A 144,179-nucleotide genomic window follows, 5' to 3' on the forward strand; every position below is an offset into this window, starting at 1 on the left:
ATACGGTTGAGTTTATCTCACAAAACATAAAATCTGGAACTAGGTAGTTCTGGGATGTAGAGACCTTATTCTATGGTGTTATCAATTTGTTATCAGGAAGTATGTCTTTCTGAAATGGATTTATCCCCATGGCTGCAAAGGTCGTTGCTCCATCTTCAGCCTTATGTCTGCATTCCAGGCAGAAAGAGGAAAGTGACCTGGGGAAGGAATATAGATTCATTTACTTTTGCTGGATAACTAACAAAGCCCAAAATCTAGTAGCTTAAAACAACCATTCTGTCAGTCAGCTGCGTGGTTCTTCAGGTCTGGGCTAGCTTAGCTGATCTCTGTTGGGCTCACCCGTGCATCTGCATTCACCCAGCGAGTTGGCTGGAGGTTGGATGATCTAGTATGGTTAATTCACATATCTAGTTGTTGGCATGTTGCTGGCAAGAGCAGTGGGAGTACCCAGACTACATGTTTCTCATCATTCAGCAGGCTAGCCCTGGTGTCTTTCTGTGGCCATCTCAGGTTTCCAAGAGCAGCAAGAAAGGGCAAGTTCCATCGTGCAATAACATTTCTGTTTTCATTTGCATCTTATTTGTTATTGTACACTGGCCAAAGCAAGTCACAAACCAAGCCCAGAGTCCAGAGGTGGAGAAATAGTCTCTGCTTCTTGATGGGAGGAGTTGCAAAGTCAATTCCAAAGGTATAGCAATGAGAAGAATCGTGGCCATTCTTGCAAACTACCACGGAAAGGCACCAAATCAGGAGACCAGAACTTTTCCCAAATCCCCAGTAGACTTCTAACTGCTTCTCATTAGCCACAACTATGATTTGTCATATGATCATCCCTAACAGCAAGGAGGGCTGTGAATGTTGTTTATCTGGGCTGTTCCTCCTCCTGGGACAAAACTGTAATTCTCTGAGTAATAAAAGGTAAGAGAATGGGAATTGGGTTGGTGTGAAATAGTAAGAAATGTGTGTGTATATATATATTTGTCTCTGTCCTTGGTCCCTGCTAATTTTTGGTCTTTGACCCTGGTTCCTGACACAGTTCCAAAAACCTTGTAATTTACTGAGTGATAGAAGTGTCTGACTCAAGACTCCTAAATCCCATGGATTTCCTGGGTGATAGGAGTGTCTTTTGTCCTGATGATGTGCCTCTTGGTGGGCTCCTAGATGAACGTGGTCACTAGAAAGACCAAGGCACAACTGGAAGCTTGGAACTTTCAGCCCCATCCCTTATCCTGGGAGAGGAGAGACAGGCTAGAAAATGACTTAACAATCAATCATGCTTACGTGATGAAGCCTCCATAATAACCCCCAAAGTACGGGCATCAGAGAGCTTCCAGGTTGGAGAACACATCTACTTGTTGGGAGGATGGAGCACTCTAACTCCATGAGGACAGAAGATCCTACACTTGGGGCCCCCGTGACCTCGCCCTAGGTATCCCTTCATCTGGAAGTTCATCTGTATCCTTCGTCATGTCCTTTATTACGTAATAAACGAGTAAACATAAGTAAGAGTTTCCCTGAGTTCTGTGGGCTGTTCTAGCAAGTGATCAAACCCAGAAGGGGGTCATGGGAACTTCCCATTTGTAGCCAGGTTGGGCAGAAGTTGTGGGTAACTTGGGGACCCATGACTTGCAATTGGTGTCTGAATTGGGGGGCAGTCTAGTGGAACTGAGACCTTAACCTAAGGATTCTGCCCCAACTCCAGGCAGTTAGTGTCAGAACTGCTTAGTGTGGAAAACCCACACATCTGGTCGCAGAAGTGTTCTTCTGTGCGAGTGAGTAAAGGAGCACCGTGTGTTTCTTATAGACAGTTGGATATTGGCAGTATCTGCCATACACAACCTGAGGCACTACAATGGAACACTTCTATGAAACTGAATTTTCATTCTCTTGTCCATGGAAGACTGAGTGGTGGACAGACACCACAGTCTCCTCCTACCACTCAATGACAAAGGCTTTGTGAGTGTTCAACTCTCTTTGGGCCCCCTAGTATTTAGATCACCAGATAGGCTCAGGCATCACTGTTGATTGACCTTGGTCTGTCTGTCCCTCAAACACACACAACACGTATTCACTCCCAATTCCCCCTGCCCCAGCTATCACCCACCAAGCACACAGCACATGCGTTAGACCTTGGTGGAAGAGTAAGTCTGCCATTGAAGTGCAACCCCATTCATGGCCCAGGCCCTGAGGCTGCTTACAATGAGTCCAGCATGTTACTATTAATTCTGCTGTTTCATAGTCATGAGATGCAAAGCACAGGCGACTAGCAACACACTGTCTCGTACAGCCCTTATGATCTAGAGAATCTGTGTTGTTTTGTGCAAGAATCCAGTATCCTTCTTTGTGTGCCTTTTGAAAAATTGAAACGTTCCCAAAGTCTGGAGACAAACTTCCGAGTGAACTGCATCTGAACTTTTTAAATTCTTTTTTTTTTTCCCCCTTGGTTAAATCTCAGTGGAGCCGGAGATGATCATAATTTTCATGAACACAAACTAAAGGTTTTGTTGCCTGTTGAGCAAAGTAGCTGCTTCCTATTGCAAAAGAACTGATTCCTATTCTCATTGCGTTGGCGTTTTCATTAAAATTTCCATTATCCTCTTCCTTCCAATGCAGTTATAGATGAAATTGTCCTGACAATGTTTCTCAAGCAAAATCACTCCTGACGCAAAATATACGAAAGGGATATAGGAGGAAAAGAGCCATGCTGCCCGAAATATAGATCATCTTGATAAGGAAGAAAAATTTTTTTGTCTCAGGCTTCATAATCATTTTAGGAGTCTGTTATTAGCTTCATCAACCATACCAGGCCCAGAAAAACAAATCTGGATTGAGATACAGTCATGGTGGAAGAAGTAGAATGGTGGGACATAAAGATGCTCTGATGACAATGGCGACCTATTTGTTGAGGGCCTACTCTGAGCCAGACCCTGGCCCCAGAATCCTTATCTTACCTGTGCAGTCCACCGCACTTCATGTGCTACAAGCTGGCCTCTGATTGGCCTTCTCCGGGAACTAGAGGGCTAAGCCTGTTACAGCACAGACTTCCAGTTCTGGCTCTGCTTGTGCTAGGTGACCTTGGCCAGGTACTTTATGCTCTCTGTGCCTCAGTTTTGTTATCTAGAAACCTATGCTAATGACACTTTCCCTATCATCCTACTTTGCAGGGTTCTGGTCAAGTTGAACGCGTTCAAAAGTGATTTGTCAACTAGAAAACTCTATTCCAACATAAAGATGGATTGCCAAAAGTCATAAACAAAACTTGGTGTGTTAGTCAGCCATCCCCAGCATGATCAAAGTCAAGTCTTCATCTCTCTCCTCTCCTCGGAGAATGGTAGCAGCCCTGTACTTCCATATGTCTACTGGGGAAATCAGAAAAAGGAAGCATTAAGCCCTTGGCTTCATGATACCAAAGCCGTCACTTCTGAGTGCATACTCTGAGCCAAGGAAAATCTTTCACATGCATTATCTCATATAATCCTGGAAACAGAACTATAGTTCCTATTATATAGGCAAAGACACTGAGGCTCAGAGAAGTTAGGTAACCTGCCATTATCATAACACTAGTAAGTAGAGGGGCTGGGTTTCCAGTCCTTGTGTGTTTGATCTCAGAGCCTGGTCTTAATTGCCGTGAGGTGCTTATTTTTACTGAGGAAGAATAAGAAATTACTGCTCTTGGAAAAAGAAACTCCGAAGAGCTAAGTCCAATTCATCTTGTCCCAACAAACTAACTTACATTTCTACTTTATTGCCCTTTGTTTCCAAATTTCCTGAGGAATTTTTTCTTTCAAAATCACCTTCGATATAGTCCCATTTTTGCAAACACATATTGAGTGCTTATTAAGTATCAAGTGTAAATTCTGCTTAATCCTCATGCCAATCTATAAGGTGGATATTATTATTATCCCCACTTTAAGGATGACAAAACTGAGGCACAGAAAAGTTACGGAACTTATCTAAGGCAACATGGCTACCGAGACACAGAAACACGTTCAAACTGGGGCAGTCTGATCTCAGAGCCTATGCCACTACATTCTATGCAGTTAAACGTTTGAAAGAATACACACCAAATTACCAGCAGTTATCACTGGGGAATTGGATTTAGATGGGAAATAGGAAGAGAAAGATTTTCGCTTTCTTTTGTCTTCACTTAGTACTCTTGAAAATTTTAGCAATGTACATATGTATGTATAATTTTTATAATTAAATGTATATCTTTGTAGGTTGAATTATTTTTGCCCTCAATAAAGTTTGGACATTAAGCACAAATTAATTATTTCTGGTCAAGGGACTGACCATTTTCCAGAGGATTCCAGATATTTGGAAAAGATGAAGCAGAGCCTGCATCTGTCAAGTAGGTCTAGCAGTTGGGGTCCTCTGTTCTCTTTCCCCAACCTTTATCCCAGTGCGTGGCCAGCAGACAGGGGGCTCTGTGGCTGCATTATGTGGATTTATATCCACTCCGAACCAGAGGGCAAATGGAAAAATGTAAATTTGGCAGCTGCTTTTGTGGGCACTGACCTGGCAGGACTCATTCAGTCCCAGACCTCACCCTGGGAGCGATCTCCCACATCCGCTATAATTTATTGACAAGAGTTGTTTCTCTTCCTGAGGCTGAAGGAATTGCCTAGCACAATTTTAAACAAAGCACCGCACGGGTCAAAGAGATGAACTGAATCATCATTTCCTCACACCACCAGCCCTGCCCAGGGTAATATTTTTCCCTCCATCGTCTCTCATTTTTGAAGATGCCGGCAGCACAAATCATCTCCAGACATTTCCCATTGTCCCCTTGTCAGCCTGAAACAAAGGCAAGTCACCCCTCTCCCCAGCCTTGACCCAGCTAGGCAGCTGAGACCTTTCAGCACCTCGTGGCGAGCAGTCTTTTCAAGATAAGCATTTCCAATAATACACGATGTTAACTTAGAAATACATAGGTTTCAAATTTTCCTACTGTCCCAAATGTCATCAATTAAACAGACTGTGGCTTTCTACATTTTGGACGGACTGATGAAATCACAGGACATTATCATCGTTATTTCCAGAGACCTGATGGAAGTTTGCCATCACACAATGAAGAATTTGGGGTCAAGCATTTAAAAGACTATTCTCATGTTCTCTTAGAATTCAAGGTATCCCACCATCTGGCCTCCTGCCTCTGCCCCTTCCTGATATGGGACACTCCAATATGTCCTCGATATAGTTAGTAAATCATGTATTGCTGATCATAGACAGAAAAGCTGGAATCACCAAAAGACAACAAATATTCATGAATCTCTAAATATACATGAGGAACAGGAGACACTCAGTATTCATGTGGCCTCAAATTGACTACCCCTTAGTGATACCCCCTCTGGCATCATGTAACTGTAGATAAAATCCATGCTTATCAGGCTGATTAGCAAACTTCAGTTACAGGTCAGGGACTTGCCCTGTGTCTCTGTGATAGAACAAACTCGTGCTGGCTTTGGGCACCTTCAGGCTGAACTCTTTTGCTTAAACCTCATCTCTCATCTGCATCACTCATCATCAGTGGGGAAGGCCGGTGAGGCAGAGAGAGAGACAGGATGTATGAACATTGTGTAACTAAGGACCAGGTAGTGTGTTCCCTCCACCCCACATGCACCCAAAGCCTTTTTCCCTACCTCACCTGTGCCCCTTGCTTCTAGCTATGTATTTACAATAATTCAAAAGACTATATGTCTCAAGCATATTAGTTTGGTACGGGCCCCTCTGTTCCATGATCTCTGAGCTAGCTTGCCTGGTAGTATATTTGTAGGTTACCATTGCATCAAGGAAATTTCCCGTGATAAGTATATTTCCTATAAACATCACTAGAGCTTCCCTCTTTAGGAGGCCAAACATGGCTAGTCCCCACCAGACTGATGAATCTTTCCTCCAATTATAATAAGAAAAGAGAAAAATCAAGCTACTAGAGACCTCTGTATCCAGAGTGCACAGCAGAAATACTGAGATTATAGACACACTAAACATTCTTTAGAACTCAGGCTGGAGTTGTGGTCCTATTTTTTACGCAAAACATTTATGACAAATCTTAAAGGAAAATTGCCTAAGACTCTTTATGATTAACTGATGCAAATGTGAGAGTCCCTGAGTCTTCTCTCCAAGAATGAGTACATAATTCTATTTTTTCTCGATGTCAGGGCAATACAAGCCCCTACGAATATTCAGAACTTGCAGAATTCTGCAATTGCATCCTACATAGCCAGTTTGAATTCCCATGCGTGTGGGCCAACAGAGTTATTATCTGACTGAGTGGGATATTGGCTGTCTGAGTTGGTTCCTAGTGTTTAATATTATTTCAGACTTTCATTCTTGTTTATTGGCCATCCATAGTATTATACGTCCTGTTTATTGCTGCTGGTTTCACATAGTTCAAATTCATGTATAAAAATTGCTCTCTCTTCTGAGTCACATATAAATTTATTCATATTGAGTTCCAAGACTTTTCCTTTCTTTGAACAAAATCTATGCTAAATGAATCTTTAGCGCCATTAATTCTTTTCCTCTAATCCTATCAAATGGTCCCTTTAAAATGAATTTGTTGAGCGTGATGTTGTAACTGTGCTTGTGAAGGTTGAAAAGCTCCTCACAACCAAGATCTGCTGGTGCAGCAACTGGAGAAAAAAGAAAAAACAAGACAAGAAAAGAAAAAGAAACATCTGCATTTGATCTTGTATATTGAATTTACTTTCCATCTTCTAATAATGGGATGATATTCAATCTCCTCCAGAACGGCGTTATGACATCTATGACTTGGAGGATGTGTAACGTTAGGAAAACAGCCTTATGGGGCCTTAGGGACTGTTGATGTGTCTGTGATCCTGTCAAGCTGCTTACTGGCAATGCCTAACACAGTCAGAGCTTGGTTGATATGTACTGGTAAAAATAAATAGCACTTCATGTTACTTTGGACATTTCATCCCCAGATCTCCATGGTCTGGAATATTGTGACCATGCGAAGTCTCCATTTGGAAGATTTCTCCCTTGGCCTCATGGTTGTCTATTTACAGCTCAATTAAAATTTCTGTAGCTGAGAGGAAGAGCTGTGTTCTTACCTCCCTCAGGATGGCTACTGATATAATATGGAGCCCCACTGAGCTGGCTCCTCCACAGACCACAGGAAGAAAGATGGAGACTCACGCTGGACCAGAGCCTGAACTCCCACTCACTAGGTGCTTGCCAGGAGTACAGCATCCAGACCAAAGCCCAAGCCTGCTGTCCTCCCTCGACTGAACCAGCAGCTGACCCCCAAGCTCCCTCCTACCTGGAAATGGAAGTGATGGCTGCCTGCTGAACTCCCTGAGGCCACCTCTCCTTCCTTAGTATCTGCCCAATCGCTCCTCCCCAGGCTGAATTCCCATGGGGACAGTCCTTCACTGTGCTCTTGGAAATATAAGCCTTAAAACTAAAATATGCGGAGGGAGCCAGCCCACTGTCTTTATATCACATGAAGATGCAAATAGTTGACATCAAATGTTTTCTCGACTGCTGGTTTTGCAGGGGCACAGTCTGGGCTGTGTGAGGGAAGGAAAATGCAGAATGGCAGTTGGGGTCCTCAACACAGGTTGAAACATTGACTGTTTCCCTCCTTCTTTAGAAATTCTCTGGGATGTGTGGGCAGTGCGGGTGCAGGAGTGTCCTGGTTGCTTATTTTTCCCTGTATCGAATGCTCTGTTTATGCCATGAATCTTATAGCCTCAGTTTGAGTCTCTGCTATCCCCTGCCCTTCTCAAGAGGTCATTTTTAAATGACCAGATCTAACGTGCACAACCTGAAACATTTTCCCCTTGGATTGTGTCTGCCTCCCACACCATTTCTGTCTTCCTCTGGGATTTCTCTTGCTTTGGAGATTTATGGTTGAGATTTTTACTTTGTTTATACAGAGGCTGATGTGACTTCTCAGGAAGTGGGCTAGGCCTCAGATCATCCCGGTTCTAGCAGAGTATGGGGACAGGAATACATGAGGCGGGGCGGGCGGGGGCGGGGGCTCACTTCTCCAGCAGGAAAGAGGGGTCTGTGGTCTCTGTGCTGAACTCATCGCTGCATTTCTCAAGTGCAGGAATGGTAGTGCACAGGGCACCCACTTTCTACTGGTTTGCTTGGAAAACTGTGGTTTCTTATCTGTTTAATTTACTCTGAAGAAATCAGCTCTCAACCAGGTCTGCCCCCGAAGCCTCAGCTCTCCCACGTCTTTTTGTGCATCTTCCCCACGCTTGAGGACTCCTTTCGTCTCCTCCTTTGCTGTGTTTCCCCTTCATCCTTCTCGGATACTCATTGCCTTGTCTTTTCTTGTCAAGTTATGCTCACAGAATAGGACTTGAGGCACATTCGTGTTAAATTATAAATTACCCCAAAGAACTTTGGCTCTCATCTCTCCCAGAGTATCTCATGTTAACAAGGATCAAAGGCTTAAATTAAAAGAATTAATCTCTTGTTGGGAGATTTCAGCCACTGATATAGGAGAGGAGTATAAAGGGGGGTACCATCAGGCCTTCCCATATTCCTGAAATCATGGACTCAGGAGGTGATTTGGAAAACAAAATTGAAGTCTTGCACTATTATGCATCATTCTCTGTATCTGTGGTGATGTTTCTGACCTATAGTCACTGATAGCCCTGCTTCCCAAATAAATCATCTAATCCAACCTCCCAGACAATGCCTGAAGCTCTTCTAGAACATTCCTGATTTGTGCTTAATCAATAGCTCAAAAATCAGAGAACTCACTGTCTTACTAGCCAGGCCAGCCATTGACAGACATCTCTAAATATCAGTAAGTTCTCCTCTGACATTTACTCTCTGGTCCTTAGTTGTGTGCTTGAAGCCTTGTGGGTTCTCTCTAGCAAGTGACAGTCTTTCAAGGAGTTGACGACAGCAGCCACATCCTCCATCCAGTTTTTTCTTCTCCAAATTGGGAGTCACTCTGGCAGAGCAAATTGAGCTAAAACCCACAGGGAAGATAGGTTTCTTGGGGATACAATGGTTTTTAAATATGGCCACAAATTCATTGACATCTCTCTTATAAGATAGGATCTATGTTTTCTCCCCTTGAATCTGGACAAACTTGTGACTGCTTTGACCAATAAAATATGGTGAAATTATGCCATGTACCTTTCACCTAGTTTGCTAGAACACTTGCTCTTGAAGCTTCAGGATGCCCTTTACGAGATCCAACTATCCTGAGCTGCCATTCTGTGAGGAAGCCCAAGCCACATAGAAAAGCTCCGGCAGAGGGTCCCAGCTGAGTCCAGTCTTCAGATCATCCCAACCCAAACACTAGACATGTGAGTGAAGAAGCCTCTAGATGATTCCAGCCCCCAGACATCTGAGTCACCCCAGCCACTGCAGTCCCACCAGATGAGGCCCTATATGTTGTGAAGCAGAGAAAAGTTTTTCCTGAAATGCCTTATCCAAATTCCTTACTCCGAATCTATGTGTGTAATAGAATGATTGTATTTTACTTCACTAGGTTTTGGGTTGGTTTATCACACAGCAAGGGATAGCTGGGACAGAGATCAACCCCTAAATCACCTTGGCCATGGCTGCTGCAGCCTTTGAGTAACATTAACACTAAATTCTCTTACCCCTTAAACTTGGCTATCAAATTTATTAATCTTGCATTTAAATGACAACTTCCTCCAGAGTGCCAGGGAAAAGGAGAAATCTCATAAACAGCAGGAAGTAATCACAGAAATAGATAATGCATCAAAAACAGTGCCAAGAGAAATCGAGTTTCTAAATGTTCTATCTTAGACGTTACTGCTTTATCTTATACCCCCAACGCAAACTGTTAGTTTGAGCTTGTTTATTCAGAGAATAAAGACTTTTGGAATCTTCCTTCCATCATCCAATATTAATTATGCCATCTTCAGCCTTGCATCTTCAGAGGGAGGGAAGCCAACATGGATGTGAGATCCAGGTAAGTCCTACAGTCCTCTGTGCTCTAAAATGAAAATGATGATGATAGGGGCCTTGTAAGATCATGGTGAGGATAAGAAATCAAGTAAGGAAATTCCTGGGCACCCAGTATGTGCTCACTGTTGCTCTCTGCAGAATTGGTCATATGCCTTTTATATCTTCATTCAAGTTGTTGAAAGAGGCACTGGACAGGACAGAGTGGAGGGCAGGTGACCCTCACTGAGCCAGTTATCAGCTCTTTGGATTCTGTGACTGAACCAGCTTCAAACATAAGGTCCACAGAAGCAGGAATCTGAGTCTGCCTTGCTTACTGACCCGCCACGTGATTAGAACAGTGCTTAGCACATAGTAGGTACTCAGCAAAGGTTTGTTAAATAAATGGAGGTAACCCTCCTTAGCCTCCTCATATTCCCAGAAAGTCCACACTATGCATTTCTCCTGGTCCTGCCTCCCTCAGCCAGGAGTTTCAGCCCAGAGAGGTACAGAGCACAAAAGGTCACAGGAATACAGAGCTCAGGAAACTGACAGCCCCCTCTGCTACGCCTATTTTCCACTTCCTAATTACCCAGATGTTTAAACCATAACATGAATAGCCACATTAAAGCCATTTGTTATATGTAAAGCAAGGGCATAACACATTGATAATTAAGGCCTCCCTCTGTGCCAACCTACACGCAGAGGTATAATTAAGTGTAAGTACCTCTTGCTTTGCTAGCCATTATTACTGGGCTTAAACATATATTCAGCCAGTTATTAGCGAAATTCTATAGTGTCCTGAGGAATGATTGTTTAAATAAATGGAGTAGGAGTTCTCCAGCCAGTACCATGCTTGCTTAGCTGATCTTGGACAGTGAATTGGTGATATAATTTTCTGGTGTCTCCACATTCTCCATTTTCAATATGGAAAACTCAGATCTTGGACACTATAAGGACTCCAAGAACAAGCTCCTGATGCTGTTTTCTGGTTCACATTGGCCACAAAAGAGATTGTTCCTTCTAAGATTTGCTGCTCAGAGGCTCTTTGTTCCAAGCAAAACAAGAAATACCCGAGAATCCCTGTTCTATTCACGTTTAGTTCCAGGGATCAAGGACCTACAGCCAAGTGAACAACATGTATTTATTAAGGCCTTGCTACGTCCATAGGCCTGAGCTAGGGCTATATTGAAATAGTATGTTTTCGACTTGAACTAGCATTACAAATAGCCATATTTAAATATTTAGATCTCCATCTTATTAAAAGGAGGCATGAAAGCAAAGATGGTGAAAGAGATGGGGTGGCTAATCTCCTCATATCTTGTTCTGGCTTCTATTGGCCTATGGGGAGAGTGAGTCTTTGCAGTAGAAGAAGCCTTCAGAAAGGAATGGAGACCTCTCCATCCTCTCCTGAGACTGACATTGCAGGCTTTCTCTTCCCAGATACTCTCTTCCCAGATCCTCAGGCTGCAGCTCTGGAATTTTCCTCTAGGAGGGGCTCTACAGCAGTTATCAGGAGACAGATGTGTTTTGAAGCTGCAGTGGCATAGTGAACACAATGACGTGTGCTTAAATCAATTGTTTCGGGTGACTTGTTGGGACAGGGGACAAGTAACGGACTATGGAGACATTAAAGAGGCTGAGGCCACCTCTTAGAACAGATCCTGTGATGTCTGGGAGATAAGGGACCAAGCTATCCATCCTTGGGTACCTCTGTTCCCAGTGCCTGGCTTTCAGTAGGGGCTCAACCCACATTTGTGGAAGAAACCATGCCTCCCGTGAGTAAAGAGGCAGCATTTCTCCCATCCACCATGCAGCAATTTCAGACACATATGTGATGGTCTTCGAGCTCCCTGGAAGCTCTACTGCTTTTTGAGAACCAAAGGGGGAAAAGGTATTTGGAGACAGAATAGATACCTTATACTGTGTTATTGGCTGAAAGGAAGGCCAAGGGACAAATGGCTTAGAGAATTGAGTTTAACAGGTGTTGGAGCAGAGAAATATGTTAGATTCTGGAAACACACAGAAAGATGAAAAATATGCACAGAGGAGCTCACACCCCCCAGGAAATGCTCACCACAGGTTCCTGATGCTGAGCCCCAAGTCTGTTGCATTTATCAAAGCTGCCTTATGAAAATCAGAGTAGTGACCTGGAAGGATGGAGTCAGGGGCTGCTCGCTGGCCCCATATTGGTCCTGCCTCCCCAGCGCACCTTCCACCACCTCTCTCTGAGCCTGGCTATTGTCTGAAGTCTTAGCTCCTTAAAATGCTCCCATAATGCTCCACCTCTACAGGAAGCCCTCCCTAATCGCTTTCTCTGTATCTGTAGCTTTTCTTCCTGGAGACAAACTGTGCATTGCTTCCAAGAAGGATTTGGTTCATAGTTAATTATGTGCTAAGAAATTAATCACTTACAAGGAGTGGGGTTGAAGGTGAGAAGTCATCTTAATATACGGCAGGCCCTACCCTAGGACTTTTATATGAATCACTCTCTTTAATCCTCACAACAATCCTACATGATAACCAGCATCTTCTTGACATGTCAGGAAACTGGAGGTCATAAAAAGAACTTCTCTCATCTGTATAACCATTGTTTGCTGTGTATCTGATATGTGCCAGGCAAAATACTAGGTTCTGGAAAGGCAACTTGAAGAAGACAGATACAGACCGGACACTCACAAAGTGAATGGTCTAGTAGAGGATACAGACAAGGAAGGGGTCCATTCCACAGAGAGAAAAGAGTGCTGTGGAGCAGAGAGAGCTGCATGCTAAGAGAACACACGGAGGAGCCTCTAACCCATGGAAGACGTCATGTCAAAACAGACCTAAAAGAAGGCAGAGTTCCAGGGTCGTCAGGGGACAGAGTGGAAAGGGGAAAAGAGGAAAGGGGAAGGGAAAGTTTCTAGGCAAAGAGAACCTCATGTGCAAAGATCACAGGCTTGAAGGAAATGAAAAGATAGTGTGGCTCTACCATACCTCCTTCTAGAAAACACTGAAAGGAGTTAACAAGGATATAAAAGCTGGAAAAAGAAGATATAAATCAAAGAAAGGAACTTAAGAAGAAATAAAAACAAGGATGGGGATTTCAAATGGAGCCAAGAATAAGACTTTAAAGACTGCATACCATAATGATACGTATGCTTGTTACAAGGGAGCCACTAATTTGACTCTAAGCTTTCTAGGAAATAAGGCTGAAAGGCAAAGCTGGTTACCTCTCCAGACAAGACTTCCTCAGGGACAGAGCAGCCATTGGACCACAGAGGCCTACAGGACCGAACTAAGCAGGTCAGGATTCCCTCCACTGATCGGCAGCCTTGAAGCATCCCCATGATGGGATGTCCTGCCCATCACCCCAAGGCACCATCCGTGAAAACAATTCAGCCGGTGGCCATGTGACATCATCCAGGAACCCTGTTTTTGGTTCATGTGACTTAATCCCAGGGAAGACCTTAAAATAGCCAAAACAACTGAAGAGCTGCTTATCCTTTGAACAATTGTCCCTACAACAGCCTCTTTCTGCCAAGTTCTTGGAGTATATTAGTTAATAATGTTACAAACTGCACTTCCTTACAAATAGTTGAAATTGCGCTCATCTCTGCTGTCAATTAAATACAGACCCACATGCCTTAACAAGTAACCAAGCTGAGAGTAAAGTGCGCCTGGATTAAAAAGCCATCTCTCTCCTCTCTTCCTTCCAGGCCTACCTAAATGTCGACCTCTCCATGAAAGCTCTGTATGTTTCCAAACCAAAAATAACTTCTCCATCCTCTAACCTCTCAGCACATTTCACCCTTTTAAAGGCACTGATCCCATTCGATCTGGTGCTGTACATCTTCAGAGTTTACTGCCCTGATGGACCCAGCACGATGCCATCCTCCTACTCATGATCAATAAAATCTCACCTCATGAAAACAACACCCTCCAAATCACAGCTTTGAAAATTACATGTGCTCACATCACTACCCTTTTATTGAGCATGTGGATTCAGCCATTTATTCAGAAGATGTACATGGTGGCCTTTAATTTCTTTGTGCAACAGTTTGTGTTGAACCTTGAGCTTCTTCAGTCTGCGTGAGACCTTTTGTGACCTCCCCATCTACAATGTGAGGTCATGGGTAAAGGTCATATCCTTTGAGGAAACGTAAGAGCAGATGGGACAAGGAACTGGAAAAAATGTAATGCAGGAAACAGCCTTGACCTCTGGCCCTGACACACAGACTGACTGGATTAGAGATGGTTATAAGGCAACTGGACTTAATGTTGTCTTAAAATACAAAGGCTGACATTCATTGAACCCTTGATATGCAACAGGAATTGTGCCTGGCTTCTTCAAACATTTTAGTAGGCGTGTGTTATATCATTCAACCATCACAATAACCCGTGGTTTATGACCATTTTTAGATGTGGATGCTAAGGCTTAGAACAGTTGAGTAAACTACTCAAGGTATCATCGTCAGTAATTTGCAGAATAAAAATTTAACCTCAAATCCATCTGATTTCAAAGCCAAGGCCTTTTCCAGCTGAGAGGGATGAAATCCCAGTTCTGCCAGTCGGAAGACTCAGGACATGTCACTTAAGCCTCAGTTTTGTCATCTAAAAAGACAGGCTTAATACAGTGCTTGTCTTACAGAATTGTTCTGAGGACAAAATGAGAAAATACATGGAAAGTTTTTAGCACAGTACTTGGCAAATAGTAAGTGCTCAATAAAATTTTCTTATTGACATTAGTGAGCTCTGCTGTTTACTTCAACAAGGAAATATGTGTAAAGTGAGCCGTTCTAGCCAAAAAAGTACTCCAATTCATCAACATCTTAGATAGTGTATTGGTTTGCTAGGACTGCCATAACAAAGTATCATGGACTAAGTGGCTTAAACAAAAGAAACTTATTCATTCACAGCTCTGGAGGCTAGAAGTCCAAGATTAAGGCGTCAATAGGGTTGGTTTCTTCTGAGGTCTGTCTCATGGGCTCATAGATGGTCCCTGTCTCCCTGTGTCCTCATGTGGTCTTCCTTCATGTGTGTCTGTGTCCTAATCGCCTCTTCTTCTGAGGACAACAGTCATATTGTATAGGGCCCACTCTAATGACCTCATTTTAACTTAATCACCTCTTTAAATATCTTCTCTCCTAATACAGTCATATTCTGAGGGACAGGGGCTTAGCACTTCAGGATATGAATTTTGGGGGGTACTCAGAGGGCCTCAGTGAGATTTTTCTAAAACTACTTAGTGCTTTGAATTTTCTCAGTTGAAGACATGTTAGAACACCCTCAGTTGACTTTGAGTGGAAACCACATTTGAGCGTCTTCTGAGGACAAATCATTGCTTTTAAAAAAAAATGGCATTGTCAACAGCAACTACAATGGCTTATGTTTATTTATTTTTCTTTTGGAATCTCTGTAGCGCACACTTCCCTAGGCTGTTCACTTTCTGCACATTACAACAAGAATCATGTTTGTCGGGGTCTTTTTCTCCACCAAAAGCCAGGTCCAGGAGGGAGGAAAGCTCAAGCAGCAGAGAGTGGCTTGACAGACGTGGGTATATATTTGCCTGGGGACAATGCTTCCTCCTTTTAATTTTGGAAATAGGAGGAAGGTGACAGGTACATTGCTGGGCACACAGTAGGTGTATTAGATTACAACCTATGGTGCTGTAACCAAGCACAGTGACTTTAGTAAGATAGATTCTTTCTCTTTCTGGGGTTGATTGACTGCATTGATGGCCCCAACTAACGTTTCCTTGTATCTGTGCCCTTTGCTTTGTAACTTCAGAGTTTCATTCTAAACAGGTCAGCCTTGGGACCTGCCCTGTCCAATAGAAGTGGCAGAATGCCTGTTTCCAGCTTAGGCCTTAAGAGACCTTGTGCACTTCTGTTGGCTCTCTTGAACAATTGGCCTGGTTGGTACTTGAGCTTTGGCCTTACCAAAAAAATAAGCCCAGCCAGCATGCTAGAGAGATGTGAAAGAGACCTAGAGAATGAGACATGTGAAGAAGAGTCAAGGGACCCAGCCAACAGTCAGATGATCTGCAGAAGGAGAGCCTGCCAGCCAAGCCGCAACCGACCACAGACACAGGAGACCAGCGAAGACCAGAAGAGCCCCTTAGCTGAGCCCAGCTCAAATGGCTGATCTGAAGAATCATGACCTTAAAAATGGTCGTTGTTTTAAGCAGCTAATTTTGGGAAGGTTTGTCACATAGCAATAGCTCCCTGAAACAAAAGTCAGTATGCGTAAGTGAGGTGCTGCAGTAACAAAATCCTAAAACATGTCACGTTGGCTTAGAGACCAGACAATATACAGAGGCCTGAAAGCTATAGAAATCTGGAAAAATGGTGACCCATATTAAATAGTGCAAAATAATTAGTAAAACCATTGTCTACGGTAAGTGGGATGACAGAAAATGTACCTTGTGAAATTTTAGATTTGAGCAATGAGATTTGCAGGCAGAACTTGAAAGTATCTCCTGCTAAAGAAAGAAGTGGTTCATTTGCAAACTGAATGTAGAGGGAATACAGAGGGTACAGAACAGGGTAGGATGGAAAATAAAACTTTCTCATTTCTAGTGACCCAAACCACTAAAAGATCAAACCCAAGGCACTGCCAGAGACATATAGACCTAGAGTAAAACATAAATCAAGATGGTAGTTATAAGACCCTTTGTTAAGATCTTGGAAAGAGGGGCCAGCCCGGTGGTACAGCCGTTAAGTGCACACATCCCACTTCAGCAGCCCGGGGTTCGCCGGTTCAGATCCGGGGTGTGGACATGGCAGCGCCTGGCATGCCATGCTGTGGTTGGCGTCCCACGTATGAAGTGGAGGAAGATGGGCATGGATGTTAGCTCAGGGCCAGTCTTCCTCAGTGTAAAGAGGAGGATTGGCAGCAGTTAGCTCAGGGCTAATCTTCCTCAAAAAAAAAAAAAAAGATCTTGGAAAGAATTAAGGCGGTACCCAGGATACTCTCTCAGCTGGACAAAAGTGCTTGTAGAAACTTTAAGGATGCCATCCCATAGCAGCCTGAATGCCAAAGCTGAGAATAAGTCTAGAGAATCAGGCCTGTCTCAAAAAGAATTTGTCAAACAGAGTGGATTCAGATCAGATCCAAAGTAATGCCATGAAGTTTTTAAAGGGATTGTAAAGGCAACAGTGCCACCAGCTTGGACTAAAAGATTCTGAATTAAAGTTGTTCAAAACCGTAAAAGGCTCCTGGGTCCCCAATGCTTTACAGGCAGGAAGAAGGCTGAGCTTGCTGTGCATTTTCTCACGCCCTTTTCAGAAGTGGCAAAAGGAGAGTGATGGAAAAGGAAGGATGTCCCAGACGGCAGAGCCAAAAGCCATGCAGAGCAATGGACTGGAGAGCCACTGCCATGATGGTGCCCAACCCCAGAGTGTGGGAAACGGGCAGTATGTGCGCCAGGGGATTTCAGAATCGTCAGAGACCAGTGTCTACCAATCTTCCCCTCTTCAGATGCCAGAGTTTATTTATTTATTTTAAATTTATTATTTAAATTATTTTAATTCTTTATTATTTTAAAAAGTTATTTTTATATTATATTTATCATTATTATTATTATTTTAATTTATTATTAGTGTTTGCCCGTTTCATCATTGTATGTTAGGTATGTTAAATAACTTATGTTTTTAGTTCATAGGTCTTTGGATCAAGAGAAACCACATGTGGACCTGATGTCAGTCACGAGATCCTAGACTTGGAGCAACATCCAATGCCATAATTACACACAACTTTCGGAGGTCTTTGGTATATATATTATGTGAACATTTGTGGCCAGAGGGTGGACCGTGGTACACTGAGAGCAAAACTGGTTCCAATTCCCTACCCATCCCTGTGTCCAGTGTGGACTTTGCAGCTCCTTCCATCAAGAGGTGGAGTCTATTTCCCCAACCTCTGAGTAGCTTGGCTTTGTGACTTGTTTTAGCCAAGAGATTATGGTGGAAGCAATGGTTCACTATGTCCAACTCTAGGCCCCCAGAGAGGCCTTGCATGCTTCTACTCTTATTCTTGCTGCTCTGCCTTAGCTATGAAGACAAGCCTAGGCTAGCTTGTTGGAAGATAAGAGACCATTTGGAGCAGAGCCGTGTCATCCCAGCCAAGATCATCTTAGGTGAACCCACTTGGTCTGCTAGCTGGCCACAGACATGTCAACATGCCTAGCCAAGATCACTGAAACCTCTTGGCATTAGCAGACCTCCCTATAAGAAATAAAAAATGGTTATTATTTTAAAGCACTAGATTTTGGGATGGTTTGTTATGTAGCGATAACTGGCTATTACACTCTCACATAGCAGTCCAGAGGTTGGTGGTCCATGGATGGCAGCATGGCTCTGCTATCATCAACATGTGGTTTTCATCACCGGGTTCAAGAAATTCCTCCACTTGTCGATATTTTCCAGCCAGAGGGAAGGAGGAAACACCAAGGGGAGTGCATGTGTAATAAGTTTTTTAAAGGGCAAGATCCAAAAGTTGTCTAGATCACTTCCACTCACAACTCATTGGTAACAAGCTAGTTACATCACCACATCTTATCGTAAGAGAGAGTAGGAAAAGCAGCCTTTAGCCAGGCAGCAATGTGCCCTGAAATAATTAGTGATAGTAGGTAAGAGTGGTATTCCATGACCCAAAGGAGGATAAAAGAGAATGGGATCTTCTGTAAGAATTCAAATACGAATCAAGAGCTTGTGGCATCTTGATGAATGAAACAACTTTCCTGGAGGCTATGAATGACATGATCACTCAAGTGACTTCATTTCATGAAATAAATGCATGTTAGACTCCAAATCTGGAAACGTGAGTTCAAATCCTGCCTCTGCTATTTGCTCTCTGTGTAACTTTGATGAATTATTTAATTTTCCTTAGTCTCCTTTCCCTTACTTATTAAAAGGAAAGAGCTTTTCCTGGGTCCCAGATATAGTAACTGGATCCGAGTGGGAGCTTGATGGACGTTAGTTGAAAGTGAACAGCAATGAGGAATCTTATTGTACCTTACAAAAAGTAGGCTATATGCTCCCCAAAAGATGGTTTTTAGGGCCTACAGATCTTGGCTGGGATGGTAATTGTACATTTTTGGGCACAGGTTTTAAATTTCACTTGGTAAGGAATCAAGTTTGGTGTTAGCGTGGGTATATCCATCCTAAAGGCTTCTACTCAAAGACCCCTCAAGAAATATTCAAAGTTCCCTTCCACATAAAGTCAGGCGCCCCAGGGGAGTTGTGATGTCTCCCACCACCGACAGCTGTGAGCCGGAACAAGTCTTCAGGAGGTGTGACCCCACTCTCTGACCTCTTTGTGGGGAATCTGAAGCCGGGCTTTTACAAAAGTTGCTGCCACTGAAACCAACTTACCCATTCCCACCAAGGGGTTGTCACAATGCCACGACTTCTAGTCCCTGCGCCTCTCTCCTCTGTGTGGAGGTCCTGGGACCAGTCAGTCCCACAGACATTTTCTAAGCCCCGAAAGCCACCCACAAAGGTTGCTGTTGTTCCCCATGCCACCTTGCTGGCTTGAGCCCAGGGCCTTGCACTCTACCCAGCTGAGCTGGAGGTGAGTTGCCCCAACAAGGACAGAGCATGCTAAGGAAACTGAGGCTGTGAGGAAGTAACTAAGGCTGGGACTCTCTCGTGCTGCTCCCACAGCCATTCTCATCGTGTTCCTAGACCAGTTGTTTCTCTTCCCCACCTGCATTTTGCTAAGCAGGTAGAACCTTCCTTCCACGGCTCCATTTCCCTCCCGCTCTTCTCTCTTCACTGGCTCCCTGAGCAACAGCCATGTCCTGCAAAGCCTTTGGCTGTCAGAGCTCACCAGCGTCCCTCCCTCCCCACTTCCCTCGCCTCTCTGCACCTCCTGTGCCTTTGCTCACAGCTGCTCCCCCTGCCTGCACTCCCTTCCTCCTACTCCTGCTGGCGAACTCCTACTCAGACTTCAGATGAGAGTCAACTGTCACCAGCGGCTCCTTGCTCTGTACTCTGTCACCCTGTTCAAACATATACCGAGATATATGTCATTTTTCTGCTTCCATTTCTATCTCTACCCCTAGACCGGCAGCTCCACAAAGGTAGGAATTATTTCTTCATTTTCTATTCCCAGAGCCTAGTGGAGTGGCTAAGATTGAGAATGAACTTGTCCAAGTTCACAGAACAACTGAAACAGAATCCCCTTCAGGATTGCCTGCTAATCTCATCTTACCGCCCTGGCTCTCAACACTAATAGCATATTGTTTCCCCATAGTATATTATTCTGTGAAATGGAAATGGACTTTTAAACAGAAAGAAAAAAATCACAAGAAGCACACTTTTCTTCATTACCACCCCAGCACTGCCTGTGCTGCAGCGGAAATTGCAGGTGATACGTAAAGGGGAAGGTGGACATTCAGTTAGTACATTCACAACGTGGTTGAAGAGCCAGAAGCACTTGCCACGCCATCGCCTCGTATCAGACACTGGGATGGCATCCTGCATCTATCAGTTCACCGTGGCATTTTGGAGTTTGCTATGGCATTTTGGAGTTTACTATGCTTTAACCTAAGCTCTTCTCACTTGATGCAGAATTCTGAAGCCAAATGGGGTCTAAAGTTAAGTCACTGGCGTAGAGTTAAGGGACTCTAGGCTGAGGGGTGCGGTTGGTGTTAGAAAGTCTGAGTCTTTGGAAAAATATGTGTCAGAATTCATGGTTGGTCACCCTGCAAATCAGTGTGCATATACGGGTTCCTGCATTCCCTGCTCTCAGTCTTGAGTGGGGACTAACACATTATCTTATAATAAATGCTATGATAAGGGTACTTGTGGGAGCTTTTAGCACAGGTTACCTGACCCAGGCTTGGAAGATCAAAGAGGTCAGGGCAGCTGAGTCTGAAGGCCTAGCAGCATTGGCCTAGGAGTGTGGACAGTGTGTGTTTGTGTGTGTGTGTGTGTGCGTGTGTGTGCGCGCGCGAATTGAGAGTCAGCTGGCAGGAGGTAAGAATGAATCAGATCCTGAAGGGCCTTGGGAACCGTGTTGATTCATTCACTCAACAAATATTTACTGTGCTCCTATGATGCCTTGCACTGTGACCAAAACAGGTTACAATAAGCGAGGCTTAGATATTCTGAGAGCATGTGGCAGTCAGAATTCTAAGACGGCCCCCAAGATCTTCACCCCTGGGCACCTTCTGTGTGGGCAGAACCTGGGAATATGAGGGATAACACGCCCATGTGATTGATTATATTATGTTACCTGGCAAAAGAGACTTTCTGGACGTAATTAAGGCTACTAATCATTTGAATTCATCAAAAGGGAAATTGTCTGGGTGGGCCTAACGTAGTCACATGATCCCATTAAATCCGGGTGTAGAGACCCAGAGATTCAGTACACGAAAAGGATCAGTTCAAGAGAGCTTTTCTATTTATGGCTTTGAAGATGGAGGGGAACTGAAACAGCCTGTAGGAGCTAACAGTGGCTCCCTGTTGACAGCCAACAAGGAAACAGAGACCTCAGTCCTGTGACCACAAGGAACTGAATTCTGTGAACAAGCTGCATGAGCTTAGAATAGGACCTCAAGCTCCAGGTGAGAATGCAGCCTGGCCTACACCTTGCTTTTGGTCTTGTGATACCCTGAGCAGGGAACCCAGGCACACCATACCCAGACTTCTGATCTACAGAACTGTGAGCTAAGAAATGGGTGTTGAATTTTAGCTGCTGGCTGTATGATAAATTGTTTTACAGCAATAGAAAACTGAGAGAGGACATCTCACCGCAAATTCAGATCTGACTAATGTTTGAGCATCTCCTATGTGCTAGGAGTAGTGCTGGGAAGGTCCATATATGCTAAATTATGTAAGTCTCCCTTTCATCCTTAATGAATGATATTACTTTTAGTTGACATCATTAGTATGCCCCTTCTCTACCATGGAGCAATTGTGCTGTTTGGATGGTATTCTCAAAACTCCCAGCCTAAAGCAAACAGCCACTCCATCCCTCTTGTTACGGCGGTTGGTGTAAACAAGAATATATGACCAGGCCTATGACAAGTAGTGCATGGCATTCACTAGGCCAAATGATTGGTTCAGGAGTGAGCATGTGATGTAAGTCAGTCTAGTCAGAGGGAGTTCCAATAATTTTGTTCAGCGATTGGGGAAGAGAAGTTCTCTACCTTATTCTGGGCAATGTGATGTGCAAGCTGGGAGGCCTGGAACTGCCACCACCATTTTTCTCCCAAGAGGAAAGCATTTGAAGGAGGACAGAAACAAGAGACTCAAAGAGAGATGCATCTGGAACCCTGATCAAACCATGCCTGAAGCTTTTACCATTTATGGACTCTTTAGAGGCCATGAACTAAATCATTTCTCTGGTATTTAAGCCATTTTGAATTCAGTTTTCAGTTATTTGCAAGTTAAACCATCCTGATACATTACTATTCCTAATGGGGACATGACAAACTGGAACTCAAGGAAATTATTTCCAAGGTCATAAAGCTTATAAGTGGCAGAGTTGGGATTTAAAACCCAATCCTTAGCTCCCAATTCAGTGCTTATTCCATTACACAAATGGCCTCGCCCAATTTATCTTTGTTCCATCCTAACTGATAGAATATCTTTACTTCCCTAGGAAGAAATCACTCTCATCTTAGCCATTACCCCCTTCTCCTTATTGCTAGAAAGGGACCCCCCAGCTTTGCGATCTAAATGTTTCCCTATCTCAATTTTCAGCACCATCCCATGTCTCAGTCTTCCCAACCACAATTTAGATCCCATCAAGCCAGCCTATATCTGAAGAGAACTCTTTTTTTAACTCGCTGCTTTTTCCTTCAACGGGTCACAGCACTGAGTCATATGTAAATAGCACAGACCTTTCCGGTAAGGTGGAGGATGGTGGCTTCGGCCAGTCAGCAGGTGAGGAAAGCGCCTTACTCCACTGTCCCCAAATCCCCAGGGAGCCGGCCTCCTCCATCTCTGAGGAAAGTCTCAGGAGGTGGGCAGTGAGTCAACAAAAGAGAAAGCCCAGAGATAAATGAGAAGGAGCCCCACTCCATAGCAAGAAAATGTCCCATTAATCAACGTCAAGACACTCCCACCTCCCACAGGACTGGCCTCTGAAACAAAGTCAAGGAACCAAACACAAGTTCCTTCCTGTCGCTTGAAAGCAATATTACTAGCAAATTAGCAAACATATCCATCAGTGGTAAATGAAAATCAGTGGGTTATGGAGTTTTACAAAGAAAGAAAAAGGAGAGAACTAGCAGCAAAAAGGCAACACATCTTATAGAGTTTGATATTTCCTCCATGGAGATTATGGCCCCGCCAGCTTCACAGCCCCCACCCCCACTTCCTTACCCCGGGGAGGGGCCTCACCCTGTTTCCAGACACTGCAGTGGCTTCCTTCTACTCTCTGCCCTCAGGAACTGAGCTGTGAGTTTTTCCAGCGCCAGAATAATGGCTGGCCAAAGTGCATGAGCCCTCTCACCCTGGGTAGGGGTGCGGTGTGTTTGTTGGGACATCTCTTTGAAGTCATTCTGTGACTTGTGCATGGTGCAAAGAGGGCAAGTGTTGATCTTAAGGCGCCTGGTCATTGCTTCTTCCAGGATTCCCTCTGCCTAGCAATGATTGGCTGTGCAGCCAGCAAGGAGCCTTCAAACGACTAAGGGGGCAGGATGGGGTGATACAGTTTCCTGCTTTGGTAAAAGTAGGGGGACATTTGGGCTGTATAGAGAACAAAGACAGAAAGGATGGTCCCACCCAGCCCCTGAGCTGTGAGTCAGTCGGGGGACGTGGCTGAGGGGACTTTTCTTTGTCTGTCTTTCTTTTTAAGAATCTGGTAAAAGTCACAGGCCCTGTTGTAAAAAACTCAAATAAACAACAACAAAAACACATTTTCTGGGGATTCACACACACTTTGGGGGCCCAATTATTCCTAAGAACCCCTTGTCTTAAGAAAAACCACTATGCTCTAGAGACAGGCCCACCTGGCATCCTTCTCAACGAAATGTAGCTAAGGGCATGAACCTGGCACTCTGCATCAGGGGCAGCTGAGGCTGCTTTGAACTAACAAAGGGGGCCTTAAATCACGGAATGGAGCGTAGCCTTCTTCCGACATCTGGAATTTTAATGAGGTAGGGTCAGGCAGGCAGAGCCAGCAAATGTACTTTAGGATTCATAGAAAAGCTCTTTTATAAGCATCTTGCTTGATTTTCCAAGCATACAGAAGGCACTCGATAAAGGCATTTTGCTTGTTTTCTGTGTTTGTGAGGAAGATTGGCCCTGTGCTAACATCTGTTGCAAATCTTCCTCCTTTTGCTTGAGCAAAATTGTCCCTGAGCTAACATCTGTGCCAATCTTCCTCTATTTTATATGCAAGATGCTGCCACAGCATGGCTTGATGAGCAGTGTGTGGGTCCACACCCAGGATCCAAACTTGCGAACCCTGGGCCACTGAACCGGAGTGCACAAACTTAACCACTATGTCACCAGGCTGGCCCCTCAATAAAGATTTTTGAGAATTAATCTGTTCTGTTGAATAACAGAGATCTTTAGCAACAACCACTGCTAAACTGCCTCCTCTTCTGGGGAGTTGGGAAATGCATTAAAATTCACCCCACTCATTCAGCTTAATCATCTCGTTTTGGCGTCTTTTAAAGCCTGGCTTAAGTTTCAGGTGAGTGCATAATTCTCAGAGGCTGACTGGCCTCCTCTGCTTCCTGGATTGGGTGACACAGCTAAAGGGGCAGGCAGAGCCGAGAACTGCCGGCCACTCACACACCTCCCCTCCAAGACCACTTGCCTTTCTGGAATCTTGTTCTGTCACGGGTGACAAGTCAGGAGCAGGCTGCTTGTCCTGATCCAGCCCTGATCCACCATTACAGAAGGGGAGAAGGCAAAGGCTCACAAAAACCCATCTTTTTCCCTCTTCAGTTCAAGCTCTCACTGAGAATGCCCCCATACCCCTAGAGTCAGCCCTCTTTTTCAGCTCTGTGTCCCAGACAATGAATGCCACGAACTGCTTTGCAACAGAAGTACCCAGAAGGGGGCTCTGCTAGGTTCCAGGAACCTCCTCTCTGCTCAGAACAGGCTCTTCTCTGCCTTACAGCCCAACTGGCTCAGTCCCCACTCCAGGATCACTCATCCTTAAGGGGATCGAAGGAGGGTGAGGGGAGCTAGAAGGGAGTGGGCAGCCCACTTGCTAATGGTGGTCCCTCAGGCATCCAGGAGTCAGGAGAATTTCTGAGGGGCAGGTGCTGGAAGAGATCGAGCACCTTCCCCACTTCCCTCCCAGCTGGCCCCCATCCATGGTTCAACAGGATGCGTCTTCTGGGCTGCAGTGTGCATGGCCTCATTTCCGGGGTCTGAGTCAGGAGAGCTCACTTTCCCACTTCCTGAATGGGTTGGATGCTCTGGGGACCTTTCAGTCCCTTCCCCGGTCTGGGGTTCCCCACAGAAAGAATGGCCCCCATTCCATCAGTGATGATACAAAGCTTAGATAGACTCAAGACCATAAGAGCCTGCAAACAACTCTGGAAATTGCTTCCTTCAAGGTGAAGACATTTGAAAGATAAGGAAACTGAGGCCCAGAGTAATTAGGAAAGAAAATGTATTTGCAACATTTGACATAACCACTCACCTGACATTCACATGCTTTCCAACTCCAGGTTCAGTTGCTTCATCTAGGTCTTTCCATTTAAAAAATGTTCATAATGAGCAGATTTGCTGAGATGACTCAAGGTCTAGATGGAGCAGTATAAAAAATCCTCTAGCACAGATAGGAGACTGGCCCAAAAGGAGGGGAGACTCCTGTCTCTCCACTGCAGATAAAATGTGGTGGACAAAAGCAGATTATAATTGGGAGCATGTTAACAAGGACAGCCGATTAAGCTAATTCTCGCTTCAGACACTGTCCGACTGCCAGTGGAGGTTATCATATCTTTTGTGTGATTAAACCAAAACCAATGTCCTGGGCAGTCACTGTGAATGTAGATATTTTTCAAACGGAAATGATAGCTCTTTACATGTAAGTAGAAAATGAATGAGCAGGAAAACTCGCCCATTCCAACAAAGACAATGCAAGTGACTGACCCTTTGGGAGCTGGTAAAATCTCTAGATGAATAAAACTAGTTGTAATGTGCCAGTTAAATGTTAAAAACAAGCCATTTAAACCAACCAACCAACAAACAAGCAACTTGTGAGTTAGCTAACAGAATAGTCTAATAAAGAACACTGAAGGCTCCCAAATGCATCGTTTCAAAGATGGCCGCCATTACCACAACCACCCAGCCAACGGCAGGCGCAGTGCATTCTCGTTGCTCTCACATGGACAGTTCGTCTTCTTCTTCTCACTCTGCCCACAAATGTTTGTCTGGCTCCAGACTTTTCAAATAGCTTCTCATTTTGTTCTGCAGCTTTCCTGGCAAGTCTTTAGCCCAAGATAAATCACCAGGGAGGACTCCGGACTTTGGGACATGCTGGGGGAGCCTGCAGTTTCCATCCCTCACCAGCTGGAGAATGAAGAGAAGCACAGCCCGAGCACAAGCCTGGGCCTCCAAGTGCGGCGACTCTCAGTACTCCTGACTGGGTTTGTGTTCTCATTCTCCTGAAAGGCAACCCTAAGGTCTTCCCTAATAAGGACTTTCAGACATGAGAGCTTTCAAACGTAATCTGAAGACCAAAATGTAGTTTGGAAGCTTTTGAGGCAGCATTCGGAGAGCTGTAGGCTAAGCCTGATGCCAGTCACTTATTTTATCAAGTATCAACACTTATTTAACACCTGCCCTGTACCAGACACTGTAGACATGAGAACGTGAGTAGAAGAAAATCTGTTTTCTAAGAGTTTGAAATCTAGTGGAGAAGACAGATAGAAAGCATCTCTTTGCAGCATATGATAATCGCTATAATAAAAGGTAAAACATGATAGGGAACGGAGTAAAGACCTTTTGCCTGTTCTGAGTGAGGGAGAGCTTCTGAAGGGGGTGACACTTGCCCCCAGAAGGAAAGGATGACTAAGAGCTCAGCAGGCAGAGGGGATGAGGGTGTGAGTAGAGCAGGGTGTGGAGGGCATTCCAAGCCAAGGACCCAGCACATGCTAATCCACAGAAGCAGGACGCAGCGTGAAAGCAAGTGTGAGCTGAGTCCTCTTCCTCCCCATCTAGCTTCTTCCTACTCATCTGCAGGTTTTGGTTTAGAAAACACTTCCTCCAAGATGCCTTCTCTGACCATCCCCACCCCACCTCTTGGGACTCTCTTCTTCCTTTTTGGAGAGGTTTTTTAAATTGACAAAATATTGGCTTAGTTTTAGGCATACAACATAACGACTTGATATACATATATTGTGAAATGGTCACCACAAATTTAGTTAACATCCGTCATCACATATAGTTGCAATTTTTTTTTCTTGTGATGAGATCTACTCTCTTAGCAACTTTCAGATATACAATACAGTGTTGTTAACTACAGCCGCCATGCTATACGTTACATCCCCAGGGCTTATTTGTCTTATACCTGGAAGTTTGTACCTGTTGACCATGTTCACCCATTTCCCTCACCCTCTACTTGCTGCTTCTGGCAACCACCAATCTGATTTCTGTTTCTATGGGTTTTGTTTTTTTAAATTTCACATGTAAGTGTGATCACATAATATTTATCTTTCTCTGCTGACTGATTTCCCTTAGCATAACACCCTCAAGGTCCCTCTATGTTGTCACAAATGGCAGAATTTCCTTCTTTTTTAATGGATGAATAATATTCCTTTGTATATATATATATATATCACATCTTCTTTATCCATTCATCTGTTGATGACACTTAGGTTATTTCCATATCTTGGCTATTGTGAATAATGCTGCAATGAACAGGGAGGTGCAGCTATCTTTTCAAGATGGAGATTTCATTTCCTTTGGATAAATAGGAACTTCCCTCCTAATCACAGTCCTTAGCCTCCCTCTCCTTCCTGGTCTGTTCACAGGTCTGTGTTCTCTGTTGTTGTAAGCTCCACGAAGACAGATCATTTTTGTCTTGCTCACAGTTTTAGCCCCAGTGCCGAGCAAACAGGCATATGGAACATGGCCTGCAGTAATCTCTCAAGAAGTATCTTTTATATAGTTAAACTAAAATTTCTACAAAAATTGCATCATATATGTTTTCTAATAGAAGTGGAAAAAAATTCCACAATGTGCTCAAGAAGTTAGTGGTTAAATGCTAATTAAATTATCAAGCACTTGCAGTATCCATTATGTGAGATCTAGTTGAAAAAACAGGGGGTCTCAAGACACAAGTCCCGTCTCTGTTACTAAGGAGTTTTGTAACCTTGAAGGCACCTCCCTTCTCTGGGACTCATTTTCCTCCTCCGCAAAATGAAAGGATTTCAAAATTGTGTTCAATGCTCGTTCCCATCCTCACCCACGACTCTTCACTTGTTTACTGAAGCCCAAGGCAAAGCCTGCATCCAGAATTTTTAATGCAACTCAAATTATGGTCAACCATGAATACTTTTGGAATTTTCTCTTTGAATGTTTCAACACCTTTCTCTTTGCCTTTCAAGTAAAAACTTGATATTGGGCCCAATTCTCTAGGGGAAGCTAAGACACGTGCCCAGGGAATGACATGGCACTGGTGAGGATCTGGAGAGAAGACACTGGCAGAGCTTAATTAGCTGAGAACAGAGAGACATTTATGATGGTGCTGTTCTGTTCCCTGGGACCTTTGGGAGTCACAAGAGTGCAGCTCTGAGAGTGGAACGAAAGGTACGGCCTACTGGCAAACTTCAGACTCAAGGCACATCTCCCAGTTCCACTATCATCCAAGGAGTTCAGCTACATCTGAACCAAAACAAACAAACAAAACCAAACACTACCACGTAACTGCACAGTGTATTCTCCTTCCTGGGGGAATTGCAATGGCGCACAACAAAACGACAGAAATGACCTCTTTAGCTACAGAGCCTACTGATGTTTTCAATTAGAACCAGATTCAATAGATGAAAATTGCTAGCTGAATGGGCGGCATTTGCCTCCCAGCGAAATTAAGATGCCAACAATATTCAGGATTTTTGAAGCTGTGAAATCCAAACAGGGTGCCTCTGGAATGTAGGATGCAGGTTAGACTATGTCAACATCAGGACTTGAGACTAACAAGAATCCATGTAAAATTGAATGATATTTGCCATCTTCCCTCCAAAAAATTACACACCAAAGACTGCTATAAATGTGTTGCTGATGAAGCTAGAGCATTCTCTGAATATTAGCCAAGGACTTAGAGTACTTCCCAAAAGGAAAGCCTTCATTTAGAATGCAGAATGAAAGATAAGTTGTAATCTTGGACACTGAAACATATCCATTATGAGGAAGTAATGTCATAACGGAAGTTTTAATGACTGGCCAGGAATATTGGAAAGAGATAAGTAAATTGTCAGAATTTGTTAGTGTGTGTCTGGTGTGGTTGTGTGCAGAGCACCCTGCCCCTTCTGGTCTGCATTTGCTTTAGTGAAAATGGGTATATTAAGCAATCAGAACTTGAACATCTAACTTCTTTATTCAATTCTACACCCACTGGGTAGCATTCTGATATTAATTTGACTTTTCAAGTAAATTTCCATATTGGAAAGAGAATGTGCTAACCTGCCAACAAGAGTTTTGAAGGACCTCCTTAGGAGATCTATTTCACAATAAAATTGATGACTTGCCTTTTTGGTCTGTTAGGCAACATCTTAGAAGTTGAGCATAAATGAACCAGGTTCCCATGAGCAAATAGGTTCTCCGAGTGAGCTGACAAAAGTTTCTGTTGTAGTGATGCCACCAGGAAGCAGCCATCCTGGGGAGCCGACTTTAACACACTTGTTCACTGCCACACCAAGCTTCCAGTGGCCAGGAGCATGAACGGACCCTTGACAGGATGTACATTCCAGAGTGTTTTTTTTGAGAGGAAGTACATTTTTTAGAACACTTTCCAAGAGAATTGAGAAAGAATCAAACTCTTTATGGATAGGAAAGACAATACCCATGATGCTCTTTGTGAGTTATAGGTGCTGCCATTTGCAATGAGAGGATCAAGCCACAGCAGTTACTGTGGAAATCATTCACCAGATATTTATGCAGTGTCTATCATATGCAAGATAGTGTGAGAGATATAGAACAGAAACAGGCATGGGTTTACTTCTAGGAACTTTCAGTCTAGGAAAGGAGAGAAGATAATTTGTATAATAGAAAATAGAAACTGGTATGCACCTAGAAGATATATTGAAATGTTATTAATAGTTCAGAGGAGGAAATCTATTTTATTTAACAAACACTTCTGTAGTACTTAGTGTGTGCCTGGCACTGTTTTAAGCCCTTAATATGTAATAACTCATTTAATGCTCCTAATGACTTTTGAGGTACATACATTTTTATCCCCATTTTACAGATGGGGAAACTAAGGCAAAGATACAGTGAGAAACTTTACCAAAGTCCTGTGGCTAGGAAATGGCAGAGCTGGGATGTGAATTGTGGTGGTCTGATCCTGTAATCCTTGCTCTGCCCCGACCCTGCCATCTTACGATGGGCTGTTGGAGAATCCAAGGACTCTTTCACGAAGGCGGAGGTATTTACACAGAGCCTTGCAGAGGGTGGGCAGCTTAAGGATGTGCAGACATGGAAGGAAACACATTCCTGGCAAAATAAACAGTGTGAGGGAAGGTGGGAGTCTAGCATGCTTGGAACTATTGTTTCCTAGTAAACCAACAATAGTCTTTCAGCCTTAGCACAAATTCAGGTTCAGAAAGAATAACTTGTCAGAATAAAGGGCCTGAATAAAGGGTCAATTATGAGGAACAAACAATGGTTGAGAATCTACTTTTGAACTTCAGTTTCCACGATTTCCATTAATTCTCTCTACCCCAGTCTTCAGGTTAGTAATTGACTTGACAAGAAGGCGTGGGTTTGATAGGAGCAAAGCTACATTAGGGCGCTGTGACCAGAACAGTTCAATCATATCCTGACATGGCATGGACCCAAAGGCAGGGTTAACCACTGCCCTGGAACCTCAGGGTTTGGTATTTCCTGATCTATAGGGAGAGGTAAACAGACTACATTTATTTTTGTATATCCTAGAGCAAAGGAGAAGGCCATGCTGGAAGACCAAGGGTAATCCTCTCTTTCTTGAGAAAAAATCCACCCTATTTAAAAAACAAGATCTCTTCTACTGCTGCAAGGATGTCTCATGAGGCTTTAAAAGCAACCAAATCATGATGGTAGCACTCTTCATGAGCAACGAGATTACTCACTGAGTCATGGCGCTGAGTACACAGCTTGAAGAAACTGTGATGGGCAAATGTATGATATTTCCTTTAACCACTTCCTGATTTGCTTCATATCCATCTCCTGAATTAGGACCATGATTAATAACCAGGAAGACTGAAGAACAGGTATGTGATCCTACAAAAGCTGAGTCAAGACAAGTAAATAAGGATGCCAGGGTTCTGGACCGTTCCCTTCCACGGTGATGTGGCTAGGGGCTGTACTTCTTTTGACCTGAACACCAGCCTCTGGCTCATGTCCACGGACTCTGGTGGAAGGCAGGGAAGGCGATGCGGTGGTGGTGCAAGTAGTTCACATTTGAATAAAACCTGGTCCAGATGTTGGATCCCCAAGCTTGCCATCACCATCCCAGGGTCCTGCCTGGTAAAGAGGAGGAAGTTGTGAGCTTTGGCTCCAGACGGAGCTGGGTGCATGTTCTCACTAGCTGTGCAACTTAAAGGAAGCTACAGTGAATCTCAAATGGAAAGTGGAGATTATAACATTTTATTTAAGAGGCCATTTGGGAGAATCAAATGCAGTGATAGAAAGCACTTAGCACAATAATAGATGCTCAGAAAGAGGTCCCTTGTCCGTCTTCTCTTCTCTTCCTTGATAGATTCATCCACATCCTTGTAACACCAGACATCCTGAGTACATATATCATATCCACTCCTCACATGATTCAACAAGAAGGCAATGCTGAAAATCAGAGACTCAAGCCTTGTAAAGGAGAAAAGAACTGGAACTAAGTGCTAAAAGTGGTATTACAATTGGAGCCTGTTGGAGCCTGTGACAGGAAACACGGGCAAGAGAGAGGCATTCAGCTTAAAGGACATTATGAAATCAAAAGAGAAAAGTGTCCACACTTCCTGAACTAAGATTTCGAGCATTGCTTGTCTGCTGAAGTCATGCCTCTGGCTAACATAGTCCCTAACAGGATCTTCACACGAGGACCCTGAACCCTTTACCTCCTTCATCAAGCACCAACGGACTAGGATGGCTTGCCTGAACCAGCAGGAGAGGGGCTGGTTATTGACGACACACCTCCTAAAAAAATATATGAGGTTCGGGGTTGGTTGCAAGCGGGAAAAAGGCAGTCCTAAGCAGCCAGCACCTGCTATCAATTTCTCGACAGATATTTTTGTCCCATCCCAAACAGAATCGCTGTGGCCTAGGTCTCAGGCGCGCCCTAGGAGAAAAGCATGAGTGTGGAGGCTGGTATGTGGCAGAAACTCCCTAACAATCACCCTGCCCCTCCCTCCCACCCTTCTTCCTCCAACCTCCGGGCCCTCCCCAGCGTGAGAAAGCGCTGAAGCTGGAGCAACCACTGGAGGCCATCATTCCTTGCAACCTGAGCCTCCATTTCAAAAGGAGCAGAAACTCACAGGAGCCTCGGCTCTGCCTTTGCAGTGCTGTCCAGCTCTCTAAGGGCCAGGTCTTCTCCCAGTTGGTTGATTACAAATTTGCAGAAGGTGAAAGTGCCGTTTTCCCATGAACTGCAGGACGAGGAAGGTTCTGATCAGTCACTGGGATGTTGATCTGTAACCCGAGGTTGGGACTCCCTGGCTATAACTCTTTGGGGATTTCTTACCCTCCCTTCTCCTCCCTAACTAGCAATACCGGGAAGGCAGCCTGGTGTGGGGAAAAGCGTGGTTCATTGCACAGCCGGCTTAGGAAAGAAAACACTGTATGTGAAAGTAAAGAAACCCCACTCTAGGTCCACTTGGGCGACAAACACATTTGAAGGGTGTAAGGAATAAAGTATAATTAAGGATAAAGCGTACTTAAAGTTAGCATAAGTACATAAGCCTAAAAACAGCAAGTTTGAGGCCTAAAAGAAAACAAAATATTAGCATAAGAAAAATGACAACTATAAAATCAAAATTTTGATTTTCTACTAGCTGTTTATCAACTGCTGTCAGAGAAAAAGTTTCTATATTCCTGATTTTGAGGCCCAAGAAAATCTTAATGTGCATTGCTAAATGTTTCTAAAATAACTTAGCTTTTCTCTTATAATAAAGATAATACGTTTACTGTTTAAAATTTGGAAAACACACAAAAAAATCACCATGAAGAGAATAAAAATTATCCTGAATTCTAGAGCACCAAGGTATAGTTGTTAGCATTTTACTTTTCTTCTGCTGCTTTTATGTATTCATAGATATATTTACATAACTGAGATTAAATTATACATAAAATGCTATCACCTGAATTTTTAAATTAGTATATCATTAATAACTTTGTGTATTATCTTATAATATGTATTCATATAGAAAATAACTGCCTTTTCAGATTTTAAAAATAATGCATGCTTTTTGTAAATAATTCAAAAATAAAAGCATATATAATAAATTCAAATAAAAATCATGCCATTAATTGGTACTTAACAAAGACGGTTTTCCAAACGGGGAAAGGAAAATGTATTTGACTAATGCTGTTAGAGCAACTGGCTATTCATTTGGAAGTTTTTTAAATTAAATCTTTATCTCACACCATACACACAGAGAAATGCCAAATGTGTTACAGTGCTAAATATAAAAAGCAAAACTACAAAAACCATTAAAGGACCATATAGGGACCTATTTTTCTGATCTTAAGGAGAGAAGTTCTCAAATATGTAACAAAAAATCAATAATCAGAATATATGTTGTTAAAAATCTTACCAATTATTAACTAAAAGATAAGCAACCCAACATGAAAATGAACAAAGAATACAAATATGGATTTCCCAGAAGAAAAGTCTAATAAACATAGGTAAAAGGACTCAATCTTGCCAGTTATCAGAGAAATGCAAATTAAAACAATATAAAGACATATTTTCCTCCCTGTCAAGCCAGCAAAACATTAAAAGATTAGTAATATGATTCAGTGTTGACAAGAGAATAGAGAAATGTCATTCTCACCTAATGTTAGTAGGGGAATTAGTGTCACTTTTGGGAAAGACAGTTTGGTAGAAAATGATGATATTTAAATGCATAAATTCTTTCATCTGGCAATTCCACTTCACAACTTTTGTCTTGAGAATACACATGATATTTACAAAGAGAACCTAATGAGATGTCACTGCAGCGCTGTGGTTTGTGACAGCAACAGAGTGGACCCAGCTTAAATGCCCATCGTGGGGGAGTGATAAAATAACCCGGAATGCATCCATACTAGGTAACACGTGCATATTATAGATTATTGTGCAGCAGCTAAAAAGAACAAGAAAGGATCACATGTGCTGACATGGAGAGAACTTCAACATATATTGTTAAATGGAAAAAGCAAATTGCAGAACAATATATACAGACTAGTCCCATTTTGTTTAAAGAATATTCACAAATAAAACTGTGCTGTTCTCCATAGGGTGTACGTTTCCACAAGTCTAGAGGGATATACACAAAATTGATAACAGGGGTCATCTCTGGGAAGGAGGGTGGGATTTGGCAGGGTGGGAAGAGGAGAGAATGAAAGGGAACTTCTGCTTTTATCTACATAGTTTTTCCATATTGTTGGAAGTTTATACATTGAGAGTGTATTCGTATATTATTTTTGTATTTATGGATGTAGATAGGGAGTAAGGGGTTGAGGAGATGGGAGAGAGAGCATCCATCACACAGAGCCAACCAATGCCAGCCTTTAGGTGAACTGAGCTTCCAGACGTCTCTCTGTATGACGTATACAATGGAAATAGAGATACATCATATACAGAAGTGGAATTCATGTATTCATCTGTTCATTCAATAAGTATTTTTGAATTCCTATGATGTTCAAGATTCTGGGTATGGCAATAAACAAATTCCCTGATCTTAGGTTACTGAGGGCAACAGATAATAAACAAATAAAAAATATATAATTTCAAGTGGATACAAGTTCGACATAAAAAAAATGAATGAATGCTCACGCTATAAATGCAACCAGTGCAATCTATCCAACAATATGGGAATCTTTCCATATATGTGTACATCCACAGAAATATTTTTAATGGGTGTTCATTCCATTCTATAGATGAACCATGGTTTATTTACACAATTGGCCGTTAATGAAAACTTGATTTGGTTTTACTACTATAAGCATCTTTGTCTCTTGTTATTATCTCCTTCAGATAATTTCCAAAAGTAGATGTTTCAGTGGTAAAGGAAGAATTTCTTCATTCCAAAAGTGCCACCAAGGGAAAATTTTTTTCTCTAGTCACATGGGTCCTTAGCTGTAGATCTCTAAGGAGTCTTGTGTCTCTATCATTCAAAAGAGGAACAGCAATTTTGTCAGCCTGTTTCAACAGTTGAAACAGAAATGGCACAGAATGGAGGGCATGGCCTGTCACACTGAGTTGGCCCTGTGGCAGGACCACATGGCTCTTTTAATTATGGTGTAAACTGGGCATTAAGAACATGGTCATGGCTCTTAAGGAAAGTGTCCAGGCATTTATAGGCTGAGATACAAGTAAACCACCAATCTTCAAAATGTCAAGCACACTGACAAAATTCAAACATCTTGGCACCTAAATTCAAACTGTTTACTATCATGATATCACATCATCTCTTAGTAATTTAGGACCTACAGGTTCAACTAATTTAAATGATGATGATAACTGGTGGTCAGTAGGAAAAAAAAAATCTTCTTATAAGATGATTTTTGCTTACAGGGCCCCAACGATTTCAGAGGATTTTCATGAAGACCACTACTGATATATTAACAACAAACAGTCAGGTTGATGTGGGTTCAAAACGGTGCCATTCACCATTTTAACTGCATTATAGATATTAGTTCAATAAATCCTCATGATAACCCAATGAGGTAGGTATTTAATATTCTCAGTTGACAGACAATAAAAGTAAAACAGAGAGATGATATAAATTGCCTAGTATCACACAGCAAGTGTGTGGCAGAACCAGGATTAGACCCCAGGTAGTCTGATGCTGAATCCTGTGTGCTGCCTCTCACCATGTTGAGTCAAAGGGAGGTGTGCAGGATTTTTCATCTTTATCCGGTTTGCCAACTGACCCTTCAGAAAGAGTTTATCAATTTAGAAACTCACAAAAGGTGCTTTGGGGGGTCTGTTTTCCTAGTTCTTCTCCAACATTGAGTATTGTGTTGTTGTTTTAACCTTTACCAATCTGATAGCTTAAAAAAAAGAATGAATATCTCTTTTGTTATTAGCATTCTATATAATAGAATAATTTTTCAAAGACTTACTCACTTTTTATTTCTGGAATTGCTTTTTCATATATTCTGCCTATCTTTTATTTCTTTGTTCATCTTTTCCTTATTGATATTTTAGAATTTTTTGATATATAAATATATCTTTTGCTTGGCATACAAGTGACAAAATTTGCCCTATGTTTTCCTTACTTTTTAAATCTTGTTTATGATCTTTTGTTTTGATATTTGCTACATAGAAGTTTAAATCTCAATGGGTTAAGATTTTTCAATATTATTAGGATTTCTGAATTTCATATCATGCTTATAAATATCTGTACCATCCCAAGTTATAAAAAATATTTATCCATATTTCCTTCTAGTGTTTTTATAGTTTTATGCTTTTTCTTCATTTAAATCTTTGATCCATCTAGAATTTATTTGGATGTAAGGAGTAAAGCAAAGATTCAGCTTTGTTTTATTACAAAATTGCAAGATAGTTGACCCAAGGTCAACTTACATAAAATACAAATAAAATTATGAAGACAAGTAGAGGAAAAAGATACGTTATACTGAGAAGAACAAAGATAAGAACTACAGGAAACCTTTCATAAGAAACTATGCAAGCTAAAAGATAATGGAGGGACATCTTCAAATACCAAAAGAAAAAAGCAAAAATTGTTAACCCAGAATTCTATATTGAGCAAAAATATCTTTCAAACATTAAGGTGAAATAAACACATTTTCAGAAAAATAAAAGCTGATATTATACATTGCCAGTAGACCTGCACTACAAGAAATGTTAAAGGAAGTTCTTCAGGCAGAAGAATATAATATCCGGTGGAAACTTGGATCTACACAAAGAAGCAAAGAGTGCCAAAATGGTAAAAATGAAAGTAAATATAAAATACATTTTCCTTATTTTTAATTACTCTAAAAGATAACTGATTGGATAAGGCAAAAACAGAAACAATATGTTGTAGGGTTTATAATGTATGTAAAAGTATAATGTATGACAATAATAACACGAAAAATAGAAGAAATGAATTTGGGAGTAAACTGCTGTCAGATTCTTATGCAATGTAATAAATGAAATAATATTATTTTAAGGTAGATTATGATAAGTAATGATGCATATTATAAACCCTAGGACAACCATCAACTAATTTTTAGAGAAGTATAACTAATAAGCTGATAATTAGGATAAAATGGAATCATAAAAAATATGCAATTAATGCAAAAGAAGGAAGAAAAACAGAAAGAAAGGAGCAAGAACACAGGGACAAATAAGAAACAAGTAGCAAGATGTTAATTTTAAATTCAGCCCTATCAGTAATTACATTAATTGTAAATAGTCTAGACACACAATTAAAAAAAAAAGATTGATTGGATTGGAGAAGATATTTGCAAATTATTCATCCAACAAGGAGTTAATATCCAAAACATATAACGAACTTATACAACTCAACAACAAAAACAGAAACAACCCAATTAAAAAGTGGGCAGAGGATCTGAATAGACATTTTTCCAGAGAAGACATACAGATGGCTAACAGGCACATGAAAGGATGTTCAACATCATTAATTATTAGGGAAATGCAAATCAAAGACACAAGATATCACCTCACACCTGTTAGAATGGCTATTATCAAAAAGATAAGTAATAACGAGTATAGGAGAGGATGTGGAGAAAAAGGAACCCTCATACACTGCTGATGGGAATGTAAATTGGTGCAGTCACTATGGAAAACAGTATGGAGATTCCTCAAAAAATTAAGAATAGAACTACCATATGATCTAGCTATTCTACTTCTGGGTATTTATACAAAGAACACAAAAGTATTAATTCAAAAAGATATATTCACCCCTATGTTCACTGCAGCATTATTTATAATAGCCAAGATATGGAAACAACCCAAGTGTCCATTGACAGAAGGATGGATAAAGAAGATGTGGTATATGTATACAATGGAATACTACTCAATCATAAAAAATAATGAAATCCTGCCACTTATGACAATATGGTTGAAACTTGAGGGTATTATGATAAGTGAAATAAGTCAGACGCAGAAAGACAAACGTAGGTTTTCACTCACGTAGAATCTAAAAAAGCCAGACAAACGTAAAGAAACAAACTCATAGATACAGAAAACACAGTTGTTGGTTACAGAGGGGAAGGGGATTGGGGGTTGGTTGAAATCGGTATAGTAAGTCAATTGTACGGTAATGGATGGTCACTTTGTGCTGTATACAGATTTCAAATTACAATGTTGTACACCTGAAACTTACATAATGTTGTATACTGATTTCACCTAAATAAAAACTAAATAATATATGAAAAAAAGAAATTTATTAAAAAAGAAAGACCCAAATATATACTGTCCAAGGGAAACTAACTTTAAATATAAAGACGTAGGTAGGTTAAAAGTAAAAGGATGAAGGGGCTGGTCCAGCGGAATAGTGGTTAAGTTCATGCGCTCTGCTTCAGCGGCCCAGGGTTTGCAGATTCGGATTGCAGGTGTAGACCTACACGCCTCTCATCAAGCCATGTTGTGGCAGCATCCCATATACAAAGTAAAGGAAGATGGGCACAGATGTTAGCTCAGGAACCATTTTCCTCACCAAAAAAAAAGGTGAAATGATGAAACAGACACACCACGCACATACTAATCAAAAGAAAGCTGGAATAACTATCTTATTTATCACAGAGTAGATTTCAGAATAAAGAGTATTACTAGAGATAAACAAAGACATTACTTAATGATCAAGAGGTCAATTCACCAAGAAGGCGTGTATGTGGAAGCTCTGTTGCTGGGTACGTATGTGTCTAGGATTGCTATATCTTCTTGGTGAATGCACCAAACAAAGAAGCCCCAAAATACTTGAGGCAAAAAGAGAGAGAGTGGAAATTTCTCAATAGGCAAATCCACAATTTTAGTTGGAGATTTCGACATTGCTCTCTCAATAATTGACAGAACAAGTAGACAAAAAATCAACAGAGATACAGAAAATGAAAAATTTGATCTCATTAACTTTTATAGAATTTTCCATTCAACAAGAGCAATATGCACATAATTTGCAAGGACACATAGAACATTCACATAGACCCTTTTCTGGGCCATGAATTGAACATTAACAAATTTAAAGGAATTGAAATCATGCAATTATGCTTGCTGACTACAATGCAGTTAAACTAGAAATCAGTATCAGAGCAATATCTGGAAAATCCCCGAATGTTTAGAAATCAAACAGTATTAGTTGTCCCTCTGAGAACAAGATGTCTCCTCATTTATTCAGAACTTCTTTTATGTCTCTTGGCTGGATTTCACTATTCTCTTCATTTATCATGCACATATTTTTAAAGTTTATCCTAGGTATTTCATTTTATCGTATTTTATTTTATTGTTTTGGCTGCTTTTGTGAATGGGGTCTTTTATTACATTGTTGTTTTCTAACTGGTTCTTATTTGGCTCTAAGGACATTGATTTTGCTGTTTTTAAGAATTTGGTCACCTTATTGAACTTAAGATTTCCAATAGTTTTGTTTAATTGAGGTTTTTAATTAAGTGATCAGATCATCTGTAAATAATGTTTCCCCCTTTTAAAATATTTATATTATATTTATTTATCCTTTTGTCTAATTCTATTGACTAGCACTTTCAAAACAATGTTAAATAAAGTAGTGGTACCTGGGACGTTGTGTTCCTGATCTGGAATGGCATGGTTTCTAATGGCTGCCGTGAACTGATGGGTTGTGAAAGCAGACAAAACACACAGTGCAAATGAAACTGAGGAGCCTAGCTCCACACAGTGAACAAACTGTGCGTGTGTGATGGGGGGAGAGCTGATCTTAAAGCCTCAAACTTCAGCAGAGAACCAGGATTGTTGGATCACAGAAGCGCAAGGCCATATACCTACGTAGTTCTCTCCAGATAGCTTCCTATTGCCTTTGGAGAAGGGCGGGGCTGAGAGTGTGGTTTAAGAGGTGTGTAGACTCTGCCTGTCTTGGAGCCTGAAATTCCTCAAGGAGAGACTCATTTGAGATCTGGATCTTTTTGTTCTTTGAGTGTCTTCCAGAAAAGATACCACTGTTAGCCTTTTCAGCTTTCAGGGATTAGCTGACAGTAGCCCTGGGGGTGAGAGGAGGGACAGTAGTTGAGAAAGGCACGTGTAACTGGCTGTCAGGAGTGGGGAAAAGGCTGCTATGGGGACTCAGATACCACAAACCTCACTCATTTCACAGTGTCATCTGAGGCTACTCCACCCCAGCCCAGGGCCCTGGAACATTGTCAAATCTTAGTGAGGAAAGTTTCCCATCTGTGACGATCTGCTGGGGAACCTGATGAAAGAGCCCACGGCAGTCTTTGGTGCCGGACAAACCTGGCCACTTCTTCATGAATGTGAGCTTCAAGGTCTTCAGTGCTACACTGGAAATCCGCTTCCCGTGAAAGTAACTCAATAATACATATGTATGTACCCGTGCTGGGTACATAAATGCTTGTTGACTTGCTCTCCCCCTGTTGTAGGAGAGGGGAGCGAAAGATGTACCCAATCCTTATTGTGCGGATATGGTGATTCTTGAGTGAATTAGGGCCACCGTGCCTCTGCGTATGCGTCTATTTTGCTCCTTTGGAGTTCCTAGAATTGTGGACTGCCGTGGTTAGAGTGGGGCCAGCCTGGGCTAATTTCTACAGTAATAAGAAGTGTTAGAAAATGCCTGTGTTTTGGTGCTTCCATTGCCATCCAACATACATGGACTGTGACAAAGACACTGTGGGCAAATCAAGTCATCTGAGATGGTGGGACAATACTCAATCCCACCTTCGTGTTTCCCTAATAACCTACCAAAACGCCCAGAAGCTTCTCTCGCTACAATAGTGACACCGGCAATAAATGGCCAATGGAAAAGCATATGCTTTGGGTCAGGCAATTGCTGCATCTGACCTTGGCCTGGTCTTGCTTATGATGGTGGCACCAAAATGTACTCAGAAAGAGCAATCATAGGTGCTGCCCTCCATGTGCTGACATAAATCTCTAGAAAGAGATCATAAACATCACCCCCATCTTCTCTCTAAGTAACTTTTCTTATGTGGGAAGACTGAGTTCACTCACAGAGGAGAAACTCTAGGGGTGCTGAATGAAATGGGAAGTATGGATATTCCGTTTGGGGTCTGAATAGTAGAATGTTAGCCCCATGAGGGGAGAAAGTTCCCCTTCGTGGCCTCCCTGGGCTGTGACTGATACAGCAGAGAAGGGGCCAGGACTGGTGGCCTCCATGCAGAGGAGGAGGATTCCATCAGTGATGGCCAGGAGGGGAGACATCAGTCGCCCTACTGATTGGGGTTCGAAGGAGCAGAGATGGTGCAGTCACAAAAAAGAACGTGCTTTCAGGAGGAGCTATGAGCCACCCCCGGCCCTGGCTCAAGCCAGAGGCTCTGCTGAGCATCCCTTACAAGAGGCAGGTCTGACCCAAGAAACACCCAGCTTACACACATGTTCCATGAAAAGGCACTTTAAGCTTCTAAATGCCATGCATAAATTCTCAATTTTATAACTTCCCTGTGAAATAAGTTCCCATTAAAGCTACTGTTAGTGTTTCGTTATTCTCTAAGTTAAATGTTGGGGGGCCTGAATTTGGAGAGAGAAAAACCCTCAAATTTTTCTTTTACACCAGATACCATCCATGCAGCAAAGTAACAACCTCAACCAGCTAAAATGTCATATGAAGTTGGGCCACACCTCTCTGACTTGGTTTCTTTGGCAGTTGACCCCCAGAGTGAGAATCTAGGGGGTCAGCAGGCCTACCCTCTACCAAATGACAAAAAGGGAGATAAGAGGACCCAAAGAATATAAATCACAGAGTTGTAAGTGTGTCTGGAGGCCGAGGGGCCCTGTCCCTTGCTGTTCTCATCTCTGGTCCCACGGCAAAGCTTCCCCTGACAGGTGCCAAGGAGTTGCTGTTTGGCACATGGAGGAAATTGGACACTTTAGAGCACTAGGTAAGAGGTTATGTCAACAAAAGCTTTCTGCCTTTTACATAAAGCAGCCACATTTATGCCTGGACTGACAGCTGTTCTCGGGGTGGATTGCAAGGAAAATGCTGAAATGGAAAGAAAAGCAGTCCTTCTGAAATAAAAAACAGAATGCAGAATAAGCTAACCTTCCTCCACATGCAAACAGCTTTTCCTGCATTGTGGCCCAAAGGCCTGTCCTGCACATGGCCTCTTCTCTGTTTAGACTGGAGGGTAGGCCCAGTGAGCACTTCAGGAGAACAGCCAGAGACCGTTGAACCATAGCAAGTTGGAGACCCCCAATCCAGGCGGATCAAGTCCCCTCTGCTGGGAACCAGGAACTGAAAAACCAGAGAAATTAGTCTCAGCCTCTGCTTGTGACCGGGACAGAGGTGAAGCAAATTCTGGAACTGCAGGCAACCAGGAGGCCGGCCAGTTTGCAAAGAGAAAAGAGAAGGCAGATCTAACCAGAAGACCATGCCACTCAGGGACAGCACCTAATGATCTTCTAGTCTCATGCCTTGCCTGGATTCTGTGAGAAACCCCTGAACCCTCATAACAAATAACCCCCCATTTTAGATAACATTTTTTTTTAAAAAACCCCAAAACCCATATACCCACCCTGAGTGTTAAAGTGAATTTGAACTGGGCTTCTGTTGTTTGCCACCCAAAGGGTCTTAACTAAGACAGAAGCGAAAGTCCTCCTTTGTCTGGGCAGCTCAGCCCTGTGTGACTGACTTCATTTCCCTTGTTCGTGGTGTTGGCCACCTCTACCAGCCACTTCCACCTTTTGATGGTGGGGGTTCCTCCTATCTGAGTCACCTCTGATTCTGTATGACCTGGGAAGGCCTCCTGGCCTCTCGGCATCTCAGCTGCCTGTCTGTAAGACTGCAGATGGCTCAATTGCCACACAGTGCTGGTGGGAGTACTTGGTAAGACCTCAGGAGCACTGAAACCCATTTTGCATAGGCAGGATTGTTGTACAAATGAAGCCAGCACTTATTAAGTTAGCCAGAGACTCTGTTCTTTCACCACCACATGTTTGGGACCCTCTGTGATCCTGTTCCTTTCTCAGCACCCCGGCCCAACTAAACAAAAGCCTCCTTGTAGGAGGGAAGTCTCATGACCCGAGAAGTAGGTGGAGGGTCCTGCCCTCGTCGGTGGCGTGGGGCCCACTTACAGGAGTGATAGAGTTGAAAGAGAAAGGGATTTGGAGTCAAGGGTCCTGAGTTTCAGAGCTGGCTTTAGTATTTGCCACAAGTATGACCTTGTGTGAGCCTGTCAAACTTGTTGAGCTTTAGTTTCTAGATCTGTAAAGTAAGGGTAGAAACGATCTCCCTTGTTGCAGCATTGTTGAAAGCATTCAAGGGGACAATATTTGAAAGTGCTGTGGAAGCCACAAATGCCTATTCAAATCGTGTTGTTATTAACTGCTATGGTAGCAAAATTTTTTTTCACACTACGCTCAGACTTGCAAAAGAAAAGTAACATCTTGTTTTTCCTAACAGACCTAGTGATCCCCAAAAGCACCACCTCTCTGGGGAGCAACAACAGTCACAGCAAGGACGTTGATTACAACCTACTATGTTCCAAATGCTTTCTATGTGCTCTTCATCCATCCTCACAGCAACCGTGTGAGGTAGGCGCCAGTGTTGACTCCGCTGTCAGCTATATCTGATGCTCTTCCTACTGCACCAGTCTCTTTTCAAGTTTCCAACAGTACTTTTCAAAGAAATACTCCGAGCTCTGCCCCACTCCATCCTTGTCCCCAAGATGACCTCTGAGTAGTATTTGGGGGAGTTTCTAAGTCCCTGTGGTCACAGAGGTGGCCTCTGATGTCTGTGGTGCCCTTGAGCTACTCTCTGTCCTGTGGGACATGGCGCCCCCTGTCTGCCTGGCGCTGCCAATGCTGTGGTAACGAGGCTGTGGCAGCTCTTGGTCTACCAGGCCCAACATTCCCCAGCAGACTCAGCCCCATCTGGCTCTCACTGGTGCTGAGTGTCCTTCTGACACTGGCTGAGGACACAATTGCCCCTTCAACCCAAAGGGTCCTCCTTGCAACCTCTGTGGTGTCAACATCCCACATAAGCTCACCCTCCAGCCCTCCCCACTCATCTGTGTCCTCCTGGGGCTCATAGAGAATCTTGGATGCCTTAGCCACATGGAGGAGTTCTGCCCAGAGGCGGCATCCCATCAATTTTACTCTAATGTTGTCGTCGCAGAAATATTTATTGAACACCCACTATGTTCCAGTCACTGTGCTAGGTGCTTGGGATCAGAGAACAAAATAAAGATCCGTGCCCTAGTGGAGCTGACCTTCCTGCAACTCCATGACAGCGGAGGGGGCACTCGTTGAAGGGTCTCCTCCCAGAGTCCCAATAAGAGGCGGAACAAAGGCCCTCCCATCTTGGCCTCTCTCTGAACTTATCATCTCCCTGGCAATCTCAGATCCACACTCCTCATATCCTAGAGAGCCAGAGGGGTTGGCATTTCGCTTTATTGTCCTTGTTGGCAAGGACTTCCCCTGCCCCTGATCCATCCCCTTCTGGGCAGTGGTTTGGGAAGGCTGGAGGCTACCTGCCCTCTCCACCACTCTTTGATAAGGCGTAGCAAGGCTCAGTTCTTAACACGCCAAAGGGAAATACTGGAGATTGGGAAAAAGTTCCTCTCTCTCCACAGCCTGGCTTTCTAGAGTACTGTCCTGACCAGGCAAAGAAACTTTGAGCTCAAAGTCAAGTGGGATTCCTTTGTTCTAGGGCTCCTGCACTGTACTTCCCTGGGTGCATTCAGACTCAGGCTCCAGCGTTGGTGGTACACTGTTGACAGAACAAAAGCTTTAAGGGGAAAGTGAAAATACATGGGCAACTTCAGGAACTAACCAGGACAGAGCGCTCATCAAACCATGGAGGCTCATATTGTGACACATATGCTGAAGGTCAGTTACTTCTTAATGTGCTCCCTGGAGTTTTCCCTATAGCTCTTTACGACAATGCTGGTGGGAACTGTAAAAAGCCTGACACCCAGTAAATCTTTTGTGGAATGAACAAGTGATCTATTAGAGAACATACTCCACGTTATTCATGTCAAGGAATAAAGTCTGAGGGCCGTAGACTACAATAAATTCACACAAAAAAATGTACCTCCTACTTTATACCCAGCATTGAAGAGTATACACAAAGGCCGTTCTTGCCTGTGAGGAGGAAAAGAAATTACATATGAAACAATTACTGACCTATTGACTCAGGGAAGAGAGAGACGAGAGTGGGATGGAATTGTCTGAGGCTCTTTCTGGAAGAGCTAGATGTTGAGATCAGCACAGCAGGAGGCAGAGGGCAGGAGGAATAGCAGGCCCAGAGCAGGGCGGCAGGAGTGAGCATGCTCAGTGCTAACAGAGACCTGGATGACCGGAACAGAGAAGGCAGAGGAGGGGACAGTGGGAATGGAAGACAGATAGGTGAAGGGGCAACTTATGGAAGATCTTAGAAATCAGATAGAGGACTTCAGACTTGAAGTGGGGGTAGTTGTGCTAGGCTGGGCTGTGGTAATAAATAGACTCAAATATTTTCAGACACAATACAATTTACTTCTTGCTGATGTAGATGTCTAAACTCATTGGTGGATGGCTTTCCTCCTCACAGTCATTCAGGGACCCAGGCACCTCTATTTCCTATGCTGCCGTCTCCTGAGCTTCATCCTTGTTTGCTCTTCTTAAAGTGTTGGTTGTTTTATTCACATTCCACTGCCTAGAACTCAGTTATACACTACACTCAACTTCATGAGAGACCAGGAAATGTAGGCTGGCCACATGTCCAGGAAGAGGAAATGGATTTCTGATGCACAGGTAGCATTGTGTCTCGTGTGGAAATCCCAAAGGGGCTGCAAGAGCGGTTCTTGACACAGTCCATCATCTCATCATGCTAGCATGACACAGGGTGTTTTGAGGAGAGAAATACCAATTGCAAGTCAACAGCTAGGAGATCATACCTGATGGTTTGAAGGCCCAAAGCTGTCTGATGGCAGTAGAAAGCCGAAGAAAAGAAGGTGGACAAAAAGAACAATGGAATTGGGAGGGGGAGAGCGGGATTGCTTTTAGGAAATGAATAGAAGGGTATTCAGTGAATTTACTAAATCCAAGGAGACCCCAGAGTCTGTGACCTCGGAGACCAGAGAGGTCAGTACTAGATGGAGGGAGCCAGTCCAAGGGGAAAGGAGGCTAATGAGGTGAGACACCAAGTGTCTTGCAAAAACAGAAAGAGGGAATATCAATGAAAAAGATTAATGCTAACTTATCTCAGCTTTCTTATAGGGACTGAGACCTCAGTCCCTTAGGACCATGTCCTCCTGTCCTCCTGTCCTCAGATGATGAATGGAGAGGCCATAGGTTCACAGATCTTCAAGGGCTGTATCAGATAAATCGGTGCCATCCTAACCTTCAGATTGGTCCTTGACCATTTTAGACACTGGAAGTACCCATGCTCTTTTTGAAAAAGGATCCAGAAAAATAGACACTCCTTCTACCATGAAGGCTAACACCTCTACCCGAGGCTGCAAATTTTAGCCTCTTCCCAAGACCCCATCTCAAAGGCTATAGTACTGTAAACCAGCCATGGGGCAACAAGCCCAGAGTCTCCCACATAGGAGGCCCTCACTGATGCATACTGATGGTCTTTCATGAATCTGAATGATCCACAGTTTACATTCAGACTGTATTTAATAAATGGCTCCATTAAGTGGTAGGTCCCATTGCTCCCCCAGACCTCTTCTCCCTACCCAAATCTTCACCAGCACCCCCATACACATACATGACCCCTCTCAGAGAGGGCATCCTTCTCCCCTGGGTGCAATGACTAACGCTTGATTCAGCTGTACTCTTAGCCTGAATGTCATTTTTTTCCTACCAGCACATCCACCCATTCTTTTCTCCCCACGTCAACCTGGGGAGATGACTCACCTGCTGTTAGCTGTGCCCCAACTCCTCCACCCTCCTCACACCCCCAAAGGTTGACTGGGTTGGAGCGAGGAGCAGAGGGGGAGCTTAGCAGAGGGGACAGTCAGTAACAGGTAAACATTTGATGAAAAGAGGCAGGAGCCTGATGCGGGATGAGTGGACCTGGGGAAGGGTCTGGGAGAGAAAGGGAGTGGTCAACAGGGGGGGAGTTTGAGAAGAGCCAAGGCAAGGAGGAAGGAGGGCAGCCTGACTAAACCCTGAGCACATGAGATGGTATGAGCATCCTTCCAGTCCCGCCACGGCCCCTCGACAACACCCAGAACATCCTGGTAGGCTCTATGCCATGATTCATTGTGTGCATTCCCATGGTGGTGTTGAGAAGATCTGGAACAAAGGGAAAGCCAAAGCGAGAACATTCTAATGCAACCCTGTAGGATTACTTGGCCCAGGAAGTTACATAAAGGTGACTTAGGAGTCACAGTTGCATGAAAGATGTAAAGGCTCTCAGAGCTCTGGTGTGACCTGCCCGAGGGTAAACCCTCACTCCAGGCCAAGGTATAAAGAGAAAAGCTGCCTCTCACGTCACCTCTTCCTGAAACAGGGCCCTCACTTTGCCATGGAGCAACCGGAGATTCAGTTCAACATGTTCCATAATTTGGCATGTCTGAGCACTTACTGCATACCAGGCCCAGTAGTAGAGGAGAGTCACACACTTTGGAGCTGGAAGGAAGATCGGAGACCATGTACTCACTAGGGGCCCCAAGAAGTGAAGTAACTTGCCTAGAACACCAACTAGTAGCAACTGAGCCAGAAGCAGAGTTCCTACTTCCTGTTTCTCTTCATGATCCACTCTATCCCGCCTTTTCCCAGGAAATTATTTTGTAATAAATGAAACATGTTGTCCCAGGAAACTTCAAATTTGAGAGTAGGAGAGAGAAATGTCTAGTGCTGTGCTGCGATTCCCAGGCCTGTGTACGCTGACCACGCCCGTGAGAGAAGCCAGCTGTCCTTGGCCCAGAAACTTTCCTTTCTCATTGAACACAGCAGGCCTCTTTCCTTATTTTCTCTGCAAGATCATCTCCTGCCCAAATTCATTGGTACCCATAGAACCGGGCAGCCTCCCCTACCTGCTTGTCCCTTAAAGGTGAACAACCACTAAGAAATGCAGGAAGGGAATCTGGTTTCCCTCTCCCCAACTTCCTTCTTGGTGCTGTTTCCTCATATCAACCTTGCTTTCCCATTCCGCATCGCCTCCCCCCAGTTGGAGGAACCCTGATATAGTGCAATGAGCATATAGTGCAATGAACTGCTGGAGTCAGATAGACATTCTTTGAATCCAGCCTACATCACACACTAGCTGAATGATCTTAAGCAAGTTATTAAACCTCTCTGTCTCTGTCTTTGCTTACAAATTGAAATTGATAATATCCTATTCTCAGAAGTTTTGTGAGAGCCCTAGTGCATAAATGACACTCAATACACACATGTGGCGTAAACATCGAACTCAGTAATATACTAATTCCTTTGTTTGACTGCTTATTCCAATCTATCCTGTCTGTTTGGATGTTGTTGTCAAACCACAGGGCCAGAGCTGGGGCAGAGAGGAAAGATAAAGACAATGAAAAGAAAGAGCGCCTTTCAGCAGCCCTATTTCTGTGCCTTCCCAGGTCTCACTCTTGGTCTCGCCCCCACAACACCATCAGTTGGGTTTCCTCTTCCCCTCACTACCAGCCTGGTCCACAGGATCCCACTGGTGAGCTGGCCTAGTCACAAAAGGCCCAAGAGACTCCCAGCACCTGGATTTTCCTTTGAAGTGGCAATGCTCTGACTAGGGTCTTTTGTGACTCCCACAAGCCGCCATTCTCATCTCTGGGATCCTTTCCCTACAAGGCCTAGTCAAGAGAGGATGGGGGCCCTGAGGAAGAAGTGTCTTTGCCTGAATCCTGTGGCCTTGTCTGCCGGTAGCAACATCCCTTAGAAGAGCCAGAAGGGCTCCGAGCTTGCCTCAGGACCAAAGAAGTGGGGCTCTGTTTCTCTGAGAATGTGGCAACTGTGTTTTTCAGAGATGGCTTGTGATAGCTAATTTTATGTGTCAACTTGACTGGACCTCGAGGCGCCCAGACATTTGGTGAAACGTTGTTCTGCGTGTGTCTGTGAGAGTGTTTCTGGATGAGACTAATATTTGAATCGGTAGACTGAGGAAAGCAGGTGGCCTTTGCCAATGTGGATGGGCCTCATCCAATCCATTGAAGGCCTGAATAGAACAAAAGTGTTGAGGAAAAAGGAAGTTTGCCTGCTTGACCTTTGAGCTGGGACATTGTTCTTTTCCTGCCCTTGGACTAGAACTTACACCGTTGGTTCTCCTGGGTCTCCAGCTTGCTAACCTTAGATCTTGGGACTTCTCAGCTTCCATACTCATGTGAGCCAATCCCTTATCATTAATTAATTAATTAATTGATCTCCTTTTGGTTCTGTTTCTCTGGAGAACCCTAATACATGCCTGTAGCTTTAGCTCGCATCCCACTCGCTCTCCTTACAAGGCAACTTTGACCCTCCTCCATCAAGAGGTGGGGCCTGTGTTCCCTCCCTTTGGACCTGGGTGGGCTTGTAACTGCAGCAGAAATGACACTGTATGACTGTCAAGGCTGGGTCATAAAAGGTGATACAGCTTCTATTTGGTTCTCTTTTACTATTGTCATCCTTGCTGGTATAGCACAGAGAAGTTCCGAGTCCAAAGGTCCAAGAAAGCTGGAGGCAGAGCAGGGGTCAGGCCCAGTCCCCACCTCTCGGCCTTAGCTGTGACCCTGAGTGGATTCCCACCTCCCATGGCCTGGCCCCCTCCCTCACTGGCAGTTTGGTCAACCTCCAGGCCACCAGACCTGACTCCCTTAGGGGCACAATGCTGAAGCAATGATCGGCACCCCTAGAGGTAGTCTGGGAAAATGGAATGTCTTCCTGGGACAATACTGTTGTTTTAGGCACTGCAAAAAAACAATTGTCCTGCAGGACTGAGGATGTGGTCCAGGGGCCAGTTCCTCCCACCTTCACTTGCAAGACTCCTGCCTGCCTCAGAGCGAGTGAAGAGATACTGCTGTTCCTGTGACCCGGTGATCTCCCAGTGCACACCTTCCACCAGGGAAAGGGGAGAGAGAAAAAAATTACCTCCCTATTGCTGGCCAGTTTTTATGTCCCAGTAGAACAGCTTGGCATTCTGATCCAGGGAGGCAGAGATGGAGACAAGAGGAGACGACAGATAGACAAAGGGAAGCAGAGAGAGCCTGAGAGCCAAGAGCTCCAGGAGATGAATTTGGCTCAGTCAGTGGTGAGGCAGGGCCTGCCATTTGCCAGCTCTGCTCTGCACTGAGGGTGAAAGAGGAAGGTGCCCCTGCCCTGCCCTCGGGGCACTTGGCATCTGGTGGAGATTTGACCTATATGTGAACAAGGTCAAAACAATGACATGTGCTAAGTAAGCCTGGATGGTAAAGACAGCAGAAGTGAGGAACCCAGCCCACCTGGCTCAGAGCTCCAGAGAAAGATGCAGAGAGAGAGAGACTGTGCTGAGTTCTGAAGCTCTGTCAAATGCTTTTCTTGTCCTGCCCTTTGAAGTTTTAACACAATGAACATATTCCCTAGCCCTCGCTATGTGTCAGACACCATCTGTACCCTGTACTTATTTGGCATCATCTAATCACCAGCAAGCCTAAGTGACTGATATTCCTGTGATGTCCGTTCTGCAGATGAGAAAGCTGAGGCACGAAGAGGCATGACTCTCCAAGGTCACACTGCTGGTAAACCACAGAGCCAGGACTTAAACTCAGGCATGAGGCTCCAGGGCCCTTGCTGTAACTGTTGCCCAATTGCCTTTCTGGAGAGTCTCACAGGACAGCGAGGCTATGAGGGCCTTGAGAAATCGTCTCCGTCTTTCCCACACTACCTGTTCCCCACACTACCTGCTCCCTGAGATCACAGCCGTGCCTGTTAAAAAAGAGATGCCCGTGTTCCTCCATGGAGAGTTGGATTCACGTGGTTGGATGTGAGGCCCAGAGAGCCGGGCTTTTACTGTTGGCCTGTATGATTTTTCTGGTCAGACACTGCCCTAATTCCACCTGATTTACCACTAAATTTTATAGGTGAGGAAAGCAACTTTCAGAGGAGTTAAGGGAAGGGTCCAGGATCACATGGCCAGTTGGTGGCTGAGCCAGTCCGACCAGTGGGGACCCTGGCTCTCTCAGCCTTTCCCACCCCCATTGTCCTGCCTGGTCTTTGAAGGAAGCCTCCTTCAGCAGGAGATTGAGCAAAAGCTTCTCTCCCTGGGACTGACTTCTGAGGTGAGGCTGAAAAACCCCTGCAGACCTAAGTAAATAAATTCACTTTCCATGTTGGTCCAGGGTCAATTGAGTCCCACAGTATAGTCAGCAGCCACATATGTGCTGTGTTTTGAGGACCTCTGAGGGACACCCCCGCCCCCGCGCCCCACTGCTCCGTCCACCATGGCTCTGAAATTCCTACCACCGGACTAGAGAAGGCTACTAATGTGCATATGGCTTACCTGGAAACGGTAGGATGCTCATAGCCATAGGACCTTTGTTTATCAACAGATCCAAGCTTTAAACGGTTGAGGTAAATGCCAGCTGTGCTTTGATAGAGGAGGATGAGAAGAAGAGGATGAAAGTATGAAATCTGAGGGTAGCCACAGATGTGCACCAAGAGGGAAACTAGGCGGGGTTTGGGGGTACCGGGAGGCCTCCGAAGACAAATTTTGTCCCTCACAGTTTTACCTGTCCTGCTTGGAACCATTTCTCCTCACCCTAGCTGCAAAGCCAAAGAGGAATATTGACACATAAAGCTTCTACTCCCCAGCGCCTTCACTGACACCTAGCAGGTAGGGAGGCAGGGCTGATGGAAAATGCACCACAGCAGAACCCCATAATGCCACCCAGCATCGGAAGCACAGCTTGGGAACTTACCAGCAGCAAAATGCTATTAACCAGAGGGTTTTCTGGTACTCCAGAAATAAATCCCCTTGGATGGAGACAGTATTGATCCAGCTAATATATAATTCTCTGCTGGAGTAGCTAATGCTGGAGATTTCCCTGAAAAACACACAGCTTCTGAGAAAGACTGACTTCAGGTCATGTTTTTTTTTTTGGGTGGAGAACTTGAGGATAATTCCAAACAACCACATGTGCCTCATACATGGGTAATAGTGACCGGATGATATAACGTCCCCACTGCGGGCCTCTGTTTACTTCTTCTCTTCTGCAGGGGAGGCCCTTCTCACTCAGTCACTCGACACTAATTTTCCAGAGTCACCCCCGCCCACCCTCTGGAAGGAATGACTGAAACCCAGCCAGGAGACAATCCCTGTCACTGCTTCAAAGAAATCACCCGGGGCCCAGCTCTGAAAAAGGCATCATGTTGCATTCAGGAAGGAATTTCCTTCATCCTTCATAGTAATCAACCAGGCCATTCAAAGGACAGTAGACTGCAACATCTCCAAATACTCCCGAAAGATTTGGGTTATCAACTCACCGTGCCCATCCACTTGGTAGAATTTTAAGGCATCAAAGATGGAGAAGACTTGAGAGAGCATCTAACCCAGCGGGCACAAAGTCAGATGCTCACAGGAGGCAGACAGGTAAAGTAAGAGCAATGCAGGCCGCATGGGGAGCACTGTGACTCTGAGAGCTCTTACCCCATCCAAAGGAATGAAATGCAAAGAAAACATTAAGATACAGGTCCTTCTGACTCCAAACCCCAGAGCCTTTTTCCTGAGGCCTGGTTTATCCATTTCCTAGAGCTGCCCTGACAAATTACACAAACTTAGTGGCTTAAAACAACAGATAGCTCTTACCTCAGTTCTGGAAGCCACATGTCCAAAATCAAGGTGTCAGCAGGACCACGCCCCCTCCGAAGGCTCTGAGGGAGAAGGCTTCCTTGCTTCCTCCAGCTTCCGGTGGCTCCGGGCGTTCTGTGGTCTACGGCTGCGTAACTCCCAACTCTGCCTCTGTCTTCTCATTGCCTTCTCTGTGTGTCTGTCTCCTCTTCTTGTCTCATAAAGACAGTTTCATTGGATTTGGGGCTCACCTAAATAATCCAGGATGATCTTATCTTGAGATCCTTAACTTGATTACATCTGCAAAGACTCTATCCAAATAAGGTCACATTCACAGGTTCTGGGGGTTGGGACGAGGACATATCTTTTGGGGGCCACCCTTCAACTCACACCAGACTGGAGTGAAAAACACATAAATGAGCCCTTCCAGGATCTGCAAGTGAATCCCAGCAATGTAATTCTCTTTTGTAATTTCTGAGAGGAATTTGCATCCACATTTGTTCTTTTATCATTGCTTCTCCTTAAAACTTCTGCATGATGTCAGTGGCAGGCATGTGCTAACTAAAAATCCAGGCTACCATGAACTATTACAATCTTGACTCACATTCTTCTTCCATTCTGGCAGCCCTCGTCACTTTTCCTTTTCTTGGAGTATAACTTCTTTCTACTGTTTAGTCCATTCTCCTCCCCTTCCTCTTCCTCCCTCCTCTCAAACCCAGTGTTACCAAGATGTCTCTTCCTCATTCCAGAAGTGCTGCTAACAAATTTTAGTGTGCATCAGAATCACCAGGAGGACTCGTTCAAACACAGATGGCTGGGCTCCACCCCTTGAGCTTATGATTCAGTAGGTCTGAGTTGGACCTGACAATCTGCATTTTTATCCCAGGTGCTGCTGATGCTGCTGGTCCAGGGGCCACAATGAGAACCGTTGCTCTAGCTCAGCACCTTCTCCTTGCTCTTCTAGTGGCATTCACTTCTTACTGTTACCCCATTACCACATCCACCTTCCTTTGCGCTCTCTGGTCACTTAGTCCCATCTATTGGAGTTATCTCCAAACAGCTGGAGCCACAGTTGACTTAGTTTCCATCCTACATGCACAGACCGCCACCTAACCATTTCATACCTTTGACACTGATCGAAAACCTTTCCTTCATTCCTCTACCCTCTTACTTCTCCAGGTCAAAGTTGAGGAAACTCAAGTAACTAAGATTTATAATCAAAAAACAGGAAAATCTGGCCCCAAGCAGGGGAAGCAACAGCCTTGGCAACAAGCTGACTTTAGATACTTTCAATGGACTAAGAAAGTGGGCAGTCTGGAGCTGGCTCCAGCTCAGTCTGGGATGATTACAGAGAAAACATCCAACCCCATCTCCACCCACCCTTCCACCCATGCTCCTTCTGTCCTCACCAGACCCACGTGCCCTAGAGCACTGCAATCCTTCTCCAGAGTGGGTGTCCAGATGCCAGCACACTGTCTTCCCAGGACGTTGAGCAACATTGGGTGAAGTATTTCCAGCATTCATGTACTCCCCAACAGGCTGCAAGACATTTTCTCTAAGGAATTTCAACACACATAACTAGTGCTTTGTTCCAATGTGAATGAGAGTTTGTCTGGGTGCCAGTGTTTCACCATACAGGAGATTAGCAAACATGAGCCCAAGACTCTTAACAGCCACATTTCAGTCTTGCTCTTTCTCCATATTATGCACAAATGTCAAACCACTCTAGAAAACGAAAAAAGAGAGGAGGTGTCAGTCCTGTGTGAAGATCTAATTAATCTAGACAATCTGCTGTTATAAACCCTTTTAATGTCAAGTACCCACCATCAGTTTTGCTAAAGATGGGCTGAGCTAAGCATGGGCTGTGTACTTCCGTCAGAATCTGGCTAACAGTGTGTTGACACCCAAAGCTTCCTCACACTTTCCCCTTATGCCCTCATAAATGGAATTTTTTAAAAAATAAGAGGTTAAGTGCTAATGGTGAAGGTTCTCATACAGCTCTGGTGCTCCAAGTGAACAGTTGACTTCTCCATGAATTGAGACCCAAGCTGAAGGGAAAGTCTAATTTCGTAGTGGGTTAATTGAACACAAGGGACCAACTGAGGGTGGGCTGGAGGTCTCCTGCTAAGACAGGAACTCTTATCTCAGTTCCTTGTCTTGTGGTCTCAGAAAGCTTTATTAAGGGTTCTGTATTAGTTTGCAAAGGCTGCTATAACAACGTACAACAGACTGGGGGACTTAAACAACAGAAATTTATTTTCTCCCAGTTCGAGAGGCTGGAAGTCTGAGATCAAGATGGCAGCAGGATTGGTGTCTTCTGAGGCCTCTCTCCTTGACTTGCAAATGGGCATCTTCTCCCTGTGTCTTCACATGATCTTCCCTCGATGTGTGTCTGTATCCTAACGTCCTCTTTTTATAAGAATACCATTCCTATTGGATGAGGGCTACTCATATGACCTACTTTTATTTAATTATCTCTTCAAAGACCCTATCTCCAAATACAGTCACATTGTGAGGAACGGGGTGTTAAGACTTCAACACATAAATTTGGGGGGGACACAATTCAGGCCATAACAGTATCCTCATTCATTTAAACCATTCACCACATTTCATTTATTGTAAGTTGCATATTTTCCCACATTTTAACATCTGCGAAATCAGATTACATCTAACAATCTGTGGTGTTCAGAGGTGAATTGGTAGATATTTTTCTCTATCAGTGATGCATAAAGTTATGGTCCACCATACAATGGGTAACTTCTTGGATTCAATGAAGTATCATAGTCCTCACAACACCTCATTGAATTAGGTACTATTTTCAGCCTCATTTTACAAATTAGGAAACTGAGGTGCGTAGGTTAAACAACTTGTCCAAGGACATCAGCTAGCAAGTGGTAGAGCTGGGTTTCAAACCCAATCAGTCTGACTTCTGGGCCCATCTTCTTAACCACTGCACTGGACCGTCTCATGGGGTTGCTGTGAGGCTAACCGAAGGTTTGCATACGAGGCACTTACAACGGTGCCTGGAACAGAGTACATGCTCAAGAAATGTAGGCAACTATTATCCTTTATTTGGGGGAATTGTAAATGGCGTATGTGTCTCTTATAAGTCACAGTGGACTGGACATGTGTTCTCTACAGCGATGTGTGACCATGATGCCTTCCCCCTTCATAAGCAAACATTTTCAGTCTAGGTTGGGTGACCAACTTGTCCTGGATTTCCTAGGACCTTCCAAGTTTTACCATGGAAAATCCTACATTCCTCAGACCCAGGCAAGCCAGGATGGTTGGTCCCCCTGTCAGCATGAAAGAAGGAGGCTTTAAACTTGAATACAGGAAATGGAGGGGAAGGAACTCAATAAAAGTGAGATACACCATCAGGGAATAATCTACTCCATGGGAACTGTTTAGGTGAAGAGATGGGTAAAGGACATGAAGGATTTAAGAACATTTCAGAGTTTGTGAGTCTGATTATTGAGGAAAAGGAATAAGTATGCCAAGGAGGAAAGCTGGGTTTGGAAAAGTAGATGAGGAATTTCATTTCAGATGCCCTGAGCTTAGGTGGTTTCAGGCCAACCAGATACACTATGAGTGTGTGGACCCAGGGACAGTCAGAGGTGCCAAAGACAGACTCCAGAGCCATCCCCTGGAATGCGACCACCGTCCAAGGTTGTGAGGGACCCATCAAGGGAACCCTGCAGGGGAGAGTGACCTCCTGGAAGGAAGGTAGACCACAGCCTAAACATTGGTTCTCAACCTTTACATGGGATGGAATCACCCACGGAGTTCACACAAACACAAACCCCATACTGAATCAGAATTTAAGGCTCAGGACTCTACATCTTTAACACATTCTCCAAATGATTCTTTTGCAGATAGTCTGAAGACTACAATTTGAGAAACTTTGGCCCAAAGGTGTGTGGTCAGAGAATAAGCAGTGTTGTGTCAACTCTCCAGTCCCTCTCTGTCCTCACCTCCCCACTTTCTTTGTTGGTCTTATTGTATGTGACTCTGCTGATGTGTTGATTGTAGGCACCAGCTGGCAGTGCCACCTCCCTCTCTCCTTGGCTGTCCTATCCTCGCAGTACTAGCTGTCTGGTTCAAGCAAAGCAGAGCTTTGGTCTTGTTGTGCCTGACACCTGACTTCCTGTCCACTGTGGGTAGTGCTGGGAATATAAGTTGATTTCCTTGCCCCCAAATGACTGATCTTGTGTGTTCTTGATTTTATCAAGAGGGTCATTGTAATCTAAGCTGAAGAATTCCGTGAGTTTGTCTAGCCAGGTCAGCTGTTTGAGTGAATCACCACAGCCAAGCATAAGGGGGAGGCTGAGGGAGAGCCACAGTCAGACAGAGGTAAGTCCTCTATCTCAGGTTCTCCAGGGGTCGTATGTTCAGACCACCAGAATGGGTTCAGTTACCGGCTCAAGGCTGCAGCCTGAAACAGACAGTAAATAATGCGGGTGGGAGGTAGTGAACGGGCTCCACTCTGTCGTTTCTTCACCAGCTCACAGGAGTCAGCCAGATCTGTAGCAAGGACAGGGAGAGGGGTAGCAACCAGCATTGCTTGCCTCTGGGCTAGTGGTGGCACAATAAACCCATAGCCCAATGCTCAGCACCCTTCTCAGTATACTGTAGTAATCTCATAAATGCCTGCGAGTGTTTATAAGGCTCGAGAAAACATATCGTTCATTACTTTCAGTGAACATAAGGTAAAGGAGTTAAGCCCTCCCCTTATCTCTGAATTTGAGGATGAATTCATTCAACTTCATCTAAAGGAATCAAGAAGCTCTCCTACCTATAAACGTCAGCATTCAAACTCTCATGGATAAAGTGTCACACCCAGCAACATCATGTCACTCTGTGTGCTACCAATAGACAACTCAGTGGTCAGGTAAGGTTATTTCATTCACTGCCATTGGCTTTGGCCGCTGTGACTTAATTTGTTTGTTTTCATTCATTCAACAAAGATTCATTGGGCATATACTTCAGGCCAGGCAGTAATCTGGATGTACGGGATACATTGATAAACAGCCCAGGAAAAAATCCTTGCCCTCGTGGGGGTTATAATTTAGGAAGATGGGGGTGAAAGTGGGGAGATGGATAACAAACAGTTGACATGATAAATAACTAAATTACGTAGTATGCTAAAAGGAGGCGAGGGCTATGGAAACAAAAAGCACATGTAAGGAGGATGGAGTGAGCAAGGGGACAATCGCATACAAACTGGAATAGCATTGTTGGGTAGGCTTCATGGGAAGGCAATATTTGAGTAAAGACTTGAAGTTTTTTGGCCTGAGTGAGGAGAAAGATAAGGTTGCTATCAACTGAAATTGGGAGCCCAGAGTAAAGCTGGTTTGGAGAAAAGAATTAAGAGCTCAACTTTGGAACATGCTCCACAAAGTTCCAAGTGGAGATATCAAGAAGGCAGTTGGTTTTGAGTTTGGAGTACTGCAGCAAGGTCTGCAACAGACTTAAAAAACTAAGAGTCTTTGACAAATAGATAATATTTAAGGCTTTGATACTTGATGAGATCACCAAGGGAGGGGGTGTGGATAGAAAAGAGGAACAGGAAGAGAACCAGTGACAGGAAGGAAAGGAGGAGCCTGTGAAGGGCAGGAGACCAGAGGAGTGTAGGAAGAAAGGCAAGCGTGTGTGGTTCCTGGAAACCTACTGAGGTGGTCGTTCCCTGGAGGAGGTGGTGACCAGCTGTGTCAAATGACATCAATCAGTCAACTAAGGTGAGGAGTAGGTAGCATTGACTATTATCAGACTGAGGAATGTGGCCTTAACAAGACCCCCTTCTGAGAATACTGGGCATGAAATACTATCTAGAGAGAGTTAAAGAGAGAATGAGAGAGGGGAGATTGGATACAGTAAGTAAAGACAGTTCTTTCAAGGAATTTTGCTACAAGGGGTGCAAAAAACAGGGCACTAGCTATTGAGGGAAGTGAAGTTAAGAGATTTTTATGTGTTTTATGTGCAGAACCATGAACAAATGGTAGGATGAGGTGATGGGAGGTTCTGGCATGGCTATGAACTCTTGGAGTCAGGCTACCAGAGAGACTGAGTTGAACGGATAAGAGGTGGTGGTCTGAGATTGGGTTGCATAAACTTGAAATATAGAGGAGTGGCATTGTTGGTGATGACCAGGTCTGGAGCATGACACGGGAATGAATGGCTGAGGTAGAGTGAGGATAACAGCGTTGGAGGAGAGGAGGTCAAGGAGCTGAGAGGCCAAGGCATTGAAAAGACTACCTGTGAGAATCCTGAAATCACCAAACATTAAGACAAGAGAGAAACTGGAAAGTGCCAGCAAACCAGGAGCTAAATCTCTAAGAAATGAGGGAGAGTGATCCCCTTCCTACATGGCAGCAACAATGAAGGATATTGGGTGATATAATCTGATATGAGATTCAAAGCTAGTGATGTTTGGGGAGGGAAGTGGGGAAGGGGCTTTAAGAGGCCATGGGATTCACAGAGAACATCTAGGTCTCCTCCAGGCCCAGTGGTACAAAGTCTACAGGAGAAAAATAGCTACCCCTTGAGGGGCTGCAGGGGAGGCACTGTCCTCAGGGGAGATTCAGGGAAAGAGAAGAGATTAAGGATATGTAGGATTTTGCTGATGATGGTCCAGGAATTACAGAGACACAGTAGAAGAGGTTCACGAGTTAGGAAGGGGAAAGAAGTGGAGACAGACTAGTGGGTATGCAGAGCCTACAGGGATTAGAGGGTGGAGACACAAAGAGACCTGGGAGGCTGGGGCTTCTTAGGATAACTGAAATAAACAAGGACAGAAAGCATAATGAGATTAGTCCTACCGGACTCAAGACAAATGTTGCTGGTGAAGCTGTAAGTATTGAAAGGTAAGGAGGGGTGGGTACTTCAGGCCCATTCTCGAGAGAGTGGGATAGAAGACCTAGGGAGGCAAGGTCTTAATTTCTGAGCTCAGGAATCATTCTTAATACTGTCTCCCTGTCTCCCTTTTGAGCCTTGTATATGAAGTTACAGACATTTGGGAAAGTCAAGCGCTACTCCAAGACCAAGCCTCCTCTTGATCTCTGTCAGTGGAGAGTGAAGGCTTATTGTTTTTTGGGATTTTGCAGATAGTATTAATCCCATCATATCTGATATAATCCAAAATATTAAGAGTGTTGAAGGTCCTAGTAAGAAGAGACAGAATTACTACGGAAACAAGTATAGAAATAGGTACACTGAGAGTGGTAAGAAAATGTCAAATGTTGCTTGTTTGAAGACACTTTGAACTCGCAAACAACTAGATTTAAGAATGACCTTAAGATCAAAGTGGAATGGTGGTTTCAAGGGGCTGCAGGGGCGGGGGAAATGAGGAGTTGCTAATCAATGGGCATAAAGCTTGAGTTAAACAAGATGAGTAAGTTCCAGAGATGTTCAGTACAACATTGTATTTATAGTAAACAATGCTGTATAATGTACTTAAAAATTTATTGTATTCTTACTATAATAAAACAAAATTTTAAAAAAAAGAATGACCTTGAGAACCCAACCTGTTCGCAAGTAAAGAAGTTTCGATATACTCTGTAAATTCACTAGTCAGTATTTTCAACATATTATGTCCTACATATAAGACGCAAGTAGTATAACAGTTATTATTACAGGTAACTGATGGTTAATTCCACATAACTGTTGCTCTCTTGAATTATTTTCTTATGTTAATACAATCAGAGGAAGAGAAGAAAAGCTGTTTGGATGATAAAACTCTGACTTCAAAGCAATTATTGTCAGATTCATACAATGATGGATCTAAAAACAGAGTCTATGGAAGTCAGCTAATCCAATCGTCCCCTCCCTTCATTCAGAGGACATTCTACTACTCACGCAACACTTCATCATGTATCATCTTATGAGATCTCACCTGTCTTAGTCTGTTCAGCTGCTATAACAAAATTTTATAAACAAAATGGCTTATAAACAACAGAAATTTATTTTTCACAGTTCGGGAGGCTAAGTCCAAGATTAAGGCACCAGCAGATCAGTGTCTGGGGAAGGCCAGCTCCTGGCTCATAGACAGTGGTCTTCTCATTGGGTCCTCACATGACAGAAGGGCAAGGGAGCTCTCTGGGGTCTTGTTATAAGGGTACTAATCCCATGAGGGTTCTGCCCTCATGACCTAATCACCCTCCAAAGACCCCACCTCCAAATATGATCACATTGAGGGAATAGGTTTCAACATATGAATTTTGGGGGGATACAAACATTGTCTATAGCATCAGTTTATACTTGTGTTGCTATTTACCTTTTCATCTATTCACATCTTCAGCTTCGAACCCACTCATAAGCTCCTGGAGAGAGAAGGTTGTCCTTTGCATACCGATGATGTACAATAAATATTTGATGGCCAATAATACTGGTTTGCTCCCAATCCACAAACTCCAAGGGACCACCTGAGTTTTCTTACACTGTTACTTTATGCTTCCAATAAAGAGTCTTTCTCTTGGGGATCTGCACTGGTATATACATAGACAGCATTATTCATCAGTTTTACTGCACAGTCTTTGCTTATCATTTGGAGCTTTGTGTCTTCTGGCCATTTCAAAGGAGATTCGTAACGAACACGAGCAACCCAGACAACCAGCAGGAGTCAAGGTAGGTAGAAACCAAGTCAGGCCTCTGAAAGTTGGGAGGAGGGGCCTCAGGAGGCACATACCCTGATATGACTCTCTTTTGCCCTCAGCACAGCCTCTCTTATCTATAGTAAGGATATGTTCAGCTCTGTGTCACTTGGAAAACAAGGGACAAGCACAAGGGACAGACTCCAAGAGGACGAAGAGTCTCTGGCAAGCATGGAAGGAAGAGTAGGTGCCCTCCCCGCTTCTCTGACTCTTGAAGTCTCACTTATCCTTTAATGTCCTGACCAAAGAGAGCTTCTCCAAATTAAAATATTACTCCCGCCCCCACCCCTGTGCTCCCATAGTCTTGGTGCACTCCTCTTGATGAACACGTCGTATTCTGCTACCACTGCACCAATGCATCACTTGGAATTGTCGTCCTCCTGCTTTGGATGACAGGCATTACATCTGAGGTCCAGTGCACAGCCTTCTGTAAAGGTCTACCCCTCGCTGAGGACCACTTTTCCTCTTTTATTTATCTTAGAATAATAAACATGAGGGCTGGCCCTGTGGCCAAGTGGTTCAGTTTGTGCACTCCGCTTTGGCAGCCTGGGGTTCACAAGTTCAGATCCTGAGCACCAAACTATACACCACTCATCAAGCCATGCTGTGGTGGCATCCCACACAGAAGAACTAGAATGACCTACCACTAGGATATACAACTATATACTTGGGCTTTGAAAGGGAGGGAAAAAAAAAAAAAAAGCTCTTCATTCTCATTTAAAAAAAAAGAAGAAGAAATATGTGGGTGTATGTGTGCATGCATATGTCCTACTACAGACTGCAAACCCCTTGAGCATAGACATTTCATGTTTTGTTATTGCTTTTGTTTAAGTGACACCCCCCTCCCATCATTTGCTTAAGAAAATCCTGTTCATCTGTTAAATGCCACTGCCTCTGACACCTGCGTAGACGCTCCAAGCCAGAATAGCCTCTGGTTTACATAGCTCATAATGACACTGACTATACATTAACAGTGTCATGATTTCTTTCACTGCAAATCTATCTTTTGCTGAGAGGCTGAGACTTTGACATTACTCATCTTTATATTCCTAGCTCTTTGCCTAGCGTCCAGCACATACTAAGCCAAAAAAAAAAATGCTTGCTGAACCTGAACTGAAGAGAATTCACAGGTAGAGGCCCAACTAAATAAGGTCAGAATTGCAGAGTGTGACTACGGAGGATGGACTGGTTTTCATTCCCCCCAATTTTTTCTTAACCTCTGACCAGGGCAGGAAATTGAACAGAAGGACTTGGTCTCTTTAGGCTTAAGAGTTAGATGGTGTAACAGTGTGGCTTTCCTGGGATAGGCTTCCATTTAAAGCTGCCTCACCCCAGGAGACGTGGAGGGTCATGAGGACCCTGAGCATCCAAGCATTCTAGGGCAAGATGCACTGTGCCCGCTACACTATTTACTCAGGGTATCAGCACCAATACCATGACAACCCAGAAGCAGCCCAGTCCCCCGTCAGGACTGGGGACAAAAGCATAGACTGCTCAGAGGGGAAATGTTTGGAGGAAGGAGATGGGCTACAGAGAAGATAAGAAAGGAGGTAACTCTCAACTGTACAATTAATTTGCAACTTACACCATCCCCTTACCAATTCTTTTGTGTAAGTCTGTTGCTCCATCATTTATAAGATGAAATCGCTTCTCATCTTGCAAGGCATTTAACACACATTTAGTGCGAGGACTTAAGGCTCTGGAATGCCAGCTCCCCTTTCACAAGGTAGAGATCAAAATCAGAAACCGATCTCACCTTTGACAGAGTTACGCAGGTTGCTTTGGGTGGGACAAGAGCAGGCTGCCACACCAGCCAGAAAGTGAAGCCAACCTAGCAATAGGGAAGGAACAAAATGAAATTCTGTGCTGTTCATGTAGAGGAAAATGCTGTCGGGGATCCATGGAGGCTGACACACCATTCGAATTGTGACAACAAAGCGATTCAAGAGATGATAACGTCTTTGTGAGTACAGCTGACACCGCTCACAGAGTCACGGGCTGATAACTTGACATGAGGTGAAGGTGCTGGGATTTTCTTTGATAGCTCTGTCTACTGTAAGAATCTAGCACTGCAAATAAACTGCTGGGATAGTTATGTGTGCTTTTCCATTTTTTATGGGTTTTCCAATAAAATCCATTTACAATCAGTACCTTTCGATTAAGTTGACAAAAAAGAAATTCCCGAGTATTTAATAGAATATTTTATCTTCTTTTCTCCTCCTTCTTACCAGGTCCCCACCACGAGCCATTCCCTAATTCTGATGGCAAAGGTAACTGGCTCAGTGACAAGAACAAAGAGATGATAGATAGCAGGTGTTAGGGATTCCACAGACACAATTATTAGGTCAACTCTTTCCAAATATTGTTTCTCGAGGACCCTCAGTGTGCCTGGCACACTATTAGGTGCTAAAGGAGTTGCCAAAAAAATGCAAGCGCTATGCCACCTGCCCTCAAAGAGCCACATACTCATTGGAGACTCAGGGCTCCCACTCAGAAAACAACTGACGAGTTGCAACAGCTCTTTCCATTGGTCTGGACCCTCTCAGAAAGTTCCAGTAAAAAGGGCTCAACATCCTGAGACTTTGGTGTTTCCACCGTCGAATCTCATTAGAACCCTGGAGCTGGGTAATTTTGTACGCTCCTTTGATTACCCAGCTTCCCCCTCTCCCAGCCAAGCGTTCCCTAAACATTCCATACCTCATTCTACCAGATGACCACCTGGCTACTGCCCCTTCAGTCCGTTAAATCAACAAGCACTGCTCCAGGGATGAAGTCTCTGCTCTTTGCCCCTGGTTCGCATCCTCAATTGTGGCCTACGCCACCATCTCCCCTAGAAGTGCTCCTTGTCTTACAATTCTCCTATCAATTCTGTGTCGTACAGGTAGTGTCCTCAAGCCTGTGTCCTTGAGACTGTGTGCTCTCTAGACTTTATGCTCAAACCTGTGTGCTTTAAACTGTGTCCTCAAGTCCGCATCCTCGGCCTGTGTCCTCTGGACTGTGTTCTCCAGCCTGCATCCTTGAGCCTGTGCCTCTAGACTGCTGTTTCTCTTTAAACCAAACCTCTCTCATCTTGCTTTTCCCCCTACACACTTTCTACCACCTCATTATAAGCTGCAACTTTGCTTTCCCTGACACCACGGGTCATTAGTAGGGTAGGAAGCAGATTTAAGGGAGATGATTTCAGTTGGAGCCTTGTTGAGCTTGGGCTGCCTGTGAGGTATTAATCTGGAGATGACTCATAGGCAATTGGACATGCGGATCTGAGATTCAGGAATGAAGTCAAGGAGTCATCTACATGCAGGGACAGTTAGAAAAAAAACACCCAACCTCAACAACTCTGGAGTAGTTGGAGATTGCTGAGGTACCACAAGAGGAAGAAGAGAAAAGGGCTGAGAGCAGCAATCCTTGAAGAACGCATTTAAGAGGTAGGTAGGTGGAGGACAGGCTGGAGGGATGGAGAGAAACAAGAGGAAAGCCAGATGGCTGCGGAGTTATGGAGGTAATGGGAGGAGAGACAAGGGAGAAATCAACACTGCCAGCCACCATAGAGACAGCAATGAGATAAGGGTGAAAGTGGTGGCTGAGCTTGGCCACTACATTATGGGTCTGAAATTTGTGACCTAAGCAGTTTCAGAGAAGAGAGGAAATAAAAACCTAACTATATAGGCTGAGGAGCAAAGGAAAGGTGAGAAGGTAGACATGGCTACAGACGCTTCTTTTGAAAAGCCTTGACTGGAGGAAAGGAGTCAGGTGATAGCTAAAAGACAATGCAGGATTGGGTGGGGGTGGGGGGTGGGTTCTCTCCAGTTTTTTTGGTCCTTATTGTTGCTATTAGTTTAAGATGGATTCAATCTGAGCATGTTACCAATCTGGGAGCCAGAAGCCTATAGATGTGGTAAGGATGAGAATTCCAAAGAGGATAGTTAATGGAGCAAGAATCTGGAAGAGATGAGAATTAAGAATTTAGCTGGAGTTTTAGCCTTAAACTTATTTCTCTGAATCTTGAAGAAAAGCAGCCCAGGGTAACTTGATTTTGGAGTTCTGGCCTAAGTGCTTCAGCGTCTTTCCTGAAGAAGGAAGAAAGGTCATCTTCTAAGAATGAGGGAGAAAGGACTGGAATCGCGAGTTTGAGAAAAGTGGCGATGGTTTGCAAAAACATAAATGAATAGGAGAAGGGTCCCTGAGGACAAGAACAAAATTGTCAGTCCATCATTTATGGTCCACTGAGACAGTGTGTCCCCTAATCATGCACCCACATGCATGGAGTTCTTGAGTTTCCGGGGCTGTACTCTGCCACATCTATACTCTCTATTTAGAAGTAGAAAAACAATTTTGGGAGTTTGCTTGTTGAGTTGTTGAATAGAATTTGTGTTCACTGTAATATATGCTTATTCTAGATGTGGATTTGTCTTTCTTTCCTGCCATGCTTCTGCCATATATGGACTTACTCAATGCCTTATTCATCATCATTGCATCCAACGCAATATTGCTCCTCTCAGGGACAGTTATTTTATGGGAAAACTGGTAAGGCCACGTGTGCATGCTCACAGCATTCATTGTTCTTACAGTATATCCTTCATCCGGAAACAAAGGGCCTCATAGAATGGGGGAATGGCCCATGAAGGCCCAGTTACAGTGCTACTTGGGAACAATGACTAGCAAGGTGGTGGAATGTGGCATATGCTCCAAATCAGAAACAAATGAATAGGAGTGTTTCTCCCTTAGCCAGATGCATGGCCATAGGAACTAAGTAGCAAAATATCTCTCACCGCTACATCTGATGACCCGTTTGCAAAATATCTGCTTCCTACCTCTGAGACTTTGAGCTGTGGAGCTTTAGAACTCATAGTTCACCAGAGGACACAATCATTTTCCCACTGAACCAGAAGCTGAGACTGCCATCTAGTCACTTTGGGCCCTGGTGCCATTGAAACAATAGGCAAAAAAACAAAAACAAAAAAAGGAGTTATCTTTTAGCCAGCATGATTGGCCTTGATGAACAAGGTGAAAAAACAAAACAAAACATGTTATTATACAATCGGGGCAGGGAGAAAGATGTCTGGAAAGCAGGGGATCCTCTGGGGCACCTCCTAAAATGGTCATACCTATGGTAACAATTAATGAAGTCTGTAACAACCCCAGACAGGAGAGACCATCATAGGCTAGACCCCTCAGAAATAACTGTTTAGGGCACCCCACTAAGTAAAGAGTCCTGACTGACTGAAGTATTGACTGAGGGCAAAGAAATTGGTAGAGAAGGAAGAAACTATAAATACCAATCAACTATAACTTTGACCATTTACAGGAATGAGAACTGCAATATCTACCCATAGTTTCTTTTGTTCTCTCCCCCCCGCACCCGCTTATAACCATATAAATATAATTTCTTTTATCTCTTCCTCTCTTTCCTGTACTGTTGTGGTTGTGATGGCTATCTTCCTAATCTAGTCCATAGATTAGAGGACAGTAACACTGGATTGTAAGTGAACTAAGGGGGAATGACCATTGCTCAGAGATGGATGCTCTGACCAGTAAGACTTTGGAGGAGAGGGTAAATATGCATATGGGTTTGACCATACACAAGCCAGTTACTATTAAACCACATGAGTTTGCCATTTTTAGGTCAAAAACTCAAAAATCAGCAATTTCATAAGATCCAACCTAGTACCTTAGCTTAGGCAGGAATGTCTGTTGTTGCCGTTGTTTGGAAATTTAAGTAAAGGGAAAGACGTGCATGAGTGTTGGGTACCAAAGTGGTGGATTGTGGCATTACTAGATATTAGCTTGCTCAACACATTCTAACCCTCTCTTGTCCTGTTGGTGTTAGATTTCTCAGACTCCCTAGCAGTGAAGATTCCAGATGTGATTTAGGCTCTACCATTAAATTGTACTTGTGTTGGTTGTCAGTTATGAATTGACTTAGGTGGCAAGAAAGTTTGAGTACAAGACTTCCATTTGTCCGATGTGGATCAAGGTAGAGAGGTCTGTTCCCGGAGCCAGCAGCTACAATGCTGGCTCTCTGTTTTGTTGCTGGGTCTAGTGACTCCCTGATCATATCAAAGGCAATGTAACTCTGGAACGAACACCATCTCACTATGCAGAAGCAACAGCTCACTTGTCAGTTCAGTTCTGCAGTGTGATTTTGGGACTCATTCCTGGAAATTCTATCTCGACTAATGCATGTTTATCAGCCTTCTCAATGATTCTATGAGGGATGCCTACCATTTAATAAAATGCTCAGTGCTTACACTGGCTAGAGTGGATTCTCTTGTTTGTACCCGAGAATCCCATCTAATATACAGGATATCTGTCCCTCAGCCCTGAGTTCTGGCCCAATATTCCACTGCTCCTTCCACCCGCAATGATGAGACTCTGGCATCCAGAAGAAGGGTATCCACCATTCTTCCCTCACCTGTTCTTTACCTCCTCCCCACACAGCCCGTGAATGTGTGACAAGGTTACGGAATGAACAGTACTCTGGTCAATCTCATCATCCCATTTAATGATCTTCAGACCGTGCGCCTTGGAAACCTGGGAGAGCACAGAGAGTTTGCAGGAGTTTCCCACTGAAGTATTTTCCATCAAATGCTGAAGAGATCAATTGCCCAATTCTCCATTTGTTAAAAACCACTTCCCATGTCAAGATTCTGCCTGAGATTTCTTTGAAAAGGAGAGTTCTAACACTAAAATATTTTTAAGCCACTGTTCTTGTTCCTAACCACTGCACTAAAAATGAGGACGACACTTAGATACTTCTAAGGAACGACCCTGAAGCCGCTCTGTAGGCCCATTGCTTTATAGACAATGAATCACAATGACCAATGACACCGATTCCTTCAGTACCTACTGTTTACCTGCAATAAGCCCCATGCCAGGCTAGGTGCTGGGGACACAAAGGTGAATCATATTTAGTTCCTAACTTAAGGAGCTTCCAGCCTAATATTTTGTATTGGAAGTTAAAGCTGTATTGAGCTTTTTTCACAATACTTAATAAAAGTGCTCTGTTTTCTCTGAAACCCAATAGATTCACAATCAGATGCCCTGAGTTCTAGACCAAATTCTCTTTGTCTCTTCATCCCTCAGTTTCTCATTGGTGGTATGTAGCTAATAACTCACTAAGTTACTGTGAGGGGCAAACGGACTAGTGTAAATATACAATAGCGTAAAACATCTATGAGTGTAAACTAGTGGATGTAAAATCATGCTGTAAATGTTTAAGTGCTACACAAATAGAAGTCATTCTGCTTATTGTGACTCGAATCTTTCTCTGAAGTGTCCCGTCTGGCTCACCCGAGCCCAGTGGCCACTCTGCTGTGGGCTGACGCAAACAGCAGAGGCTTTGACCTAACTCTTAGCTTTGACTTTGGAAATTGATGCATCTCCATTTCCTCGTCACTAAAGCAGGGCAAGATTTCCTCCTTAGGAAATATTCACTGTGCAGAAGAAGTGAAATAACGCAAATACCGTGCCTCATTCAGTGCCTGGAACACGGCAACTGTGCAAAAGAAATGTTAGCTGCCAGCTTCCCCAAATTCCCCTGAGCCCGCCGTGCTCCGCTGTCTGGATCTATCCCATTCAACCTTCCAAATGTCATTGATTGCACTGGAGCAACAAATAAACTTTTCTAGGCTTCACTGGGCACTCTCAGTATAGCTTCTATTTAAGCCAGACTTACCACCACATTGGGAATTCTTTAAAGTGGGCAAGTGATCCAGAAGCGATTCCATTTATCCAATCCACTCAACAAATATTTATTGAGGGCTCCCCACAGGCTTCACACAGGGTGCTTGTAGAAGGAGAGAGACTTCAGGAAAGATCAGGTCACTATTATTTCTCTGGCAAGAGCTACAGAGTGAGGAGAACACCCTGTGCATGATAAGCCTGTCAGAAGACAATTGTTTCCAGGGCCAAGTGGTAAGAAACAAAAGGGCATCTCCAGCCTCAGCCTGGGGGGGTGGGGGATGGGGCGTGGTGTGGGAGCACTGGCTGCCTCCTGCACAGTGGAAATAACTGGCCAACACAGCACTGACAGAAGCAGGAAGCCAGTTCGGCCCACCAGACCACACTAAGTTTATTCGTGTGCCAGGAACATAGGGCGTTGAATGAAATCCAAGCCGTGCACCTGGATAACAGAAGGTGACAACACAACAGACAATGAGCTCTGTCCCCAGGGCCCTAGCATCCTCCCGGTGATTTGCATCTAAAAGGTTCAGAGAAGAGTGAGAGGCTGGCTGTGGGCTATGGGAAACACTATGTTATTTCCTTGGGGGGGTGGGGGGAGGAGAAGGAAGGGCCAATTTCCTCTGTGCTTAGCATAAAGGAAGGGTACTGCCAGCTGTTTGCTTTGGAACTGGAAGTGGACACTTGTCAGGCAGTCATTCATCCTGGGAGCACATCCTGCCACTACAGCGTGGAGGCTGCCCACTCTCTGTGGCAACCTCTGAGCAATTCAAGCCACCAGCAAAGTCTGTGTGATGACAGACACCGGCCTGAAGGCTCAGCCAGACTTCATAGCTGACTCCTTGGCCAGCAAGGACCTCAGGGATGCAGCTAGACACCTACAACTTCAGTGAGTTAATTCTGAAAATGACGAGTTGGCACTTCGAGCATCTTACCCCCCAAAATACGATTAGAATCAAAGGACATTCAAGACATCACTCAGAATTTCTGTAAAGTTCAGATCCCTATCTCTTCTGTTAGCAGTATTGACTTTAATAACTCAAGAAGGTGTCCCTTTTTTTTTTTTTATGGGCTGCATAGAGCTAAGAGTAAGACATATTTTTTTTTCAGGGTAAGATTCACCCTAAGCTAACATCAGTTGCTAATCTTCCTCCTTTTTTCCTCCTTTGCCCCCTCAAAGCCCCAATACCTAGTTGTGTATAGTTGTAAGTTCTTCTGGTTCTTCCGTGTGAGCTGCCGCCACAGTATGGCTCCTGAGAGATGAGTGGTGTGGTTCCGAACCCAGAACTGAACCCGGGTCACCAAACAGGAGCACACAGAACTTTAACCACGAGGCCATTAGGGCTGGCCCAGGTACCAACTCTTAAAAAGAGCCAAGTGCAAATATGGCTAAAATAAATAACCCTTGATCACAGTTACCACCTTAGTTTTAGTTCTGTTTAGTTAGAAACAGACAAGTTAAAACTCTCTCCCAAATGCACTGGAACCATCAAATAATTGGGTGTTTCTCAGCATAATTCTAAATCAACCTATTACTGCAAAAAACCCTCACAATCATTAAATATCACAAGAAAGAGGAAAAAAGTGACCCAGGCCATGGAGGTTGAGTTTGGGGGATAGAATTGCAAAAGAGGATCTGTTGGTAATGATAAAATCCTAATAAACAACAAGCAGTTCTCTTCTCCCTTTTTTCTTTGAATCTCAAGCAACAGTGAGTAGCTCAAATTCCAGAAGGCGACGGAGACACTCAGTGCTATATTAGACAATCCGTACTGAACAGGAAGCACCCACACACCTGTGCGGGATCTGCTCCGCTACCTGGTGAGCTGATGTTCTGCAGTGGGGCGGTTTGCATTATTTAGAAGCATAATCAGCTGGTGAGTGTGAATGAGGTCATAAATTCTGCTGTCTCATCATCCCTTTTGTCTACATAAAGTCATCTCAAAATCCTCCCCAAGTATTTCTCAGAGCCCTCTGGGAATGTCTTTCATGTCTGTGAACAGTTCTGGGCTTGTTGTTTTCACTGGGCTCGGCTGGGAGTCCATCTGGTCTCCGCCGGGGAAGGCTGCCCTGCCCAGGGCCTGTCTTCCTGTGTCCCCAAATCTGTCGTGCCAATGTCGCACGTAAGAGTTGCATTTCTCTAGCCCTCCCTGTCCTAGAGCCAGGCTGGTTCCCTGCAGAAATACAGAAATGGGGAGGAGGCTGCTACTTTCCAAAGGGATTGGGCTGGACACCCCTCCATTGCGGCCGTCTCTTCCCTCTGCCCCCCAGGACATCTAAGCACCTAAAATTTTCTACTAAAGGATCCCCTTCTGGGTTCCCAGGACACTTAGAAATAATTCCCATATGGTTTCTTACCAGCTGGATATTAGCAATCTGAAAATATATTTTTTAAAAAAGGATCTCCTTCTGGGCCCTCCTCCCATGCAAGGCAACTCACCTAAGGACCCCTAGGGGCCCCATACGCCCATTCTCAGTTTCAGCTCAGCCAGGACCACTCTGAGAAACCCAAACACTTCACAAGGACCAGCGAGGCAAGCATTTCAGAGAAGGCTCCCAGAGGAGGTGGGACCTGAGTGAGAGTTTGAAGCAGAGGAGCCAAATTGGTAGAAAAGTGGGTGGAAGGATGCTACCAGAGCTCAAGGACTCACTGTATCCGTTTAGCTATGAAGAAGAAAAAAGAGGGAATGGCCAAGGGCACCAGTGGTTCCTGGGAGCCAAGCTTGGGGAAGGTTCTTTCCACAGGTGTTATTTCATTTAATTCTCAAACAACCTTATTAGTTCCTGTTACCCGTGTTTTACAGACGAGTAAACCAAAGCTTTGACAGATCAAGTAACAGCATCTGTTACACCGTGGATTACAGTTTGGTAAAAGCTACGCCAGAGTTCTTCTCAATCCAGGAGTCAGGATTCCAGAAAACTCATAAGGTAGCTCTGAGAGTCTCTTCTCTGGGGTAACAGGGGTGAAGTGGGCTGGAAGAATGCAGGCAATTGTCTTCCCGACTTCTTGCACACTCGTGTCCTTGGTCCACACCGCAGAGCTCCTTTGGGCACCATGGTGTCTGCAAGACCATTGTTATTTAACAGGTCGAATGAGGTACAAGGTGTCAAAACCCTAAAGAGGAGCATGGGATGGACAATATTTTATATCCTCTTTTTCCGGAGCAGAGAGAGAAGCCTCAGAAGAAAACGAAGCTATTAATAGCTCTGTTCTAAATATAACTATTTTTATACCTCCCCTGGAGCTGCTTCAGAGGAGACACCATTCCAGGGCTTTATTTGGATTGGCGTATCTAAATTCAGGCTAGAGGGATTATTTAAAGCTATTTAAAGTCCTAAACCACGGATAGGAATGGAACCCAGCAATGCAGGGGATGAGCAAGCAGGTTTCTGGGTTCCTTAGTCACTTATGCAGATAATAGTGTACTGAGTATCTCCTATGGGCAGCACCTTTCTGGGTGCTGGGCTAAGGACAGGGGCAAGATGTAAAGATAAATAACTCAGGGTCCCTACCTTCAAGTGAAAATCAATCTCTCTCTTTCTCTCTCCCTCCTTGAAACAGCTTTGTTTCTTCTTCAATAAACAAAGGAGCTTATACAGTGACATCATCAGGATATCTTCCCCTATTGAAAACACGCAGTCTTAACAACCTGGGCCCATCTCTACCCTCAACATTTTTCAAACTCACTCACAGTTTGAAAGAACTATACTCAAGTTTTAAAGAACAGGTATACCAATGGGTTAAAAAAATTGCCAGTGGTGAAACCAGGAAATGCTCTGCTGTACTTTGCAAATCCCAAACACAATTTTCTCTGTGTACAAATGAACACGGAAGTGTGGAGTGGAACAAAGATGACCCTGTAACACAATCCTCTCTGTGCAAAGAAGGATGTGTGAGTGGGGCTGTGCGCTCCTTGACCAGAACTTTGCTCAGGGGAGTGGGGTCACGCCTCGGCCTCTGACCACAGTTTTGTTGGAGGTCAGCAGCATCTCAGGGCCCGAGGAGCGGAATGGGCTACTAGAAAAGAACTTTACTAACGCAGAATCAAAATCAAGTCTGCTTTTTTGTGTGGCAGAAAGGAAAGAACACTAGACAAGGGGTCAGAAGGTTTAAATTTGAATCATGGCTGTGCAGCTCGCTGGCCACGAGTTCCCAGGCAGCTCACATAAGCAATTTGAGCCTCAGTTTTCCTATATTTAAATGGGAGGGGGTGGTAGCAACACCAGACCTGATGATCACAAAGCAGTATTGTGAGATTCTAAGGATAGGATACATTTGAAACCACGCTGTAAGCTGCCTGATGCATCACAAATAAGAGATTCCCATTATTATTGGTATAATAGTCTCCAGAACAGTATATTTAGAAAATTCAAGTAATCCAGTTGTGATTCTGTTTGTCTCCTACCATTTCCCTTCTGTGGAAGTAAAACGTAGCTACCTGCTAAATGGAAGTCATGCCCAACAAAGAGAAGGGCAAGTATTTATGAGTTTTATTAAGGGTCTGACCATCCTGTTTCCATCTAGTGTCATGTAAATACTAGTTATTATTAGGCATGCTGCTTACTAAAACAACAACCTGGACTCGATTTTTAGTCTTTCCAAAAACGTGTCTTCTTTTCTTCTGCTAGAGGCAGAGAAGCCTGCAGGAGGTAGGCCCCGTGAGGCCAAGGAAGAAAGCTCAAAGCTTAATTCTGTCCCAGCATTGCCACATTGATGTCACAGATGCCCTTAGAGGAAGCTGCAGCTAAGCCCCTACTGTCCCTGCCTGCCTTGTCCTGGGCTCAGGAATCCTAGTTCCTGGAGCGAAGCTGACGGTTGCTATGAGAATGGGGCCATTTGTCCTCAAAGAGGACTCCAGCAACTACCCACTTCCTATTTTATGGTTAGTAATTCACGCTTAGCTTTCAAAAAGCAGACAGGCACTCAATCTATAAAATCCTCATCCAAACACCATCTCAATGGTTTTCTTTTGCCCAAGAGAAAGCCCCAATTCCTTAGCGAGGCATGCAAGGTCCCTCACAATTTATTCCCAATCTGGCTTTTCAGCCCCGTATCCATCCATCCATCTACCTACCTATCTATCTATCTATCTATCTATCTATCTATCTATCATCTATCAATCATATATCCATATATATATAAATAAGTATATGGGAAAGAATGTCTAAGTTCCAGGGGAACACGCTGATGTAAATTGTGTGTGAAACAGTATATTGATTTGTGCATTTATTAACTCTAATAGCCACACAAACTTATTCAGATGCAAAACGTAGTTGTTCGGATATTACACATACCCTTTCAATGTGGGCAGAAAAAGCTCTTGGCAGCATTATCTCCTCATACAGTCACTATTTCTTGTTAAGAAAAGTTGAATTTTAACCTTTTAAATCATTCTCACTTGCAACCCTCTCCGCTTGCCTTGTACTTCTCGAATACTCATCTGTTGTTCAAAACACTTTTGTGTTCTCTCTCAGAAGGTTGGATGTCCTCTTTCTGCCTTTGTTTTAACTCCTGGTGAGTTTGTGTCCACACTCAAATGGTCAGGTAGCTACAGAAACCCCCCAGGAAGTGCCCACCTTGTGCGGATTGTCCTGTGACAGCCACACTCTACTTTTGGGTCTGTTCTAAACAACTTTGTTAACTCATGCTCTCATACTTTCCATCTCAGATACACATTCAAATGTCAACTGACCAAAATTTGCTGTAAATAATGCGTTCAGTTGGTCAGCTCCCTAGTTACACCCATCTGGATGCTGAGATCTGAACACCATCACCTTCCGCTCTAGTTAGTTCCTTGCAGAGGACCCAACAACCCCTGACTGTGTCTTTGGTCTGTTTGTGACCTCCACCTATATTGTTGCACTTCGTTGCCTTTGCTATCAGCATCCTATCTTCCTTCAAACTCCAGCATCAGTCCCTCTTCCTCTGAGAAGCTTTCCTGGCCGCTCACAGCCAGATCTGATGCAGTGTAAGCAGCCACAGCACTGTACTCCCTGCCCTGATTTGGCACTTAGTGTACTTCCATCTGTCTGTTGTTATTCTTTCTGCAGTGAGATGATAGCACCTGGAGGGCAAGGATTGTCTGTCTCTACACAGCACTTTGCTCTTGGTGGGCACCTCCCTGCTCACTTATGGATGAGATGACACAGGAGCCTCGTAAGACTGATGTGCAGCTGAAATGCAGAAGAGCAACTTAGAGAATTCCTTGTGAGCCCGAGCTCTCCTATGCCTGCCTTGGTGGAGAAGGTGAGTTCTGAGGTCCCAGAAGAGCCTTGACCATAGAACCTTGACTAGGAGGCTCTTTGGAGAATATAAAAGCACCTCCCTTCAGACAAATGAGGATACTAAAGCCAATATAAGCGGGATAAGTTCACATTCATACAGCTAGTTAACAGCAGAGCTGAAACTAGAATAAAATGAAAAGTCACAACAATCCAGAACAAGTAATACAAAACTAATTTCCTTACTGAAGCACTGGAAGTCTCAACAACATTGAGCGCCTTCCAAAGTCAAGGCTCCTCTGAGTCAAGGTAATGAAAGGGAGAAAACGGGCAAGAAAATCTGCTCCTAGCTCAACAAGAGAAGCAGAGTGTTATCTCAGTGCAGGGCTGTCCAGAGACTAGCTGGGGCAGATGAGCCTGGAGAAGCAGCGTGGGCAAGTGGGAAGAGAATTGGGTTGTCATTCGAGATCTGTCCCACACCAGCTGTGCCATCTCAACCACTGTCCTTTGGCTTTCTTATCCATCCTTTCCAGCTTACACATTCTGAGACCATTTCTCCTTTAGTATGTGGATGACAGGACCTCAAACCTTTTATCCTCCGGCAAAACTTGAACACCTGATAGACCAACTGCACGCCTGTGTGTAGCTGATGTTTACATTAAAGTCCCTCTACTCCAGGACTAAATGAATGATTTCTGAATGTGAGGTGGGAGACACTCACTCATGTCTTCCTTGTCATTCCAGATCTTGTCTTAACCGCATCTTCTTTTCCCTTTCCTGGCTGTTAGTCTTTTTCACAGTGGAGTGAGGATGCTCAAGTGCAAAGAGTTGCATTCCTTATATCTCACAGGTCACATCACATCATCATTACTGGGCCCTCAGAAGGTCCTCTCTCCTGTCTTGTGGATTCATTTGTTGCCTTTTAGGCCTATTCCCATTCCTATTCCCCACCCCTGAGAGCAACCATTATAACGAGTCTAATATATTTCATTTTGCTTGAATGTGCTCTTGTAAAGTGTGGATTTTTGCTTTGTGTGTGTGTATTTTTAAGCTTCTGTAAATGGGATTGAGTTGCAGCTGTCTATTTTGCTGGTGAAGTTGGCAAGAGAGTCCCCACCCGCAAACCCCTTCCTCTCCACCACAGAGGATGTCTTCAACAGAGGAGATCTGCTAATATCACACTCTCCCCAACGGGAAAGAGCCTGTATTATTCATCCTTTCAACAAAAGGAAGGGAAACAATATAGCACAGTGATTAAGAATACCAGCTCTTGAATAAAATGTACTTTAGCCTGAATCCTGTTGTCCAAGTTTATATGACTTCAGGCAAATTACTCAGCCTCTCAAAAATCTCCATTTCTTCATCTGTAAAGTAAGGACAAGAATAAATCATGAAGTTATTGTGAAGATTAAACAATATAGACTTAGAACAATGGGGGTTGGCCTAGATTAAAGTCTACATAAATGACAATTGAATTATTAATAAATACTTATTCAAGTGCTCACAGATGCCAAGCCCCACACGTCTCATGCGTGGCAGTGAACTTAGGATGAAAGACAAACAGAAAGTTAAGAACTTTAAAGACACATCTGAGAACATAGAAACTTGCGCAATTAAAATCATCAACCCTTCAAATCCCTAAGATAAAAGGTTCTGATGCAGATGCTTATAAGCGTCATAGCTGGTCGTTTTCTACACTAGCACAAAGAAACAAAAAGAAAAGGATCGACCTTCCATGGGTGAACCTTCCTTTTTTTTTTAAAGGTTAAAATACGTACTTTGACGCATGTGCTTTGTCTCAAACTGGCTTTCCCCACCCCCAAACGAGAGTCTCGCACACATGTAAATTACCTCCTGTCTGGAGTCAACTTGGTCAAGAGTGTTGTGCCACGGCAATCTTTATTCTGAGATTTACTATTCAAGGAAGGTTCGAGTTATAGAAAGTTGGTCAGAGCCTGAGAGGTCCTTAGTGACCATCTGCCCTGCCTCTCTTTCACACACGAGGAACCTGAGTAGATTAAGCTTCTGTCACGTCATGTGTTTCTGTGTAACGCGCGCCAATAGAGAGGCAATGATCCTACAAATAACGCCTGTGACTGAGTGTTACCAAGTTCCGGTGTTACCTCAAGTTCACAGGCACCCTCATGACGACAGCAGTGGGGAGATGCCTGACCTTTCTTTAGGGCCAAGAAACACTCCAGAATGATGTCTGGAACCAGAATATACTAGGGAAGAATGCAGCCTAAACTTAGCAAGTCACATGTTCCTGAGCCCCAGCGCCTGTCCTATCGTCCCACAGATTTAACCTTTAAAAGCCACACCCTGGGGAAACAATGATCTCAGCCATTGCCCTTCAGCAGGGTGAACTCTGGACTATGTGTCTAAAGCAGCCTGCGCCAGGTGAGTCAGAAGAGTGACGCCTGAAGCCACAGCGATTGTAACACGATTACGAAAACCCCAACCTGTAAAGTTAGCTCAGGGAAGCAGGTTGAGTACTTCCTCAAAGAAATGTCTTTCAACAAGCCTAATGATTCATAAGAGATCAGAAAATACGTTATGTTTCTATTTATACTTTCCAAACCAGCTTCACTGCCCTTAACAACGCCGTGTGTTGTTAGCACGTGGGGAAGATATCTACTGAGTTCCAGCAGAATGATAGATTTAACTCGTCTTTTCTCTTTGTTTCTCAATGTAATAGTTGTGTTGTTGCTGTCAAATACCTTCTTTTAAATGTACTGTCAGCATCCACAGATATCAGTCCATTAAATTAAAATTAGAAAAGTCACATAATTAATGCTAAACAGATGTCAGTAATGGACAGTAGCTGGTCAATGGACTGTAGACATAATTAGTGTCAAAAGTTTAAGAAAGGGCAATTTGACTTTGTATTGTTCATGTTAACAAAACCAGAAAGAAAAAATATACAGAATTTTGTGATTCTAGAATAATTTTCCTATAGATACATTTTAGAGTTTTATGTGCCTCGGCTCTGCCTGTTCTAGTTATATAGAGTTCCCAAAATTTATTATATTTTTTCTGATTTCAGGTTTTATAAAATTCTGCCTATCAAATAAACTGCATTTATTAAGACATAATTAACCTATTTTCCCACTTTAATCATCTAAGACATATGTAACTGCAATCACAGCCTCACATCAGCGTGATGATCAATGTTATCAAACTGAATTTACTTAGCTCTAATCAAAAGCAAAAATACCACAGCATTCTAGTTAATTCATGCAGTTTTATTTTGGGAAATGTTCAATTTCTGTTGGACTTTTTGAAATAACGAAAATAATTCAAAAATCCTTCTTGTTTCCTTCAAAGACCCCAAAAGGGCTCAGACACCCTTGCGTAGGGCCTCATAAAGGGCCCAGGAGTAGAAGTTACATAGCCTTGAATTGGAGAGGGAAAGCTGCCTTTTATTTCCATCTCTGTCCTCCCAAAAAAGGTGTGTGTAACCAAGGCATGAGCATAATACTTTTCCAGTGTTTCAATTTTCCCATCGGACAAGTGGGAACAACTATCAGACAATTAAAAAGAAAGGAAGAACGAAGGTAGGGAGGGAGGAAGAGAGGAAGCGATTGAAAATCTTCACCTCAGGGCTATTCTACAGAGAACACTTTGGTTGTTCTGAATTCAGAGAAAACCCTGTAATGTTGAAGTTCACCACTTCTTCTGAGTCCCAGATAAATTCAATTTGTTTGAGGGTTTAAAGAATTCCAAAAATTCCACTAGGCCAGATTAGCTCCATTTCAAGTGATTTGAATTCAATAATATTCAGAAAAGGAGTACAAGACCAGAGGGAGAAATTATTTTGAATTCTAGACCAGTGAACAAAGCCAAAAGTTTTTTTTTTTTATTAATGTTATGATAGATTACAACCTTGTGAGATTTCAGTTGTACATTATTGTTAGTCATGTTGTGGGTACACCTCTTCCCCCTTTGTGCCCTCCCCCCACCCCCCCTTTTCCCTGGTAACCACCGATCAGATCTCCTTGTCAATATGTTAACTTCCACCTATGAGTGGAGTCATACAGAGTTCGTCTTTCTCTCACTGGCTTATTTCGCTTAACATAATATCCTCGAGGTCCATCCACGTTGCTGCGAATGGGCCAATTTTGTCTTTTTTATGGCTGAGTAGTAGTCCATTGTGTATATATACCATATCTTCTTTATCCAATCATCAGTTTCTGGGCACGTAGGTTGGTTCCACATCTTGGCTATTGTAAATAATGCTGCAATGAACATAGGGGTGCAAGGGACTCTTGGGATTTCTGATTTCAGGTTCTTAGGATAGATACCCAGTAATGGGATGGCTGGGTCATAGGGTATTTCTATTTTTAACTTTTTGAGAAATCTCCATACTGTTTTCCATAGTAAGCCAAAAGTTTTGACTCAAGCCCTAAAGACATTCAAATTTTACTTCAGTTGGAAACAAAAACTTATTGAATTATGTCCACATCTTCTTCTGCAGTTTATATCACAGCTGTTTACAGTGACTGTCCTTAGGAAACAGCCTGTACCTTAATAGCTAAAGGGATCCTATAAAATGTGCACTAACTTCTCTAGAACAAATTTACTGAGACCTCAATTGATGGACTAGAGTGGCATAAATTAAGAATGAAGCCAATTCTTAATTAAATGGATCTAAAAGACCAATTCACTTTCCCTGTGCTCTTGAGTTTATAGCAAGATGAGAGTAAAAATTAACTTCCCGAAATTAATGAGATGACCTTCTCAAAGCTTTCCAATGTGTATGTAGGGTCCTGAAGTGACTGATTCCATCGGACTATTACCATACAGAGCAGTACTGGTGATATTACTTAACTGAATGCAGGTGACAGAAACCAGAGAGAACAGAGACAAGGCCATCTCTTTACAGCAAAGGGGTCATTTTTACAGTCCATTGTAGTGACTTCTTGATAGGAATTTAGCGAGTATAGATGTTAAGAACACCTTGAAATTTCAGCACTAAAGTCTTGTTCCAAAACCCCATTTCAAACTGACCCTGGGAAAAGAAAGCAAACAAAAAATGTTTCCTACCATGCAGTATGCTTCCGAACTATTTGTATTCGTCATCCTGAGGCATATTTACTGACTCGAAATCAGGTGCTGTGCCTGACTGGTAATACCAGTCCCATTTATGATCAACAACAACCCCTCCCACACCTGGCACCTGGGAAGTCACACACCCATCAGGAGCTCTCTGCTGATTATGCAGCCTCAGCCAATAACACGGATAGGCAACATTGATGAGCACGTACTGTCTACAAATTCTTAGGCTGTACCCCACATTCTGATTCAGGAAGATTAAGGTAAAGCCCAGAAATCTGCATTTTTAACAAACACCCCAGGTGGTTCTGATGTTAGAAGTCCTTAGCCATATTTTTTAAGGTGCTGATTTAAAGGAATACTCTTATTTTGGCCCGCATGAGGCTGAAAAGCCCTAACCTCTGCCACTTTGAGACTAAGTGAAAGAGCAGCAGAGGTTCTGTCTGATTTAGAATGTTCCGTGACACAATCTTCCATTGTCTCTCACTTCATTTACGTGTTATTTAGCTCTCACTAAAAGATCTTTTAAGGGTGAATATCAGCCCAGTGGTATTGTCATTTGCACATGGAACTTCCAAAAAGCGCAGAAATTGGTGGCACTGAGTTACTTTGGAAGTGGAGTTAATGACTGAAAATAGAATTGTTTAAAAGATTGTTTAGGGCCCGGCGGGGTGGTATAGTGGTTAAGTTTGTGCGCTCTGTTTTGGCAGCCTGGGGTTCACAGGTTTGGATCCTCAGTGTGAACCTAGCACCGTTTGTCAAGCCACACTGGGGGAGCATCCCACATAAAATAGAGGAAGATTGACACAGTTGTTAGCTCAGCAGCAATCTTCCTCAAGCAAAAAGAGAAAGATCGGGGCGCCGGCCCAGTGGCGCAGTGGTTAAGTTCACATGTTCTGCTTCCGCGGCCCGGGGTTTGCAGCTTCGGATCCCGGGTGCAGACCTGGCACCACTTGGCAAGCCATCCCACATACACAGTAGAGGATGATGGGCACGGATGTTAGCTCAGGGCCAGTCTTCCTTGGCAAAGGGAGGAGGATTGGTGGTGGATGTTCACTCAGGGCTAATCTTGCTCAAGAAAAAAAAGAGAGAAAGATTGGCAACAGATGTTAGCTCAGGGCCAATCTTCCTCAAAAAAACAAACAAACAAAAGATTGTTTAAGGAGCAGTTAAAAGGAGCCTACTTCTGGTATAGTAGCGTAAGCTCCTACCGGACTTGCCCTCCCACAGATAACTATAAATTCTGAATGACATTTAAAAGAAATAAACTATCTCAGGGCACTGTAGAGTGAACAAAAGTAGGCAGAGACTGGAGAGGGCGTTCACATTTGGAAGAAGGAAGTGGTACAGTCCCCCACCCCCCACCTTATTTTTCTTAGATCAAAGGAAGGTGACCATTTCCAACAGAAAATTTGCAGTCTAGCCTAAAGAACCAGAGAACACAGTCCAGGGCAATCCCAGCCACAGGGAAAATGAAGTTTTAATATTGGAAACATGAGGGCCAGTGACAGGGAGCCAGAAATTTTGTGTATAAACTCTAATCAAATATCTGCGTGACTCTCAAGCTACACATGCACAGAGAAAGCTGAAAACAGCCCACTTAAAGGTACAAGAAGTAATAGAAAATTTGAAGTGCCCCCCAAAATCAGAGTTTTTCAGTTTGAATGCAACCAAGGTAACTGCTTACTAAAATAAATAAATAGGAAGAGACAATACTCTTCCAGGTTATCCACAACGTAGCATTCACAATGTCCAGAATATAATCCAAAGTCATTCAACACAGGAAGAAACAGAAAAATGTGATTCATATTCAAGAGAAAAAATAATCAACAGAAACTGACCTTGATACGACCCAGATGTTTAAAGTAGCAGACAAGGATTTCAAAGCATCTGTTATAACTGTATTCAACAAAGTAAAAGAAAACATACTCATAATTAATGAAAAGGTTGAAAAAGGGAGAGATATGGAAACTATTTTTTTAAAGAGGAAATTCTAAAACTGAGTTGTGTATCTGAAATAAAATATTCACTAGGTAGACTGAGTAACAGTAGGATGGAGATAAGAATGGAAAGCAGCAGTAAATAAGAAAATAGGTCAATAGAAATCACCCAATCTAAAGAATGGAAAAAGTAGTTAGAACTACAAATTCCTTCTCTTACTCATGTCAGCCAGATGATTTCCTGTCCTCGACCTCAGCAGAAGATAAGGGTTTATTTTCTAGAGAGTATAAAACAGAGCATCTGTGGATTGGAGACCGTGGATAGTGGAGGGTGGTGGCACAATATGGAAAATAGAAAGATAAAGTACAAATTTACATACTGAGTATGGAGATGGCTCCCCTCAATACCCCCCACCCCCTACCCCCTACCAGCTCTTTTTCTCAAAATGTTAGCAGCCAGGCTTCAGGCTTATGCTCTCCAAATAGGATATTAGAAATTTCTATGTTAGGGAACCTTATCAACCCAGGAGAAAAGACCCAAAGATGTTGACAGCCAAGGTTCTATTCTCCAGCAAAGCCACCCAGCCAGTTGCTATCCAGGAGAACACGTTCCTGGATGGTTGCATTGTAGAATCAAGGTGAAGAAAGAGAGCTGGGACTCCTTTCATTCAGTATGCAAACTTTCATAACACACCCCTGTTTTTCAGCCTCATCCTCTGCTCAGCCAAATATCCCTACCAAGGTGGCAAATGGATGTCTGAGGAATGAGGAGCAGAGGGAGCCCTACTTCTACCTACATTCTCTTTTGTGATTTTGGAATTATTTTTTCTTTTCTTTTCTTTTCTTTTCTTCTGGTGAGGAAGATTGGCCCTGAGCTAAGAGTCACCAATCTTTCTCTTTTTGCTTGAGGAAGGTTGTCACTGAACTAATATCTGTGCCAGTCTTCCTTTATTTTATATGTGGGATGCTGCCACAGCATGGCTTGATAAGAGGTGTGTAGGTCCATGCCCAGGATCCAAATCTGCAAATCCTATGCTGCCAATGCAGAGCAGGTGAACTTAACTACTACACCACTGGGCTAGTTCCCTGTGATTCTGGATTTTTAACATAAGCATATATTATTCCTTAAAAAAAAACCCTGCAGAACATTAATTTTTCAGTGTTCAGTAAAGAGATTGACAGATAAATGTGAGGAAATATCCCCAAAAGTGCAACAAAAGAAAAATAGAAGAACAGAGGTAAGAAATTTAGAGAATCAATTCAAGAAGTCTGACATCAACTAATAGTGGTTTTAAGAAAAGAATGAAGACAAGGGAAGAGAGGAAATTGTCAGTGAAATAATAGAAAGCTTCCTAGAACTCAATAATATGAATCCCCAGATTGAAAGTAACCACCAAGTGCTCAGCACAATGAATGAATAAACAATGAATAAGGTACACCAGCATAAAAAGGAAGGTACTAAAGCATTTAGAGAGAACAAAAGCAGTCAGGGACAAAAGAAGTGAAATCGGAAAGGCATCAGAATGCTCCACAGCAGCACTGGAAGGTGGAAGACGTTGAACCAATACTAACCTCAAAATTCTGAGGGAAATGATTTTCAACCTAGAATTCTATTACCAGCCAACTGATTGATCAAGTGTGAGGGTAGAGGAAAGACACTTTCAAATTTGCAGGGAGTCAAGAATTTTACCTCTAAGGCACCCTTTCTTAATAAGCTCCTAGAGGATGTGCTTCAGGAAAACAAAGGAGTAAAGTCTCGTAACATACTTATGTCCTCCTTTTGCAGATAAAAAACAGTGGCAGGGTGAAGTTAAGGAACGTGTCCAAGGTTCATACAACTGGTAAATGGTCGAGTCAGGATTTGGACTGAGACAGGAAGTTCCAGAATCTGGGCAATTTACTAATTGCCTCTTTAGGGGAGATATTACAGCAGATTTCTGAAATTTCTTCTAACTCTCCTCCCCTTTCCGTCTGTCTTTTGTTCTATTTAGATTCAATGATGACACTATATAAAATATATTAAAATAAATTTCAATTTTTAAAAATATTCCAAAAATATTTTATTTGTAAGAATCTTAAAAAGTAAACATTTTTGACGATGGTAAATTGTACAAATTATAAAATGATGTAAGATTTATAAAAAAGTCAGAAAAATATAAAGAACAGATTACTCTTGTCCTCAAAGGTTCAAGCTTCTCAGATTTCTGAGGAGGGCAGAGAGATTTGAAGTCTATTGAAACAAAGATGCTGGGTTTATACAGCTTCTGTCCTGTAGAAACTGTTTCAGTTTCAAGCTATTTACATCTTGAAATATCACCATCAGAACAAGCCATCTTGTTTGCATCATTACCATCACAATTTTGTATCAACATCCTCTCCATGTCTAGAAGTATCATTTCTCCACGTATGGGCTGCTGAACAATCGCACTAACCGTTCTGCAGGATGAGTGGGTACTATTACCATCACTGTCCCAATGATCATGGACCCTGAGCTACATGGTCAGGTAATCCCAGGCAAAGCAAGCTGGTTTCGGTACCCTAATAGAAGAATTTGAAAATAGATGCAGAGGACCCTTAAGTTGGCATGCGCTAGATTGGTTTGTCAGAAACTGTGACATTGTTTCAGATCCCATGTATACGACCATGTTCTCTTTGTTGCCTATGTCAACTTTGTTTCTTTGTCTCTACGTCTCAACTCTATGTCTCCTTTGTCTCCATTGCCAACATTGCATTCTCAGTAAGAGCCCTGAACTCTGAGAAGGTTCATGAATTACTGTGGTTGTTTTTTCTTACTGTATTACTTATAAAAAGTACCTTTAGGAGAAATACCTTATTGCTCATATATTGAACACTGTGCTCAAACACGAATTCATCTACTGTTTACAATAAGCATGCAGGATAGTATTATTCTTACTTTAAAGATGAGAAGATAGATTCAGAGAGCTTAAGTAACTTGTCTAAAATCACACAGTGGTATCTCAATAAGTAGCATTCAAATCCAGTTGTATTAACAATTTCTCCATTATCCAAACTGTTTTTGGTTCTCTTGTCTGCAAGAATAAAGCTGTAATATACTTAGATGATTTAGACCTATGGAATAATTTTCAAAGGTCAGATGTCCCTTCTTCACAAGTAAGTCTAAGGACCTTGACAAGAAATCATTACTTTATAGAATGGTTTGAGATGTATTCAGAATCTTTCATTAAAGTCTTGTCTTTCATTAAAGTCACATATGCTAAAGGTCAGTCTAACATTATGAGCACTGTCTTGCGGGTTTTTCTGGAAGGAGGGAGAAGGGTGATGTTTAAATCGTTTAAATTACCTCTTAAGTTTCCCTTAGTTTCAGCATAATTCCTTAGTAAGTTGGTGGTACAGCTTTGAAGGGCTTTTGCATATATTTGATCTTCTGCAACTCCCCTTTCCTGTGAAAGAAATATTAGTTATCTTCCAGAGAGCTCTAGGAACATTTTGGAGATCTACGCATCTTTGGGGGAAAATGGTTTCTTACATAAAATATTGCTTTAAGCATTTAAAGCTGGCTTTGTTAATCTTCCATGTCTTAAAAATTGGGACATCACAGTAACATTATAAGAGAGCAGTTGTCTATAATTTGAACTGCTAAATTTGGTTTCCGGATTGTCAAATATGCAAGTGTATTGTTTGGAATAATAGTTAATAATAGTTTCCAAGCAAGTCGGAAATAGAGCCACTATCATTTAAAAGCTGGAGCCAAAATGCAACTGCCTCTCCAGCAAGATAATGAGTTAATGAGGAAGACCTCTTTGGAACCAATAAACAACACTACCATTCAGTTATCTAGGTCCCCACTACCTTGAACTTCAAGTCACTAACCCATCACAATGTGATCACTAAGAATAGATCCATTACTGCCTCTTTAGCAAGGGCTTGAGCTAAGCAGCTGGCACTTGTATCTGGGTTCTGCAGGAAATGATGACTACAATAAGAAAAGGTCCTGGGTTTATAGAGCTTCTGCTGTGAACCAGGGCAAGCTATGGGATTACGAAAGGGAATAAACTTGAAACTCTGAGATTCTAGGGCACCTGGAATAGCTCCTTTGATGCACTGCCAAGAAAGCCTTCCTGGATCCCCCCAGCACAGGTTTTGCACTGGATATTCTCTGTCTGTCCCTCCAAATCCACCCTTTGTCCTTTTCCACTCTGCACTATACCCAGGAGGCTGACCTCTAAGAACTGTACCCACACAGCTCCTGTGACCTCTGGCTTCCTGTTGGTTTGGGCAAAGAGGAGGAATGAGGAAGTGATCAGAGGGTGCAAGGAGAGTGAGGAATGGATATTTATTCCTTGACCAGAAACTCAGCACATCGGTTGTAGCACCCCTCTCTGTCCCCTTGCCCCTCACAGTTGGGGACGGCAATGGCTTCCTGCTTTTGCTGGTCCTGGTGCTTCACCATCTCTTGTTGCTTTTTTCTAAACCTGCTCCTTCTTTGTAAATGGGCCCTCCAGGGAACTCTCTTCAATCACCCCCTTTGAGTGGGTCATGGGTTTCCTGTGGGACTTATGCCTTGGTCCTCATTGTCTTTGCTTGCCACTAACTGAAGTTGGCTCTTGCAATACAAAGGTTTCAGCTTTCGGAGAATACAGAGGTTGGTAAGATATATAACTAGGCAGGATGCCTGACACGTAGTCCTAGCTCTGCTATCAGCTGGCTGGGTAAACTTGAGCAACTCATCAAAACGTCACTGTCTGGGATATTCAGATCCCCAACCTCACACCCAACGTCAAATACTCCACTTCCTCTCCCTCCAATCAGATGGTTTCCAGAACCACGTTGCCCTCACATCTCTACACACAATCTCCCACTTCATGCCTTGCTTTCCAACAACATGATATAGTCTTCGCCAGTGGATGCTACATCTCATCCTCATTTCGTCTCTGCCAAAGCACAGAACACAATTCCTAGGCCATAGTAACTTCTCAGTTCTTATTAACTAAAATACTTGGGAACAAATTCAATATATGTGTTTATATCCATATATATTTATATCAATAGCAAAATACACTGATTCATGTCTTTTATGACCAGTTTGCCTCCATCTCCTGTTACAGACTGTTGTATCTTTTTCCTAAGCCTTTGGAAGTGTTTAAAATGTTGCATATAGCACATCCTGATACGTATGTATATATGTGTGTGTGTGTATCTATCTGTATATACATTGCTGATATTTGTCTCGTGGTCGGGAACAGAGGGTAGAGCCATGATTTGAAAAGGATGGGCTCTAAAATAATATAGCTCTGGGTTTCAATTCTAGCTCATGCCACTTACAATGTCACCTTGGACAAGTTGCTTAGACTCTCAGATCCCATTTCCTCTTCTGGGAAGATGGTGATAATCCCATCACTGTTGCAGGCTATTTGTGAGGGTTAAATTATTTATTTCATGTAAAGTGCTTGACATATTGAAGGTGCTTAACAAGTGTTCATTTCCTTCCTCCCAGGATTACTGCTTATAAACAAAGGAAATCCTGAAAGCCCATGGAAGTTATCTTCTTCCTAGAATCCTTGATTCTGTGAGTCAAACTGCCCAGGACTAGAAGCTCTGACACTTAGAAGCATTACAGGACGACAAAATAAGTTTTGAATTGCAAACACCTTCAAATTAATCTTATCAAAGTCCCTTGAGGTCAAATGTTTAATCATCAGAAATTTAAGTGATTAGTAAGACTTAGTAGGAGTAAAGCCTTAAATTTTGTTACCTACCTCCTGGCTGTTAAGAAACTAGAGGAGCCTCGAAGAAGTGTAAATCAGCTTACTGCTAGATGTCTTCAGCCCCGTTCATCAATCTGTTCCATCTCAGTAGCTAACAAGAAATATAGAGGCAAGAAGAAACTTCCAAGGAGGATACATACGTATATGCAGTTTATTATTGTATGCCAATTGTACCTCAATAAAGCTGCTTTTAAAAGTCGCACAAGAAAAATAAATTTTAAGAAAAGAAAAAAATTCATTGGCCTGTGTACTTATGTTTTGTGCATTTTACTATCTATAAGTTATACCTCAATAAAGTACCGTTCGTGTGAAAAACAAAAGCAAGATGTCAAATAGTGTAGATAGCATGCTATCTTTTGTATAAGAAATAGAAGGGGTATGAGAATATATACCTTTATGTGTAGTTATCTGCATGAGAGTCCTGGAAAAATAAATAAGAATCTGATGGCAATTACCCACATGCATGGCCCAGGGAGAGGAGGAGGATGGAGGAACGAGTGAGGATTCTCAGTGCACACTTTTTCATATCATCTTGCTCTTTAAACTCTGTAAAAACAAAAAATAAATAAAGAGTCTTTAAAGGAAGAGGAGGAACAGGGTGATGGGGGTGGGGAGTTGAAGCAAGGAGAAGAAAAGGCAAGACGAGCATCTTCTAACATCAGGACCACCTTAAAAGTACAAACAAGAAAAGTACAAATTAGAAGGTTCTACCAAGCTCAGTGACAAGGCCATCTACAGTGTGAGGTCGCTGAGGAGAGATGAGGTGCTTGCCGTGTGACTGATATCCTGCCCAGGAGTATAAAGATATCGCTATATGCTAAGCAGATTTGCCAGGAATACTTAAAATTAAACAAATCAAAACCACCCTAGGCTGTATTTTTGTTATGATAACAAATCACCCAACCAGTAAACATACACTGAGAGACCTGTGCATGCCACGCTCACTGCCGGCACTGACAGGAAGCCACAGAAAGGTCCCTGTATGCCGAGGTCCATTCCCTTAAGGACTTCAGGTCCCATCACAATTGAAATGGCAGAAGCCAGCTCTTGACCATTGTCATCTGCTGAATAAGAAGATGCAGGTTCAAATGGAATGAGACCAGCCAGCGATGACTTTAGTGACTTAATTTCTGGACGTTAATTCTTTAGCCACTGCTAGGCCCCATAATGACTTGAAAGGAAATGGCCTCAGCTCATGATCAGCTAGAACAGGACCCGTCCATATTTCTTTGCTGTTCCTCCTGCTCACCTTTAGGTAGCACCAGGTAAGCCTTACATGGGCTCCTGTGAGCCCTTCTGCCTGGTCCCCTGACTCCTTCCTTCTCTATCCCATCCCCAGATCCTGGCTTCATGCAGGCTCGGCTTCCTGGATTCCAGCTAACAAGACCCATGTGGCATGTGTATTTTCCTAGGGGTGCTGTAACAAAGTACCACAAACCAGATGGCTTAGAACCACAGTTATCTAGTCTCCCTCACAGTTCTGGAGGCTATAAATCTAACCTATACAGTGGCGCTCCCTCCAGAGCCTCTACGGTGGATCCTTCCTTGCCCTTTCCAGCTTCCCGTGGCCCCAGTCATTCCTTGGCTTGTGGCTGCATAACTCCAATCTCTGCCTCTGTCTTCTCAAGGTGTCCTCTGTGAAGGTTTGTCTTTGTGTCTCTTCTCTTTGTATAAGGATGCCAGCCAGATTGGATTAAAGGCCTACCCTACTCCAGTATGACCTCCTCTTACCTCATACCTTAATTACCTTTGCAAAGACCTTATTCACAGGTCAATACGTGAGGTTAGGACTTCAATATATCTTTTTAGGGGGCACCATTCAACCTACAACATCCTGGATCCCCACATTCTAATGAGGGATCTCAGTACCCACAAGAATTTTTTGTTGGTACAAAAAACTTTACCAACAAGGTTTTTTTTTTTTTTTTTTTTTTGTCATTTGGATGGTTTCCCATAGCAAAACTTCAATGAGTAACTATGTTAAAAGCTTCTGTCCCCACCGCAGGGGAGGATGGAGGTGAACAAAAGGGTGAAGAGAGTAGAAACCCACTTCCTTCCACCTTGGGGAGGAAGAGCAAAGACAGAGTGGGGAGACGGGCAGAGAACCCTGCTTTATGCTCTAAACTCTCCCGGGTGAGGCGCCTCTGAAGGATGCGGGCTGCAGTGGAAAGCAGGGTGAGGAGATGTGCCTTCCAGCAGGCTCTAACCACCACCTCTGACAAGCCAGTAAACCTTTCAGATCCCTGGTGCCCCTGACTGTAACATAAAGGAGTTGAACTATATTGCCCAGGTCCTTTTTAGCTTGCAGACGTCCCATGTTCATGGTGACATTTGAGGGTTTCCTGCCATTACTGACCTGGGTTAACCAGAGGTAACCGACTCAGGTGTGGTAGACAGGTCCTGGCAGGGCAGCCTGATTGACAGACTGCCCTCCTGCTGTCACTTGACACCGTTGGGCCTCTGGAAGGCCAGAAACCTGGACTGGCAAAAAGGAAGGGGTGGCCCCAGAAGGAGGTGGAATGGGTACGGTAGGCAGCTCAGCTCATACACAGGTCCAGCTCCATTCATGCTCCAGCTAAGGAGTCTTTTCGGTTCCTTCAACTCCTCCTTTTCCACCAGTCACTTTCCCTGCTCACTACCCCTCCCTCAGAGCAGGGCAAGGGAAATTGAAAAGACCAGTTAGACTTCCTGTCTATTAATTAGCACTTGACTTAGAAGGAGTTAAGCAAGGCCTCAGATTTCCTAAGACTTGACCTCCCCACATCTCCACCCCTCGGATATCCCAGCCCTGCACACCCATTGCTCTCCCCTTCTCCAAGTGCTCTCTGCAGTTCCTTTGAGCTCTGCAGGTGCCATTGGGTGCTGGGTTCATCCCCACAGGTATGCGTTCATCCATTCAACCAGCAAGTGTTTTCAAGCATCTGCAGTGTGAATAACATACCTTCTCTGACCCCAGGGAGGCTTGGAGCACAGTAAGAATAATTAGTCTCTATTCTGCCTGCCTCTTCCTAAGGGGGGCACCGGGAGGACACGGGACCAGAGGGCAAAGAGATACATCTGATATTGTGTTTACAGACTAGAGTTCTAACTCAGGCCACTTAAAGCTTTAAGGCCTTTAGTTTGTGGGGATGGAGCGGTTTGTACTAAGAGTTCCTACAGCTGATGGAAGTGTGTATTCCTTAGGCCGTGTCTTATGCCAGTTAGTGTCTCCCATGTTCCTGAATACCCAGCCACTGGATGAACGTATATCCATCTGTATCTCTGCCTTCCTTGCTCCTGGGACTGTTTTCCTCTGGCAAGCAGTCTTGGTTTCCCCGCCCTCCATCCTCCAGCAGCCCCCATGGATCAGAACCATCCCCATCATGTGCCACCTCCATAGCCAGTGTTGACATCCATGTGCTTTTGACTCTTTCATTCAGATTACAAAATGTTTTCCACATTGCAACACAAGCTTCTACTCAAGATTGATCTCTTCCCTCCACGGTTACCCATTCTCAAGTCTTGTTTTTACACTGATTTCATCCCAGCAGTTTTATTTCAAGTGAATCCAAGCAGATTTTCTCTTTTAATTTAATTCAGTCTTAGGGGAATCTGGTCTTCAAGTGCATTAAAAGAGCTACTGACTCTGTTAAGTGTAAAGAATACACTTAGTGGCCTCCAACCCAAGTCCCCTCCTCCTGTGTGCCCTGGTACATGCTCTGCTACTTCTCTACCCATAGTTTATAAGTAGAGGAGTGACAGGTCACAGGACACCCGGGATCCTGCCTGTCGCCTATGACTCACTACTTACACGGCTCTTCATAGAACTGCCAATCAGCCCCTATTGTTCCAGTTATGTATTTTTGAGAGCAAACTTCTCCAAAACCTAGTGAATTAAAACAACAATCATTTACTTATCTCACAAGTGTATAATTTGGGCAAAGTTTACAGGGAAGGCTCATGTCTTCTTCACACAGTATCAACTGGGGTGGCTCACCTGAGGGTCGAAGGATCATTTCCAAGTTACCTTATTCTAATGCTTGGAAAGTTGGTGTCGGCAGTAGGATGGGAAGTCAGGCTGAGAGGTGGGGGCCTCAATTCCTCTCCAAGGCTACTTGGCTTATTTTCAGCATGGTGGATGGGTTCTAAGAACGAGCTTCCCAATTATGACCTAGCCTCAGAAGTCACATAGTATCACTTCCACCATACTCTATTGATACAGGCAATTGTAAAGGCCCACTTAGGTCCAAGGGAAAAAGACACAGACCCTACCACTGGATGGGAGGAGTGTCAATGTCATGTTGTGAGAGTATGTGGGATGGGATGGGATGTATTGTAGTGGATGTCTTCGGAAAATACACTCTACTGTGATTTACTCTCTGGCCATAACAATTCACATCTATCTCACATACAAAACACACTTAACCCCTCTGCCAAAGCCCCCCAAGTCTCATCTCACTGGCATCCTCTTAGAAGTCCAGGGCCTCATTATCTAAAGCCAGTCCATGAGCAGATGAAGCTCCTTGGATTCAGTTCTTAGAGAATATCCACTTGGAAACTATTTCTTTGTGCCCAAAGACCTAGGAAGACCTATGAACTAAAGAAACGAGTTATCAGCCCCTGACTCCACCACATACACAACCAACGTACAATAGTGGAATATGCATGGGATAACCACTATAGTCTCTCATTCAAGAAGGAGAGAAATGAAGGCACACAGCATTCACTGGTCCATAGTAATTCTGAAATCCAGCCAGTCACACGTTGCCAGTTCCTTGATTAGGGCTCAGCACTACTGCCTGGGAATTATTCACTGTGGCCTTTGGCTTTGCCTTCCGGATATTTAGTTCTTCTCTCCCAATTACCTTTTTTTCCAAAAGAAAAGTAAGACTATGTCTGCAGCTGGGTTGTTTTCCTAACCTGCTTCTTAGGAGTAGAAGTTTAGGGATCCAATGACCTCTTTTCATTTTGTACTGTCTCTATCCTTTTCAGTTCAAGCTAGGTCAATTTATAAATCCATACCAGTAGCTAAAGGCTACACCCACAAATCTCTTCTAGATGAGTTCTCCTCTACTTTGGATTCCCAGTGAGACCGGTATGGGACAATGCCTTAAGATTTTTAGAAGTCCTATTTCGTTAATGGATTGAATCTGGGAAACGCGTTCAATATCTTTACAAAGGTTTTTGTCTGTCTGACAGTTTTTATGAGGCACTGCCTTACATCTTTCTGATGTCCGAACAAAGAATCTTAGAGGCCCACTATGAATCTGATCTTTGCCTAGAAATTGTTTCTTAATTGGAATATTTATTTGAGGATAAACATTATTCTTAATTTGAGAATAGTTGCTACTTGGAGAAGTTGAGAATGAGAAAGTTTTCTTCTTTATTCTGGAAAGCCCTCACTCACTCATATTTCCTCTAGATTTTGCTTGACAACTGAGCAGCTCCATTTTTCTTTTTCTTTTTTAGTTCATTTCTCTCCATTTGAATTTTACTAAGACCAGCTAGAAGTTAAGTGGCACCTCTAACACTTTGCCCAGCAATCTCTTTAGCTAGAGCACCCAGTTTATTAGGTACATTTCTTATTTTCCACATTACTGCAGTTGACAATGTTGTCAAAATTTCCACCGCTACATAACCAGGGTTCCCGTTTCCCCAGCTTCCTACGATATTTTCGCTACTTTAATATAAGCCTTCACTAACACTCTTCAATACTTTTAGGCATTCACTGCTTCCCAGTCACCAAGTCAGCATCAGGATTTGGGTTCTCAACCCAAATCTCATCCAGTTCTCTACTGCTTCATAACAAACCATCCCTAAACCTAGTATCTTAAAACAATAATCATTTATTTAGCTCACCAATGTGCACGTGGGACAGAACTTGGTGGAATGGCTTTATTTCTGCTCTATGTGGTATCAGCCAGGGTAGCTTGGCTGGTAGTTTGAGAACTACTTTCAAAATGGTTTATTCACATGCCTGGCAAGTTGATGCTCTTGCCTGAGAGCTCAGCCAGAGATGGGCAGAGGGCCTTTAGTTCTTCTCCACGTGGGCTTTTCCACAGGCTGCTTGGCTTCCTCATGGCAAGGTAGCTGGGTTCCGAAAGTGAGTGTGCCAAGAGAACAAGGTAGAAAAACATGACATTTTTATGATCTAACCTTAGGTGTCACATAGCATCAATTCCACCATACTCTATCAGTCAAGGCTGCCACCACAAAGGCCCCCCAAAATCCACCCATGCTCAAGGGGAGGGAATAGAAACCCACCACCTGACAGGAGGAATATTAACATCACATTGTAAGAAGAGTATTTTGGAGGGATAGATGGATAGGGAGGTAGGGGAGTGGGTAGGTAGATAGATTGATAGATCGGCAGATCGATAGATAGATAGATATAGATAATCTTTGGAAAATGTAATCTATCCTACCCAGGAAGGTTTGGGAAAATAATTTATAAAAACAGCTTCAAGAGGCTCAGACATCTGGTTTTACATGGAGCTCTAAGCCCACATTGGACATGATTCCCTGTTTCTGAACTCACATTGCTGTGTCATCATGTGAGGCATAACACGCTTGCTGTCTGCCTGTTTTTCAAGGTGCTCCATGATCTGCAACCATCTCGCCACACAAACCCATCTGACCACCAGCAACTCTAGAAACACCTTCTCCTCCCATCTGCCTGGCTTCCTTGTTCTCCCTAGAAATATCTTGCACCTACTTCTAGAGGTGTTTTTGTGCCATTTTACTTGCCTGAATTGCCCTCTTTACCTCCCTTTCATTTATTCAAATTCTTCATGGATTAATTCGTGTATGAGTATACAGCACACCTTCACTGAGTGTGTACTATTTGCAGGCCTATGCTAAGCAATAGGGTTATAACAATGAAAGGCAGGGTCTCTGACCTCAGGGAGCTTTGACTTGTGTGAGAAGACATAGACCAAAAACAAACAAAAACTATAATACCCTAAGATATTGCCATACTGGGGATGTGTATCTTCAGGGAACCTTGGAGGAGCCCAGGTCACCTCGAGGAGTTCAGGAGGATGTCAGAGAGGAGGCAGCATTTGAGCTCAGACTGGAATGATAAGGAACACTCTCTAGGCTGTCAAAGTAGCAGGAGTAGATGCAACAGGATGCTGGTGCTCACTCAGAAGTAAGATGGAGAGGGAGCTGGGCTGGGATTTGTCTCTGTCTGCTTCCCACTCCAGGGCCACACTTCTCCAATAGACTCTATGGGTCCCCAGGTTCACCCTAGTACTATGGAATACAGTAAAAAAAACAGGAGTCCAGAAGGTGGCTTCATGGTGAGACCAAAGATGGCAAACACATATATACAGTTTTAAACCACCATAGCTCCATCAACTTCCTTGGTTAGTTTAAATTTATAGAAAGCTATCACTCATAATGACCTAGTTCCATTTAGGTTACATTTATAGAAGGTTGTCACTCAAAATGACCTCTGGCTACCAACTCTTGGGTCAATCCAAGCAAGTTACTCCTCTAGTAACTAGCAAGTAGGACAGAGATGGTGACGGCAGCGATTGGCTGGCATCAGGAGGAAGAGAAAGTCTAGACCTGATGGCTACCATTTACAACATTGGCTAGAGTTGTAAGCACGTATGGCAGGCAAAGAGTTAAAATGATCAAAAAGGAGATTTCTTGGTAATACATCTTTGTTCCCACTCTTTGCTGGAGCTTAGTTTTCTTACCCATAAATGAAAGGATTATGCTAATTGTCTCCGAGGTCTCCTTCCACGTGAACAATATGTAAGCCTGTGACTCCCAATCTTTCCTCAGGTGACTTTAGGCATAAGCTCACAACTGGCATGGCCCCTCCAAAGAGGGTTCACATTTTAAGGAATACTCTTGAAAACCAAAACCCCCCTGTGACGCAAAGAGTGAAATGAAGATGGTGGGAGGACTGCCAGTAAGGTCAATAGTTTGAGCAAAAGAAGCCAACCTAGAAGACTTTCAACGATTTAGAGGCATATGCCTACTCTTAAGACAAGTTTTAAGGGCACAACACATGAAATCATGGCACATGTTAGACCTCAAAGGGAGGAGCCAAAGAACTGTAAGAAAACCAACAGACCCACACAATTACCAACGCCTTTGCACGGTGCATGGCAAGTATTTCCACACAAATACCACTGAGAGCAAGAAAAGAGCAAAGGAACATATCTACCCAGAAGTCTAGAGGTGTAGCCTAAAACAGCCTCTCACAAACTCAAAATGTCATAAATTTTTATTTAAAATTTATAGATTGTCTTTTATGCTGCAATATTTGCATACATATTTTAATATTAAAAAATCTGTTTTCTCCAAAATGTTCAAGCAATATTCACACTCTTGGAAGAAGTACCATGTTATCCTATGATTCTACACTGGTACAATACGGCATGCCTACAGATGTTTAAGAAGAATGGCGCCACTGTGAATAGTGAGCACTGTCTCTGACCCATAGTTGGCATGCGGTAAAGGGTAGTTACAACTTTCATCATTCTTTAATAATAACGTCTTCACTGGCTGGGAAACGCCAAACTAGGGGATGTCAAAATAATTCTCCCTGGTAAGTCCTAGTAACTTACACCAAAGTAACCCAGACTTCTTTTTAAGAAAGAGAGAGCTATTTAAAACCACTAGGCTCATTTACCATCTGAGAGGCATTGCCGAACTGAGAAAGCCCGTGGAAACTTTTAGAAATTTTACACTTATAAGGTGTGGTTAACATTAGGCTCTCAGATGTCTGTTATTAGCAGCGATACCGTCCTAACTGATACATAGCCTCACACCTCTTTCCTAAGCTTCTCTTCTCTAAAGACTTGCTGTTTCTGTAAAAAATTAACTCCAGTAGCGCCTCTCAGCTTTTATGTGTTTTCCAGTACTATGCTTCTCAAAATGGGGTCCACAAACCAGCAGCATCTGCATCACCTTGATAGAAATGCAAATATATGGGCCCCACATCAGACCTACTGAATCAGATTCTGTGTTTTAACAAGCTCTCTGATGACTCTCTCGTGCACACTCGAGTATGAGAAGCACTGTCCTAGGAGATCTGCTCGTGGTCAGCTAAACTCTGCCTTTCCTTCCAGCTGCCCTATAGTGCTGCACTTCAGGCAAGTCTGCCTGCCTTCTGGACCCAAGTTAATTAAATAACTTCCTCTGACCTCCAGTCAGTTCCTACATCCAGCCACCGCCTCGAAACAGCACCATCAGTTGTTCAATCCTCATCTTAGTACAAACATTATTCACATCACAATTTCTTCTGTCTCCGCTGAACAGGATGCACGTGTCTCTATTTTATTCTCAATGAAGGTGCCAGATTTGCTGCCTGTCATAAAAGTTATCCATAAATGCTGTAATTCCTCAATAGTTGACTGGCTTAATTTGGAGAAGAAAACTCTACTGCCTTCTAGAATGAATCTGCTAAAATTTGCTGTCATTACATCAGAGATTTAAGACATTGCCATGATCAGGGTTCTTCTGACTGATTTATTAGGTTCATGCATTATACCAACAGTCGTACCAATTTTCTTTAAAAGTCCTCTCTTTTCTTACTAAATTTGAATCTGAGATAAGATCTGAAACATCCTTGGTTTTAATTAACTTCTTTTTTATCTCTGGATGGGAGTTTTGTTTGCTTTACCAAGGGAACCAAGCTCTCTTTGGAACACTTATTTCTTACGCAGAACAAATCCCATATACCCAAAATCTAAAATAAGACAAATAACAGCCGTCACATTTGATCACATGGCAATGTAGGATGGGCTGTTAGCCTGGCGAATACTGAGGTGGCTCAACCGCCTGGGGCTCCTTAGGTCGATGGTCATTATCTTCGTAAATTAGCACAAAGTCTGTTTCCCAGCTCAGAAGTTCAGAAACCTGGCTTTGTGGGCATGGCGATGGTGGCTGCTCCTCTCATAGCAGGGATGGATGGTGAGATGAATCAATCTGGATTTATGGTAAGCCAATTTATTAGCTTACAATGAGAAATTTCTCTCTCTGGAAATGGGAACCCTGTTCCACATATGATCAATGCATTATTTTCCTATAGTCCAACTATGTGGAAAGCCAAACCATTCTCTAAGTCTAATTTATGGATTTTACAAGGAGAACTCACTAACACAGGAATGACAACACTTAAAGTATGTATGGCCAAGACACACTACCCCGGAAGGAAGGCCCCATGGGAAGCAACATCATAATCTAAGGGTTTCTGGTATAGGTTTAACTGAGCCCTTGAAAAAGAGATGTTGAAGTCTTAACCCCAGTACTTGTATATGACCTGATTTGGAAACAGGGTCATTGCAGATGTAGCTAAGACAAGGTCTTAAGATTAGTGTGAACCCTAGTCCAATACGACAAGCATCCTTATAAGAAGAGAAGAGACTCAGAGACACACAGGGAGGAAAGACAGCCATGTGACTACAGAGGCAAAGATTGGAGCATGCATCTACGAGCCAAGGAACAGCAAGGATTGCTGGTAAACATCAGAAGCTAGAAGAGGCAAGAAGGGATTCTCCCCTTCAGGTTTCGAAGGGAGGATGGCCCTGCAGACATCTTGATTTTGGACTTCTGGTCCCAAGAACTGTGAGAAGGTAAACTCCTATTGTTTTAAGCCACCCAGTTTGCTGTGCTTTGTTACAACAGCCTAAGGAAACGAAAACAGTTGCTTTCGCAGTATAGAATATGAATGAAGGGAATTAGAGGAAATCTCACATTTAAGGGCATCGGCCTAAGAGAGTCGGCTCACCTTGCTTCTTACTGAGAGGCTCTTTCAAATGGGACTGGAATATTTGAAGTCCATTAGCTAAGGCCCAGTCTTCCATGCACAGCATTTATAGGATTAAATAGTACTTATGGGGTCAAATTTCATGTTTAATAGAAGTCCCATACACCGAGGCACATGTCCTCATTTCCAAGCCACAAACCAGCCAAGCAGGGTCTAGCAAAATCCTCAAGAATAAGCAAAGACACTTGTGAATAACATACTTAATGGTATTCCCTCCCACCATTACATTCACTGAGTTTTGAGCCTTTCCTTTCGGGGTCAACAGACTGTTAGCCAAATGAGTCAACTCCTGGACCTGCAGGACCCACCCAAGGACACATAGCCTCTTCCAGATGGCAGAGGAACCTGAGCCCTCTGCTCCTCCTCCCTCCCCTCCAGTTGTGCTTTCTCACTGCCACCACCTCTGGCCTTCCTTCTCTTGTCTGGGCCAGAGGGATGATGGAGCACCAAATAAAGGTCATGGAGGCCTTCTTCTGGAAAGGGGTGGGAGAGGTGATTCATTGTTAGGCACAGTCAAAAGTCAAAGAATCTCACAGATTTCCAAGGGTCCAAGATGCAGGGATGGCCCACGGCCATCATAACCCATGCATTTACAACCAGGATGACTGCAAATCCATGCTTAGAACAGAGAGTCCTCTTCCTTCTCTGCTCTCTTGACCTCCCATCCAAGGCTCCCACAAACAGTGCCTTCAAAACCCCCCAGGGAAACTGCCAAATCTCCTCATCATAAGAAAAAAGCATTTGGTAGAAATCTACTCTAGCCATCTCCCACTTTAAGCAGCTTTTCCTACTGTTACTCAGAATACTTAGGGGCCCTGTCTAAAATGTTTATATTGGGATGTCTTTCCTACCTCCAGCACCACCACCCACCTCCCATAAGTACACGCTTTTCTGACATCGGCAGGATCGAGAGAGCACAGCAGAAACAGTCTGCCCTGAAAACCAAGCTTTACGTCTACCTTGAAAGCCACAGGGAGAACATTTCTGGAAGCTGAAATATCCATTTGGTGCCTCTGCTGCCTCCCAGGGACCAGGAACACAGAACTTCCATTCAGAGCCTCCCGTCATTTATAGACATTTTCAGGTTTCCTTTGAAAGACATGCATTTTGTTTTATCAGAGGGAAAGCTAATGTATCCAGCTGTCTGGTTCAGTCCTGGGGAGCAGGCATCTTCTCTTGTGCACAATGAGCACTGACTTGTCCGCCCCTGGGCCTGTTCTTTACTCCCCACTCTGGCCCTTTCTGACTGACAAGGATTTTTCTTTAGATATGTTAATACATTTAATCTGGGCACCGTTGTATGTCGAAGATCTGGCAACCTGTATACCTTTTAAGATAGCTTTGCGTGTCTCTTCTCTGAGTATCAGTTAATCTTAATTTTAACTCTCAGCAACTTTATTTCCCAAGTTGGACAGAGAGATTGACTGGCTTTCCCAAGGATTGACCATACATACTGCCATGTGGCCCCAAGAGTGAGGACAGAATATCAGAAACAACGATGTGAGTGCTATTTTAACAGCTGTTGTGTATTATGGAAATTCTTTTCATTTTCTTAGGTGTTAATGGTGTGGTGATTTGTAAAATGTTCTTATTCCTAGGGGATGCAAGCTGAAGTATTTAGGGATAAAGTATCATGATGTGTACAATTACTTGTAAATGATCTAGCCACACACACACACACACACACACACACACACAAGAACTATCTATATGTAGATTAAGCAAACACAGCAAATGATAGCAATTGTTCAGTCCAGGTAAAGTGTATGTGAGCATTCATTGTACCGGTCTATCAATTTTGCGTACGTTTAAAATTTTTTTGAATATTACGTGAACTCAGCTGTGGTCCTTTCTGCATTCTAGGGTAGAAGCTTGATGGGGAGACGCTCTTTTTCCCAGCAAGGCTGGATCTTGGAAAAGTCAGCAGTCACCCAGCTGCAATCACTCCAGATTGGGATGTGAAATGAAACTCCATCTTCACTTTGGATGGGCGCTCTTTGTAGAGATTATTTACAGCATTACAGCATTTTACTCCCTCTGCCTGGGGCCAGGAGACAGGGAGGAGCAAGAGACTGAGAGAGTCTGGGCCAGAAGGTGAGCTGATCTGGCCAGTCAGGGAGTAGGCAAGAGTGAAGGCGTGTGATGGTGAGTAGTGAGTTTGGGACAACCCAAAGGAAGGACCCAGAGAGCAGGGGGACACCCCGTGTCCTAGTCAGCTCAGGCTGCCATAACAAAATACCGCAGACTGAGTGGCTGAAACAATAGAATCTTATTGTCTTATTGTTTCTCACAGTTCTGGAGGCTAAAACTCCAAGATCAATGTGCCGGCAGAGTTGGTGTGCAATGAGAGCGCTCCCTTTGGGCGGTAGATCGTGCATCTCACTGTGTGCTCAGTGGCCCTTCTCTGTGTGTGCTCTCTGGTGCGTCTTATGAAGACACTAATTCTGTTAGATCAGGGCCTCACCCTTATTTAACCTTAATTACTCATTTAATTTTAATTACTTCTTTAGAGGCCCCCATCTCCAAATGCAGCCAACCCAGGGGTTGGGGCTCTAACATATAAATTTGAGGGGACACAAACATTCAGTCATAACACCTCATATTGATTTTGCTTCCCTTTTCTGCATTACAGTTCCCTTAGGTTAGCCTTGAGCTCTGAAAAATTCATTAAACACAAAGCCTTGTGTCAGCTTCTTTGGAGAATGGGAGGGAGGGTCCTGTAGCCATCCTTCCCAGGGAGGCCGACAGGAGGGAGCCAGATTGGCAGCTGCAAAATGGCCAGAGTTGACCAGGGAGAGGCCCCAGGCAGTGGGCTTCTAGAGCAAGTCAACGGGTTAGCAGCATCTCTCAGCACTCCAAGAGGGAGCCTCAAACATAGGGGAAAGGGGCTGGATTTTCTGCAGCGTCACAGGAGCGGGGCTCAGATTGTTTCAGCAGGCAGAGAAAACTTGGGGGCACGTGGGTTATGTATGTAGCGGGGACACATTTTTGCCTTCCGCCTCCCCCAGGGCATTTTAATGAGGGGAGGCAGTGTTATTGGGAATAGCCTTATTTTGCCAAGGCTGGTTGGTTTGTGAAAGCAGACACTGACATCCTTGAGATGTCGTTCTCTGCAGCAAGACCTTGAGGAAGGGGGCATGAGATCTGCCCTGTAGTGGGGAAAGGATTTGGAGACTAGGAGCCAATCCAGGATGCAGTGAATGTGGCCCAGAGATTAGGGAAGGGAACCACAGTGGAGATGCGGGAGGCAGAAGGCTCAGAGATCCACGATGGGACCCCATCCCACAAACACCCCAAACTTTGAGTAAGTTCTACGAAAATTCGGGACGTGCTTGGCACGAGGGAGTTCCTAATGGAAACCAGTGGAAGATGGGCCTCGGTACCCCATGGCCCAAGCTAAACATAAGCAGAGCATGCAGAGAGACCAGGGGCCAGCAAAGCCTTCCTGACGTCTAATGACATGATGGCTAATGACATACACAGCCTTATTTTCAAGTTTGGTCAGAAATGGTTTAGATGTATACTTGAGGTCTCTCAGCACAGGTAATGGTATCTTCAGAAGTCATTTCCTTCCACTTTTACTAGTGGTTTCTCCATGCCATTCCCTCCAGTGTCCTGTTGTTTCATGCCAATAATTTAACTGCTTTCTTTGCAGTGGCTCACTTCTACAGACAGTCTAATTTGAGGTTTGACTAACTCTTAAATGTGTATCATTTCACTGAATTTATGAAGGGAAGAAAAGAGTGCAGAACCAATTAAGGCATCAAAGACCAGCTCGTCTAGGCTCCCAAGGCAAAGAAGGAAAAGCCCAGGGAGGAGCTTGTCTCTCCTTTGGTCCTCACTTACGGGGTCAATGCCGGGGCTGTGTGTTAACACCCTGTGCGCTGCTGAGTGGATTCTCCTGGCCTTCTCATATTAAGAGCAGCTGTCCTGTGATTTGCTGGTGTCCCCAGGGAGCTGGAGCTGACTTGTTAGACAAACTGCTGCTGATTAGTTTAAAGCTCAGATTTAAAGAGAGAGAGAAAGAAGGCTTTCTGAGATGAATCATGAACTCCATTGATCCGGATCCTGCCGGGTTAATTGCTTCAAGGTTATTGGGGTTTCTGGCCACGGGGAAAGCTGCCAAGAAGAGTCCCTCTTCCTAACCTAAGCCCCTACCCCATTCTTTTAATACGTGACTTCCTCCAGCACTTCCTCTGGCTTGGGGGAGAAGGATGCAAATTTGTCTAACCTCTAAAAAAAACTTGTGGTATGCGCAGTGAGTGTTCTAGGCAGAGAGAGAGCAAAGAGACCCCAGGCTGTTTCCGCCCACGTGCCTCGGCTCAGCCTCCAGAGAACACCATGTGGTTCGTTTGGACCCTCCCGGCATCTCTTCCAGATGCTGCTGGAAAAAAAACCTGGGCAGCAAATGTCACAGCCCAGCTCCCCACTCGGTCCAGCAGCGGAAGCACAGGCACACGGCACTCACTGAACCAAGCAGGTGCCGGGCTGTGGGCGCAGGCTTCTGCTTCATGCCACATCCTCTCTCCTCCGAATCTTTGAGCGACTTCATTTAGCAAGGAAGAGGGGACACTTACAGATCTGCCACGGCAAGGTGCGTGGGTGGGAGCCGAGAAATGACTGACGGTGGCCGGGCCTGTTACAGGCGTAAGCTTACTAGCCACTTTATTACGGGCAAAAACCACCCCACTTGAGAAGGGAAACCATCCACGGCAACTTTTGGGCGCTGGGCTATTCATGCGCATGGTAACTAGGGGCCTGGAGGTCAGAACACGCCATTCCAATCTTGCCAATTGTTGCTTATTTCAGGACCCTAAAATGATCGTCTTTTATTAAATTTATTAAGAATGAACCAGCTGGTTCCACTATAAGGAATCTGACTTTAGCCCATCTAGTTAAGACAGACTCTCCTTCCTTCCTCTGTCCCCACCTGGCTGACCATAGGCCCACCCTGAGTGGTAGCTTGCTCAGGTGCGGCCACCCTGTGGGGCGTTTTTATCAAACGAACTTTTGAAGATTCTAAAACTAAAGTTAAAATGACAGAACCTTGGGTGTGAACTTTCAGGGTGGCAATTCTGACCATATACCCGCAAATTGCCACATAGGCCTTCACCTTAGAAGCCTGTGAGCCACGCAGAGAGATGCAGGCAGCGTGAAATGCTCACCGCTCCTCCTTGCCTACCAGGGCTGGCCAGGTACTTGACAAACATTGTGACAAATTTCACATCAGGGTGCAGAGCACAAGCCCCAATTTCCAGAAGGGGAAACGGGGCTCAGAAAGGTTAAGGACTGTGCCTCCGCGTGCGGCTGCTAAGTGTCAAGGCACAGATTCAAACCAGTCATTCAGGCCCAAAGGCCACACAGTCCTGCCACACCCATGAAGTGCCATTTCACCAATTCCAAATGGCGTCAGAGAATCACGAACTCTTGGACGAGCAAGGACTCCCAAGCTGATCTAGTCCAACCTGAAGTTCCCTGATGTGTTTTGTTTGCCCTGCTTAGTGTCTTTAAGGAACTTGAATTTCAAAATTTGAAACTCTGGAGATTTTACATTAAACCGCAGACTTTTCCTCTCGAAAAAGCATAAGATTTATAATTTCTAGGTCTGGTGATGGTTAACTATACAGACTTTGGAATCCACATACCTGGGTTTGAGTCTTGGCTCTAGGCCTTCTTGGCTGTGCGACCTTTGATAAGTCATTCAACATCTTTGAGCCTCTGTCTCTCAACTATAAAGTAGATATAGTAATAGTATCTGCCTCATAGGCTGTTGCGAACATGGAATGAAAAGATTTATGCTCCGTGCTAAGTACTTGTGCTTAATAAATACTAATCAATATAAGCTTAGGGAAGGCAGGCTTTGACTATGGCGACATACCTAGTACATGACAGAGCCAAGACTCACACTCAGATTCCAGATCCAAATCCCCAAGCTACTTCCACTATCTACCACCCACTCCACCACTCCCCATGGAACATCCAAGTCATCATGCAGGCAATGAGGAAATCCGAGTTTTCCAAGTGTCTTACACAGCACTAGCCAGAACATCAGTTCACCTCAAGAGACCAGTGGTCATGGTATAAAGAACGCTCAAACGCTAACTTGAGATCCAGATTGTAGTCTCAACTGGCTTATTGACCCCTAGCAAGTCACCTGGGCCTCAGTTTCCTCATCTGTAAGATGGGAAATACCTGAGTTATGGGCTACACTGTGTCCCCCTAAAATTCATATGTTTAAGTCCCAACCCCCAGTACTTCAGAATGTAAGCATATTTAGAGGTAGGGTCTTTAAAGAAGTGATTGAGTTAAAATGAGGACAGTGCAGTAGGGCCCTAATCCAAAATGATTAGTATCTTAGAAGAGGAGGAGGTGACACCAGGGGTGCTTGTGCACAGAAGACAGCCATCAGTAAGCTGAAGAGAGAGGCCCCAGAGGAAATGGCCCTGTTGGCACCTTGATCTTGGACTTCGGCCTCCAGGACAGTAAGAAAGTCTGTTTCTGTTGTTTAAGCTACTTGGTCTGTGGCATCTTGTTATGGCAGCCCGAGCAAACGCACACAATCTGTTTTACAGAAGAATCTTTGAAGAGCCTGATACATAGTCGATAGTTGACAAGGGTTAGCTACTGTCCTTACACAATCGGAGCAGAGGCCGTGGGCTCTCCCTGACGGAGATTTACTGCTTTCTGAGGCTGCCCGTGGAGCAACCGCCTCTGTGATGGAGTCTGCCTGCCAAGCACCTGGAATGCACAAGTTGTCTGGCCAGATCACCCCCTGCCTTGGACAAGACTGAAAAGATAACAATAGATTTGTCAACTCTTGTTCAAGCCCCCACCTTCCTGTTTGCATTCGTCACGGCAACAAAGGCTTTCTTCATTTCAACATCTTTCTTAACCTGCTTCAGTCTCTAAATACCAGCTCCATCGCCATGACATCCTTTAAGATTATGTCTTAATCACATCTAGGGGGCTTCTTGGACTCATCAGGAAAATATCCCTCAGAGTAGAACGAATTACTCATAGGACATATTCTTGGTTTTTCACACCCCTAGTATGCTGATTTTGCTAATACCGGGGGATCTACTTTCCATATCTGGCTTCCTTGACCTATTCTTGGCCTTGCCTCAAAGGTCTCTTGTAATTCATAGGCTCCTCATCTTTCAAAGTTTATCTGAACCTCCAGCCCATGAAGGGAAAAACGATACTCAAATTTTTTCTTGGCGTCCCTGTGTATCCTTACCTGTGTCTGTCAAATTGTTTAAAGCAGATATTCATTCAGCTCTAAAATACACGCAGTACTCTTCAAAAAGCAATAGACATTGATATCTCTTGTTTCCGAGAACAGTACACCTGTGCATCTATTGTAGAGTAACTCATAATTCAATTTTACCATAGTGTGACGTCGTTTTGTTCTATTTTAAATAATTCAGACACTTTTTGAGCTAAAAACAAGCAATAGATACATCTTCCATTATATAGAGCTGCTCTGTCCACCAGCACGTGTGGCTATTGAGCACCTGAAATGTGGCTAGTCCGAATTAAGATGTACTATACACGGAAAATACACAACAGAATTCAACGACTTAGTATGAATAATAAGAATGTAAAATATCTCATTAATTTCTGAATTGATTATATCTTGAAATGATAATATTTTAGATATATTGGCTTCAATGAAATATATTCAGCTAATTTAACTCCTTTCTTTTTACTCTTTTAATGTGACTCCTAGAACATTTAAAATTACGTGTGCAGCTTATGTTCTATTTCTATTGGACAGTACTGGTAAAGAAGAAAAATTGAGGCACAAGAATATTTTGAAGTCACTTGCTGTAGGCTTCATGGAGCGTCAGAACTAGAATCAGTGTCTGACAGCCTGGGCAGGACCCAGCCACTAGAGGAGTGGAATCACAGAAAATAGGAATGGCACCATTTGGCATGATTCTTTGCAAACATCTCTCCAACCCTGAGATCTTCATTCATCACTTTGTTTCTTCTGAGAAGGAAGCATGTGGAGATGAGGTCAGCCCAGAGGATGAACAGAAAGCCATAATCCTATATATATCTTGAAGGGTAAGTCGGATGACCTAAGAATTTCCCATCCCTGATATGTAGAGCAGTCATAAGAGGATTCTTTACTCCCACCACCACATCAGAACATTTGTGACTAAGAAGAATAGTGAGAGACTCATAGGACAAATATTTTCTCTGTGTTATCTCTTCTTCATCAGCAGCACTTGTGGTTGCTCAACAAATCCCCAAATGATGTCATCTAAGGTACTGAAAGGATCATTATCTTGCACGGGGACTCACCTGGCTATGTGCATTGCATCTAAGTGAAAATATGAGGAAAAGACAGGGTGCCTTGACTACTTTTGTCTTAGTTTTGAGGAAGGAAAGGCCACACATATCGACAACCAGCATCCAGTGTGGCAAACTTCACTGAGTTTGGGGACCAAGCTCCCAGCAAAAGGGTCTTCTTTTCCTCCAACTCTTGCTTGTGCCCTTAAAACCTCAGCTGAGTCAGAGCCATTCAGAGAAGACCCCTGGCTCACCCTGCCGCAGGGTCTGAAATACCTTCCTTATCTGGAAGTCACTGCAAGATAGGCAGGAACCTTGATGTAAGAATAAAATAAAAACAGGTCTGGGGACAGCCTAAAGAGCTATCAGGTAAGTTCATAGGAAATTCATCAGGTTCTTTCTAGAGTTTATTTATTCTTTCTTTACGTATGACCATAACAAAGCAATTTATTAGTTTCAGTAGAAACAAAGAGGAAGTAATAGAAACAAAGGGGAAGAAAAAAAAAGAAGGAAGTACTTCCAGACAGACCCAAAAAAGATGCCAAAACCCAAGATAGGAAAAGATGATGAAAATACAGAAAGTATAGCCACTTACACCTGGTGGGGATGACATTGTGAGTTTCAGTATAGTATTCATAACACCAAAATAAAAGAGTAGCTGTAATCGTTCAACTCATTATATTTCAAAATGATATTCATGGTTATTTATAATTTGTTCCCAGTTTTCTGCTTTCCAAAGCCTAAAGATACGACACTTAGAAATATCTTGATTAATTTGTCTTAAATGTTTAATCATTTGCAGGGGTGAGCTTCAGTTATCATGCGTTCCTCTGACAACACCCCACAAAAGAGGCTTTGTTAGAGAAAGGATTCTTAGATGCTCAGCGAACATATGTCTCTGTAATCCCCAGACAGAAATCAGTTGTCTCACCCTCCGAAAGGGGTTCCGAACAAACCTCCCTGCTCCCAGGGTGTGTCATTTGTTCAGTGGCCGCGTGGGCCAGCATCCTGGCAAAGGGCGACGCTCAGGGCAGTGGCAGGGCCCTGGCTGGCTCGGCTTCCTGCACCCTCTCCTCATCCCGAGCAGATGGGCCAACCCTCAGGGAGAGGAAGCTCTTCTGAGGTCCTCCCGTCTTCATTCTTCCCAAATGGGCTTGCTATAAAAAGCAAGTTAAACAGCCATTGTTCCTTTCCTCCGTGAAGCTGGCAGACCAACATCCTGCCCAGGACCAAAGGCTCCCGGATGTTTGCTGCTTAAAGCAATAAGAAAAAACGTGCCTTCCACTTGGGAATAGAATACATCTTAAGTTCTGAGCCTTCCTTTTCGTTGGGTCCTTTTTTTCACAATGACATATAATCCACGGCAGAAAGGGGCTTGCTTTTTAACTCTGGCATTCTTCTGTGCCTGGAGAAGCCCTCCCACGGGCTTTACAAATAGGCTTGGGGTCATAATCGGAGGAGACCCTAAAATACTGGCCCTTGAATCTTCCCCTACTTGCAAACCTGGGCCATTTCTCAGTGAAAGATTTATTTCCATGTTTTCGGGGTCCTTCTAAAATATGGAGTAGTCAAAAAGGTAACCGTGTGAGGTGATGGATGTGTTAATTAACTTGATTGTGGTAAATATTTCACCATTAAATCCTCACGTTGTACACTTTAAATATAAACAACTTTGTCAATTAGACCTCAATAAAACTGGAAATAAATAAAATAACATAACTCCACCCCCAATCTAAATCAGAAAACATAAAATGCTTTCTAAAAAGATGAACAGCTGAGAGTTAGATACAAAAAATATACTGAGTACCTGCAAAGTAAGGCCCTGAGCGGGGAAAAAAGGAACTAAAACACATCATATGTCTTCAAGCAGCTTTTGGGCCCTGAGAGAGAAGCAAAATTGGGAAAGAAGAATGAGAAAGAGGGAAAGAAGAGGCAAACTGCAAGAGAGAGAGAGAGAAGGGAAGCAAGCCATATTGCTCATTTCATAGCATTTTTCACACTAATACAATTGCTGATACTCTCCCTCCCCTTACTATATACACTCCAGGATCTACATTTTAGGCTTCTATTTTCTGTGTAAACTTTACTTCAAATTGGCTTTTCCCTGAAATCTAACATTAATCAGCAACTCACTGAAAGCTATGACATCCTAAAGTGACTCAAAGGGCTAGCTGTTGTTGAAAAGCCTCTCTGATGTGGGCCATCCAAAGAGAACTGGGCACTGGTTGAAGTCGTATGACTGGGCAGTGCCATTTCTGTTGGATAAGCTAACATCCCTCTTTCCATACTGGTTTTCTTTTGGTGAGGCAAACTGACCCCGACCTAACATCTGTGCCCATCTTCCTCTGTTTTGTATGTGGGATGCTGCCGTAGCATGGCCTGAGAAGTGGTATGTAGGTCTGCACCCGGGATCCGAACCCGTGAACCCCAGGCTGCCGAAGCAGAGCACGCAAGCTATGCCACCAGACCAGCCCCTCTTTTCACACTTTTATATGATCCCAGGAGAGCCATTAAGCACAGATCTTTCTAGCTGATGTGGTGAACCCCTTACAGCAAACAACTCAAACATCCGATTCATTACACTTCAGAAACCCTAAGGCAGAGATTCAACATTTCCCGTAAACCTCTGGGGAAGTCCAGATATGTGGTACTAAAGAGGGACAGTTCTGAAAGAGAGTCCCAGGAGGAAAAATATATCCGAACAGCAGGCTTTAGCCCAAAGGCTCAAATTATTAAAAATTATTTACTCTTCCATCTTTTAAAATGAAGGCTAGAACAGGTATTTTCAAAACTAATTTCTGAAAAGCCAAATCTACCATGAGGACATGTCACACTTGCTAGTTCTCTAAACCATTACTAAGCTTGGGGGTCTGTGAGGTTTCCAACGTCAGCTCTCACATTAAGATTTTCAAAATGAAACCTTGGTACGTGTTTCCTGAACAGCTTCTCTTTGCATGGTCAAGTGGACTTGTTCTCAGAAAGGGAGAGACACTTCTGGTAAATAAAGGACCAAAACAGGAAGTGAGCCCGTGACAACTGAGCACAGTGTGTGGATGGTGTGAAAGGATGAAGCAAGTTCCATGGGGATGCCGCTCATGCTCCTCCAGACAGAGCTTCTACGTGGCCTGGGCTCCTCTCCCTCAGCCCCCCAGCTGTAAGAGTCCTGCGTGCAGCTGCCAGCTAGAACCTCTGGGACTGCAGGGGCTCATTTTCAGGCTCGTGGCCTCTCTCTGATGCTGCAGAATTGACCAAGCAAACACTATGGGAGATGCAAAATGTACTAGGTTCCTATGGCTGCTGTGATCAATTACCACAAATGTAGTGGCTTAAACAACACACTTTATTATCTTTCAGTTCTGGAGGTCAGAAGTCTGACAGATCTCAGCAGTCTAAAATCAAGATGTCAGCAGGGCTGTGTTCCTTCGGGAGGCTCCAGCAGAGAATCGGTTTCTTTACCTTTTCCAGCTTCTAGAGGCTGCCCACACTCCTTGGCTCCTGGCCCCTTCCTCCACCTTCAAAGCCAGCCAGGGCAGATTGAGTCCTTCTCACATCAAATCACTCTGACCTACTCTATTGCATCCTTCTTTTGCTTTTAAGGACCTGTGTCGACGTAGGGCCCACCCAGATAATTCAGGATAATCTCTCTATTTTAGGGTCAGCTGATTAACAACTTTAATTCCATCTGCAACTTTAATTCCCCTTTGCCATGGACCATAACACTCACAGATTCTGGGGAAGAGGATATAGACATCTTTGATGAGCCATCATTCTGCTTGCTACACAAGCAACCACAAATGAAAAGGATATAAAATGGGGAAACGAGCCCTCTACATTAGCACACATGAAAATATCCTGAAAACGCTCAGCAGTAAATGCAAAGTCATAGGGCAAAAGTGAAGAATTGAGGCACAATAGTGAACCAGGGCCAGAGAGCTCACCATGTGTCAGAAGAGGTCATTCATGAAATCAAAGTGGAATGAAGCCCCCTGGGAGACATTTTATCTATGACAACTAGTAGGAACCTTGAGAAGTCATATGGCTGCCATAACTGAGCGCTCATACAGGACTTCAGGCTCAACATTTTCATGGTCAAACATTTGGCTGCAACAGTGGAAGATATTAAAAGATGCAAACCAACATTAAGCAAGTTTTCAAACACTGCCACTTGTCACATTGTCTTTACAAGTGCCCATGGCTTTCACACTCTGTGCTTGATACCCACCCCCACTCCATTCAGCTGAGTCACTGTTGACAAGAACTGTTTATAGTCCTGACAGCTCAGGAGGCAAAGTTTTCTCACATATCCCAGTAAAAACATGATTTTCTGTTTTTTGGCAAGAGCTTGCACTAGCAAATTCTATCCCCAACACCCTATGTGTCAAACTGGATGTTGAAAATCTGACAAATATCTGGTACCCAATAGGGTAACGGTGTGCAGGGGACATCCCTGAGAAGAGTTCCAGGGGTACCAGTGTATCTTTGCACAGTGATTGAGGCCCAAGGACCTCTTAAATGGCAAGTCAAACCCTCTCTCATTTCCTCCTCCCGGCAATCCCTTGAGGTAAGGAGTGCTGCCAACCCTGTTGGACAGATAAGAGAGATCGAAGTTCCAGAAGAGCTGAGATGGAACCTGGGTCTGTCCTACCCCTAAATCAGAGTTTTTCTACTATGTTTGACCGTCACTCATCAAACCCTCCCTGATGGCTCTGCTGTTCCTACAACATTAGAGAGAAGATGGATTTCCTGGTTGTGTTATAGACAGTATGTATGTGTTATCTAGAGATGCAAATCAGTGTCAGTAAATATATCTTTCTGTCACTTCTCTAAATTATTCAAAGACCAAATTGCATATTTTTAGTTTTTCTATGAAATATTGTATCTGTAAAACTCTCTTTCTCTGCTTCTGTCTCTCTGTCTCTGTCCCTCTCTCTCTGTTTCTCCCTGTCTCTCTGTCTCTCTCCATCTGTCTCTCTCTCTCTCTTTCTCAATCTCTCTCACTACCCCTTCCCTTCCCTTAGAAATTCACTCCAGTGTATCACACCCATTTTTTGTAGTGAGGAAGAGACAAGTTCTCTGCCATTGTAGATTTTTGGGTACTTCCTCATCTTAAACCATCGCATTCATTTTGCTCTACCACCCTGTAAGCAAACAGTCTGAGGTTTAACGCATTTCCCTTTCCTAAGATGACTTATAGCTCTTCTTCATTTCTTCAAATCATTGGTCACCAACCCAACAATTCAAGGCCCCCAACTACTCCTGTCCTCCTGAGTGCTGCCTTTTCCTTCTTCCTCATTTGTTCATTTCATCCACATCTTTAATGTTCTAGCCAAAGTGTTCTTGTGGGAAGATTTTTCCCCCCAGATGCCTACCCACTCCCCTCTTCCACTTCCCTATCTGGTTAACGCCTCTCATCTTGCAAAATTTCCATGTGTCCTGCCACATTGTCATAACTGCTCTATTTTAATAAATAATGTACTTTACTTGAAGGTGGTGGAGCATGTGAATAATACCAGGTAGCAGCTTTTTAAGACGAGATCCAGAGAAATGGTCTGACATTATAATTCATGAATGTAAATGTATGCAGCAATGGGAATGTGTTCATCAATGGAGACCCCTTCTCTCTTCCTCAGAGGGAGTTTTGTTCTGTCAAAGGAAAGAGAACAAGTCTTATCAAGATACTCACTCCACTCATTTCACTTAGCTGCAGAGGTTTGTAACACCTCTCCTGTGAGAGTTTTCACAAAGGAGGAGCTTTGTTCAAAGGCTTCTGTGCTAGAAAAAGCCCCAAGTTCAGAAGAGCAATTAAAAGATGTGTTGCTGAGGCAAGGCAAGAAAAGGAAGGACCTGATCATTTTCCCTAGTGAGGCAGGCAGGTGAGGGAGAAAAGGGTTTTGTTAAGAGCAGAGGAGCTGGGAGGCCGTGCCTGACTATTGTTGAAATCTCAGGTTGTCTTTCTGTATAGAGGGAAGTGAGACCAATACAGACAATCTTGCCCCAAAGCTTGCTTTAAACTAAAGTGTTTTACCCCATTGTCTGGCTGTTAGCTTTAAATTTGAGAAAATATCGAAAGGGATTACTGCCAGGAAGGGCAAAACTATTTTGTTTCCATCTTTAAATGCTTGGGGAAAATACCAAATGGCAAAACTGGACCAGCTGATGTCTTGAAACAGAACCCAGTAGAGGCAAGAACTTTGTTCAACACTTGGGGACCAGCTCCCTGAGAAGAATGGACAGCCCTTAAGTGTTCAGGGCCACACAGAAATCCTAGGCTTTTCGTTATACTCACGAGCAGAATAGCTCTCATTTATTTAGCAACTATTATGGGCTAGGCACTATTCATAGCTCTAAAGATTACTGTAATCCCTACAAGAGAAATGCTTTCATGCCCATTTTACAGTTGTGGAAACTAAAGTTTTCCCAACTAATAAGTTGGTAGAGCCGGAACTCACAACCAACTTGACCTGATCCCGAAACTGATGCTCCTTCTGTCTGAAGGCAGGAGAGGAGAGTGTGTCCCTCAGCACACTGTGACGTAGTGGACTGCCAACGGGAAGCCCACTTGTTCCTTCCTGTAGGAATTAATGTGAATGACAGTCTCAATTCAAACACTTTGTTCCACAGTCCCTTTGAAGACTGATATTATTGAGACAATTTTCTTGATGGTTAGACAGTGAATGCAGATATTTCAACATTATTGATCCTCAGAATGAAAACTTCAACTGCCAACACAGAAGAAAAGATTCTTCAAGAGACAGATGCTAAACTGACAATTTCTGATGAGACTTTTGAAAACCAGGGTAACCACGGTTAGCAGTCCTGGCTGCATATTAGAATCACCCGGGGAGATTTTAAAATAAATGCCCAGCTCCATGACTAAGGATTCTGTTCAGTGGGTCTGGAACCAGGCTTAGCAATCTGCGCTTTAAAAAAAAAAAATTGCTCAGATGATTTTGATCTGCAGCCAGGGCTGGTACCCACAGAAGCACGATAAAAACAGACTTCAGATTTCCTTCCATTCTGTCACTTGCAAATGCAATCACAATGCAATCAACCAGAATCATAAATCCCTAATCCAGAAACTCTTCCACAGCAACACAAAGCAATCATAGAATAGTTTTTTAAATATGAAGGCCAACACTAAGCATAACTGGAGCAGGAAACCACCAGATGTGAATATATTAAGCTTTATTTTAAGAGATGGCAATTGGAAATTGTTTAAATACTAGAGAGAGTGCTATGAGCGGACAGATGGTGAGCAGTGGCGCTGAGCAGGAAGGCAGCCTGGTCTAGCAAGTTTTGCCTTAATCCTGCCCCACCTCCCTGGTCACCGTCATGCAAGATGCTATATGTTTGGCACAACTGCTCTCTGGCTATACCTAAACCATTCTCCTTTTAATCCAAAAGTGATCCTTTAAAATAGACAAGGTTTCAAATGCTATTTTTAGAACTATCATTCAACAGTAATACCCCAAAACGTATTATGCATTTGTCCCATACACAGAAACTCATCATCATCCCAGTCACCACCAATCTCCATAAAAGGCGTGAATTTTAAACCCAAATGCAGACTGCTGGGAGAAGAACGGAAGCATTTCCCGTGGGCCATTAGATGTTGGAAAGAACTGCACACCATTCCTGTTGTCTTCGCTTACAGTAGTCTGAGGGCTGTGTTCCGACATCAGGGACCCCTTAAAACTAGAGCTGTGTCTGCCTGCTACAAAGCACTGTGCTCTGGAATCCACTAGGTTACTTCCCAAGGTCTTTTAATGTCTTACGGTAGTGCTGCTTTAAGAGTTTGGGGTATATCTACCTTCTGGGTTCACAGAGAGACAACAAACGAGATTCCAGAAAGCAGGGTTGGCTGTAAGCTCACAGGGCCATGTAAACTCAACGGATAAAACTCTGGAAGCATCTGTGCAGTGCCCTCTCAATGGCCCTCTCCTCTAAATTCTACTCTCTGAGGGTAAAGCAGCCCACCCAGCTATCTGAGTAGAGCGGTGAAGGAAACTTCTCAAAGAAAGTAAGACTCCATGAGCTAAGATGTGAAGGGTGGGTAAGGATTAGTCTGACAAAACTGAGGTGGGGAGAGCGAACAGCGTGTAAGAAGGAACATGGTCCATTCCAGGCGATGCAAGGTCAGTGAGACCAAAATGGGACTGTGATACCGCGAGAAAATCCCAGAAGTCAGAGCTGAGGCTGGGCAGGCAGGCCTCAGCTGGTTGAAGTGGGCTTGCAAAGCATGGTGAGGAGTTTAGACTTTATTCTAGAAGCAGTAGGTATAGTTGAAGGGTTTAAAGCCGGGGAGTCATGTGAACAAATTTGCAGTCTAGGAAGATTATTCTGGCTAGCAGAATGGAGTGAAAGAGGATATGACCAGTAAGAGGAGACCAGTTAGGAGGTCAAGCAAGAGAGAATGGTGGGCAGGACGAGAATGCCACACAGAGGAGAGAAATCCACATATTCTACAGGAAGCATTGTTAGCAGGTCTTGAGGGTTAATTTGATTGGGGGGCAGGGGAGGTCAGAGGGAGATGGAGGTAGAGAGAGAGAAAGCCTCAAGATAGCTCCAGTGCCATTTTTTTTTGAGGGTAGGGAGATTCTGAGACCATTTTGGACTTGTTGAGTTGGAGGCACCTGTGACATATCCTAGTGGAAGTGTCAAGTAGGCCACTGACTAACAAGCCTTGAGCTCCTTCAGGCCACTTCCTTTCCCTTCGTAAGGCCAAACCACCAGCCCAGTTAATATGGCTCTCTACCACCTCTTTATGTTTCTCCCCAAGTGACATATAACCATCACTGAAAAAGTCTCTAAGAATTAACACAACAAGGCAAATGCCCAGCGGTGTGCTGGTAAATATTTACAATTGCTTGTTCCTCCCACTCCCAAGAAAGTACTGATTTGTAACATTTGCCAGTTTCCATGGTGAAAATATTCTCATTATGGCCAAGTTCAAGACACCGATGTAACACCTCTGAATGGCAAGAGATGTGCAGGGTCAGCTTCCGCGAGCCAGCATGAGCCAGCTCCAGCCTACCACTGCACACAGCTATCAAAACGAAAATAATTAAAACTAAAATAAATCAATACATAAATAGCCATAGGACAGAGTCCAAACAGCACTGGCCCATCAGGCCAACCCCAAGTGACCTCCACTCTTGAAGACCTGTTTCCTGGAAAGGTCTTAAAGAAAAACAATTTTGTTTGGTGCCTGGGATGATCAGAGACCTTATCGGAAAGTTGAATTGAACCCATAGTTGGTTACTTGTTTGTAAAAGAAGGATCAGCACATTACCGCCCTCAGGCCAAATTTGGCCAGCTGCCTGTCTTTTTAAGGTCTGCCACCTAAGAACACTTTTTACATTTTTAAATGGTGGCATTTTAAATAGTTATATAGGCACCTACGCAAGAGCCTTCATTTTGACTCTTGCCACACAATTCCCAAAGCCTGCAATATTTACCGTCTGGCGCTCTTAGAAAAAGTCTGCTGACTCCTGCGCTAAAGGTCCTGAAGACAAAGCCAGTTCTGCCTCCTAAAATGTTTTCAGCAGTACAGCAAGTGTTTTTTCCTTCCTCCCCCAGGCCATCTCCCGTCTCCTGATTGGGCAGGGCCTGCAATGAAATTAGAAGACCCTATCTAATTGGTCTCATCTCTCTCAGGCTCCACAGCCACTTGCTCCATCTGAGACTGGCCCTGAGAGTGTCTGGCTGCTCCCTTCACCACTGGATTTGGCTGAAGCTCCAAACCACAGGATGTGCGCGGAGCTGGGCTATACAACCTGCAAGTGCCGGGCTGAACTTCCCACGGACAAACCTTGACCTATGGGAGACAAAAGATAGAAGAGAGCCAACAAATAAATTGCCTCTCCATTCTTCCCTCCAGTGGATTATTCTGAACATGATATTTCTGCACACCTGTCTAGAACCATCCATGTAGCCAAGCAACTAGCCATGTCCCTTATAAAGTAGCAGCCAGTTCAGTAACGCACCTTCTCTGGCCCATTCCTCTTTTCCCTCATTCCGCTTACCCTGACCTTTCACCTTTTAGTAAAGTATTAACCCTTAAGCTGTGCATTAGGCTCTTTTTTTCTAGAGAACCTGGCTAAGAAATCAGATGATACACATTATCTTTGACAATCTCTGTCCCTAAACAAAAAAAAATAGGTCCCCATGCCACAGCTCCTGAATAACCTCAAATGGCATAAATTTTTTTTTTAAAGCATGAAAGGAGCTTTTCAGAAAACAACAAAAGACCAAAGTGTGATGTGATGCCATTTTTAAAGCCATAAGATACATTCATTGGAAAAGAAAGACCTGAAAAATGAAGTATTAAAAAAAAATTGTAACAACTAAAAGAGAAAGATCAGAGACAATAAGCCAAGGAAAGAAAGACTAGTCGAGGGAAATGCCTCAGTGGAGAACAGGAAAGGCTCGTGGCTCAGCTCCTGAGCTGCAATCCCACCTCAAGGTGAGGCCTGAGCAAACCAGCCTGGAGGGATCTTACTGCTTTATTGACCAGGAAAATTGAGGAGGAAGCTTTATCTGGGATAGAAACGAGAGGAAAATGAAAACCCAGAAAGGGACAGAGAAATCAACTGCAGAAATGAAGTGAATGTGTTAAGGGGTGTCAAGCAGGTTGGAGGTTAATGTGACTACGCTTGTGTCTCTCCAACTTACTCATGCAACCGCTGTTCCATCGTAAGAGTCCCTTTTGTCGTGACTGGTCTGCCTTCTGCATGGATCTGTGCTGTGCTTAAGACATAACCTGAGAAGGATGCCACACTTTGAGGGGTGGGAGATCTCCGGCTATAGATTCTTGAGGGTGGGAGGGGCCTCTGAGCCCGTTTGCTGTATGCTTTTCCATGTCTTTTAGCCTTTTCCATTAAACCCTATAAAAATTTAATTGTTTTCCTTGACACTAGATGAGGGTCTTGGAACTCAATTCATGTTCCAAATCTAAGAGCATCTTTAAACTAGGGGTATCAGCGGCAATGTGTCGGTACTCAAACATCACGCCTGGCAAGGTGGGACACATAATAAATATTGTTCAGGAAATGATTGGGTGCATGGCCAGTCCTTGAATGTCCACTTGTCCTTTTTCAGGGTGGGAAGCACAGAAGCCTCTGTTTTTGCATACCCAAGTCAAATGGATTTCAATGGCTTTTCCAGAAAATCAAATGCTTTCTTACCTTGAGAAAAGAGTGATGAGCAGGCTCCCATATGCACCTCACTCTAGTACATGGTTTAAAATTCTACCGCTTGGGCTAAGAAGTTGAAAAATATCTCAAGCAGGGGGCTCCTTGTCTGCCTCTCTGCCTACATAACCATTTATGGGTCTCAAGAATTAAGTGAAATAAGGTTTGTAAGGCATTTAGCACAATGACCGACACATAATAAAGCTAAATCAATGTTCATTGTCGTGGTAGATTTTACTATTATCATTGTTGTTGCTCTAGTTGTTACTTACATGCTAACTACACAGGTGCAATAGTTAAATGAGCCCTCCCACCTCAACCTTTTAACGAGTTCCATCTAAACGAACAGTCTTATGGTAATCCTTTATCCAGACCTGGAGAGGCTTTCCCGAGACACTTTCCAAACACAATTACACGATCTAAGCTTTTAAAAACGTGGAGGATTTAGGAGGGCTTTCTATGCAACAAAAACATTTAGGATTTTACAGGGAAAAAAAAATCTTCCCTGAGCCCCATACAGGGTTGAACTTTCCTAGAAAACAGTGAACATTTGGCCACGAATGATTTGTACGCCTAGAATTCGGGAAAGAAAGACGCCTCACCGAGCATAGTGCTCCGTCCTCCTGCAGTGCACACGGCCCCTTCAAGGAGGGTTGAATCTTGCTGCTACTCTCAGACACTCATGATTCCCCATGCCCAACATCCCTTCACCCAAACTGCTCCTGGCTTCAAAGAATATTCTAAAACTTTGCAGAGGGGGATTAGGCAGGGTCCTGACCCTTTGGGTTTTTTCTACAAGAGTTGTATACTGGCTAAGTTGATGGCACTTGAAAACCAGAATAGAGTTTTGAATTTCCATAATGGCTGCCAATATCTGGGCGCAGAGTAGCTATTTTCAAATATTGTCTCCTTACCTCCCTGATGAATACTTGCTGTATTACCATATACTGTAACTATAGGTTGATACGTTTAATGCAAGTTCAGGTGAAGCCAGAGGAATTCTACCATAGATTCTTTTTTTTTAATATTTAAAATCATTATTCAATGTATTGAAGTTACAAATGAAAAAAACTCAACCAACAACAAATAAAACAATAGTTCTTCCTTTAGCTTTCAGGTTCACCTTACAAATCTTTTTCTTTTTTTTAAAAGTATGCTTTTTTTGGTGAAGAAGTTTGGCCCTGAACTAACATCTGCTGCCAATCTTCCACTTTTTCTTTTTTTTCCCCCCAAAGCCCCAGTACATACTTGTATATCCTAGCTGTAAGTCCTTCTAGTTCTTCTATGTGGGATGCCACCACAGCACGGCTTGATGTGTGGTGTGTAGGTCCATGCCCAGGATCTGAACCAGTGAACCCCAGGCTGCCGAAGCAGAGCACATGACCTTAACCACTACACCACCAAGCCAGCCCCTACCTTACAAATCTTATTCTGTCTGTAAGTTCAGCAAATTTGAGCTATCACTTTTCAAGGGGCCTTTGGTTAGTATTCGGAACATCACCACAGATCCTTTAAGACAGAATACACAGGTATTCTCCTCCAGTGCCTCCTCTGAAAGGAACAGGGATTTCCCTCTGCAGGTTCATTCTTCCTCCAGCCATCTTGCTGAGACTGCAGAAAAGAAAGCCAACAGGTAGCTGCCCACTCGGGCCTGAAATGAGAATCTTTTTCTGTTGCCATTTGCTCTTTCTAGCACATGTGTGCGTACACACACACAGAGTCAGAGAGCCCCCACTAGCCTCATGCCTCCACTGACATCTGAGAACAGTAATACTCTCTTTATGTAGACTCCGTACTGGGCTATTGCCTTTAAGAGTCCAGTGAACCAGAGAAATCTCTCATGCCTCTGACTCTGCAATATTATTTCTTCCCCTCTTGCCTCCTTTTTCTGAGATGAAAGAACCTTACCCAGCTGCTAATTCAACTGCTCAGAGGGACCGATGACTTCCATATGCCAAAGAGCAGCTGTCAGTCAATGGAAAAGTGAGAGGCCCCTGTGAGGGCAGAGGCCACTGCAGCAATGGCACAGCAAGGTGTCAGGGGGAGCTTCCAGGAGGAGAAAAGTTGCTCAGCATCCTTCAGTATACTTCCTATCCTCAGCTGCCTTTCCATGAAGGTAAAATCTGAAGCACATTCTTCCTAAAGCTATTGAGAAACACAGACACTATTCCAACCATTTCTTCTCAGAACTTCAGGTTCCTGGCACCCGCAGTCCATGGTACCTCTCCTCTTCTGCACCTTGAGACTTCCCTGGGCATCATCAGTGAGATTCAACAGTGTTATGCCAAGAGCCTTGGAGGAAGAGTCAGGAGGTTGGGTCTAACTGGCCAATATCCTCACCTCTTTGTGACCTCAGGAAACCCTCTTTAATTTAAAGGAAACAGACTAGATGCCTCTGAGGACCTTTCTAAACCAGTGACTCTTCTAACTTTGAATGAAGAAGAGTACCTTAGACTATGCTGAAGTCCAAGAATGAGAGAAGGTACCTGCCCTTGGGTGCTTGATCTAGGCTAAGACAGCAACACCTGGAAGAGACCAATACAGGGGAGACTATGAAATATAGAGAAGTGGAGACATCATGACACTTTCAGTCATATGCAGGATTTTAAGTCAATACTGAGGAAGCTCCTGGAAGAATGGGTGCATCCATTTAGTCAACCTAAACTTAATTCAATAAACTTAAAAGAAAGGGGAAGGGAGATGCTGAAATTTACTCCATCATTTTCTAAAAATGTCCTAACTGTCTAGTTGAGACCTGGGGCAGAAGGTCAGAAGAGTCATGTCTGACAAGTCAGATATGCTCCCAGGCTTGGAATCTTCTAGATGAGCAGTGGGAGACCACCAGGGTTCTCCACTCAGCTGAGTCTTCAGAAGTGCAACAGCTGTCCATCCTCCTTCCAAGTCTGGGCGCAACCCCTTCCTTACCTCATGGGGCACACCATGTACTAGTCAGCAGGGAAAAGACAACAGCAATAGCATTCAAATCAGAAAGGGGGTGCTATGGACCACATGTTTGTGTCCCACAAAAATTCATATGTTGATGCCTTGTTCCCCAATGTGGTGACGTTAGGAGATGGGACCTTTGGGAGGTGATTAGGTTTAGACGAGGTCATGAGAGTCGGGTCCTCGTGATGGGACTAGCGCCTTTATAAGAAGAGACACCAGAGAACCTGTTCTCTCTGACTTTCTCTCCATTGTGGGAGGGCACAGCAAGCAGGTGGCTGTCTGCAAGCCGAGAAGAGAGCCCTCACCAAGAACCCAACCATGATGGCACCCTGACCTTGGGCTTCCCAGCCTCCATAACTCTGAGAAATAAATGTCTGTTCATGGTATTTGGTACACTCAGTCTACGGTATTTTGTCATAGCAGCCCAAGCTGACTCAGACAGGGGAAATCACTAAATAAAACAGAAGTGGGCACAACGACCTTTGCAATGTCCTTTAAGCCCTGGCAGAACAACAGGTGCCTTGTTCTGATCCAATGTAATCTTTCAGAATTTATGTTCCTTAATTCTCCTACTTGGCCTCAATGAAGACAAAGGAAGTACGTGGCCTTTGTCACATCAAGTCTTACTACCCTGCTGAGTCACAGGCCTAACTCAAAAGCCAGAAGGCCATGTTCCCTGAGGCAGCTACCCTGCAACATACCTGGGTGTGTGGGATCCTGGCATCAGGTAGGTGGAAAGTGAGTCTGTCTGGGAAGGTGGAGCTTTTCTAGGGTCTCAAGGAGAGGCAATTTCTCTTCTTAGGCGTCACTTGGATTCTACAGATTGACTCTAATGTCCTTCCCCAGAATTGACACACAGACTGTCGGATATCTGATGGTGTATGCTGTGCAATGGCTCCAGGAAGCTGCTTTTCATACCGGACACAGGCCCGTGTCAGAACAGAGGAGGAAGAATATACTCACTCCCGGGGTTAAACTGAACTCCACCATCTGTCCTAAAGCACCTCCAAAGATGGGAACAGAATTCAGCAAGTCAGAGCCTCGTGAGCCCTCTTTAAAGAGCCTGTGATCCAAAAAGGTTGTGGATTAGGATGGGGTCACCTGGAGCTCCTGTGGAAGAACCCCAGCCCAGAAGCAAGCAATATACAAATGATTTGCTTGTGTCCAAGGCCAATTTGAACAAATCACATCAAAGTAGCCATGCTGCCAAGTGCAAGTCTTCTTTTGGCCACCTCAGTGGCTTTGGTGGTCCCAAAGCTCAAGAGTCTAAACGGGTGAGCAACTAAATAGAAGCAAATTACCTCTTCTGAAGGCCCAATCTTGAACAAAGGGAATTCACTTCATATAAATGAGCACTTAATGGACAAGAGGAAACACATTTCTAAATCCTTCACCAATATTGAGTAAAAACACAGGTGCTACAGGGAACAAGGAAAAGACATAGTCTTTACCTGCAGTTTTATGTGGTAAGGGAAAATGACTCTCCCATCTGGAAAATGGGTGATCTCCACAAGTGAAAATCTGGCTGCTTCCATCCTGTTAGGAAGGAGCAGATGGATGTCTGCCCTTGTTCTGAGTTTTGCGGTGATGGCATTTTTTGCAGGGGCAGGGGAGACAGAATTGGGGATTTATTATTTTTTATTCCCCTCCAGCAACCATTCAAGAGGAGTGGATAAGGTCCATTGCATTTGGGAGGAATTTGAGAAGGGCAGGACAATGATGAGAAGAAAAGAAAATCATGTCATACCTGTGAGATGCAAAGATAGTTCTGAGAAGACAAGTGACATGAAGGACTCTAGCTGTGCCCAGACAAAGGGAAAAGAGACAAAATATTAGCAAGTAGCAGTGAATCCCATGGCCTGGAAATTAAAAAGACAGGGGTCAGCTTTTCCTATATGAGGGTTGACAAGAGTAGTCTTATTCTGTTATCTAATATCAAATTTTCTCATGCTGAAATATCCTAGAATACACAGGCATCAACACAAAAGCTTCATTTTATAAAGGTACAATAAAGTACAGTCTATGAAATACCCACTCAAGGTAACCCAAAAGAGACTCAGTGCCAGAGCTGGTAGAGGCCTCTAAACGGCCAAGATGGTAAGATAGGAATTTGAATCATCTGCTTGAAACAGGTGAGTTTTTTCAATGTTGATACATCCTCACATGAGCGAACACCAACCAGAACTGCAGACAAAATATAGGACACCCTGGTACATTTGGATTCCAGATAAACAATGAATAATTTTTAGTATAACTACATGATAAATTTTATGTGTGCCCAATATGGGACATGCCAATACGAAAAAATTATTCATCGTTAGTTGGAAATTCAAATTTAGCTGGCATCTTGTATTTTTATTTGCTAGATCTCACAACCCTACCATCAATGGCCTTTTCCTCCCAGTTCATCGTGGTCGTCCTCCTAGAAGTGTTCTCCCCTCTCCTTGCACCTATTTAAATCGTGCCCGTCCTCTAAGGCTTAGATCACACCTTGCCGACTCCAGAAGTCTTCTCCTGATTGGTCTCGCCCACACCATTGTCTCCCTGTTGTGAATACCTATAACCTATCCTGATGGAACAGCATGAGCCAACCTGGGTTACGCTGCTGTGCCGTTCTCAGATTGCTTCGTAAGTTTTCATTGCCTCTCTCCATCGAGGTTTCCAGCCTCTTGAGTTGGTATCATGCCTGACTCTCATTTTGTATCCTCTGTTGCATCTACCATGGGACTAGGCAGAATAGTCAACAACTGATGGAAAATTGTTTCCTTTAGGCCACACAGAGAAGCTGATGAGGAGAAGATTATGATATCATTTTCTCCCTAGTTTCTCCCAGGTATGAAAAATGCAAAGGATGGAGGAGGAATAGTCTAGAATCTTCAAAAAATGATTTGCACATCAATTAAACATAACATTTGTCGGAGCCGGGGGGAAGAAGCCACAATTAAATTGTGAGTTAGGACAATTGTAAGAGCAGGTGATATATGGACCCGTAGATTTGCTTCTGTGGGAATTCTTCTCCCATCGAAAGTGTCTGCAAATACTGTTCCACGCCTTGAGCATTAGAGCTGGAAAGACCTTAGACATTTCCTGGGCCAAATTACCATAGTTCAGGAAAAGAAACTGAGACCAGGAGGGGAAAGTCTCTTGTCCTCAGCCACATAGCCGGTTAGTGACAGTCTCCTGGTCCCCAGATCAAAGCTTTTGCAGTTTGTCAAACTGACCCTCCAGCTTCACGGACAGTCTCATGCCGGGGGGCAGGTGTTCAGCTCTGCTCATTTTAAAAATAACACTTGTCCTTTTCTCTCTATAAAAGGTATTTACTGCTAGTAGGAAATCTAGAAGATACAGGAATGCATAAAGAAGAAAATGTAAATTACTGACCCACCGGAAAAAACGATGTATATTTGATGTATTTACTGCCACACTTTTTCCTCTACATACTAGACTATAAACTCCACGGAGGCAGGGATTAAACTAACCTTGTTTGGCTCTATGTCCTCAGCCCCTAGCACAGTATCTGACACACAAAAGGAACTCAGTCCACGCTTGTTGAATAAATGACTATGTAAATATGCACATTTACATATATGTGAATATGGTTATGTTTATGTCAAAAAATTGAAGGCATATCATTATAGTTCACTTAATGTTTTTCCACTTAATATAATAGCATAAATATTTTCCCATGTCAGTAGATATCCTCCTATAATAATATTTTTAATAGCTGCATAATTTTCTGTTGTAGAGTTAAACCATAATTCATCGACCTGTCTCCAATCAATGCACACTTAGGTCACTTCCGGATGATTTTGAATTACAAATAGGACCATGATAAATATCTCTAGACATGAATCTCAGTGAGAATCAGCTGTGGGAAATCAAGTCTTTACCTTCGTCAGTTGCCTGGCTTCGTCTTATCAGCTGGTACAGGTCATTTGACTCAGCTTCCTTCACAGATCACAGGCCTCAGATCAGAACTTCCAGTCTCTGACGGCGGGCATTAGATAATTAATTTAAATTTTATCTCGGTTATATCTCATGAAAAAGTCATCCCATGTGGGTGAGATAAAGACATCTGAACCGAAGAGCATTTTAGAGTTGACTTTATCAGTCTCACGCTTAGGCAGAGAACACCAAAATATAAGCAAATAAAGTGCCCTCCTCTCCCCAAACAAGTTCAAAATACGTATTCCACTAGGAAAGTGACTTTAAATTCAAGAAAAATCGAATAGATGACCCAAATCCAAACCTAAGTAACAAATTTATTTTTCTAATGAAATCTGTGTACATGTTTCCTGCATTACTCATGCTTGGTGGAACATCATTTCTGATTGTTTATTACACATCCTTTGACATTCAGCAACCTATGAGTTCAAGCTGCTTCATTAATTTTCCCTGTTGCCTGAAGCAAAGCAAACCAAAGCAGATTCTTCAATGGCCACAAGTTTCTGTTCCAAGATGGAAAAGAGATCTTCATGGCATCATATTATGTTCTCTTCTGAGAACTAGGATAAGAGAAAGTGCTCTTCTTCCCAGAAAAAGCAGAGAGAAGGGGTTTCTTTCTCACCAGTGCCATCTGCTCTTCTCTCCTAAGTCCAAACTCAGCTTAGTTCCCTGTCCAGGGAAAGGTCATCAGATTCCAGAATTGGGCTGCTGTACAAGGCAGAAAGCATTAGCAGCCTTTTTACTGTCAAATAGTTTGGCATTGCTATTCTGGATGTGACTTCAGACTGCAGGCTGTTTCAGGGTCTCTCTCACCTGCTGTAGTGTACATTGCTGTTTTGCAAGCCAAATGATGGGAGGACACGTAATGTTTGTCTCACCCAACCTTCTAGTAGGAATCCAACTAATGCAGAGTACTGTGGTCATTTCCGATCCCCATCTTAGATACTAATGAAGATTCAGAAGAGACTAGACTTCTTCAGCAAGAGCCTCAGATCCTCCAGGTGAAACATAAAGAGACTGGACAAGGATAGCAAACATTTTTCATCTTATGAGCTAGTTCTAGTTGACTAATGGCAACTTCCTGGGGCACCATCTGAGGACAATCAGACTTCATCCAGAGCATAGAAGAAGAAAGTTTTAGAGTTACAAAGTGATGGGGCCAGAAAGAAAATCGAACACACCCAAACCCCAGAGAATAGGCATTTGTCTGACTCATCTTGTCACCCCAGTGGCTGACACAGTGCCTGGCACATAGTGGACACTGAGTACATGATTGAATGAATAAACAAATACTGAAAGTATGACCACAGGGCTTACTTTATTTTAAGCTGTTACCATTGGGTAAAACAGAAGGAAATCCTCTTCCAATGGAGGAACATATTGCCAATCCTTCATGGAGCTCCAAGTGAACACTAAAATGAAAGACAGCTCACCAGGGACTGCTGGGGGGTCACAACAAGAACAATGGAGATGTTATCTCTCCTCTACCTCATGCTCAGCCAGAAATGTGCTGAGTGTGGTCAACAGGTAAAGGCTGTCTCCCAAACCCATTGGTGACAACATCCCTGGAGCAGAACTAACTGGGATAAATATGAGCCTACCAAACTGATGGTGTCATCAGCCTAGGCTTCCCAACCCCTTCCTCTGTTCTGGTGGATACCAACCCCATTTTAGAGAACTGAAATGTCAGATACCTTCACATCCTCCTCTTCAGTTAGAGCTTGAGCATCTTACCCCATCTAGAGAGGTCTCCTCTTCAGTCAAACGTTGTTGTGTCTATAGATGATGCCTGCAACTATGGCCACCATCTTTTAACAGTGAAGACAATTCTAAGGATGCAGCCAATACAGGGAGGAGGGTAGAGGAGAATGATGGAGAAATTCCAGGTCTTTGGTGATGCTGTTGAATGATAAAAGCTTGGAATGCCCTATTCAGAAAACTCTTTTTATGCATGAATTTAAAATCGTATTATTTAAGCCACTTTTAGTTGAGTATTCTGTTGCTTTCTGTCAAAAACAATCTATCGGATGTACCCAAGTTACATGGCCACTGAAGGGCTGTGATAGGCATGACTCTAGGATCCAGTTCACTTCTTGGGACTAGTACCAGGCCTCCGATACCAGGGGTGGGAATTTTTCCCTAGAAGTCCAGGGGAGCAATTCTTACAACCAAAGATTGACAGGAGCAGTACATTTCAAGTTGTGGATGACAAAGCCAGACTGAGAGAAGAAATAGCTCAAGAAAGAAATCATCCATGGAAAATAAAGAAGAAATTGAAATGTGCATGCTTCCCTGCTTCTTGGCCTCCAGGAGATTATTCTTGAGGAAATGAAAAAATAAATCAAAGATCACCAAAGGAAAACATATTATTTCTACTCTATTTATAGCTTATGGGTGATAGTCCTGCCAGCAACACCATTTGCACCCTTATTTTCTTTTCTAATTATCATTTTTCTAAGTGAGTATTGAACACAGTGTGTCATCAGGAATTCCTATAGGCAAAAATGAAACATTTCAGTAGAGAAGAAAGCTGAATTAGAAAAAAGGCAGTACAGTCAATCTACAAAGGTGACTAATAGAAAAAAAAAAAGAAAGACAGAGATAAGGAGGAAGGGAAGAAGAAACAAAAGGAAGGAAGAGTGAGAGAAAGAAGAGAAAAAGAGTCTCTTATTACAACAGGCATTCTAAATACTAGAATGAAGGAAGTCATGCAAAAATAAGTCTGGTGCCCTATCTGGTATTTGTGGTTCACCCAGGATGATTTCATCACTAAACAGACTAGGAGGCATTGTGAGATATTGGAAAGAACCACAGACTTTGAAGAAAGAACACATAGATCTGAATCCCAGGAATGCTAGTTGTTATTTGCAAAACTTAGGCCAGAGGTCAGCAAACTACAGCCTGCAGTCCAGTAACCTGTTTTTATAAATAAAGGTTTGATTGAAACACAGTTGCAACCATTTGTTTACATATTGTCTATGTAGCTTGTGAGCTAAGCTGGCAGAGTTGAATAGTTGTGACAGACCATGTGAACTGCAAGCCTAAAATATTTTCTATTGTGTCTTTTAAATAACGGTTTGCCTTAGGTGATTACCTAACATCTTTTATACTCAGTTTCTCCACATGTAAAATAAGGGTAGGACTCAAAAGCAGATTTGAGTTTACAGAAAAAAGAATCAGTTAACCGAGTATAGATCAGTAGGAATTTTCTAATCTGAAGAACAGAGAGAAAAAAACGATGGAAGAAAAATAAACAGGGGCCAGCCCCGTGGCAGAGTGGTTAAGTTCACGCGCTCTGCTGTGGTGGCCCAGGGCTTCTCTGGTTCAGATCCTGGGCGTGGACATGGCACCGCTCGTCAGGCCACATTGAGGCGGCATCCCATATGCCACAACTAGAAGGACTTGCAACTAAGATATACTACTACGTACTGGGAGGAATTTGGGGGAGATAAAGCAGGAAGAAAAAAAAAGAAAGAAAAAGAAACAGTCTTGGAGAGCTGAGGGAAAATGTCAAGCAAACCAACATACGTGTAATGGGAGTTCCAGAAGAAGAAAGAGGCAGAAAAAATACTTAAGAAAATAATGAAAACTTTCCAAATTTGATTTAAAAAACAATCTACAGACCCAAAGAGCTCAATGAACCCAAGTAGAATGATCATAAAAAGATACACACTCACACACATCATAGTCAAAACCAAAGAAAAAGAGAAAATCTTGAAAGAAGCAAAAATAAATGATTCATCATTCACAAGAGAACAACATGATTAATGGCTGACTTCTCATCACAAACAATGGACACCAGAAGTTAGTGGGACGACATATTTAAAGTGCCAAAAGGAAAAACTCTCAATGAAGAATTTTATATCCAGCAAGACTATCCTTCAAAAGAATGAAAGAAAAGTAAAGATGTTCCCAGAAAAATAAAAACAGAAAGAATTTTTTTGCTAGCTGTCCTCCAGACTAAAATAAAATGACTCAAATCAGTAACCTTAATTCACAGGAAGGAATGAGCACCCAAAATAGTAAATATGTAGGTAAATATAAAGAAAGGACCAATGTATTTTTTGTCTTAAGTGTTTTATAAAAGCGTAAGATGGTATGGAGAAAAAATTATAACACTGTATTGCTGGGTTTATAATATATATAAAATGTACACTATATGACCGTAGTAGCATGGGGAGAAGGGAGAAAATAGAGCATAGTTGCTCTAATTTTACCAAAATTGTCAGTTTTAACCTGAAGTAGATTTTACTGAGATAAGATGTCTGTTGTAATCCCTAGAGAATCCACTGAGAAAATAAATCTAGAAAAAATGCCTACGAAAGCAGCAAAGGAACTAAAATCATACATTAAAAAATGTTTAACATGAGAGATGATAATAAAGAAAGCACAAAAGATTAACAATTAAATGAGTTGATATGTGTGAAACTCATAGAACAGTGCTGGCAGATGGCTTGTGCAACAGAAGTGCGGTCGTCATTGTCTTTGTTGTGGCTGCTGTCATTCAACTCTGAGAGAAGAAAGAGCTTACCTAGGAAGCTTTGAGGATGGTAAATCACCAGGTGTGAGAAGTTGGAAGGGGACCAGCAAGTATCTGAAGAAAACAGTGTTGCTACACAAGAAGGAAGCTCTCTGACAACCTCAGAATTATTAAGAAAATGTAATAATTGTTGAGAGATGGAGAGGAGAGAATAGAGATGACAGGGCACTTGACCTAGAATAAACCTCAAGGTCATGGACCTGAAAGATGCCTTGGAGTTTTAGCCTAAGGAGAAGACTCACATTAAGGTGTCAGATTCATAAAGGGTTTTTCTAGAGTTGTGTGAGTGACAAGAGCCAACTGAAGCTTGTGGCTGATGATGTCAAGTTAATGAATGATGAAGGAAAAGCAGAACTCCAACCACTGCTGGTTTGTTTCTGCCTTCCAAAGAAAGGAACATTTATGGACTTGAATATATGCTAAAAACTTTTCCCATCAGTTCATTGAATCTCAAAACCCAGGAAGGCAGAAATTAACATGTCCTACTGAACAGATGGAGAAACTGAGCCAACGAAAGGAGTTTCTCTTTCCTGGGGATACACAGCAGTTAAGCGGCAAGTCAAGATTCAAAGCCTGTCTTTTTCTTCTGTACCACAGCTACTATCTGGGTCAAATAAAAGATCTTTGGTCTAAAACCGGGAATGTTAAGAGAGAGCTGAAGCTGAGCAAAGTAGGTGAAGAGGCTATAAGGGAACACTGAGTTGCCCTGCGTGGTTACAGCACCCTGGCCTTGGTGAACTCTACTCAAAGTATGGAGAGAACCAATGTATTAGTCTCCTACAACTGCTGTAACAAAGTACCACAAACCGGGCGACTTTAAACAACAAAAATTTATTCTCTCACCCCAATCCAATATGACGTCATCTTAACTAATTCCACCTGCAAAGACCCTGCTTCCAAGTAAGGTCACATTTGGAGGTTCCGGGTGGGCACGAATTTGGAGCAGTATCATTCACTCCAGTACAGGCATCATCTGCAGGCAAGTGCAAAGGAAGGTTTGTTGAACATCTGAGAAAGCCAGGGGGAGTCTGCAAGATGCAGACAGATCAAGGTTAAAAGCCGGGGAAGGTAAAGGCATGCCAGTCACAAAGGAGGCAAAATGGAACTCTCTACGACCGGTCCTGAGGACAAGAGGAGACAGGGCCATGGAAGCCAAAGAAGTGTGGGGTTTCAAAAGGGTGGAAGTAACAAATGTTGTAGAAAAGTCAAGCAATAAAACCGGAACAGGCACCATTGGATCTGTCAATTAATTGCAGTGGTTGAAGAGGAAGAGGGCGGGGAGGAGCAGGGCAGTGAGCAAAGACTGCTCTGTGGAGTCCTTCCGTAAGGGAGGGCTAAGGTAGCAGGAGCTAGAAAAGGTGCTAGGACGAGGGAGATTTTGTATTTATTTACTGTTTGAGAGAGGAGAGACACTTAACCATGGTAATACGCAGACATAAAAGAGCCAGGCGTAAAATACAGATTTCATAGTTTTCATATAGAGATGAAGTGGAAACAGATGACGTGGGAAACCTGAGGTGGTGACCAGGGGTAAGCATTAGGGCAGTTCGAGGAATAAGCCTTAGACAAAAAAGAAGGGCAGCGAATCCTTTGAGACAAAAACTGAGAAGCAAGACTGAGTCCAGTTTAAGAGTGAGAGTTGTTGCAGGAGTTTAATCTGATGACCTCGCTCATGATGATGACAGCAGTGACAGTACTGTTATTCACACTCACTGTGGCGAAGGGGCCAGATCAAGTGCAGAAGCAAATAAGAGAGCAAGCCAGCCAGGCTCACATGCAGCGCTGCAGAAGGCCCTGCTGGGGTTGGAGACCATGAATCTGCAGTCCCATCCGCCCGCATTTCCTCTAGGCCAGCTGCTGCTAGAAGGAATTGTTCTAAGCTCCAGCTTTTGCACCCAAAAGCCACCACACAAGTGCAGGCTGGTTGCTATATTATTTTAGCAGCAGCCTGTGTGAAATTGACTTTGAGCGTTTTAAATGAGCACCTGCCAATCTAAGTGTGTGGTCTGGTCAAGATGGTGCCGACAGTTCATGGTTCATCACACCTGCCTCTGCTCTGAATGCATAACAATGAGAGATAAAATATCAAAAGAGAAACCCAGTAAAACACAGCCCGGCTCAGAAAGAAGCTAAACTTCTCCAAGGACTAGAAGCAGATGGAAAGGAAAGCAATGGGCAGAACCGGATCTGTGAACCTGCTGGGTTCTCGGATCTGAATTGGGCAGTGCTGGCTAAGAGGTCAGCTGCTTCAAATAACAGGTGCTAAATGTGTTCCGGCTGGAGGTGGAGGTGGAGACAGGCTTACTGCTAGATGCCACCCAGATGGCGCAGCTGAAAACATGGCGGCTGCCCACTGCCTGGGGCTGCAGCTTTATGGCAAATGGGGGCTCTGGTGTACAGAGAGGATAAGACTCAGTGCCAAGACCAGGAACTGAATCAACTGCCCACTGGGACTTGGGCCCTGCTACACCCCAATGTCCCAGGGCAGGAGGGAACTCCCAGCTACCTAACTGCAGATGGGAATGTGGCCTCTCAAACTTGCTGAACAGAGATGAAGAGAAAACAGCAAGTGGGGGGTGTTGGCATCCCTGAGCAGCAGCAAGGGGACCAGAGTTGGGGAGGCAGAGAAAACACAGGGGACAGTGGCAGGAGATGAGGTTGAGGAGCAGCCATGGGCCATATCATGCAGGACCCAGTGCTTGAGAATGTAATCCCAGCACAAATAACAACAGGACTTACTGGAGGCGGGGGGGGGGGGGGGGGGGAGGGTTTAGACAAGTTAATCACGAAGTTAATATGAAAAAAGTTTAAAGCCACGTCATCCGGGAATATTTGAGAATGAAGAACAATGGAGGAAGATTAGCCCTACTAAATATTAAAACGTAAAACCACAGAAATAAAAGATAACAGCTCTAAACGTCCAAAAATAGATCTAAATTTGTTTTAAAATTTAATATATGACAAAGTGGCACTTCAAATCTGGAAAAAAAAGTATTTACAATTCATATCAAAAACAGGCTAACTTCACTAAAACTAAGGAGGTACCAACATTCAAAAAAACCCAAGCAAAATATACCAATAGTTCACAAAAAAGGAAATCCAAGTGGCCCTTAGATACACAAAAAAAATTCAACAGAAATGAAAAATAAAAACACACTGAGCTGTCATTCTTCATCTACCAGAGTGGCAAAGACCAAACCATTGGATGACATGCCGAATTGGTGAGCTTGCCAGTCATTTGCCTATTTTGCTCTCAAATCCATTCCCAGCCCTTTTCTGCCCTTCTAATTTTACCAAGTACCCCCATCACCAAGAGGCATCTGGCAGGATGGCCCGCCAGCAGCTTAACTGTGCTCCCGCTGGGAGACCACACCCTGCACAGTTGGCATGCTGTCCTAACAGGATGCAGTACCTACTTTGAATCAGGAACCAATACACCTGCAGTTTCTCCATGGTCAGAAGACATGGGGGCCTGAGCAAAGTCACAGAAGAGTGACTCCTCTCACTACACTTATGGCCCATACACAGAATGCTTCCAGTCCTGCCACTATGGGCTCTGCCCAATGGGTATTGATTCCCAAGAGAGGAATGTGTCCACCAGGGACACAACAATGATTTCACAAAACTGGAAGTAGAGGCAACCATCAGGCTCCGTCTTCACTGAACCAGTGGGCAGAAAAAGGGGTTGTCATTTTGGCTGAGGGAAATAATCTCAATTACCCAGAAGAACCTGAGTTTCTAATACTCAGTGGGGCAGGGAAGTCTATGTCTGGAACTGACTGGATTTTCCCCAGTGCCTCTTAGTATTTCATGACCAATAGTAAAAGTCAGCAGAAGCCGCTGCACCCATAACAGCAGGACTGCTAAGAAATCAGACCCTTTGAGACTAAAGATTTGAGTTGCTCCTCCAGGTAAAGATTCCCAAACAGCCAAGTGCTGGCAGAGGACAGAGAGAATACGGAATAAGTGGTGGAAGCAGAAAGTGATAAATATCAGCTACAGCCTTATGGCCAGTTGCAAACATGAAGATTCACTTGCTTCTGTAGACATGCATTAATCAATTATTTCTTTTTCTTTTTCTTTCCAATTCTCTAGTGGTTTTCTATGAGGGATGTTGATGGTACTTAAGTTTACCATCAGAAGAATGACATCCAGACCTGAATGGGAGATCCTAGACTATTGAGAAGCAGATAAGTGTGAGGGACTTGATACGTCCCCATTCAGGGGAAAGAGCTCAAGAATCTGAGCTGGTACAAAGGATAGTTGCATGCTGTCAGGCAGAAGCCCGGAGTTATTGCTGCATGGCAGTTAAATGGGGGTAGAGGGGTAAGAATGGAGTTGAACAGCAAAAAGATTGGACAATGCCATTCATTTGCTTGTTTTGCTCTCAGATCCGTTCCCCACCTCTTGTCTATGTTCATAGGAAAATGTATTTACCAAACTCTTGTTGAATTCAGGTTCTTTTCAGAAACAAGAGGCATTGGCAGAAAAACAGGAAGGCAGATGAAAGAGAGAAACCAGAGTATTTCTCCCCTTCACTCTCTGCCTCAAGGGACATGTCTATCAGCAGCTACTTCTCCATCTCCCTCCTGGCGGCCTCTCCTTCCCTCCTCCTAGCTCGTGCCGGGCAGGCCTGCTGCAGTTCCAGCTTCCTCAGGATGGCCCTGGCATCTGGGATCCAGCAACACCGCAGCTTTGGCTCTGCAGCCCTCGAGCAGTAGCAGCTTCTGCTATTGCTGCTGTTGTCGCCATCCCATGTTTGGCTTCTCGAGCTCTCCCGTCACCTGGGTCATCAGTTCCCTGTTTAAGATTCCCTCTGTTTAGAACCCTGAGAGATGCCTCTTTCTTGACTGGTTCTCATCTGATAAGGTGAGGAAGTGGGAAAACCAGTGGGTGGGATTTAAAATGAATGAGAAAATTCTTTGCCAGTGGGAGTGTAAACTGGACAACTTGAAGAAGGGCAAGTGAGCAACATGTGCATCGATCAGAATTACAAAAGCATACACCCTTTGTCCCAGCAGTTCCACTTCTCGAAATTTCTCTTATAGATGTACTTGCACATGTTTAGATAATATTTGTACAAGATGATTCATTGCAACATTGTTTGTAAAAGTAGAAGGTTGGAAACTACCTAAAAGTCCACTGATGGGAGATAGGTTAGCTAGATTAGGATACATTCATAAAACGAACTAACTTGCAGTCACTCAAAAGAATGAAGAAGTTCTTTATGTACAGTTAAGGCGAAATCCCTCAAAGGTGAAAAAACAAGGTACAGAACAGTCCATATAATGCCACTATAAGAAAACCTAAGTATTCAGAACATATGTACTTATATTTACAATGATTATCTCCAACAAGAAACTAATGCTACTGGCCACCTCTGAAAAGAGAGACCGGGAAGATGGGAAAAGGAGATGAGAGTGAAAATGTTTAGTTCACCCTTTAGTATATCTATCATTTGGTAATATATGAGGGATTACGTAGTTCCAAATTAAATGAAATTTAAATTTAAAAAAAATGCAGGGGCCAGCCCAGTGGTGTAGTGGTTGAGTTTGCGTGCTCTGCTTCGGCAGCCCGGGGTTCACAAGTTCGGATGCCCAGCATGGACCTGCACACCACTCATCAAGCCATGCTATGGCAGCATCCCACAGACAAAATAGAGGATGATTGGCACAGATGTTAGCTCAGGGACAATCTTCCTCATGGAGAAATAAAATGCAGCTCTCCACTTCTTACATGAGACACACCTAAAACATATGCATGCATGGAGAGAAATAGAGAGGGAGAAAAGTTGAAAATAATTGGATGGAAAATAAATATTATAAAGTATTTAGTAAAAAGCAAAAGAAAGCTGGGAAATAAAGCATAATCAGACAAAATAAGAGGTAAGGCAAAAACATTAATAGGGGCAAAGAATGACATTAGATAAAATTTAATGGAAAAAAAATGAACCAATTATGAATATGCATATATCTTACTACGTAGTCTCAAATATATAAAGCAAAAACCAGAATAATCATTGGAGAGAAACTGATTGTGCCAATAAAAATTAGAAGAACACAGAAGATGCCCTTTTATTGGAATAATGAAATCAACAAGTCAGATCTCATAGATATACATAGACTCTTTCACCCAACAAATGCACACTCTACATTCTTTTCAAACACACATGGAACATACACAACAATTGACCTTGACCATAGGAGACAGAAGAAATCTCACCACATTTCGAAGAATCCATATCATAAAAGCCATCTTCTCTGACCACATACTGCTTAGAAATCAGCAATAAAAAGATCGTTTTACAGTATGTTTGGAAATTTAAAAATACATTCTTAAGTAACTCATGAACTTCATAGAAATCAGAGTGGAAACGACAAAATACTTATAACCCAGCAACAACAGAAAGTACTAAATATCAAAATCTGTGGGAAGAATATTTAGAGGGAAATTGATAGCTTTGAATGCGTCTATTAAAAAACAAGAAAGACTGAAAATAAATTAACAAAGCATTCACCTCTCAAAGCGAATAAATTTACAGAAAATGGAAGACAGGATTCTGGGTTAGGATGTTTGAACACATGAATCTAATTTCTCTCTCTCTCCAGAGACTCCACTAACGGTACAGTAAAGGGATTACTTAAAAGGACAGAAATACACAAGCACAGAGGACAGAGGAGGAGACAGCAGCAATAAGACATGGAAGCTGACCGCAGACGGATGAAAGGTAACTGACCCGCATACCTGCCCGGGGCAAATCCTTAGCCGTGGTGGGTAGAGCTGTGAACAAACATGGTTTTCAAGGCGGTAACCTCACGGGCTCAGCCACAGGCAGTGACGCATGAGTCTGGAATTGAGAAGAAAGGGTGTACTAAATTAAGGAGTATTTGGTGAAAGCAGTTTGGGAAATAGTTAATCCTTAAAGTCCTTCCTGTACTCCACACTGCATGTAACCACCCTGGCAGATGACTGGAAAGTCTTCTGGACTCTGGGGCCACCAAGACACAGTTGAAGGTATAGGTATCTGCTATGATCTGAATGTTTGTGCCCTCCCCGCAAATTCACATGTTGAAACCTAACCCCCAAGGTGTTGGTATTAGGGAGTGGGGCCTTTTGGAGGTGATTAGGTCGTGAGGATGGAGCCCTCATGAGTGGGATTAGTGTCCTTATAAAGAGACCCTGGAAAGCTCCCCTGGCCCTCCACTATGTGAGGATACAATGAGAAAACGACCCTCAATAAGCAAGCAGGTGCTCACCATACACCCAATCTTCTGGCGCCATTGATCTTGGACTTCCCAGGCTCCAGAACTGTGAGAAACAAATATTTGCTGTTTATAAGCCACCTAGTTTATGGCATTTTTGTTAGAGCAGCCCAAATGGGTTCAAATACTATCCTGCCCCAAAGAGGGAAATTGTCACATGAAATTGAATGCTGAACGCTGAGATCCATGCCCTCCTCCCCAACTTGGTGAAGACAAGGAATTGTAAAAGCTTTCTCCAGGGCATCTGATGGCCCAAGAGGAAAGATCTAAAAAGACTGACGTCAGGGGTTTCTCCAACAAATGGTCCACCTATGTCGCTCTACAGTGATCATAAATGCTAACCAACCTCATCATTCTCTCAATACTTCCAACCAGCTTTTAAATCTCCTGCTCTTCATTATGTGCAGGTTGCCAAGAATTACTTTCTCCAGAAGGGGGGGTCTTAAAAAGTCTCAAGAAATCTGAAGCCACAGCGTGACTTGAAGACTCTTCACGTGTCTTCTCTGGCAGCAGAAATATCACCCTTTCTTTGCACAGCTTGGTTTGGACTGGCTCCCCAGCTTTGGAAAATGTACTTTCAAAACATACTAAATTGGGATACATATATAGGTTGTAAAACCATAGTGAAACTGAGCGCTACGTCTCTGAGAGAAGACTGATAAAATGACGGTATGCACCGTGGAGAAGCGTGCTGGCAGGCTTCCATCTGTACCCCACACAGATGCCTCCTTTGCCCTTCACTGCCCTCCTCTGAGTCCTGGGGACGCCAGGCCCTAGAGACTGCATCACCAGGTCGCCCTTGCCCTCTGGGTTTGACCAATGGAAAGTAACAGCAGAATAATGGAAGGCAGGAGGGGAGAGAGGTTGAGATATTGATTCCTCCACTCCCTCCAGCTTTGGCCCCCTTGGGTCAAGGGCTTCATCTGTCTGTGACTGTAATTCTTGCGAGGCGCCCCTCTTCCCCAGCTCCAGGTCTCACCTGGGCTCCATGAACACTGCCCCCACCCTTGCCCCAAGAAGTGGAACTGGAACAATAGGGAGAGCAGTATTATGCAAAAAATGTTCTGGGGCAACAGGTGATCTTTATGAAAAATACAATAAAATTAGATCTCTATAGCATACCACACACAAAAATCAATTCCAGGTCAATTAAAAACCTAAATTAAGGTTGTAAAACTTAATGAATACAATATAGAATAATATATTTATGACCTCTGCTGAGGAGTAGGAAGATTTCCTTAAAAAGATCAAAAAAAAGAGGATAGACGATTAAAATACATTTTATGACCTTAAAACATAAATCTTTTTGTTTTCCAAAAGACAGATAAACAAAGTTATAAGACAAGGCACAGTCTGGGAAAAGATATTTGCAACCCTTAAAACTAGCAAAGCTTAGTGTCCAAAATTTATAAACGATTTCTACAAGTCAAAAAGAAAAAGACAAACATATTTGTGGAAAAAGAGGCCAAGTATGGAAGGAAACAAACCACAGAAGAAGAAAACTGAAAGTGAGCACATGGGAAGCGTACTCAACAGCACTGATAATTAAGGAAATGTAAATTAAACAACAGTAAGATACTCTCAGATGGGTGAGAAATGATAATGTAAAAGAAATGAGCTACTGAGTCCTGGAAATACATGAAGGAATCTTAAAGGCACGAGTGAAAGAAACCAATCTGAAAGCCTACCTATTGTATGATTCCAAGTGTATGACATTCTGGAAAAGGCAAAACGACAGAGAGGATAGAAAGATCAGAGGTGGCCAGGGGTGAGGGATGGGGAGGGATGAATGGCAGAGCACAGAGGATTCTCAGGGCAATGAAAATGCTCTGTATGATATTACAATGATGAATATTTTTCATTATACATTTGTTCAAACTCATAGAAGGTACAACACCAGGAGTGAACCCTAAGGTAAACTGTGGACTTTGGACAATTATGTGGTATCCATGTAAGTTCATTCTTGGTAAAAAGTGCACCTTTTGGTGAGTGATGTTGACAATGGGGAGACTATGCATGTGTGGAAGCAGGGGGTATATAGGAAATCTCTCAATTTTCTTGCAAAACTAAAACTGCTCTAAAAAAACTTGTCTTAAAAAATGTTAACATGGGGGCTGGCCCGGTGGCCGAGTGGTTAAGTTCGCACGCTCCGCTGCAGGCGGCCCAGTGTTTCGTTGGTTCGAATCCTGGGCGCGGACATGGCACTGCTCATCAGACCACGCTGAGGCAGCGTCCCACATGCCACAACTAGAAGGACCCACAACGAAATATACAACTATGTACCGGGGGGCTTTGGGGAGAAAAAGGAGAAAAATAAAATCTTAAAAAAAAAAAAAAAAAATGTTAACATGATAACGTCAAGGGTTGGTGAGAAAGCAGAGAAATGGGACCTCACATACACACTGGTGGGTGTGTACATTTGTCAGTATTACTACACCCAGTAATGTTACTTCCAGGTATATATGCTGGAAAGAAATCTTTCATTTGCACACTAAGAAATGGGTACTAGATACGTATTGCAGTGTTTTATAAAAAGCAAGGGAAAAAAAGAAAACAGTATAAATATCAATCGAATGGAGAGTGGATAAATAATTTATATACATAAAATGAAATACTATACAGCAGTGTAGTCAAAAACGAAACAACATGGAGAAATCTCCAAAAACAAGATGTTAGATAAAAAAGCAAATTATAGAAGGATAGTACTGAAATATAACATGTATATAAAGTTTAAAAACATGAAAAACAATGCTGTATATTTTTAAGGATATATATGCATGAAGTAATAGCGTGAAAAAACAAGCATATGATTGAAAAAACCAAATTTGGGATAATAGTTATTTCTGGGTAGGGAGGGTGTGAGAGAGGAAGGAAGTGTGGGAGAAGGGGAGAAATATGAAATGGGGGCGTTCCCGGAAGACATCAAGTGTAGCTGTAAGATTTTATGGCAAAAAATAAAAAGGCTTTTGATAGAGTTGGGGAGCAGGCCCATAATAGTCTGTTGTGTTGTTCTTTATGCTTTTCCGTATGTTTAAAATGTTTCATAATGAAAATGTTTAAACTTATTATAATCTTAAAGGTTATTAATAAAAATGTGGCACCGAAGTGGTGGAAATAAGACTCCCACTCTTAGCCGTGTTAGGCGGATTCCATAGGAAGTACTGCATGTGGACTTGGACCATGGATAAACAGCTGTTCCACCAGTAAGCAGTGACCGGGAGCTGTCAGCAGACACAAACTAGGTCAGAAAAGAAATGGGGATGCGCCTGGGATGGTTAGCCTGGAATCAGACTTTCTGGAATTTCACGAGCAGTGGGGCATGCCAGCAGCTTATGGAAAGTCATCCTAGAAAGTGGCAGCCTGCCAGTGACCACTTTGTATTCCACAAGGATGTAAGTTCAGACGAGAGACAAATGCTGTCCAGTTCTTAGCCCCAGCCGCGTTGCAGGGCAGCTCTGGCGGTACAGATTCATCGAGAAAAGGATAACTGCCCTTTCTCTGAATAGACACTGACCTTAAGATGCACAGAGCCAATCTTTCCAGATCTTGCCAGAAAGGCACACATTCTCCAGCTGCTCCTGAGTCCTGAACCGGATTCCCTGATGGGGCTGACCTTGGGCTGACATCTGGGGGCTGGAAGGTACAGCAGCCAGGTAACTAACAGTTTCATGTGGTCTTTCAGAGCATCAGTCTTGTTCTTGGTCTGAGCCCCTGAGTGCCATGTCTAAGTGTTTAGAGGCAGCGATCCATTTACATTCACTAACGGAGAAATGGGCAAAGAGCTCCTTTATGACGCTAAGTACTGCTTTCTCTCTAACGCAGTCAACAATAAGCTGCCAACCATTTCTATTCCATTAAACATTGCAAATTAGAGTCCAAGGGGGAAGTTCACTTCCAATCAAACAGAAGAACCAAGGGGCCCCAAATCTGTTCTCCAGTTTTTTTCCCAGATGGCCGTGTAGGCACACACTCTCGGGCCAACTCACCCACTTCAAAATATAACAGAGCAAAACACATAAAAATAAACAAGTGACTAGATCCTGTGTCATCTGCTCTTTTGCTATTATTACCGTCATCCATTTTTGAAATAACTCAGGCAGCATGGCTCGGATGGTCCAATATTTTGTGGAAAGGGTACAGGCGTTTAAAATAGGTTTGCTTCTTGCCTCTTACCCTGATGCTAGAAGATTTTGCCCAGGCAGCCTTGAAGCATGCTACTACAGTCTTCCGTTGAACCGATATTACACTCTGCCAAATGAAAGCACTACATCCACATTGCAGATCAATTTATTCTACTTGAATATAATGTGTCTCATTAATCTCTTCCATCTGTTGTTTATGTGCATGAACAATTCTAATGGGAAATATAAAGGACTGACACAGGATTGACCAGCGGGGCCTCTGAGTCCAGGCTTAATTTGCAAGGAGTTACTATTCTTGTAGATGGATCGCAGATATCTAAGAACTGGCTTTCCCCCAGTCACAGAGACATTTATGAGAACTTCCCTATCTGCCTGGGCAGCGTTCCCATGGCCAGTGCCACACAGATGCTCATGTGTCAACCTCTCCTTGTATCATCAGAAGTCAAAGGCAGGATAGGATTTCTAAGCCAGGAACAGAGGGCTGCCAACTCTCCTATTCAGGCGTTTTTCCTCTTCCTACTGCCACTGCTTTCAGATAAATTCATTGCTCAGCATACCTTCCACCAGGCTCCGGACAGGACAGACAAAAGTCAATGTCAGTCAGTTTTATACTTGCTAATAGCGCAACTGGACGTGCTCATGTGAGAAGATGCTGACATTAAATTGGCTACCCTGAGGTCTGGGGATTACTGACTGTGCAGTCTTCCAACTCCCTCATCACCCAGGGTAATCAACATCTTTGAGGGAAAATTAACACCTCGAAAAGTCCTTCTGAAAACCCCCAGTATAATTAGGTGAGGTTAACTAAGGGTGTTCATTAGCTCGAGAAATTTGTGAGCGTCCAATATGTGCCATGCTTTGTGCTAGACACTGGGGCATTCGATGGGAAATGAAACAGACACAGTCCCTACTCATCTAAATTATTCAGTGCTGTTATGGGTTGAATGGTACCCCCCCCCCCACAAATACATATGTAGAAGTTCTACTCCCCATTGCCTCAGAATGTGACCTTATTTGGAGTTAGGGTCTTTACGGAAGTAATCAGGTTAAAATGAGGTCGTTAGAGTGGGCTCCAATCCAATACGACGAGTGTCCTTATAAAAAGGGGAAATTTGGAGACAGACATACAGGGAGAATGCCATGTGAAGATGAAGGCAGAGATTGAGGTGATGTTTCTATAAGCCAAGGAGCACCAAAGATTGCCCGCAAACCGCCAGAAACTGGGGGAGACATGGAACAGACTTTCTCCCTCAGCCCTTAGAAAGAACCAACCGGCCAACCTTGATCTTGGACTTCTGGCCTCCATAACTGTGAGGCAATACATTTCTGTTGCTTAAGCTGCCTAGTTTGTGATACTCTATTAGCTAGCCCTAGTAAACTAAACACAAATGCCTCCCACGAAACAATGTCACTTAAAAAGGAAGAATTGATGAAAGGTTAGAAAAACTTTCCTGATTTCCCTTCTACCATCCAAGGGATCCAGCTTCCAATAAACACGGCAGACCTCCATCTCTCCCAGTGTCAGCAACCATTCCCAGCTATGCATAATCCCAAGACCAGCTCTGGCCCAGCCACCTTTGAAAGAAGCAGGGCCAGAATAAGTGGGGGCTCCTGGGGGTCCTGTAAAGAGGATCTTAAGGATCGATGGAATAAGAAACAATGAAAGGAAAACAACTCATCCAAGATTTCTCTGGGGGAATCCAGGGTTATCCTGCCACTTTGTTATCTCAAACATTTCTGGGATGTGCTGGCTGGCTTCAAAGATCTAAAATTTCTAAATTAATATTTTCCACCTGCATTGTAATACCATTTGTGCTCCTAGTGAACTCTGTGACCTCAGGCAAGTCTTGTCTCCTCTCTGAATCCCAGTTCACCCATTTGTAAAGTGGGAGTTTCGACTAGAGAATTTCTAGGTCTTCTCTTCAGATTCAGTCGCTTTGCAACTTGGAGCTCACTAGTGCTAGATAGTCTATGATAGCAGTAATAATAATAATTAAAATGTGAGTGCTTATTTTACCAAGTTTTGTTCTATGTAATTTTTATAAATTAATGCATTTAGCCCATGCAACGCTTTTACAAGAAAACTAAAAGCAAATAGCTCTTGGTTGTTCTCAAATTTCTCCATGTACCGAGACTCAGTGAAATAAACAAAGTTGTTGTCACAAGAAAGAAAGCCACTGTCTCAGTAGAGTGTGAAATGGTCCTTAACCCTCAAAGTGCCAGAGGAGGTGGCTTGGTCTGCCCTGCATGCTAGACATCGGGCCTGCAGTCAGACCACACCATGGGCAAACTACCTGACACGATGAATGGGCTTGTGTGGGCTATTAGAAATTCCTCCTGGACAATCATACAGAAGCCACTGGCCATTACCATCCACTCAAAACACATGAATTCAAACTGGTACCTTCCCAAATTTACAAATGAGTATGTCATGGACTTTGGGATCGTGTGTCAGTAGCTGACATTGAGGATGTTAAGCACCAGAGTGCTGAGGCTCTACTGTACTGTGAGAGAAGTAGTGTGGGTCCATGCCTAAGAGCTTTTCCAACGCTTTGTTTTCCATCAAACTTCATTGACCTAAGTGATTTGCCCACAAAGGCTAGCTCTTCAGTCCACACCCTGTACAACTGCTTGTCTGAGGATTGAGGGGGCTTTCTTTGTATATGACATAAAAATAGTAAGTATTGGGGCCGGACCCGTGGCCTAGTGGTTAAGTTTGCGTGCTCCAGCTT

Source organism: Equus przewalskii, chromosome 28 (assembly GCF_037783145.1).
Source record: "Equus przewalskii isolate Varuska chromosome 28, EquPr2, whole genome shotgun sequence".
Lineage (NCBI taxonomy): Eukaryota > Metazoa > Chordata > Mammalia > Perissodactyla > Equidae > Equus > Equus przewalskii.